This window comes from Octopus sinensis, linkage group LG3 (assembly GCF_006345805.1).
Source record: "Octopus sinensis linkage group LG3, ASM634580v1, whole genome shotgun sequence".
Taxonomy (NCBI): Eukaryota; Metazoa; Mollusca; class Cephalopoda; order Octopoda; family Octopodidae; genus Octopus; species Octopus sinensis.
The window spans coordinates 64,267,375-64,411,553 of NC_042999.1; the positions used below are offsets into that span (position 1 = coordinate 64,267,375).

General features: G+C 38.6%; 2 protein-coding genes across 8 annotated transcripts; both read right to left on the reverse strand.

The window, feature by feature from the left end:
• Window positions 1-3,560: 3,560 nt before the first annotated feature.
• On the reverse strand, window positions 3,561-110,068 carry LOC115209144 (mediator of RNA polymerase II transcription subunit 12-like protein). 7 transcript variants are annotated; one of them, XM_036501047.1, is made up of 43 exons: window positions 108,503-110,068; window positions 108,062-108,321; window positions 97,335-97,397; window positions 95,188-95,241; window positions 92,386-92,493; window positions 91,557-91,640; window positions 88,989-89,148; window positions 85,289-85,482; window positions 84,315-84,425; window positions 81,080-81,219; window positions 79,013-79,268; window positions 76,574-76,673; window positions 73,379-73,515; window positions 70,990-71,121; window positions 67,453-67,579; window positions 64,662-64,876; window positions 62,054-62,162; window positions 61,422-61,663; window positions 59,337-59,663; window positions 56,310-56,824; window positions 53,057-53,198; window positions 50,725-50,854; window positions 49,610-49,825; window positions 47,871-48,027; window positions 44,721-44,892; window positions 41,896-41,997; window positions 39,975-40,049; window positions 37,811-37,950; window positions 36,832-36,993; window positions 35,884-36,022; window positions 34,112-34,180; window positions 32,830-32,939; window positions 31,208-31,331; window positions 30,030-30,191; window positions 28,926-29,065; window positions 27,917-28,016; window positions 26,505-26,615; window positions 25,108-25,231; window positions 23,462-23,785; window positions 18,359-18,596; window positions 9,469-9,903; window positions 9,124-9,135; window positions 3,561-3,577 (listed from the first exon to the last, which is right to left on the reverse strand). In XM_036501047.1, the coding sequence occupies exons 2-41, from the start codon at window positions 108,257-108,259 to the stop codon at window positions 9,483-9,485; spliced, it is 6,630 nt and encodes a 2,209-aa protein (XP_036356940.1). In that variant the 5' UTR covers window positions 108,260-108,321; window positions 108,503-110,068; the 3' UTR covers window positions 3,561-3,577; window positions 9,124-9,135; window positions 9,469-9,482. The 7 variants fall into 7 exon arrangements, with proteins under 7 accessions (XP_036356940.1, XP_036356938.1, XP_036356939.1 ...); XM_036501045.1 differs by lacking the exon at window positions 3,561-3,577 and having other exon boundaries at window positions 8,934-9,135; XM_036501046.1 differs by lacking the exons at window positions 3,561-3,577; window positions 9,124-9,135 and adding an exon at window positions 9,139-9,159.
• Window positions 110,069-138,353: 28,285 nt separating this feature from the next.
• Window positions 138,354-144,044, reverse strand: LOC115209662 (paired mesoderm homeobox protein 2). The gene is made up of 3 exons (XM_029778130.2): window positions 143,922-144,044; window positions 143,557-143,629; window positions 138,354-140,202 (listed from the first exon to the last, which is right to left on the reverse strand). The coding sequence occupies exons 1-3, from the start codon at window positions 144,012-144,014 to the stop codon at window positions 139,856-139,858; spliced, it is 513 nt and encodes a 170-aa protein (XP_029633990.1). The 5' UTR covers window positions 144,015-144,044; the 3' UTR covers window positions 138,354-139,855.
• Window positions 144,045-144,179: the final 135 nt, after the last annotated feature.

The window sequence follows — 144,179 nt, forward strand, 5'->3', positions numbered from 1 at the left end:
TTTTCCCTTCCACATCTTTACCATATGGGGGGGGGGGCTGACAAAATCCGATAATAGGTATAGATGCAAATCTATCTAATTACTTGTCTCCTTCTAAAACCAGACATAACTTGGCGATCGGTCGACTTACACTGTTCTTCGTCTTGAGTTTATTTGGTAGAATGTGTTTGCTAACTTGACAACAAGGTCAAGGTGAGCTCAGATTGGCTGTATGCAAATGAATTCATTACTATGGTCCGGAATTCTCGTGGGAAAAAAATTTCGCCTTCGGGCCAACCAAATCCTAGTGAGTGGATTTGGTCACCGGGAACAGAAAAAGACCCGTCGTATACATGTATCTGTGTGTGTGCGCGCGCATGAGCCTGTGTGTATATGTTTGTTCCCTACTGTCACCGAGTTGGTTTGTTTATGGCCTCGACAAAAGACAGGAAAAATAAATACCAGGCTCTAAAGAGGCATAAGTTCTAAGGTCGATTCATTCGACTAAAACTCTTCAATGCGCGCACGCACACGCGCGTGCGCACTTTAACTGACTTCAAAACCAGAGTCCTGCGGCCATTCTGGGGCACCACGCACCATGCGCGCGCCTGCGTAGTTGTTGCTCTATGCTATCTTGTTTATTAGTTTACTAGGACATAACGTCCAGATGTTTGAATCGGAGGGGGTGGGGCTTTGCGGAGGAAGTACGTGAGACAAAGGGTAGGTCGGGAAAAAACGCAAAACAGAAAGAAAGAAGGAAAGAGAGAAAGAAAGAAAGAAAGAAAGAAAGAAAAAAACGAAAAGTCTTTTACTGTGAGAAACAGTTGTCATTTTGCACCGTTGTGAAAATATAAGATAAAACTTCGTAAAACTCTAAAACAGCTGGCTTGTTGCTTGTGTAGAATTTCAGCGAAAAAAAGAAGCAAAAAAAAAAAAACAAAAAAAAACAAGTGTGTGAATATGTATGTATGTGTAAACATGTGTATAGGTTTATACATGTACTTATACGTGCATATGTGTGTGTATTCTTTTATTCTTTTAGTTGTTTCAATCATTTTGACTGCGGCCATGCTGGAACACCGCCTTTAGTCGAGCAAATCGACCCCAGGACTTATTCTTTGTAAGCCTAGTACTTATTCTATCGGTCTCTCTTGCCGAATCGATAAGTTACGGGGGGCCGTAAACACACCAGCATCGGTTGTCAAGCGATGCTGGGGAGACAAACACAGACACACAAACATATATATATACACACATACATACATATATATATATATATATATATATATATATATATAATATATATATATATATAATATATATAAATACATATATATATATATAAATACATTATATATATATATAAATAAATACGTTATATATATATATATATATAAATACGTTATATATATATATATATCTAGTACTCGCGCTAGGTAGTCGTTTTAGGATCGACTAGTCACGACTAGCTAGCGAGTACATGAGTGCGCGCACCGGGACCACCCTTCTTAAATAGTACCCAAAGTTTATACTGAAATTATATTGTGTTTAACTAAAAAAGCATAACTATGAAGAAATTGAAAAAAAAAAATATGCTTGAACCGAAATTTCTTTCGAGTTTAATTTTTAAATACATAAATTTTAAGAAATTGTTATTCTTACTACGATATTCTACCGTAGAATTAATTATTGCGAATATCGGTGCCCAAAAATAATGAATCATTAGCGAAAAAGAAAACTGAAGCAATCATTGCTGAATTTCCAATCTGATTCATCTAATAATGCTAAGCAGAAGAGAATTGCAAACGAAGTTTCGCAGCTCAAGGGAGGTCTTGCAAAGTCTTTGATACCATCATTGGATGATCTAGGACAGGTCGACTGCCAACCAGTGCAGCCAGTTCTAGGAAACTTTGATCCAAAAATTTATGGAAATTAGAGACGTGACTTCTCGTCAAGCTGGTATACTGGTCGTCCATGGTTAGAGTATTCTCTTTCAAAGAAAGCCTTGTTTTGTTTTGCTTGTCGGCACTTTATTACTTCTGCTCAAGCTGATGCTTGTTTTATTAAAAATGGATATTCTAATTGGCATCATGCAAAAGAAAAAAAACAAAGGTTTAAATAAGCACGCAAACTCTGCATCCCATATCCAAGCTATGATAACATGGAAGGAACGTCAACAGCGTTTATCCACACCAACATCCGTGTCTTCAATCTTTCAAAATGATCAGTTGAGCAAAAACCGTTATTATATCAGTTCCATTGTTGATATTGTTCATTTTCTTTGTGCAAACGAATTGCCTTTTCGAGGAAACGAAAATGAAGCTTTTCAGGATCTTTATTCGGAAGATGATACGTAGACTTGTGGTCTTTTAATGAAATTATTCCAGTACACATCGGAGACAGACTCAAAGTTAATAGAATGTTACAGCATGATTCCAAAAAATGCGACCTACACCTCAGCAGCAATGCAAAACGAAATCATCGAATTGTTGAGAAGACACACTGTCAGCCTCGTGGTCGATATTTATTTGAAATTATATAAAAATAATGTTTAAAGATTTGGCTGTTATCTCTAGCATGTAGAAAGACCTTTTAGGCTTAACTATGTGTTTGTTGAAAATCATTAAAAAAAATATTGGAGTCGATACATTCGACTAAAAATTCTTCGAGGTGATGCCCCAGCATGGCCTCAGTTTAATGATTGTAACAAGTAAAATGAAAATAAAAACGAAATATATCAGAAGTTTTGACCAGGTTAGGCGTCAAGAAATGTGGGGGAAAAAAAAACAAACGAAAAAATAACCGAAAAATATAAGCATGGGGCTTTTGTCCACTTTCACGCTTTAAGTAGGAGCTTTTGTCCGTACCCCTGTTCAGCACCCCCAGTTGCAATTGGCTGGCTACGTGGCTGTATAGGCCACACTTGTACTTTATGAGACGGTCAACTATTTTTAATCTTTTAGTCAGAAGAGACAATGTTGTACTCCTGCTCTGGATTGGAAATTTATTTATTGGACAATGAAAGGAAGAAAAATAATGTTAGTGTTGGCGCGATTTGAACTCAGAGCGTAGATAGTCGAAATAAATAGCGCCTAATGAATATGCCAACTATTTAAAATCTTTTAGTCAGAAGAGACAATGTTGTACTCTTGCTCTGGATTGGAAATTTATTTATTGGACAATGAAAGGAAGAAAAATAATGTTAGTGTTGGCGCGATTTGAACTCAGAGCGTAGATAGTCGAAATAAATAGCGCCTAATGAATATGCCAATTTTTCTAACTTATCACAGGTGAAATATTTTCTGGTGAGAAAATCTAGAGCCTGGTACACACGCACACACATGTATGCTTCCATTTCGGTTCAGATATGTGATGTTCATAAGCCACAAAAATGGGGAAACATCGATGTTCATCGCTCCTGAACGGGATTTGAGGCGAGTTGTCTCGTCTGCCTATAACTTTCGTGTATTCTAACACCTGACTTTTTGAGAGAGAGTCATCCACACCGCACCATATCCCTGCCTACCCACGAAACTAGCAAAGCACATACATTGAGTATGTGTTCAATAATGTTTATAACGTGTGTGTGTGTGTGTGTGTACGTTGGCTAGTCAAATATCAAATCTTCCATCGGAGAAAAACGTTACTTGTAATAAACCATCGTCCAATCTAAGGATAGACATTTATTTCTCATTTTCCTATGATTTAAAATCAGATATAAGCACCAATCATATTTGGTTTTGTGGTTTTAAAACAAATTAGCTAAACACACGTTACAGAACATATTGTTCTCCAGAGAGTGTCAAAGAATATTTTGTGAGTTATTTATACGTCTTTATTCTGTATCGTATGTTGTACACGGTTAGAGGTTTACAGTGGGTTAATCACGAGTTTCTACATCGTACGATAGCGAGAGCGACAAAGGAAAGCCTGTGCTACTTGGGCGGAAGAAATACTACATAAGGTACTTTATATTCGAAAGCACCGGTTTTTCGGTAATCTCGCTAAACTCATATACAACGGATTTCCACAAAATTCCTACCATTGAAATTTCACTTCGCTTCCAGAACATTGGCTGGCACGGATCTTTTCCTTTTGAACGGCACATGTCAGCACAATTTCTAGTTAACTAAACACTTTTAAACTTCGTATACTGGTAGAATGTGTTTATAAAACATCATTTTTTCTTGGCTTTATTGAGAAAATTCTATATGTTGTAACATATTCCCACTTTAATTTCAAGCATTTCAGCAATTTTAACCAATCGCTGACCTCCATTTGGGGTGAAAATATACCGTGCTGTACGAATATGTCCCTCGTTTAAGAAACAGATTGGGTTTATTTACATTTGCGAATAAAAAAAGATACCCTTCCCCCACCCCTAACCCTAAATCTAAAATAGATTTGATTTTGATTTTTCCAGTTTCAGCTTATGAGCTGTGGCCATGCTGGGGCACCGCCATTGAAATGCAATAGATCAATACTAGGGTTATAATTATGGGTGACAATTTCATACGACACCGCTACGGAAAATGGGATTTTTTCTAGTGGTGTCAAATGAAAATGTCAACCATAATTATAACCCTAGTATCGATCTATTGCATTTCAATCTATTTTAGATTTAGGGTTAGAGTTAGGGTTAGGGGTGGGGGAAGGGTATCTTTTTTTATTCGCAAATGTAAATAAACCCAATCTGTTTCTTAAACGAGGGACATATTCATACAGCACGGAATGTTTTCACCCCAAATGGAAGTCAGCGATTGGTTAAAATTGCCGAAATGCTCGAAATTTCAGACGAAATATCTTACAAACTATAGAATTTTCTTAATAAAGCCAAGAAAAATGATGTTTTATAAACACATTCTACCAGTATACGAAGTTTAAAAGTGTTTAGTTAACTAGAAATTGTGTTGACATGTGCCGTTCAAAAGGAAAAGATCCGTTGGCACTACTACCGCACACGCGCAGTTGCGCATCCGCGCTAGCTAGTCGTAAGTAGTCGATGCTACAACGACTACCTAGCAAAGTAAATAAAACACAAAATAAATAAGTTTTTTACACAAAGTAAATAATTTTTTAAACTAAGTAAATAACACACAAAAGCACAAAGTAAGGATCAACTAGCCATGACTAGCTAGCGCGGATGCGCGACTACGCGAGCGCGCGCACTGGGACCACTGTTTGCTAGTAGTACCCATTAGTTAATTTAAAACTATTATAAATGAGATTTGAGATACCGGGGTACTACTAGCGAACAGTGGTCCAGGTGCGCGCACACGCGCAGTCGCGCTAGCTAGTCGTAAGTAGTCGCGCATGCGCGATTAAAACACAAAGTAAATAATTTTATAAACTAAATAAGTAAATTATTTTTTATAAACAAACTGTTTTTTTTTTTAAATGTATATAATTTTTTTTACACAAATTAAATAATATTTTTCGAACAAAGTATGCAAATAGCAAATAAAGAATTGAATATCTCACAGTTCTTGCAATTCGTTCGAAAATGCCACCAAACAATAAAAGAAAATGTTGAAGTTCATTTGATTTACCTGAATGTGAACCATTCTGAAAGGTGCTTCAGAATGTTTTCAAAACATTACTTCCCACTTTTCCGTATTCTTCTCTCCAAAGAAATTCATCCAGGTACGATTCCACCATGTTCGTGTGTACCCCCATCATAGTCTTGAAACGTCTTTTTGCATTCTTCCAATAACATTCCACAGAATTTGTGTGTACATTTGTTTTGGGATCTACGAAATTTTCCGAATGGTTCACTTTGAAATGGGTGTATTTTGGTGTCACATCCATTTCATTAATACCATTATACGCACCCCAACAATCGGAATATATAGTCGTACCTGGTTTTATGAATTTTTTGATAAGGGGCAAAAGGTTTTCCAGAGGAACGGTCAGGTACGAAGACTAGAAACCCTTTCTTGTCTTCTCTATCCCATCCTCCAAAAACCCACCTCTCCTGTGGCATTCTACCTCTGTTGTATTTTCGTTTGCACATCATAGATTCATCTATTTCTACGATGTGCCCAAGTCCACCAATTTGGTATGGGTTATGTACAAGATAATTGCTTGTAATGTCCCTTTCTGGCAATGTAAACATCGGGGAATAACACTGTTCGAAACTTTCTTCTCCTTCAGAAACGAATACGCCGCATGTGCGATACAAACATGTATCGTGCATGGGCGAATCTATTCATTTGCATACGCGCAAGTCGTTGTAGGATGCGCGACTGCGCGTACCGAGACCGCTGTTTGCTAGTAGTACCAGATACCGGTACGGGGCGAGATCGAACCCGGAACCATATGGCTGCGAAGCGAACTTTCTAACCATATAGTCATGCTTGCGCAGAGTGTGAATTAGATCAGTCTGGGGCTTAATGGTTGGTAAGTTACATAGTGTCGAATAGTTTGCAGATGTTCAATGCCGTAATACTGCTTTCGGTGAGGCGTTGTATTATTAACAGCGGTTTGTGGAATGGTATTTAGATGAACAAGTCTATAGCTGAAGAATTAACAACATCATGATGATACAGCTGTTAAATGTCAGTCAACTTTGGCTGTGACACTGGAGTTGTTTGTAAGGGGAAAAAAACCTTGTGAAAATATATAAACTAACAGAACAACAGGAGGTATTGGGAGTTTACGATGATAATTTGAAGATATTTCAGTTTTAAAAAATTCCCAATGTTTATGTTTATCTGACATAAAGAACTTAAGGACAACTTGAACGTAGGTTTAATTCTGGGTATTTCTACGTAATTATATATCTTTTACTTGTTACAGTCATTAGACTGCGGCCATGCTGGAACACGGCCTTCAAGAATTTTAGTCGAACGAATCGCCCCTAGTGCTTATTAGTTTTTTTTTTAAGCCTCGTACTTATTCTATCGGTTTCTGTTGCTCAACCGCTAAGATACGGGGACGTAAGCACACGAACAACGATTATGAAGTGGTAGTGGGTAGGAAATAAGCACACGCGCGTGCGTGACGGGCTTCTTTCAGTTTTCGTTGATCAAATCCATTCACAAAGCTATGGTCGACCAGAAGTTATAGTAGAGGACACGTGCCAAAAGCGGCGAGCTGGCAGAAACTAGCATGCTGGGCGAAATGCTAAATCCATCTTTACATTGAGTTCAAATTCTGCCATGGTTGACTTGACCGTTCATCCTTTCAGGATCAATAAAATAATTAACAATTAAGCACTGGGGATTGATGTAACTGACATACACCCTGCTCTGAAATTGCTGGCCTTGCACCAAAATTTGAAACCAATATTAAAATAACAAAATAGTTACCTGATTAAATTACCTTAATATTTGTTGCTTTCGTTAATTACTACATGAATCAATTACCTCTCCGTTCGTTAATTATCATAACTCTCGTTACATACCAAAGACGTTACTTGTTTCAGTCATTTTGACTGCGGCCATGCTGGAGCACTGCCTTTAGTCGAGCAAATCGACCCCAGGACTTATTCTATCGGTCTCTTTTGCCGAACCGCTAAGTTATGGGGACGTAAACACACCAGCATCAGTTGTCAAGCGATGTTGGTGGGGACAAACACAGATACACAAACACATAGATATATGCAAATACATATATACAACGGGCTTCTTTCAGTTTCCGTCCACCAAATCCACTCACAAGGCTTTGGTCGGCCCGAGGCTGTAGTAGAAGACACTTGCCCAAGGTGCCACGCAGTGGGACTGAACCCAAAACCATGTGGTTGGTAAGCAAGCTACTTACCACACAGCCACTCCTGGTTAACTTGCATACATTAATTACGAGAGGGTGTTAAAAAGTCCCTGGCTTTAAGTGTATCGCAAACAGTCTGGTTGGAAACCCAGCTTCTGACTTCTTTTACAGGGCTTAGAAAAACTGAAGGACTGTTGCAATAAGTAAATGTGAGAGGGGAATATATTGAATAAAATCATAATTAACTGATCTTCCTATATTTTCTTTTCCCCCAAAGTTAGGAACTTTCAGCACCCTCTCGTAGATGACACTGATTACCTAACATGGATTAACCTTTTGTTACCATATTTCTGTTGAAATGCACAGCCCTTGTTTCAATTAATTTAAAAAATAATGAAGATTTTAGGAAATAATTTTCTCAGCATGTAAAAAGCGCCAACCGATCGCGGCCACTGCCAGCCTCCCCTGGCACCTGTGCCGGTGACACGTAAAAAGCACCCACTACACTCACGGAGTGGTTGGCGTTAGGTAGGCCATCTAGCTGTAGAAACACTGTCAGATCAGAATGGAGCCCAGTGCAGCCTCCTGGCTTCCCAGACCCCGGTCGAACCGTCCAACCCCTGCTAGCATGGAAATCGGACGTTAAACGATGATGATGATGATTACTTAAAGAAGTGCTGAGCTGTAATTGTGAAGGATACCTATGGAAGTGGTAGACCCAGGAAGATGTGGGACAAAGTGGTGAGAAGGGATTTTCACTGGGCCTCATCGAGATAATGACACAGGAGCAGGAGGTGTGACAATTTACTGTGCTTGATAAAACACATCAAGCTAAGTAAAATCGCCATATTCCACATATACAGGTTTGTCCTTTCATGTGCTGGTGCCACATAGAAAGCACCAATGCCACTGCTAAGTGGTTGGCATTAGGAAGCGCATCCAGTTGTAGAAACCATGCCTCAACAGCTCCCTGCTAGCCAGTTACATGTCAAACCGTCCAACCCATGCCAGAATGGAAAAAAGATGTTAAACGATGATGATGATGATGATGATGATGATTACTAAGCTGGTGTTAAGAGAAAAAGTTAAACTTTTGATGGAAGATTTCATTTCGATCTCTTTGTATAAAAAAAAAAAAAAAAAAAAAAAGCAACCTCAAGCAGGTCAGCATCAAAAGGATTAACTAACCACACGACCATGGTTAACTGATGCAAAACAATAATAAATAATTGGGACACATTTGCTTAATTAAAACTTCAGTAATTAAATTGATTTATTTCGTAAGTAAACTACCAGGCTCAGTTCAACAAACACCAGTAATCAGGCAACTCAGTCAGTTTTTATGTACGTATGAATATATATATATAAAATGTATGTGGTGTGTATGCATATATATATATATATATATATATATATATATATATATATATATATATATATATATATGTATGTATGTATGTATGTATGTATGTATGCATGCATGCATGATGTTCATGTTTTGTAAGAAACTTCAGCTTCTTGAATTGTGCACTTTCTAAGTATTATGTTTCTTTCCAATGATTCAAAAGTATGAACAACTGAAAATGTAAGCTTTATAGTTACAATTCACGAAATATCAGTTTCTAATACAATATATATATATACTCTATGTATTGAGTACATTTTCCCTCTTTGTAAACACAAACACATATATACAGGCATGTGTGTGTCTGCGTATAAGTGCGTGTTTGTGCATGCATGTTGTTTTATGTAGATATGAAGACACTTGTATGTGTGTATGAATGCACCTATTTTCAATACTGTGATGGTTGATAGTTGTTGTATTGTGGGCCAGGGGGCCCCAACTGTCTATGTAACTGGGCCACAAGCTGTTGCTGTGTGGTGGGCTGTATCTGAGAGTTTGGCATGACCAGCATGCGTTGTGGTGGTTGTGGGGCTGGTTGTTGCTGCTGCTGTTGCTGTTGTTGCTGCTGCTGCTGTTGTTGTTGCTGTTGGTGTTGCTGCTGCTGTTGTTGTTGTTGCTGTTGTAGTAACTGTTGCTGTTGTTGCTGCTGCTGCTGTTGTTGCTGCTGCTGAGCTGGTGGTGGCATACCTTGCATGTAAGCATGACTCTGCTGTGGTGGTCCCGTTGGACCAAGCTGACTATAGTTTGATATGGAACCCATTGAGTTGGTGTGTCTCTGCAGACTACTTGGCGTCATTTGAGGAGGGAGTCTGAAAAGCAAAATAGATTCATATAATCAGTAATTTTAATAATTTCTTACATTGATACAAGCTCACAAATTTGGCATATATTTCTATCTTTATATATATATCTTTATACTTCCGACATATGTTTCAAAGAAAACATTGATATTATTCCGGAGGGAATAAAATAATGTAAAACAATGCAGTCATCTCATCAGGGAAATAAAGAAAAACAAAACACATCAATAAACCATTTTAACCAAATGTGATTACTGCATATATGATGAAGGGGAACGCTTGCAAGTAATTTTTTTAAAAATCATTAATAGAATCGACTAAAAAAAGATTCAAGGTGGTGCCCCAGCATGGCCACAGTCTAATGACTGAAACAAGTAAAAGATATGTATTTATGTATGTGTGTGTATATATATATATATATATGTGTCTGTCATGCATTTTAAATTCCTCCTTTAATTTCAGTGTCATCCCGTTGTTATTCCATCCCCAGAATTCACTACAATATTCTCCCTCTCTCCTATTTATATTATGTTTTAATCGAACCCCGAAGTTTCTAGATGTTCAGTAATCTCTGTCGCAGAAAATTCCCTACGTATTAACTTAAAACCTGTTGTTCAAAGATACCCTAAATTCCCTACGAAATATTTTCTCTCTCTCTTATTTATATTACATTCTTCTCGAACCCCGAAGTTTCTAGATGTTCAGTAATTTCTGTCGCAGAAAATTCCCTACGTATTAACTTAAAACCTGTTGTTCAAAGATACCCTAAATTCCCTATGAAATATTTTCACTCTCTCTTATTTATATTACATTCTTCTCGAACCCCGAAGTTTCTAGATGTTCAGTAATTTCTGTTGCAGAAAATTCCTTACGAATTAAACATGTTGTCCCTTAGCTCTCTCTCTCTCTCTTCCTTCCCCCCTCTCTCTTCCTCATGCTTCCACCTGATAATCCCCCCCCATCCCTAACTCTTTATAAAGCAGTGTTCGATTTATCTCGTCCCTCTTCTCGATTCTACATCTTGCTGACAAAACTGACTCGAAAAATGACCAGCTAAGCGAATTTAACTTACAACCTGTCATTCATATTCATTTTTTAAGCGTTGATTCGTAACCCTAAATCCCGTTTCTCTATTATTTGTTTCGCCATCTTGTATGCATGGCTTCCTGTCTGTCATGCATTTTAAATTCCTCCTTTAATTTCAGTGTCATCCGTTGTTATTCCATCCCCAGAATTCACTACAATATTCTCCTCTCTCCTATTTATATTATGTTTTAATCGAACCCCGAAGTTTCTAGATGTTCAGTAATCTCTGTCGCAGAAAATTCCCTACGTATTAACTTAAAACCTGTTGTTCAAGATACCCTAAATTCCCTACGAAAATTTTCTCTCTCTCTTATTTATATTACATTCTTCTCGAACCCCGAAGTTTCTAGATGTTCAGTAATTTCTGTCGCAGAAAATTCCCTACGTATTAACTTAAAACCTGTTGTTCAAAGATACCCTAAATTCCCTACGAAATATTTTCTCTCTCTCTTATTTATATTACATTCTTCTCGAACCCCGAAGTTTCTAGATGTTCAGTAATTTCTGTTGCAGAAAATTCCTTACGAATTAAACATGTTGTCCCTTAGCTCTCTCTCTCTCTCTTCCTTCCCCCCTCTCTCTTTCCTCATAATCCCCCCCCAATCCCTAACTCTTTATAAAGCAGTGTTCGATTTATCTCGTCCCTCTTCTCGATTCTACATCTTGCTGACAAAACACTGACTCGAAAAATGACCAGCTAAGCGAATTTAACTTACAACCTGTCATTCATATTCATTTTTTAAGCGTTGATTCGTAACCCTAAATCCCGTTTCTCTATTATTTGTTTCGCCATCTTGTATGCATGGCTTCCTGTCTGTCATGCATTTTAAATTCCTCCTTTAATTTCAGTGTCATCCCGTTGTTATTCCATCCCCAGAATTCACTACAATATTCTCCCTCTCTCCTATTTATATTATGTTTTAATCGAACCCCGAAGTTTCTAGATGTTCAGTAATCTCTGTCGCAGAAAATTCCCTACGTATTAACTTAAAACCTGTTGTTCAAAGATACCCTAAATTCCCTACGAAATATTTTCTCTCTCTCTTATTTATATTACATTCTTCTCGAACCCCGAAGTTCTAGATGTTCAGTAATTTCTGTCGCAGAAAATTCCCTACGTATTAACTTAAAACTGTGTTCAAAGATACCCTAAATTCCCTACGAAATATTTTCTCTCTCTCTTATTTATATTACATTCTTCTCGAACCCCGAAGTTTCTAGATGTTCAGTAATTTCTGTTGCAGAAAATTCCTTACGAATTAAACATGTTGTCCCTTAGCTCTCTCTCTCTCTCTTCCTTCCCCCCTCTCTCTTTCCTCATGCTTCCACCTGATAATCCCCCCCCAATCCCTAACTCTTTATAAAGCAGTGTTCGATTTATCTCGTCCCTCTTCTCGATTCTACATCTTGCTGACAAAACACTGACTCGAAAAATGACCAGCTAAGCGAATTTAACTTACAACCTGTCATTCATATTCATTTTTTAAGCGTTGATTCGTAACCCTCAATCCCGTTTCTCTATTATTTGTTTCGCCATCTTGTATGCATGGCTTCCTGTCTGTCATGCATTTTAAATTCCTCCTTTAATTTCAGTGTCATCCCGTTGTTATTCCATCCCCAGAATTCACTACAATATTCTCCCTCTCTCCTATTTATATTATGTTTTAATCGAACCCCGAAGTTTCTAGATGTTCAGTAATCTCTGTCGCAGAAAATTCCCTACGTATTAACTTAAAACCTGTTGTTCCTTGGAGGTGACCCCGCCCTCCCACCCCTCTACCAGAACCGGAAGTTTCTGTTTTCTATCTTTCTTGACCCCCCCCCGCACCCCTATGTAGGGTTTATTGTGATCATATAGCGCAAAAACTTTGAAATTTATGCAGGTTGTAGTCTAGAGTCTCAGTATGATATCTGGCAAATGCAAGCTTTCTTTTCAGGTACAGAACACTGCGGCCCCTCATCCCAGGGTCTCAGAGGCCCACACCTCCCACACCCTCAGGGTAGGCACCCTCAACGTTGGCACATTGAAAGGTAGGTCTGGCGAGATAGTCGAGATGCTTGAACGGAGACGTGTTGATGTATGTTGTATGCAAGAAATAAGGTGGAGAGGAGGATCTGCTAGGGTCCTCACAGGCAAGGGACACAGGTACAAGATTTTCTGGGCAGGGAACACTGACGGGGTTGGTGGCGTGGGTATAATTATCGCTGAGAAATGGATAGATAGAGTAATTGAGGTAATCAGAGTAAGTGACAGAATACTTAAGATTAGAATAGTGCTTCATAATAGATTAGCAACCATTATATCGGCCTATGCCCTTCAGCCAGGGCTACCCGATGGACAGAAAGACAGTTTCTATGACACCCTACTGCAGACCACCTCATCGACGAACGACAGGGACCTTCTCTTTGTGGCTGGTGATTTCAATGGGCATGTTGGACGACATGCTGGGGGCTTCCATGGCGTACATGGAGGCTACGGTTATGGTTCCCGCAACGAGGAGGGAACCAGGCTGCTGGAGTTCTGCGATGCGAATAGTCTTATGGTCTGCAACACTAACTTCAGGAAACCAACAAGCCACCTGGTCACCTACCGATCGGGCCGGCATACTAGCCAAATCGACTACATCCTTGCCAGAAAAAGGGAAAGATGGCTGCTTAAAAATGCCAAAACCTTCCCAGGCGAAGAATGCACCCCACAACATAGACTGGTAGTTAGTGACTTTAGGATCAGGACTAAGAGGGCGACTAGAAGACGACCAACATGGAGAAGAAGGGTCTGGAAGCTTAAAGCCCCTGCGAATGGACAGAGATTTAGAGATATGTTACTTGAAGCCTTTGACGAAGTGGAAGGGGGTATAGCTACACATGGGGTAGAAGACAACTGGACGTTTCTGAGGGACAACCTGCTGAAAGCCGCTGACCAGATCTGTGGCTGGAACAATATTGTTGACAGGGCTATTAGACAAAAGAAACAGGCTTGGAAGGCCTGGAAGAACGGTGGTAGCAGGGAAGGGTATCAGACTGCCAGAAGGGAAGCTAGGAGACAGGTCTATCTAGCCAGAGGGGAAGCAGATAAGAGAAAATTTGCCAATGTCCTGCGCCGTGAGGATGAAAGACTTGAGGTATTTCGTGTTGCAAGACAGTGTGTGAGAGAGAATCGTGATGTGGTAGGAGAGAAATGTGTTCGCATGGAGGATGGTTCACTTGCGCTAAATGAGGATGCAAAGAGAGAAGCTTGGAGACGCCACTATGAAAGGTTACTGAATGAGGAAAATGAATGGGATAAAGAGAGTCTGCCGAATGTTGACCCTACAGAGGGACCAGCTATCCGAGTTGATAGTTCCGTGGTAGCTAAGGCAATTAGAAGCATGAAGACAGGGAAAGCCCCAGGCCCATCAGGAATTACTGCAGAGATGCTCAAAATATCTGGCAGTGTCGGCTATAACCTAGTCACCCGTATAGTCAACCAGGTGATACACGAAGGAGTCATACCCAATGACTGGTGCAGCAGCATACTAGTCAACTGCTACAAAGGTAAAGGTGATGCCCTAGATACAAATAATTACAGAGGTATCAAGCTGTTGGATCAAGTAATGAAGGTTACGGAGAGGGTCATAGCCCAACTAATTAGAGAGAGAGTTAGTTTAGATGAGATGCAGTTTGGGTTCGTGCCAGGAAAAAGTACCACTGATGCTATATTCCTGGTAAGGCAGCTGCAGGAGAAATACCTAGCCAAAGATAAGCCCCTGTACCTGGCTTTCGTTGACATGGAGAAAGCTTTTGATAGGGTCCCCCGATCCCTTATCTGGTGGTCAATGAGGAAACTAGGGATAGATGAATGGCTGGTGAGGACTGTGCAAGCCATGTACAGAGATGCCGTAAGTAAGGTTAGGGTTGGCAACATGTACACAGAAGAATTCAAAGTAGAGGTTGGGGTCCACCAGGGTTCAGTACTCAGCCCCCTCCTATTTATCATAGTACTCCAGGCAATTACGGAGGAATTCAAGACAGGCTGTCCCTGGGAGCTCCTCTACGCTGACGACCTTGCTCTTATTGCTGAGTCACTATCAGAACTGGAGGAGAAGTTCCAGGTGTGGAAGGAGGGTTTAGAATCAAGGGGCCTTAGAGTCAACCTAGCTAAAACCAAAGTACTAATAAGTAGAAAGGTAGACAATCCACAAATATCTTCAGGAAGATGGCCCTGCTCGATCTGTAGAAAAGGTGTAGGTAGAAACTCTATAAGATGTACCCAGTGTAAGCTATGGACACATAAGAGGTGCAGCAATGTCAAAGGTAGGCTAACTGGGAAGATAGTTTTTGTATGTGGCAGATGCTCGGGAGCATTAACCTCCGAAAATCTGCAGAAAACAACTTCCGTCACTTTCCAGGGGGAAAAACTAGAAGTAGTTGATAGCTTCCGTTATCTAGGTGACCAAGTCAGTAGTGGGGGTGGGTGCGCTGAAAGTGTAACTGCTAGAATAAGAATAGCCTGGGCAAAGTTTAGGGAGCTCTTACCTCTGCTGGTGACTAAAGGCCTCTCGCTCAGAGTAAAAGGCAGACTGTATGATGCGTGTGTACGAACAGCCATGCTACATGGCAGCGAAACATGGGCTGTGACTGCTGAGGACATGCGTAAGCTCGTGAGGAATGAAGCCAGTATGCTCCGATGGATGTGTAATGTCAGTGTACATACTCGACAGAGCGTTAGCACCTTGAGAGAAATGTTGTACCTAAGAAGCATCAGTTGTGGTGTGCAAGAGAGACGATTGCGCTGGTATGGTCATGTGGCGAGAATGGATGAAGATAGGTGTGTGAGAAAGTGCCAATCCCTAGCAGTTGAGGGAACCCGTGGAAGAGGTAGACCCAGGAAAACCTGGGACGAGGTGGTGAAGCACGACCTTCGAACTTTAGGCCTCACTGAGGAAATGACCAGAGACCGAGACCTTTGGAAATATTCTGTACGTGAGAAGACCAGGCAGGACAAGTGAGCCCAGCCCACTTATGAATGCCTTTCCTCCCTTGGACACAAAGACCGGTTGAGGCAAGCGAAGTCGATATAGAACCTCATCCGACGACAGACACCCATCCCAACCCCCCATGCTTGCGAAGACATGTTGGGGCAAGCGAAATCGAAATCGAAACCGAATTGAACCAGCCAGGATCCCTGGCCTGGTGGTACGTAAAAAGCACTATCCGACTCGGGGCCGTGGCACGTAAAATACTCCAATGCGACCGTACGACAGGCACCCATGCCAACCCCCTTTGCTTGTGAAGACATGTTGGGGCAAGCGAAATCGAAATCGAAATCGAATTGAACCAGCCAGGATCCCTGGTCTGGTGGTACGTAAAAAGCACTATCCGACTCGTGGCCGTGGCACGTAAAATACTCCAATGCGACCGTACGACAGGCACCCTTGCCAACCCCCTTTGCTTGTGAAGACATGTTGGGGCAAGCGAAATCGTAATCGAATTGAACCAGCCAGGATCCCTGGTCTGGTGGTACGTAAAAAGCACTATCCGACTCGTGGCCGATGCCAGCACCGCCTCGACTGGCTTCCGTGCCGGTGGCACATAAAATACACCAATCTGACCGTGGCCGTTGCCAGCCCCGCCTGGCACCTGTGCAGGTGGCACGTAAAAAGCACCCACTACACTCACGGAGTGGTTGGCGTTAGGAAGGGCATCCAGCTGTAGAAACATTGCCAAATTAGACTGGAGCCTGGTGCAGCCTTCTGGCTTCCCAGAACCCCGGTCGAACCGTCCAACCCATGCTAGCATGGAGAACGGACGTTAAACGACGATGATGATGATGATATACAAAGTTGGCCAAAAGTCACCTGAGAGTAAATCAAAATTCCATAAATACTTAATATTCAATTTTATTTATTCATTTGGAAAAATATATTGCTCAAGAAGGACTTCAGTTTGAACAATTTTTATGATGTTTCATATTTAAATGCTTTTGATTTACTGTCAGGTGACTTTTGCCCAAACCTAAGCATTGGTCAGCTTGAGCTATAGTAGGAGACACTTGCCCAAGATACCATGCAGTAGGACTAGAACCCAAAACTACAAGGTTACAAAGCAAATACGTACATTCTTTCCACCACCGTCCCACCACACCAATAAATTTATCTTTGTCATACTTCTACTCTCACTTTGTGAGCTATGAGCCCCACTTTCCTAATCTAGTGGTGGTGCCACAAAAAGACATCCAGGACACTGTAAAGTGGTTGGTGTTAGAAAGGAACCATGACAAAACTGTGACACTGGAGCAAGATGTGGTCCTCTGACACATTGGACTCTGTTGAACACTCCAGCCCTCACTGCTATTATATCTCCTTTTTATCATTGCCCAGTCATTTCACACATTAAGCAGCAATGTTCTAATTTAAACCACTTTAGTCACTAAATATAAAATGAATACAAAATCAAAAACAACAATACATTATAAAACATAAAGGGAACAGTGTTTCCAATTGCTGTCAATCTGAAAGGGAGGAGAATACACACACACTCATATAGAGTGAGGAAACTGAATGTGGAGTTTGTGATACAATTGTCAACTGTAACATGTTAGTATTTACACTGACCATATCTGGCCCAAATATTCTCACAATTACACTAAAACAACATCGCAAAAATAAACATCATCACATCATCATCATGGTATAATGTCCATTTTCCATGCTAGCAAGGGTTGGACAGTTCGACCAGGGTCTGGGAAGCCAGGAGGCAGCACCAGGTTTAGGGTTAGAATGAAATACAACACCAATAATGAAGATTGATTATCAACAATATGATTTAATCTAAGAGATGATTCCACAACACTATGGGGTATGTTGTTTGTTTTGTTTTAAACATTCTTTTAGTATATTTAATATTTAACAAAAAATGAATATCTAAATTACTAAATTTATTCCTAAGAACTTACTTGAAGTAGCTAAAGCTATAAATAATAGCATGTAGAATATTCAATTAAAAATATGCTTAGATAGAATAGAAAAAGTCAAAGTCTCTCAGGCAGCCTTTGACTTTATCCTATCCAAGGATAATTTATAGCTTTATCAACTTCAAGCTGCACCTTTAAAAGTGACTTATTAATTCATAAATATATTTTCTTGTTAAGCTGTCTTACATCTAGTTCTTCCATCAAAGCAAAATAAATAGGATGGTTCATTGCTGGAGTAATTATTTTTACAGCTGAAATGTCCTTCCTCACCTTGACTAGTCTGATCTGGCAGTGTTTCTACAGCTGGATGCCCTTCCTAACGTCAACCATGAAGCAGTGAGAATATGGATGATGAATTCAAAGCAATGTGAATAAAATAAGCATTACATTTGACAGAGTAATCTGAATGTTAAAGGGTAGACCAACCTTGAACCACGATTGAATGCTGCTTGTGGAGTTTGCTGTGGCTGTTGTGCCATAAAGCCGGGACCTTGCCGTTGGGATTGGTTAGCTGGAGGCTGTATACCTTGCATCATTGCTGGATTCTGAGCATTTGGGTAACTCTGACCAAAGTTCTGTGATAGCATGCCACTTGACACAGGATCCATGACAGCTGGCTGCTGGATTGGCATGCCATTGTAGGAGTGGTAACTTGGATTCATGCCTAGGAAATAAGGTAACAACAGCAATTGTATAGCAAGACAAGTGACAGTGACAAAACAAGAGATTCATCAAAACAGTACCAAAATGAAGGGTGTTGGTGCCTGGTCCCAGGTAAGGCCCAAGCTACACATGATCAAAGACATTCCAGACATAATCATCACAACTTTAATTCATGTAGTCCTAGATATATTAAACATCACCTGAGCCACAAAATAAAGATTCACTTTCAATACTTACTGTGTGTGTGTGTGTGTGTAAAAATATTCCACACTATCCCTAACTATTTCCTAATAAATCACAGAATTACATTATCCCAAGAATTATGTATTAATAATGGTTGCTTGTGTCATTTAATTTCTGTATTAGTCTGGGGTTTTACAAATTCAGGCTGCTTCCATAATTTCTGTATTCTTGAAGCTATTTTGCAGTATGTATTGTTTATTCCTGGTCTCTCAAATTGATGATGGTATTTCACAATGTGAGCGGCATAGCTTTAAACCAATTAGGCTTAAACACTAAGTACCCTCAGCTAAAGTATGAACATCACAGATTCCACACCATTTTCACCTAAGCATATTCAAAACAACCAAAGCAATTCTAGCCAAATAATTCCAACTGAGAATCAAAACCTTTCCACTTTATTCAAACATCCATGACAATCATGGACAAACTGCATCCCATGGCACTTTCTGAATGGCACATTTAATGAAAAATTACTTGAAATTCTTTTTAGTAGTGCAGTCCTACCTGATGATTAACCATATCACATGCAGCCTTCTTTTCAAAAAAGGTTGCCCATGCTTGGTCTATGCCATCATGGTTTTATCATCATCATCATCATTTACTGCCCAATTTTCCATGATTGCATGGGTTGGATGGAGTTTACTGAGGCAAATTTTCTACAGCCAGATGCCCTTCTAATCATCAACCCTCACCTGTTTTTCCAAGTAAGGTAATATTTCCTATAGCCAGTCATTCTTGCAGAATATTGGAAACTAGCAGACATACCCGGCGTTGCTCGGGATTTAAATGGCATAGTTTGTATATATGATACAGTTAAGTTGAAGTATGTGATACAGGGAAGTGCAGCATTGACAAAATATTTGTGGAGTAAATGAAAGGCTAATTTGACTCAATGACATGTCATGCATCTGTTTGGAAGATTCCAGCCCCTAACCTTGTCATGGAAAAGTGAGTGGGGTTATGTGATTTTTGAACGCATCAAAAAGCTCTCAGTGGTTATGCTCTCCTTTGCAGCTATCGGCACTATTGCTATCACACTGAACAATCAGCAGACATAGGAACTACATCTGAGTGATAAATTAAGCCTATGGGTACGTTCAACAGCACCATGACAGAAATCTTCGTGAAAGAAACAACGTGGTAAGATCGGGTGGGGATTGGCTGAAGCTGTTAATGCAGCATTCCTGGCCAGACAAATACTACGCTGCTCATCACTTTCCATTGCCCTTGCAGTAGCTGTACATACAGCATTTTGTGATTGTCTAATTGAAATCTCACGTGATGATTCATTTGCTCCCCTTCTTTTCAATTTCTCTGCTAATGCCATTTTTTGGATCTCTTCTTTGGAGACATTATGTCAAAAAATATGACATAATAAACTAAGATGACAATTGTATGTTAATAATAATCTAATGTCAATAAAAAAAGGTAAATAATATCAATATTTCAGCAAATTTTAAGAAAAAGTTACTTCCCAAAGAGTTACCTCCCTTCTCTACAGAAGTTGTACTTTCCCCAGGAAAGGGGGCTTTCTGGTCCCAGAGGACCCATTACTCATTATGAGAAAAATTTTAAGAGTCTAAAGCCATCTCAGGAACATAAGCAATGTATGTTCCCAGTTTGAAGAAGAAAATCAGTTGCAAACTTCTGAAGTTATGCAGGTTTACACACGCACAAATACTGAGCTTTATATATATATATATATATATATATATATATATATATAGATGAATGACATTACTTGTGACACACACACACATACTGAGCTTCTTTCCATTTCTGTTTACTGAATTCATTCACAAAGCTTTGTTCATCCTGGTGCTGCAATAGAAGTTGCTTGCCCAAAGTGTCACATAGTGGGTCTGGATCCTAAACCATGCAGTTGGGAAACAAACTTCTTGACCACAGAGCCATGCCAGTACCTTGTAGCCACAGATATTGGCTTCAAATTTTGGCACAAGGTCAGTGATTTCAGGGCAGGTTGAATACAATGACCCCAGTGCTCAAATGGTACTTAATTTATCGATCTTGAGAAGATGAAAGGTAAAGGCGATCTCAGTGGAATTTGAACCTTGGATGTAAATATGGACAACATGTTGCAAAACATTTTGCCTGCCATGCTCACAGTTCCCAGCTTATTACAGAATGAAATACAACACCAATAACAAAGATTGATTATCAACAATATGGTTTAATCTAAGAGATGATTCCACAACACTATGGGGTACGTTGTTTGTTTTGTTTTAAACATTCTTTTAGTATATTTAATATGAACATCTTAAAGGATAAAATTTATTCATAAGTACTTGAAGTAGCTAAAGCTATAAATAATAGCATGTAGAATATTGAATTAAAAATATGCTTAGATAGATAGAAAAAGTCAAAGTCTCTCAGGCAGCCTTTGACTTTATCCTATCCAAGGATAATTTATAGCTTTATCAACTTCAAGCTGCACCTTTAAAAGTGACTTATTAATTCATAAATATATTTTCTTGTTAAACAGTCTTACATCTAGTTCTTCCATCAAAGCAAAATAAATAAGATAGTACATTGCTGGAGTAATTACTTTTACAATTGAAATGTCCTTCCTTGCCTTGACCATTCAGCCATAAAGACTAAGTGAAGCCTTTTACTTTCTTTTTTTTCAGTTCAGTCAAGCAAATTGGGGCAAGAACATTAAATAATAATAATAATAATGATAATAATAATAAAACCCTTAAAATAAGATAAATTTGTTTGTCATGAAAAGAATTGATTTCTGATATTTTTCATCAAAAAAGAGCCTTGCCCCAGAATGTTTCCCTTCTCTTTCACAAATCAAGAATTTTGAGAATTTATATTTTTCCCAGGAATAAGTATCTAGATGTCTTTGCTTTGATGTATGAAAGTAGTAACATTTTAACCATGAAGTCTGAAGCCTAATACATTAACCTCATGTCATCATCCTCATCATAGGTGATGATCTCTAATTGTAGCAAGAGCATGTGGAGCAGGTAGACCGAGGAAGATGTGGGATCAAGTGGTAAAAAAGGACCAACAGACGTTGGGACTCACAAAGGGGATGATAGGGGAAAGAGACTCCTGGCGGTTTGCTGTGCTTGGAAAAACACATCAAGCTAAGTAAAAGTGTGATTACCCTTGCATACGGGCTCATCCCCTGCAACCCTTTCCAGCTGAGCATCCCTAATCTTACAGGCTCATAGGTGCTGGTGCCACGTAAAAAGCACCTGCATGAAAGTACCCAGTACACTCTTTAAAATGTGGTTGGTGTTAGGAAGGGCATCCAGCTGTAGAAACTATGCCGAAACAGACATGGAGCCTGAACAGCCCTTCAGCTCCTGTCAACCCATGCCAGCATAGAAAACTGAAAATTTAAATGATGATGAAGACAATTCTATGCTAATAAGGGTTGGTCGTTTTGACAGGAAGCAATGGGTCCAAGGGCTGCATCATGCTCCTATGTCTGTCCTGGCATGGTTTCTATGATCAGAGGCCCTTCCTAATGCCAATCACTTAACAGCATATACTGGGTGCTTTTGTCAGGCCACCAATACTAGTGAGATAGCCATGTAGCTCGTAAGACTATGAACCGAGAGAGTGGCATCTTTATGCTAGATGTGAGGTTTAAAGCATGAGAGAAAAAAAGGCAGACTAGAGCAGGTTTCTTGCTGTAGAGGGGTTACATAGCTATTCACATTTTTGGAAGAGAAGATGGAAGGTGATCAGAGTGAAGCAGAGAAGAGAAAAGAGATAAAAACAGCAATGATAAGGTGTCAGTGTGGACCAAGACAAAATGAGTAGAACAGAATGGGGGGGGGGGGTTAAAGCTTGCAGGAGTGTATAGGTGAGTTGGAGATGGGGAATGGAAGGAACAGTGAATATAATCTTTTCTACTCTAGGCATAAGGCCTGAAATTTTGGGGGGGGGGAGGGGCCAGTCGATTAGATTGATCCCAGTACAGAACTGGTACTTAATTTATTGACCCCGAAAAGATGAAAGGCAAAGTTGACCTCGGCGGAATTTGAACTCAGAACATAAAGACAGTGAATATAATGAAGAACAAATGTTGAGTGAATGACAAGTAGAGGGGACAGGGAAGAGTAGGTGATGACTGTAGAGATTAGACAGGGTTGAGGAATGGAAGTAGTGGATGTTGGATAAGGAGTGAGGATGACCAATGATGCACGGGGGACGGGGAGAAGAGTAACAGAAACCTAGTGAAAGGAAGGAGGAGAAAAAGAGAGACAGGTAGAGTGCATGGGCAGAGTGAGAGACATATGGATATGGTGATGGAGAAGATGAGATGACCAAGTAGCTTGTAGTGATGTTAATGTAAAATGTTGGTGAAGGACAGTATTAAGGATGAGGGACGGGTATAACATGAAGTGCCTCTGAATGGTGAAAAACATTAGTGTCTCAAAGAAAAGCTGCAAGCCATTCACAGCAATTGTATTCCACAATAATTAGTTTTATATATTTAATAATTCTCCATTTGTTACCATATTAGCATAGGTTATGCAAACATTAGTAAATTTATAAGTGGTGAAATGATAGTAATTATTAAATTAAAAATAACTGAAGTGATACAATTAGAGAATCCTTTAAGATTGAGTAAGTCCTCACCTTGAGTTTGTGTCATGTGATGCAAAGTTGCTTGAGGGTTTCCGGCTAGCTGGGGATTGTAGTGTGGTTGAGTATCAGGTGGTGCTCCTACTGGGTGTCCTCGCTGGAGATTTTGCTGGTGCTGAGCTTGGGCTCGCAATGACTGACGTATGATTTGGCTGCGCTGTTTGGACTGCATCATCTGTATACTGGGGAAAGCTTGCTGCTGTGTGTTGTGTTGGATGTATCCCTGAGTGGCCGGCTGGCGCGCCCGCAGCATGGTACGTAGCTCTTGCTTGGGACTGTTATACTGCGGAGACGCGAACCTTGCTGCTGCCGGACCTCCTAGTGCAAGTGAGATGTAGTTAAGCAGGGACTAAATAAGGTATGACATTCCAAAACCACAACCCTGGGGCCCTTTTAGTACTTCATAGAGGCACAGGGGAAAAACATCAAAACATCAATACAAATTGAATACTAATCATGTCATGGCATCTCTACTGTCTAAATCCATCAGGACTGGTGTCCACAGCTCAGGCACATGGCCTAGTGGTTAGAGCAGCGGACTCACGATCAAGGGATTGCGGGTTCGAATCTCAGACCAGGCGATGTGTGTGTTTATGAGCGAAACACCTAAGCTCCACATGGCTCCGGCAGAAGGTAATGGTGAACTTCTGCTGACTCTTTCGCCACAGCTTTCTCTCACTCTTTCCTCCTGCATGTTGCAGCTCACCTGCGACGGACTGGCGTCCCGTCCTGGTGAGGAACCTATATGCCAAGTAAACTGGGAAACCGGCCCTTATGAGCCAGGCATGGCACAAGAAGGCACAAACAAACAGCTCAGGCATACATAGAGCCATCTCTACTGCCTACAGATAGATTTGGAGGAGTGTCTACAGAGCAGATACAGACAGAAGTGGATCTACTATGCAGATACCCATACAGAAGTGTGTTTACAGAGCAGAGACATGGTCAGAGGTGTGTCAACTGAACATACACACATATAGAGGTGTGTCTATAGAGCAGAAACATATAGAGGCGTATCCACTGGGCAGATCATAGACAGAGGTGTGTCTACAAAACAGATATATATATATATATATATATATGAATGTGTATCCACAAAACTGATAGACAAGTAGTGTCTTGAAAATGTCTTAGACAGGGTTATATCCAATAGCAATAGATATCTTGTCCAAGGGCAAGTAAAGTTATGTCAGCTGCCTACAAACAGAAAGCAAAGTGTTCACCATCTAGACACATGTAGAATTATGACCAGAGACATGTAGATTCACTGTTCAAAGACATGCTGCATTGAGAGTCAGAAATATATATCATAACAGTGATAGAATGGTAGTAGAACTGCAACAATGAATTATATACCTCATCCTTATAAAGGAGTCTGAGGAAATTAAATGCATAATTTAAATTAAATCATTTGGCATATAAGAAACTAGTTGGAACAACACAAAATAAAACATATCAGAAATATTAAAACTAAAAGGCTTTATACAATACAAACACTCTTCTATATTGGTAATAAAAAAATCATTTCATAATTGTTAATAAAAGAAAAAAAAAACTCAAAAACTTGTGTGAAAGAGTTAATGTAAACATTAAAACAATGTAAGGAAATTATGAGGGTAAACAATAACAGTATCACTTACCAGGAGGCAAATGCTGTGTGGAATAATAAGGAGACTGTTGCTGTGGTGGACCGTACCAATTTGGAGGGGGTCCAGGTTGGTAGATATCTTGACCATAATTAACTCGATGAGGAATTGGTTGGTGCTGAATCAGAAAGGATTATGGGGAGAAAATGAAAAACCCTTCAAGTTTGTACCTACAATACACATATAATGTGTCCATGCGTGTGTATGCATGCGTGTGTACACATACACACACATGCATCCATCATCATCATTTAATATCTGTCTTCCATGCAGGCATGGACTGGATGGTTTGACAGGAGTTGCTAAGCTAGAGCTGTGCCAAATGCCACTCTCTTCCTTGGCATGGTTTCTATGGTTGGATGTCCTCCCTAATGCCAACCCCTTTACAGAGTGGACTGGGTGCTTTTTTATGCAACACCAACACTTGGCAAAGTCTGCTATGGCATGGCTTTTACAGTTGGATGCCCTTCCTAATATATTTCACATACAAACACACATCACCATAATAATCTGCTTGCTTTTATGTGTCAAAATAGCAGAGTGGTAAAAATACAGCACTGAACTACCAGTTCAGGGGTTTGAATACACTGCCACATTTTTTAACAGAATGTTTTACTTAGGACATTTAGCAACAGACAGGAATTTCCAACACCAAAGTCCACAGGTCATCATGCCAAGGTGTAGAGTAGCTTAGTAGATATGCATAGAGTATCTACAGCACATTAAATTCATCCTGGCCAGGACATCCACCAATTGGTAGATTGCTTTCTTGTCCACAAGGCATTTCCATTGTTTTATCATTTATCTGTTTCAGTCATTGGACTGCGGCCATGCTGGAGCACTGCTTTGAAGGGCTTAGTTGAACAAGCTAACCTTAGTACTTACTTGTTTTTTTCAAGTCTGGTACTTATTCCATCAGTGTCTTTTGCCAAATTGTTAAGTAACAGGACCACATAAAAACAAACCAATCTGGCTGACAAGCAATGAGTGAGGAGACAAACATGGTCACAAAGACACCCCCCACACCACACACCATGTCCACAGTTTCTGTCTAACTAATTCACTTACAATGCTAGGGCTATAGTAAAAAAACACTTGCCCAAGGTGCCTTGCAGTGAAATTGAACTCCAAACCATGTGGTTGCTAAGGAAACTCCTAAATCACACTGCCATGAAGATTATGACAGACCCTGTAGAAAGCAAAACAAATACATACAGCAAGAGAAACCCAGTCCTCAGATAAATCCCAGCCAGAGAAATCTTGTCATTATATAAACACAACGAGGGGAATCTAGTCATCATGTAAGCACAACTACAGGATAATTTGTCATACAAACGCAAATGCCACCTACTGAGAGAATATATAATGAAATTAGAAGTGAATGACCCTACCTGCATATAGGAATTGGTAGTCCTGGGGTTACGTCGCCGCCTCTGGTGCTTCTTCTTACTGAGATCATCTTTACTGTTTTCAGCAGGTTCTTTTGGCTTCTCCTCCTGTAACTAATAAATAACATGACATTATGTATTAGAATATGTGAGTGTGAGTGTAAGACTAAAGAGTTCCCTCAACTGAGTGGGAGTATGGTAGAAAGGAAGGGCAGCCTTATGCTAGCATTGCTCAGGCTGAAAAGTAGATAGAAATGGCCCTGAACTGTTCCTAGTGAAAGCAAGCTCTATAACGCTGTTGCATTTCTCTTGAAAAGTTACCTTTTATGCAAGAAATACACGTACAACAATCTGGGATCTAATCCACTATGCTACTGATAGGTGCTCAATAGCAGTTCTATGTTTAGTAATTTAAATTTGTCAATGATAAATATCTACTTCAAGAATATTACATAGAGTTAATTCAAGCATATTAAACAAAATTAATTAAATGTGAATGGAATTTTATTTAATCGGAAGTTATTATAAAACATAATATATTAACTTTTATTCTTGAAATTCTATATGAAAAAGTATACTTTACAAGAAAGTATTAAGAAAATATTCAACAAAAAGTATTGGGAGTTCAATAAAAATCATGTTTGTTTGGTAATATATATATATATATATATATATATATATATATACTACCAAACAAACATGATTTTTATTGAACTCCTAATACTTTTTGTTGAAAACTGTCTTTAACATTTTCTTATTATTATCAAAGAATGTATATATGTATTTTAATACTTTTGTGACAACCAGTACTTAACACAACAAACCTTATACAAAGCTTTACATTTTACTTTTGACAATATTTTTCTAAAAAAGTGAAACCAGTCAAGTGAATAAATATCTTTAAAATTGCATATTCAAACCTTTTTTCATATATATATATATATATATATATATATATATATATTTATGCTTATCATCGGCCATTCTAAATTTCCATTGACCGATGATAAGCATCATCTTGTGTTTTGAAACTTTAAGTACCATCGAATTTGTATCAAACTGTGTTGATCCATACATGTAGCTCCCAATAAATGTGTTGAGTGCCCTTCTTTCATTTGTCTACTCACTCACACATATATATATATATATATATCTATCATCATCATCATCATCATCATCGTTTAACGTCCGTTCTCCATGCTAGCATGGGTTGGACGGTTCGACCGGGGATCTGGGAAGCCAGAAGGCTGCACCAGGCTCCGGTCTTATCTGGCAATGTTTCTACAGCTGGATGCCCTTCCTAACGCCAACCACTCCATGAGTGTAGTGGGTGCTATATATATATATATATATGAAATATATGTATGTGTGTGTTTCGATATATATGTTTATATATTCTGTGACAGATAGCTCACCTTTTCAGCAGGTGGTTCCAGTTCTTCTGCAGGCAGTGGTGGTGGTTCAAGGTAGCAACTGGTTGGTTGTCTCATCACATGAGTGTGATAGCATAATAACCTGAGGGAGATAAAATTGAAATAATATCAATACACATATAAGCAAAACAATCATTTTTTTTTTACTCACCTCCAGCCTAAACAATAACAATACTTTAATATCCTCTTTGATGAAAGCCAAAGCACAAAACATTAGATTATATTTTTTTTCCAGCATCTGAATTTTTTCAACTCTTATTGACAGAAGCCATCACCAGTTCTCTCTCATATATATATATATATATATATATATATAATGCTGAAAGAGCATCCAGTTGTAAAAATCATGGCAAAACTAATCTCACCAGAGCTAGTGGCAGATAAAAAGCAATGAGTCCACTTTGCAGAGAAGTTGGTGTTAAGAAGGGCATCCAGCCATAAAAACCCTGCCAAAATGGACACGATAACCTAGCTAGTTCTTGTCAACCATTCTACTTATGCATGTATGGAAGACAGGCGTTAAATGATGATGATGAATGTATGTATGTATGTGTATAGCATAAAAGACACTACATTTGTTTATAATCCTAATTTAACTTCTTGCATAAATTAATTAAAATAAGCGCCTAAGATAGACAGGCAAAGGAGTTAAGGGATGGATGAATGGTTAGAGAGACAGACAGACAGACAGAGAGAGAGAATCTAAAACTGCAAGGTTTCCTGAGGAACAAGAATGGTAGAATAGTGAGACAGGACTTCAGCACCCTTTACAAAAGCCCTGCCAGGTGGTCTTTGTGTGGTTTTAGTAGAACACAACCTTGAGATGAAGATTTCCCAACAACCCAAGAAGCAGGATTTCTTCAGACCTTTTGCTCTCATAAGTCCCTAGGATCTGCAAAGACACCATACCTTCCTCTACTGCTTAAACCAAAGAAACAAACGGTAATTTTTTTTCTAATAATCTTGGTGATTATAAAAATAATTTTCATACCTATATTGGTCATCATATTTGAGCATCTTCTTCTCCATCTTGACAGCACCAAAATATGTCCAAGACAATGGAGCTGGATTTTTGGTTCCCTCAATTATCTCCCAAGGAGTTATCTTCACTTTTGAGGCAACTTGTAAACCCTGTCAACAAATTCAGGTATTAATACATTTTAATACATCTTTAAAATGATTCTGCCTTATTTTTTCAGTTAAATGCTCTATCTCAATGAATTTCATTTGGCACAAGCAAACTGGATGTTGTGATGAGACACACACACACACAAACACACAGAAGAAAAAACACTTTGAAACAAAAATGGCTTAACTAAAACATAGTTTCTCCGGCATTCATATACAGTTTGGTTAAAATTGAAATTTTGTATATGCACTCTACTCTTTAGAGTAGAGTAGCAAAAGTATATGCATATGTGTACATAAATGTATGTATGTATGTGTGCGTGTGTGTGTAATCTCTCTGGTGGTTTTAGATCACACAATGTTGAGCATATTTCAGTCTTTTTTTAAGGCATGAGAGTCTTTCACCTTTGCATTCATTATCTCAAAATTAATGGAAGCAGTTATAAACAACTATTTCTTATATCATCTTCAATCCTCTCCCTTCTCAATAATCATCAATACATTTTCCTGAGTCCTATCTTTTATAAATCTGCCTTAATTACTTCATTTGCCCATAAGATCTTCAACAAAAATCCATATTAATGCTAGTGACATCAACAAAGCTTTTGACTGTGTCTGGCACAACAACCTCCTAAGTTGCCTACCTATGTGTGCCATATGCCTGTAATTTAGTTCCAACTTTTTTAACATAACAGCGTATATAGTCAAGGCTCTTAGTCAACTCTAACTCAGAATTCAGTTATGACTCCTACACTCTTCCTACTCTTAGCTAATGACGACTTACTTCTAACATCACTGATTCCTTAACTTTCTGCAAACAAGTGTCAACCATATATAACCTAGACACTGTATAACTTATCAGACATGCACTACTTCCTTAAAAGCCTACCAGAAAAATATCCTCCAAATGGAACCTATGATAACAATGATCATGATACCATATAATATAAAACAATAAAAGAATTACCTGTTTCCTGCCAATAGAATCAAAACCTGCAATTTTATAACCTTTTGTGTCTACCAGTGTACCATGGGGCTCACACGTGATCACTTCATACAGTTTCTTAGGTAATGGCAGGAGCTGTCGGACTTTGTCAATACAAGTGTTATTTTTATCTCCTAGTTCTCGCTAAAGGAACAAATAAAAAAAGAAAGATGGAAATATAAATTTGAAAAAGGTATTTAAGGTTAAGGTCTCCAGTTAACAAAAATAATTAAAAATCGAAACAAAAATAAAAGAAACATGTAAGTATAGGTGCAGGTGTAGCTATGTGGTAAGCAGCTTGCTTACCAATCACTTGGTTCCGGGCACTTTGGGCAAGTGTCTTCTATTATAGCTTCGGGCTGACCAAAGCCTTGTGAGTGGATTTGGTAGACAGAAACTGAAAGAAGCCGGTCGTGTATGTATATATATATATATATATATATATATATATATATATATATATATATATATATATATATATATATATATATATATGTGTGTGTGTGTGTGTGTGTGTGTGTGAATGTTTGTCCCCACCAACATCGCTTGACAACCGATGCTGATGTGTTCACATCCCCATCACTTAGCGGTTCGGCAAAAGAGACCGACAGAATATGTACTAGGCTTACAAAGAATAAGTCCTGGGGTCGATTTGCTCGACTGAAACAAATAAAAGAATAAGTAATATTTGAAGCATTGTTCTTTCAAAGGTAATTGTATCTTCATTCATTTAACATTTGTTTTGCTAAGCTAGATCAGTGCCCTGCAACTGAACCCGGAACCATGTGGTTTGTAGGCAAGCTACTTACCACACAGCCACTCCTGCGCCTATAACGTTACTCACTATTTCAATGTTGACAGAATAATTACCTAAACATAACAGAATACAGAAAAAGTAGGCACATACGAGGTAGTGCTGAAAAGTTCCTGGTTTTGGGTAACAAAAAAATACAGGAGGATCAGTCAATACTGCTTCTATTGAACATATTCCCCTCTCAGATGCATACACATATTGCAGTGGCCTTTCAGTTTTTGTAAACTCAGTAAAAGAACTCAGACGATTGAGCCTCCAGCCAGGCCTTTCTCAATACCCTTAGAGCCAGGAACTTTTCAGCACCCCTTCATATATATTTAATTAGCTGAATTAATTCTTTCCTTACCTTTAATTTTTTAATAAGATTCTGGTATGTTCTCTTATTGTCGTCTCCTTTCTCATTAGAATCTCCCAATAATGTACCATGGATCAACACATTCAACATGTCTATCACTGTTGTGAACAGTTCACTGAAGGAATTTTAGAAAATACTCAGGTAAATGGTGGCATATATATAAAGGTATGTGGGGGTAGAGGTAGCAGGTTGTGTAGTAAAGGTGACAGTAGTAATGACAGCAAGTTGTGTAGTGATAGTGGAAAGTTGTAGGTAGTGTAATGGTGTTGTTAATAGTAGCAGTAAGTTGTATAGTGGTGGTGGTGGTTGTGGAGGTGGTGATACTGGTGGTAATGGTGGAGGTAGCAGGTTGTGTAGTGAAGGGAGCAGACCTGAGGGTATAGATGATAGTCTGAGTGAAGGAGGCGAGCTGGCAGACACAATAGCACGCCGGGCGAAATGCTTAGTGGTATTTCGTCTGTTGTTGTGTTCTGAGTTCAAATTCCGTTGAGGTCGACTTTGCCTTTCATCCTTTCGGGGTCGATAAATTAAGTACCAGTTACGCACTGGGGTCGATGTAATCGACTTAATCCGTTTGTCTGTCCTTGTTTGTCCCCTCTATGTTTAGCCCGTTGTGGGTAATAAAGAAACAGATAGTCTGAGTGATGATATAGTGGAAAAGCCAAACTGAAATATGGATGACACCTGATCTGTGGCAGCACCTTGTTCTGGCCTGGATATTCCTGCATACAACTCTGCAGCCATTGGAAGCAGTCGTGTAGTTGGAAAGCAGTTATGTGGTTGGAGGCTATTGTGTGGTTGAAGGCTACTGAGTGGTTAGAAAGCAGTTGTGTGGTTCTAGGCTATTGTGTGGTTAGAAAGCAGTTGTGTGGTTGGAGGCAATCATGGGGACAGAAGCAGTTATGTAGACAGAAGAAGTTATATTATTGGAGAAAAATGTGTGGCTCGAGGCATTTGTGTGCTTGAAAGCAGTTGTGTGGTTAGAAGGTAGTTGTGTTACAAGAGGCAGGTGTGTGGCTGTTGTATGGTTCGAAGGCTGTTGTGTCATTAGAAAGCTGTTATATGATTTGAAAGCAATTGTGATTGTTACCAGCGTCGCCTTACTGGCACCTGTGCTGGTGGCATGTGTAAAAAGATTCGAGCGAGGTCATTGCCAGTACCGCCTGACTGGCCCCCGTGCCGGTGGCATGTAAAAAGCACCCACTACACTCTCGGAGTGGTTGGCGTTAGGAAGGGCATCCAGCTGTAGAAACTCTGCCAGATCAAGATTGGAGCCTGGTGCAGCCATCTGGTTCGCCAGCCCTCAGTCAAAATCGTCCAACCCATGCTAGCATGGAAAGCGGATGTTAAACGATGATGATAATGATGATGTGTGGTTAGAAAGCATAGTGGTAGAGACAGTTGTGTGATTGGAAGCAGTTGTGTAGCTGAAGGCTGTTGTGAACTGGAATTAGTGTATGTGGTGAGAAGACTGTTGTGTAGTGAAAGCGGTTTGTGATTACATATAGCAAAGTGGAATAAGGACACATGACAAAGGGTAACAATATATAACAGAGATCAAAGCAATGAGACATCAGAAACATTAGCACAAGGGGCTAATGTTAATAACTTACTAGTTAGTCTGCATATCAACCACACCATGACTGATTAACTGTACAAGTAAAACTGCCCAGTCACTGGTTGTGGCATTGTTTCTCTGGATTGTATCAAACATACCACCAACCTAAAAACAAAAAAAAAATCAGTTTAACAAAGTAATTAAAAAGAGGTTATTATGAAAACAGTAAACATCTACATTTTATGAGGGGATTTGGTAGATAGAAACTGTAAAAAAAAAGCATTCTATGTAAATGTGTGTGTGTCCGTTATTGTCTTCTTATGTTGACTTACAGACAGCAATTCTACATGGTAGTGAGGCATGGGCCCTGAATACAGAGGATATGCGAAGGCTTGAGAGGAATGAGGCTGGTATGCTCTGCTGGATGTGTAATGTAAGTATGCATGTTCGACAGAGTACTAGTATATTGAGAGAGAAGTTGGGCATAAGAAGTATTAGATGCAGTGTGCAAGAGAGAAGACTGCACTGGTTTGGTCATGTGATGTAGATAGATGCCAATAGTTCCATAAAGAAGTGCTGATCTCTGAAAGTAGATGGAACACGTGGAAGTGGGAGACCCAGGAAGACATGGGATGGAGTCATAAAGGATGACCTCAGGATGTCAAACCTTTCAGATGAGATGACGAAGGGCTGAGATGCCTGGTGCCTAGCGGTACTCAAAAAGACTCATATTTCACATCTGGTGAAATAGAGTGCTATACTCAGGCACAAACAGCAATGGTGTGAAATTACAGTCTCTGATTGTAAAATACTCAGCCACTGACAGTATAGTACAATGTATAGCAAGTACTGCTGGTCAAGCAACTAAAATAGTCAGCCAACTACAGCATAATTCAATGAGTGAACAGGTCTGTTGATCAAACCACATCTTATAGTATGGGTTAATGTATAAGCTATCATATGCATACATAACAGCACAAATGTGAAAAATAATCTCCTACTGCCTTGTAGGGTAATTTATTGAGCATTTTAAAAAACACTGAGGGAGGGATCTTAAAGCAGATATATATGGCTATTCTTAACCAATATCTATCATCCCTTGCAGCTCCATGGATGCTGTTAATGTATTGACTTGTTTTTGCTTGGCAACAGGAGTGGAGAGGAGATAAGTGTACTTGGAGCGAGGTACAAGCTTTTGGAAACAGCCAAGGTAGCAGAGGTGGTTAAGCCACTGTCTCTGCAATACTATCAACCAACAAAGAAAAAGGCCAACAAAGGTGTGGAACAACTGAAGTAGAAATATACACCATAAGAAGAAAATAATAGAAATAACTTACTAGACTGAGACGTAATTGTAATGCTTCGTTGAGATTCTGTCGAATTTTAGTTTCATCAGGGCTTCGATCCTGGAAGAAAATTTTGAATATTGAAATAAATTACATAAAAAGAAAACTATTTCATCTTACATTGAAACTGGTGTCTGCAAAAGTAGAACCCATCATCATTTGAATACCCACTTTTCCATGCTCATATGAGTTGGACAGAATTTGTTGCAGTGGATTTTCTACGACTGGATGCCTTACCTGTCACCAACCCTTTACCAGTTTCCAAGCAAAGTAACATTTCCCCATGCCCAAATATATTTTCACAGAAGATTGAAAAGGAAGGATACCATTTGCATAATAGTGACAATTATTTTACAACTATCACAAGATTTTTTTCCCCAGTTTCTGTCTACCAATTCCATTCACAAGGTTTTGGTTGTTCTGAGGCCATAGCAAAAGACACTTGCTCAGGGTACGTACCATGCAGTGGGTTGAATCCAGAGCAATGTGGTTGGAAGCAAGCTTCTTATCATACAGTCAAGCCCACACCTAATTACAAATATGAATGATGATGGTTCATCAACAGATTTTTTTTTTTACAAGAGGTAAGAATTGGAAAACTACCAGTAGTACAATACATATGACACAATTTTTAAACTGCTAAGAAATGGTATATAATTGATTTACAGATGGAGTTCTAATTTACAGCAGAAATGTTAAAAGATTAAAAAATATATACTGACCTAAATAATAATGCAAAAGAGGTGTTCATTATAAAACAACTAAACTATAGTTGGTTTTATACATGTAATGGAAACACATATATGCAAAGCTGTTGCTGATACTTTTTAAACCTAAAATAGCCCTGATTAAACTGACTTATGATCAAAGACATTCCAGATCACAAAAGAGTTCCAGCTCAGACAAACACCTAATCAAATGAATTCCAACACTGACCATCGGGTCTTAAGACCCTCATGGTTATATATATAAAATGTCTATACTGATATTACTTTTTCAGTCATTTATTACCTTCAGGTGTCTTATTCCTGGATATATACATAAGCACAGATTGCATTCAAACCAAGAATATTTGTCTTTAAACTAAGAGTAGTAATGATTTTATCAATTAAATCACACATGGAAGCACAGTTTAGAAAAACTGCTTCCTGGTTCAAATCCAATCTGATACCAAGTAATATGTAGAATTAAGAAAGCTGATAAGAATCAATGGAAACACATGGCTTAGTGGTTAGCATTTTGGACTCCTAATTGTAAGACTGTGGTTTTGATTTTTGGAATGGGTGGTGCAATGTGTTCTTAACCAAAACACTTCATTTCATGTTGCTCCAGTCCAGTCACCTGGCAAAAATGAGTATTCCAGTGAAGGACTGGTGTCCCATCCAGGAGAAAATATATATATGCCGGTGGCACGTAAAAAGCATCCACTACACTCTCAGAGCGGTTGGCATTAGGAAGGGCATCAAGCTGTAGAAACTCTGCCAGATCAAGATTGGAGCCTGGTGCAGCCATCTGGTTCGCCAGCCCTCAGTCAAAATCGTCCAACCCATGCTAGCATGGAAAGCGGATGTTAAACGATGATGATGAGAAACTGGAAAACCAGCCCTATGAATCTCTATAACTTGGGAGGAAGGAGAAATAAGGATTGGGAATTAAACTTAACAAAATGTAAAGCAGATACAGACACTGCAAATCAACAAATTATAACCATAATAATGTATCAATCTTAGAAAAAGTGAGATTATAAAACAGAAAATACATACCAATACTTCTTTCACATTGCTGATAAATTTTTCCAGTTGAAAATGGAGTGAGGATAAGAGACATTCACGTTGCTCATCCTGGCCTTTCAGACATGTAAGGATCAGGGAGAGAAATGGTTGATGACCAAGCAAGGATTTACTGTTGAAAAGGGGAAAATAGAAAATTGATTCAGCATATATATATATATATATATAAGGTTAATTGGTAGGCAACCCTATTAACCGAACAGCAATACTCGTTAATGAAGCCAACATAAAGTCATTTATTTTTTAAGTGTGTGTGTGTATGGTGAATTCTTAAATATACACCAGATGTGATGCAGATTGTATGGTAAAAATATTTTAAAGTTTAATATTGTGTGTATGTGCATCTATCTATCTATCTATCTATATAAGGAGAGTTTACGAAAAAATCAAAAGACAAAGACAGGTGGTGTACAAAACAAACAGATGTATTAGTACAATGCTCAGGAATAGAAAAGTCTTTTATGTTTCGAGCCTACGCTCTTCTACAGAAAGGGACACAGAAAAAACAAGGAGAGAAAAAAATGTGTGTAGTGGCTAACGATCTATCATATATATATATATATATATATATATATACACAGCATTTAATGGCATAAAAGACACTGACACATTAGACAAACCAAGTACATATTCAGGAAAAAGTTTTTAGTGCATTAAAGCATGTAATGTTTAGCTGGAGGCCCAACTTCACATATAGAAGCTGGTGTGAATTTTATGAGACACATTTTTGAGAAAAACGTGCATCTCATATGCCACCAAATATGGTGTGTGTGTGTGTGTATATATATATATACATACACACATGCACACACACACAGACAGACAAACAGAAGACAGATTTTATGGTGAAAATGTTATAAAAAGGATATAAATAAATTTCTAAGCACAAAGCAGAACATAAAGACTTTAAAATAAACTTACTTTCTTTGGTTTTTCTCTTTGTCATATTTTGTCTTCGATAGAAAGTTACTACTGCTTTCAAGAACTTGGCCAGCCAGCTTAAGTAAGCGCCCTTGGACAGTCGATGGCAATTTCGATATAAGTGGTGCAACAAGCCAGACACTATCTTTCTCAGACTCAGGCCTATAAAGTAAAAATAACATGTTACAATATTTGTTGCCTATTTTTTTTGTTTTGTAGTATGTGTTGAGAGTGCAAGTAGCTGACTGGGTTGGATACGAGACAACAGGCTGGAAAGTTTAATAATTTATATCATATCACATCTATATCAAGACAAAATTTTACCTTTAGTGTAACACGAACAACACAAACTAACATGATATTTATATACAAAATCTTCAGGAGTTCCAAAATTAGTAAGAGAAGGGACAGAGCTTATGGCTAGGGCAGGCTCCACAAATTAGTGCAGTGAGATCCATATGATTCATGGTCAATTTGAACTTCTGTAAGTTAATGCATGTAGAAAAAATATGGGTAGGGTAGATTTTCCAGAGTGATGTAGGAGGGAGAGAGAGAGTGAGTGAGTGACAGAGAAGGAGTAATTTGTAGTATAATGCTAGAGAGTAGGCACAGGAGTGGCTTACCAACCACATGGTTCTGGGTTCAGTCCCACTGCGTGGCACCTTGGGCAAGTATCTTCTACTATAGCTTCGGGCTGACGAAAGCCTTGTGAGTGGATTTGGTAGACGAAAATTGAAACACAGACACACAAATATATACACACACACCAGTTTCCGTCTACAAAATCCACTCACAAGGTGCCACACAGTGGGACTGAACCCGGAACCATGTGGTTGGTAAGCAAGCTAGTTACCACACAGCCACTCCTACGCCTATGTTAAAGTTATAAAGTTTATTTATAAATTAATCAATTGTCATAAACCGGGGCGGCGGGGGGGGGGACACAGGAAAGGCAGATTCATAGGTAAAGGGAACTTACTTGGCATTTTGTAGCTGCTGCTGCTGTTGTTGTGTCGGTAGTTGTTGCCGTGGAGAATTTGGATTGGAGAGAAACTCAGTTTGTTGATGAAACAAATCTAATGTGCCCTTAGCAATACAATCCAGGATAGCATTAGTTTCCTAGCAATGGAAAGTAAATAATAATGAAAAAAAAAAAAAAAAGGCATTGGAGGTACGATGCATATCCTGCTCGCACACAGGGATAAAATAGATTTTAAATTAATAAATATATTCTCAGATGAATTCACATTTCAATAAAATTACATCAAGAGTTATTTCCCCTGCTTATCGTTTAGTCGTATGTAACAATGTAACAAAGAAAAAACATTTTCATTCACACGTCCGCCAGGTCTGCAGATAGTCAAACCAAAATTTAACGAGTTCGAGCCACCCACCCATTGAGTATTTCTCCCTAATTTGGTGAAAATCCGTCCAGCCGTTTTCCAGTAATTTTGCAAATGCAGACAAACAGACAAAGGCGAGCGACTGCAATAACCCTGCTTCACTTATGCGCACAGGGTTAATGAATAATACATACAGAAACTAGCACAAGGAAACAATCATATTAACTAGGGTATTTCATCATCCTCATCATCGTTTAACGTCCGCTTTCCATGCTAGCATTAGTTGGACGATTTGACTGAGGACTGGCGAACCAGATGGCTGCACTAGGCTCCAATCAGTGAATTAAGCTTTGTCTTTTCCACACCAAGTATTTCATCATCATCATCGTTTAACGTCCGTTTTCCATACTAGCGTGGGTTGGACGGTTCAACCGGGGTCTGGGAAGCCAGGACGCTGCACCAGGCTTCAGTCTGATCTGACAGTGTTTCTACAGCTGGATGCTCTTCCTAACGCCTTTTTATGTGCCAGGGAAAGCTGGCAACGGCCACGATCGGTTGGTGGTTTTTATGTGCCACTGGCACGGAAGCCTGTCAAGGTGGCGTTGGCATTGACCACGTACGGATGGTGCTTTTTACGTGCCACGGGCACAGGTGACAGGGGAGACTGGTAACGGCCATGATCGGTTGGTGGTTTTTACATGCCACCTTTTGGAGGTGTCTTCAGCTCTGGTGCTGAGTGGTTTTTTTTTTCATGGCCTTTTGTTCTTCGGTTTCTTCGATGCAGTGTTTATGAATGTTATTGGGTGAGTGACCACCCTGCCAATTTGTTCCAATCCATTACATACTGAATTCAATCCCCAACAGGGTTAACATTATCCTTGTCCCTCAGGGGTAGATAAAATAAAGCACCACACAAATACTGAGGTCACTGCAACTGACTGACCTTCTCTCCTCCAAACAACTTGTAACTTGTAATGACAATACCATCTTTTATTCAGACACAGTCTATCAAGGGCTATATTATTCAATGTATTCTTCCTTTTTGAAATGGTAGGGTGTGATTTGTGGGAGATGCAGTTGCTATTTCTAGTAGCTCAATTACGAATGAGGAGGTATGCAAACTGTGTTGCCACTGAGCCAGATAGATATAACTCTTCTCGCTCTAATTTTCCTGACTGAATGACCTCCACTTCCTTTATTTAACTGTAAATCATCTCTCTATATATAAGCGTCAAAATGTCTGTCTGTGTGTGCGTCCTTTATACAAATAATTTTTCAGTTAGAGGGCTCGCACTTTCTATGGTCATTCAAAGCCGTCCAAGGGTGGTCATGCACATCTTTACATTTCCCCAGTCATCCTGCAAAGCCATTAAAAAAATTAATAGAAGTGACATTTTTGTGAATTTTCTATCTAAAACCCAATCAAAATGCCCGAAACTTGATACGCTAATTGAATGCCAGCTAGCTGTATGTGATTGGTCGGAGATTTGGACAGTACTTGCGTGTATGTGCGCACGCACGCAGCTGAATATATGCATGCACTAGCACTATGACCCGGTGTTGCCAGGTCATAGTGCTAGTCATACTTATTTTGCATACATTTTTCCATGTGTATGCATGGATTGAAGGGGAAGGGGAGAGTCTTCTTCAGTAGAGCATCTCACTGCTTATTGTGGTCCTTTGTCATCTTCGAAAGGTATCCTTGATATCAGCTTTCAACACTTTTAAAAAAAATCAAAAATATAAAATATAAAAGGGAGTTTAAAAAATGTAAACAGAAGAGAGGAAGCAGATACTTACAGCATGGGAACCTGATTGCTTGAACATGAGTTGTAATTCAAGCCAGGAGACACGTAATGACCACTGGTCAAGAGTCTGAAACAAAAGCAGAATTTATAACCACAAAAAGAAAAAAATAAAGAAAAAAAAAACACATTCCAGTAAAACTACAACAATTTCAATGATGAGGTTTAATGAGGCAGAAATATGTTCAGAGTTGTCACTGCACTTCTAAAAACCAGACTCCTTTCTTTCTGCATTTTATTATAATTAAATTAAATTTCTGTTATCTTGCCCTCACCCTGTTACCTTTTTTTAAAAATTACAGTTCTGAACAGGTTTCTGCAAAAGTTAGTCATTTAGATAATTGTTGTCAGCATTAAGATTGGTTGTTGATTCATTCATTTAATGTTTCTTTTTTTTTTATGCTGACATGGGTTGGATGAAAACTTATTCAGACAATATTTTACAGTTGGATTCCCTTTCTGTTGCCAACATCCACTAGTACCAGTGAATAAGTAGAGGCAACATAGGACAGGGAGAATTCTGTAGTCTTGCTAGGTAGGGGAAAAAAATCCCTCTAATGACTGAATCATGATAAAATGCGCCTAGAACACTCAGTAAAGCTGGTGATAGGAAGGGCACCCAGCCATAGAATGGCGAAAACACAACATGGTCCTCAACTGGTTTAAGAAGCAGTAACTTCAAATATGATTTGACCTGGATCATAATGACCCAGCCAATCCATGCCAGCATGAAACAGGGAATATAAAATGATGATCAATGTCTATCAGTAGACGATATACATATCAGTGACAAAAATGACTAACTACAGAATGGTGTTCAGTTTTCTCATATTTCTTTGTCAGTCTTGCAACTAAAACTTCAGTGAAACATCAATTGGCCCTTACAAAGCTTTAATCAATAACATAAGCCATATGATAGCATCATCATTTAGCATCCGTATTGCATACTTGCATGGGTTGGATGGTTTGACAGGATCCAACAGGTCAGGTGGACTATGTTCAGCTCCAATGTCTGTCTTGAAATGGTTTCTATGGCTGGCTGCCCTTCGTAACATCAACCACTTTAAGAGTGTAGTGAGTGCTTTTTTATGTCATAAATAAATTAGTGTATTGTATGGATCAAGATGGTAGAACACGATTTGCTAGTTCAGAGGTGTTGAGGTTGTTGTGGTAATAGAAAAAAAAAAACAGAAGTTACCGCACCTCTGAAGGTCAGTGGTTCAAACGTGTTGCAACGTATGAGTCAAATACCTTTCTTTTCAATAAAGTCTAGGATATTTGTGTCAGTTGCAGAAACAACACTATCTCAGATGTAGGAGTAATACTCCAAATTAAGTCTTACTTGACTTGGTAAAGGGTCAGCATGCGATCTGAGTTCAAGTATTTTCTAGCTCCAAAAGAAGAAACCGAGTGTTCGGGAGTTTCGTGAAGATAACATGCATCATCATCATCATCATTGTTTAACGTCTGTTTTCCATGCCAGCATGGGTTCGACGGTTCGACCGGGGTCTGGGAAGCCAGGAGGCTGCACCAGGCTCCAGTCTGATCTGGCAGAGTTTCTACAGCTGGATGCCCTTCCTAACGCCAACCACTCCGTAAGTGTAGTGGATGCTTTTTACGCGCCACTGGCACAGGTGCCAGGGTAGGCTGGCAACAGCCACGATCGGTTGGTGCTTTTTACATGTCACCGGCAGAATTTAATTTCATTGGAGTAATTAGTTTTGTTGTTGTTGTTGTAGCTACTTTAGTCTGTGTCTTTTGTGTTATTGACACCAAATGGGAAAGACAGAAATTATATAATTGTGTTATGGCTGTATCAAATAATTGTATCAAATAGGCTGCTGCAGTGTGTAGGTGTCAATAGTTGTTAAGGGAGGCTATTGGAGTGGAATATATAACTTTAACGACATACTGACCTGTAAAATTCGATTGATGACCTGCTTATTATCTGGTTCAGTTCCTTCAGCTTGGTTTGGTATACCATTTGGGTAACAAATCATTTGAAGCAATTGGAGGGCCTACAGTAAAGAATTAAACAAATACCACATAAACTCCAGTAATTAAGGCATCACTAACAGAGAGACTGTCACAGCTAAACAGATACAATGCCACAGCTATATTGACACAATGTTACAGCTGTATTGATACACATATTGTCAAAGCTATACTGACATACATGTCACGGATGTACTGAAACACAAATGTCACAGTTGTATGTATGCACTTGCTGTTGTACTTGTGCTGACACATATTTTACAGCTGTAACACAGGAGACTGCATGAAGCAGGAAGGAGACACCGTCAATCCCCTGAGGCTGTTGTTTGGGGTCTCTTTCAGCGCCCTCAGTATCACAGGATGTCTATCTCGTACCGATCTTGTCAGCCACATCTCATCAGAAGAAATGTGCTAGAGGCAGAGGAGAATGAATGTCTTAGATTGATAGTCATTATTTTTGCTGTGCCATCATAAGCACTGGTATGCAACATCACAGCTGTATTGACATGCATAAAGCCACAACTGTATAAACACAGAGAATGTCATACCTGCATAGGGCCTACTGTACTCACATAGAATCTCTCAGTTGCACAGGAGAGGAAGGGTCACCACTGTACCAATTTCTTTACTACCCACAAGGGGCTAAACACAGAGAGGACAAATAAGGACAGACAAACGGATTAAGTCGATTATATCGACCCCAGTGTGTAACTGGTACTTATTTAATCAACCTCGAAAGGATGAAAGGCAAAGTTGACCTCGGCGATATTTCAATTCAGAACGTAGCAGCAGACGAAATACCGCTCAGTATTTCGCCTGGCTTGCTAACGTCTCTGTACCGACACATAAAATACCACAGCTATACAAGGTGGGATGCATTATCACTGTTCTGATACACACTACATCACAGCTGTACTGGTGGAATGGGTCACGTCTCTAAGCAGGGCTATGTATCTTATATCTTTATCTTTGTCCCTGTATTGTGCTCTGCCATTGACTCAGCTAACAACTTTTCAGCTTATTTAGGTTTAACCCTTTAGTGTTTAAACCGGCCATATCAGACCAAAATTGTCTTCCTGTTTTATTCTCAAACCAGCCAGCCAGCCAGCTCTGACCTCTCACACCTACCCTACAAAGTCATTCTAAAAATAAACAGGGACATCATCAACATCCCAGAGTTACAAGATGCTGTACAATTAATTTAAAATAATGTAATTAAACAGGCTTTACATTTGACAGTAATCTGAATGCTAAAGGGTTAAGTTAGGGACCTGAGTGAAATGGTTCATCAATGTAATCAGCAGGACAACTGTAAAACCAGTATTTCATTAGATGAGAGTGCTGAGTTTGTGTCCCCTAATAGCCTTGAGTCATGATAGAAGTACTGACAAAATGGTCCTCTCTAATTTCAAGTTTCCAAAGAGCCATAGATGAAACAAAACATATTTTGCTCTTCATTCATTTCGGCTTACATCCATTGTACCATGCTTGCCTGGGTTAGACACTGTTTTACAACTGGATGCCCTTTTTGTTGCTAACCTTCAAGTAAGGGAACTTTTAGTTCACACATCTACAAAGGGATTGATGTGAGCAGAAAATTCTTAACAAAAAACATGAGAACAACACTTCTTGTAGCAACTGTCATAGAGAGCAAATACAGAAAACACACAAACAAACATACATACATGGACACACACACACATGAGGCTTCTTTCAGTTTTCAGTCATAAGACTTTGGTTAACTGTAGTAAAAAAAAAACATTTCCCCAAAATGCTGCCAGATGGCACTGACCTCAAAACCATGTGGTTGAGAAGCAAACATCTTAACTACCATGTGTGTGCGCGTGCATGTGTGTGTGTATGTGCATGCACACACACAAGTGTATGCATGTGTCAATGTGTGCAAAAACTATGTTTATGCATCCTGTTGCAAAGAAGCATCCTTTCAACCAAAAATATAGGAGACTGATCAAGAAAAATAAGTGGCAATCTATAAGTATGGTGAATTGATATTATTGACTGAATCCCTTGAAGATGATACCCCAACAAGGCAATGGTCCGAAGATGAAAACCAATAGATCTTTATCATCATCATTATTGTTTAATGTCCGCTTTCCATGCTAGCATGGGTTGGACAATTTGAGTGAGGACTGGCGAGCCAGATGGCCACACCAGGCTCCAATCTTGATTCGGCAGAGTTTCTACAGCTGGATGCCCTTCCTAACGCCAACCACTTCAAGAGTGTAGTGGGTGCTTTTATGTGCCACCGGCACGAGGGCCAGTCAGGCCACGCTGAAGTGGTGTTTTTTACGTGCCACCTGCACAGGAGCCAGGTCCAGCAGCACTGGCAATGACCTCACTTGAATGTTTTTCACATGCCACCAACACAAGTGCCAGTAAGGCGACACTGGTAACGATCACGTTTGAATGATGCTTTTTACGTGCTACGGGCACAGAAGCCAGTCAGCTGCTCTGGCAGCAATCACACTCAGATGGTGCTCTTAGTGCTCCACTGGCACGGGTGCCAGTCATAGAATTTGTGAATTTGATTTCGATTTCACTTGCCTCAACAGGTCTTCGCATGCAGAGTTTAGCGTCCAATGTAGGAAAGGTATGCATAAGGGGGCTGGTTACACCCCTGGCATAGGCCACGGGTTATGGTCCCACTTGGCTTGCCAGGTCTTCTCACGCACTTAATAGTAAAACTGGATTTATTGGAAGAAACAACTCAAAAACAGAGACTTACTTGTTTATTTGAAAGTTCTGGATCCATCAGCCGATCTTCACTGAACAAAGCCTGTGGATCTTTAAGGATTTTCTCTCGGACCCATTTCTGACAGCACATTTCTTTCAGTGAATGTTTCGCAAAGTCACTGAGTCCGGCACTTTCAATTCTCTTATTTGATTCTGATGACCCTCTGTATCAATGAGAAACAAACAGTACTTATATGTATGCTTGCAGGAATATTCATCTGTAACAACTAATGACTGCTTTAAATAAGGAATAAATTATGTGTGTGTGTGTGTGTGTGTGTATATATATATATATATATATAAATATTTATACACCAGTGCTGGTGGTACGTAAAAGAACCATCCGAATGTGGCCGTATGTATATATATATATCTCATCATCATCATTTAACATCCGCTTTCCATGCTAGCATGGGTTGGACGATTTGATTGAAGACTGGTGAACCAGATGGCTGTGCCAGGCTCCAATCTGATCTGGCAGAGTTTCTACAGCTGGATACCCTTCCTAACACCAACCACTCCGAGAGTATAGTGGGTGCTTTTATGTGCCACCAACATGAGGTCCAGTGAGGCGGTACTGGCAATGGCCAGTCAAATGGTGTTTTTTTACATGCCACCTGCATAGGAGCCAGTCCAGCGGCAACAACCTTGCTCAAATATTTTTTCACATGCCACTGGCAAAAGTGCCAGTAAGGCAACGCTGGTAACAATCATGCTTGAATCGTGCTTTTTACACGCCACTGGCACAGAAGCCAGTCAGCTGCTCTGGCAACAGTCACGCTTGGATGGTGCTCTTAGCACTCCACTAGCACTGATGACAACACACACACACACACACATATATATATATATAGTACAAAGTAAGATAGGGGTTATGATTATTAATATTTTTAAAGTTAATTATAACCTCTGACAAGGCCTATGGTTCTTTTAACATATAAGTATTATATTTTTTAAATGCCTACAACCTTAGTATGTTGACATCTATAGGCAATGAAAATTAGATTCACTTTTGACCATAGTTTGAAACAGCTGTAAGAAGTAATTTTTAGTATTTCATTAATTTATAATGACTTTTAAAATCTATATTTGTATTATTCTCTTATCTATTGATTTATATAATATTTCTGTATGCTTTTGATGTTCTCATTTGTAAATTGAATGAATAATCCAACATTTTAATATCCGTAAGTTGATGAACAAACCAAATTTGTTTCTCCATTTTCTTATTTGTATTATATATATATATATATATATATACATACATATTAAATATATACATGTGTGATTGTGCATATGTATATATGTATGTGTGTGCATAGGTGCATGTAAAATGAAGACCTGCATATGCTGTCATTGTTGAAAAGTATTACTTAAAAATATTATTTTAGAACATTGCTTGAACAGCAATACACTTTCATGACTGTGATTGTATGGAGTTTATGAGATTTACAATATCATGAAAACTAGAGATGTAATCAAAAGTATTAGCTTGAAGCAGCCATTTTTGCACAAAGGTTTTTAAATGAAAAGACATAAGGGTAAGCATTTCCTTCAATCTTTTATTCCATATTTCAAAAACTATTTAGACAGTGAGTATTCAAAAGAAAACCAGGTCTGCTTTATCAGCTGATGATCAGAAACAAGCAACTTTTGGTACTGGAAGTTGAGCATTTCAGTTATAATGTATTAAAGGATACTCCGCATTTGTATTGAGTCCTGTAATTTATTATTTCTAGTTACTCAACAGAGATTTATATATATTTATATATATATATAAATTAGAAAAAGAACACCTTTTATCAATTCAAAATGAACAATTAAATTACACCATCTAGAAAATTATTATATGTAATTTTCTAGATGGTGTAATTTAACTGTTCATTTTGAATTGATAAAAAGTGTTTTTTTTCTAATATTTATATATATATATATATATATATATATATATATATATATATTATATTTTGTGAAATTTGATTTAGTATTTCTAAATTGAATTTTTCCCTGTAAGTTAGGAATAATATTCACTCAAATAATTATTATATATATATATATGCTAGCATGGAAAGCAGACGCTAAACGATGATGATGATGATGATATATCCATCTGCGTATCAAACTTAATGCAAGTACATTGTGAAAAGACAAATTAACTGCAGTATTTATTTAGGATCCATAGATGGCTGTTTTAAACTAAAGCTAATTCTGTTGCACATCAGAGATTTTTATTCAACCAAATGGCTAATTGTAACACTAGCCCTTTTAGTCACCTCTCAGACCATGAAGGGATCAGTGTACCTATTCTAAAGTCAGAATATAATCTTTGATGGCATAAAAGACACTTTTTCTCTCAAAACAAATATCACAGAAAAATCACTCTAGGTCCTATTTGAGCAACTGGATTTGTATTACATGCTTTAATGCACTAAAACCATTTCTCATGAACATGGCTAATCTACAATACTCCGTAAGGAGCATTGGGACATTTTCTTGATTTTCCTGGTGTATATATTCATTCCTGGACTGGACACTGGTCTGTTGCAGCAATACTCATTTTTACCAGTTGAATGAACAACAAAGAAAATGAAGTGTTTCGCTCAAGAACACATGTCGCTTGGTGCAGGAATCAAAACCGCAATCTTATAATCATGTGTCCAAAACCCTAACCCGCCAACCCTCCACTTTTCTTGAATGTGCACTGTGAAAATTGGGGTACATCTAATATGCCTGTGTCTTTTATAATAATAATAATAATAATAATAATAATAATAATGAAATTATTGTATACAGTGCTCAGGTGCACCACAACTTGTCAAAAGTTCGTATAAAGCATATGCAGTAACTTACAAATGTCTGGGAAGTGAACAGTGTATGAGTCAGATACATGCTTGCATGTGTATGGAGGGGAGAAAATCAGGTGTAGTGTTGGTGAATCTCAGGAAGCATGGCCCCCAAAATACAGTACATATAGTAAATCTTTGACCTTCTTAAATTACAGAATTTGACTGAGTGATGACAGAAACTAGTTAAATCTTCAGCAATTGCATATGATAATAGATATTAGATATATGCATTAATTTGAAACCTAAAAAATCCTTGGCAGTTTACACAAGAGAATTTCATATATTCTTAAACTCACCCAAGAACCAAATCTAATTCCATGTCATCATCGTTTAAGTTACCCAGTATATTTTCAATGATATCACCAGTCTTCTGTCCAGCAGAATTGCTGGGAATTGAACCACTGTTATTACATACTCCTGCTTTAGCTTTGGATTCATCATTACATGAGTCCCCTGCAAGGAAATACATTAATCATTAATCATCAATCAACAATCTTCCAGAATATTTGAAATAAAAACAATACAAAAACTGTTGTATCTGCCACACTATAATCAATCCAATTCTGCCGATCCATCCTCTTTGAGAAATATGTTAAAATAAAAGGCAAAAACACAACACAATTCTGAAATAAACATGTTAGTTTTGACGTAGCAGACTTTGGATCAAAGTTTCAACAAACATGACTATCCCCTATTGTATTCAGATACAATACCACCTAGAACTACAAAATCCAATGTTTCTTTCCTATCTTTGAAGACAGTAGGATGTCTTAGGAAGGGCATTTGGCTGCTATTTCTAGCAAGTTGAGTGACCCTGTCAGGCTCTCTCGTTGGATCATTTTGATAATGTTTTCTTATATGACTGAACAGATATGTAAGACAACCTGTTTGTATACCATGAAGGAGATTTGGCTGTTAGTCCAAGCAGGTTGAGTAACCAAAGAGAGGCTCTCTCATTGGAACACCTAGCTACTGTGTCTCGTATGACTGAAGAGATTTGACAACTTATCTCAATGGTATGAGGAAGATCTGACTGCTATTTCTGACAGATTGAGCAACCACATAAATTCTCCTTTGTTGTTTCAGCTAAAAAAAAAAAAAAATGAACAAAGAAAATAAAAATATAAATGAACAAAACACAGGTGTGGCTGTGTGGTAAGAAGCTTGCTTCCCAACAACATAGTTCCAGGTTCAGTCCCACTGCATGGCACCTTAAGCAAGTGTCTTCTATAGCTTCAGGCTGACCAAAGCCTTGTGAGTGGATTTCATAGATGAACAGTGAATGAACACTGAAAGAAGCCCGTCATATATATGTGTGTATGTATATATCGATGCTTTTTATCAAGGAATCTAATGCTCTTAGCTTAGTTTTTCCTTGGGGCTGGCCAGATTGGAGCAATCTCAAGATTAATCAGCCGAAATTGAGAGGATGATCTGGTTCTTGACTGAGGATAAAAGGGTTCGAATGACCTGTCCTTGTTTTTTTGTATCGTCTATCTGGATGTTTTGGTGTCCCTTTTTGTATTACCTAGATGTCCGGATGTTTTGCATTCTTGTCCAATTTGTATTATATATATATATATATAATATATATATATATATATATATATGTATATATATATATATGTGTGTGTGTGTGTGTGTGTGCCCCATTTTGTATTATATATATATATGTGTGTGTGTGTGTATGTCCATTTTGTATTTTATATATATATATATATATATATATATATAAATAGATATAAAAATGTGTGTCTTTGTGTCTGTGTGTTGTACCCCCACCCACCACCACTTGACAACTGGTGCTGGTCTATGACACCATAACTTAGCAGTTTGGCAAAAGAGACCAATAGAATATCAGACTTTAAAAAAGACTAAATACTGGGGTTGATTCATTCGACTTTTTTAGTTGAATATATCGAGCTCTCTATTTATTTCTTCAGGGCGGTGCCCCAGCATAGCCACAGTCAAATAACTAAAACAAGTAAAAACATAAAAAAAAAAGAAAGGAAACAAGAATGAAATGTATAATTACTGAGGTAGAGCATTCCCTTGAGTACACCAAGGACAGGTTCTACAGTCAGACTGTCGTGAGTAGCTGCTAGCAAATGTCTATCACAGGAGGCTTTTACCCCACAGCCAGTACGGCAGTTGAGGTTATGGAAGCCAGGGTGGTTTGTTGTCTTGAACAATCTCAGCAGTAAATGGCATGTCAGGCGAGCACCAGATTCTGCATCCTGTGCACCTAACACTGAAAGAATTAAAAAGAGAAAATATAAATAACAAATTAATAACAAAGTCATTACATTCACACACGTCAGACACTCAAAGATAATTTTATAAGAAATAATACTCCTTCTATGACTTTCTAATAGTCTGCTGTACTTTTCATTTGGACATTGTGTGCTGATCGATTGAGGAAGCTTAATCTGCAACCGATAAATCTTGCATGTGTAATAGTATTAATATAGCAAATAACTATAGGTATGGGCATAGCTGTGTGGTTAAGAAGTTTGCTTTCCAACCCACATGGTTCTGGGTTCATTCCCAATGTGTGACATGTTGGATAATTGTCTTCTACTACAGCCATGGGCCAACCAAAGCCTTGTGAGTGGATTTGGTAAATGGAAACTGAATGAAGCCTGTCATATAATATATATAAATAATACATACATATACAGAACAACATCCAGATATACATACATAAAATACATATATACATACAACATCCATATATACATACATAAAATACATATATACATACAACATCCATATATACATATATATATATATATATATATATATATATATATATCGAGTGAGTGTATGTTTGTGACCCCCTTGTCTTGACATCACATGAGAGTTGTAAATGAATGTTCACTACCATGGAGTAATATTACCTAACATGGAAACTGTTGATGGTTGGCAAGAGAAAGAGCATCCAACTGTAGACAATTCACCACAACAAATTCCGTCCAACTCAAGATGTTAAAACTATGATGCTGAGGAAATGTGGATGCCCTTGCTAACATCAACCACCCAGCAGAGTGCCTTTTACAGATGATGATCATAGATACAGCCAGAACTGTTCAATTGTGCTGAAGTAGGCATGCAGGAAATAAGAGAAGGCCCAGTGAATCGGTAACTTACTTGATGGACAAGCTGCCATCAAGGAAGGCAATGCGACACGAGCTATAAAGTTCTGCAGAGTAAAACAATGACGAGCCAGAAGAATTGCTGTAAACACTGCCAGGGAATCATGGATAGACAAATCTCCAACCTAGAGAGGAACAAAACCAAAAGAAGTAGATTCACTATTAAGCATTAAATGTTTATAAAGTAAAGTAAACACAAGCAAAACAAAGTTAGGAGAAATATAATAAAACTGTTTATAGATATAGACACAGATTTTGGTGGTGGTGCTGCTGTTGATGTTATTTAACCCTAGGTCAGTCCTGACTGAGTAGATTTATCAAAAGTATTGGATCTTTACCTTTTGACCGACAGATTTAAAAAATAATTTTTTGTAACTAAACACTTTCAAACTTTGTATACTGGTAGAATGTGTCACATAAAACATCTTTTACTCTTGGCGTTGTTGAGAAAATTCTATATTTTGGAAGTTATTTCTTGTTAAATTTGTCGTATTTCAGTAATTTCAACCAATCAATGATGTGTATTCAGCTGAATAAAATTACTGCTATTGTTTGTCAACGACAACTTCTGGCGGTGTATATTTCGTTTGTCACTGTCATTTAAGACATATTTCTTCTCAGTTACGTTTGTATGAATAAACGATTGTATCTGAAGCATGTTTACTTCATGGCACCACCATAATCGTTCGTGCTTCATTTTTCACTTTTTTCCATAACTCTAACCCTAAAACCCCAACCCTAACCCTAAAACCAGTACAAATGCATGAAGGATGTCATAAATAACAGTGACAAACGAAAAATACACCGCCAGAAGTTCTTGTTGACAAACAACGGCAGTAATTTTATTCAGCTGAATACACGTCATTGATCGGTTGAAATTACTGAAATACGAGAACTTTAACAAGAAATAACTTCCAAAATACAGAATTTTCTCAACAACGCCAAGAGTAAAAGATGTTTTATGTGACACATTCTGCAAGTATATGAAGTTTGAAAGTGTTTAGTTACAAAAAATTATTTTTTAAGTCTGTCGGTCAAAAGGTAAAGATCCAAAGTATTTATATTTGCACCTATGCTAGTGACACATAAAGGCACCCATACTGATGACATGTTAAGGGCACCCACTACACTCATGTAGTGGTTGGCATTAGGAAGGGCATCCAACTGTAAAAACCAAACCAAAATCAGATGGCATCTAGCACAGCTCTCCGGCTAACCAATTCCAGTCAAACTTCCTAACCTATGGAAAGCGGATACTAAATGATGATGGTGTATCATCATTGTTGTTCAAGACCTAAATCAGTTCTAATTAGGTAAACCTATGATTAGATGACTTCTAATGAAGCATTACACAGCACAATGAGTCTATCATTTTTTTTTTGTAAGGTTGTAAGGGACAGTTTGAGCACTCTGTTTGGGAAGTCCCATAATAAAGTAGTACTGACTGTCAGCGAGCACTGGTAAAAAAGTTTTCTTCGTGAATGCCCATTTCCTTATGTGCTAGCATTTAAACCAGGCATGTCTGGCCCAAATACTCTGTTTCATATTCAAACCAAACAGGTTTGATCTCCCACACCTATCCTATGATGTCATTCGAAAATAAACATAGGCGTAGGAGTGGCTGTGTGGTAAGTCGTTTACCAACCACATGGTTCTGGGTTCAGCCCCACTGTGTGGCACCTTGGGCAAATGTCTTCTACTATAGCCTCGGGTCGACCAAAGCCTTGTGAGAGGATATGGTAGATGGAAACTGAAAGAAGCACATCGTATATATGTATACATATATATATATATATCTATATGTGTGTATATGTTTATGTCTGTGTTTGTCCCCCCAACATCACTTGACAACTGATGCTGGTGTGTTTACATCCCTGTAACTTAGCAGTTTGGCAAAAGAAACCCTCAGTCTCTCTCTCTCACTGGCTCCATCTACATTGAGTGCTTGGCACTTCTTTGTACACTTATCACCCTCCCCCTCTCTCTCTCTCTGTGCTTGTGTGTGATTGGTCTAATTCATCATATGACATAAAATATGAAACTGCTTCTATGTAGTCTTGACCTACCAGAAATAGCCACCAAATTCTTTCTAAAACCACATTTTACAATTTTCAAAAAATGGTATGACATACTGAATAATAATAATAATAACATAGAGCAAGATATACAATCCAAAAACTAGATGGGATGGTCATTGTTGGAATATCTTGATCACAGTGGGTCTGCCTGATTAAAACTGATATGGGAATAATAAGCAACAACAACAGCCAGCAAACAAAAAAATGTTAATAGTCTAAAAAAGAGGTAAAAATGTAAATAAGGCTTACATCAATTTGCGTCAGGATATCGATGAATCCACAGGAATGGTTCGAAGAACAACATAAAGCTTTCAGGGCACCGAGCCACTCAGACCGTAAAGCATTACACTTAGCTGTAAACTCGGCACATAGGATAGAGATTTCATTCAGCCTGTGAAGAGACAGCGGGTCAAGAAAACAAAAATATAAAGCTTAAATGTTTAAGACGATTTATTCTTAATGAGATGAGAAATGTTTTCAAACTACTAATCGTTATATTATCTCTCTATATATAAACAGCAAAATGTCTGTGTGTGTGTGTGTGTGTGTATCCTTAATACAAATCCACAATTTTTCAGTTAGAGGGCTCGCACTTTCTATGGTCATTCAAAACCGTCCAAGGGTGGGCGTGCACATCTTTACATTTCCCCTGTCACCCTGCAAAGCCATTAAAAAAAATCAATAGAAGTGACTTTTTTGTGAATTTTCTATCCAAATCCCAATCAAAATGCTCGAAATTTGATACGCCAATTGAATGCCAGCTAGCTGTATGTGATTGGTCGGAGATTTGGACAGTACTCACGTGTATGTGCGCACGCACGCAGCTGTATATGCATGCACTAGCACTATGACCCAGTGTTGCCAGGTCATAGTGCTAGTATACATTATATATCATTATTATTATTTACAACAAATGATCAAATTGTGCATTTGAATTAGCAACAGGAAGGGTATCCAGCAGTAAAATTATGTCTCAGTAATATGCATTCATCTAACTCATGCTAGCATAGGAAAAACAGATGTAAAACTAACAAACAGGTAAACACTGCTTCAGTCAGTTTGGTCTCCTCCATCTGTAGTGTTGTTTTTAGATTGTATTTAGTACAATGCTATATTCAAACCAAGTCTAATAATGGCCTTATCCAGGTCAGCAGCTTATTGAATGAGGTTAGGAGTCAATGCAGTAACAACATTAGGATATAATGGAATCTGTATAAAAGTTATGATGATGATGATGATGAATATTATGGTTGTGATCATGTTCAAAGTAGTAAATATTAGGTTGTTCCAAAAATAATGGCCGATTTCAGAAACATAATTTTATTCTGGAAAAATTAACAATAGAAATATTTTGATTAGTCAAAGTATGAGCTGTGAACATGTATGAATCTCTGCCATCTATCAACGAGATTATTTATGCCTTGCTGATAAGAACTTATTGACTTTGATGCTAAGAAATCTTTGAAAGCTGATTCCACCTCTGGTTTTGACCTGAAAGTTTTATCACTTAAAAACGTGTTTAAATGCTTAAAAAATCCGAAGTCTGTGGGTTTCTACAACGTCATTCTTGTAACATGTGGCTTTGCATCGTTGTGGAGCAGAACTGGGCAATGCCGATTCACCAATGCAGGTCTCATTTTTTTGCAAGTGAGCGTGCATTTCAGCAAGTTGATTGCAGTAAACCTCTGCTGTAATGCTCTGATTGGTTTCCAGAAAGCTGTAATGGACAACACCAATCGCAAGCCACCAGACAGTCACCATAATATTTTGCTGATGCAACTTTGGCTTTGGGAAATGTTTGGGGGACTCATCACGATCAAGCTATTTGCCTGAATGTTTACGGCTATCATAAAGGATCCACTTTTCATCACAAGTGACTATTCGGTCAAAAAAAGGATCATTGGTGTTTCGCAGAAAGAGCATTGAGCACACTTCAAAACGCCAGACATTATGATTTTCATTGAGCTTATGCGGTACCCATTTATCAAGCCTTTTCGCCATACCATTCTTTTGCAGACTGCGTGAGACCATTGCAATACCAACACCAAGTGCCTGAGACATTTCTCTGACACTTTGACATGGAATTTTTCCTTCTAAGTTTGGAATTATATATTCCCTACTATTAATAATAATAATAATAATACTACACTCATGGAGTGGTTAGTGTTAGGAAGGGCATCCAGCTGTAGAAACACTGCCAGATCAGACTGGAGCCTGGTGTAGCCTTCTGGCTTCCCAGACCCCGGTTGAACCGTTCAACCCATGCTAGCATGGAAAATGGACGTTAAACGATGAATAATAATAATAATAATAAAAATAAAAAATAATATATATATATATACACATACATATAGACATACATATATGTGTATATAATTGTGTGTATGTGTGTCTCTCTCTCTCTCCCTGAATGTGTGTTTCCTTGTCTTGACATCACATGATAGTTGTAAATCGGTAGCAGCCATACAAGCAGTGCTGTTTATTTCTGATATTCTGCAAAAACATGTGGCAATGAGGAAATAGAGACGCTTTGCAGCATGATTAAACCTGGAACCAGCAGTACTTATTTTACTAACCCATTTGGTCTCAGCAAAGTCAGACTCATAAGGAGCGATATTATTGTGATGTTCAAGCTTTCTGAGAGCACTAGTAACAGAAGAGATATAATAACAACTAAGAGTTGGTATACAGTGAGTACGATTCAGTGCTGACTGCCACAAACATAAAAGTTACTGATGAGCCAACATCAAAGCTCAGCTACTATAAATAAAACCTAAATCTCCTTCAAAATACATCCTGAAATCTTGAAGAAAAGAAAAAATATATTGGACAGTACGGTCCTGACTGCACTATGTCAGAGCTAGAATGCCCAAGATTATAGTTTTATTCAATCAAGGACAACCTGGGGTCAAACAACAATACCGTAAATGTTGATATTTAGCTGCAGACTAGCTGTACAAAACCAGAACTATGAATAACAACATTCCGGTTCTTCACATGTTGGCCTTTTCCCCAGACGAAATGCTCCAACACCAAGGACTACATTGTCGCCTTACTGGCACTCGAGCCCTGTGCTAGTAGGGTATTAAGAGCACTATCCGAGCGTGATTGTTGCCAGAGTGGTTATCTTGCTTCCGTGTGTGTTCGTTACCAGCATCGCCTTACTGGCACCTGTGCCGGTGGCATGTGTAGAAGATTCAAGTGAGGTCGTTGCCAGTACCCCCCTGACTGGCCTCGTGCCGGTGGCATGTAAAAGCACTCACTACACTGTCAGAGTGGTTGGCGTTAGGAAGGGCATCCAGCTGTAGAAACTCTGCCAAATCAAGATTGAAGCCTGGTTCGCCAGCCCTCAATCATTTGTCCAACCCATGCTAGCATGGAAAGCGGACGTTAAACGATGATGATGATGTCCTTTTTAAGACAATATGGTGTATTTAACAAGAAATTTCAGCCGTTATTTCTAAGAGAAATACAAAATGAGACAAAAATTGCTGGAACCTACCGATCTGTTACTTGGGAATTGCATATATTAAGTACTGCGTTGCATACAAAGTTATAGCGGTATCCTGAATTTTCATTCAATTGTTTGACCAGCATGGCATCAGGTATGGATTTGACATCATTAAAATAGTCCATCATAAAGTTAGGATCCCAGAGTAAATCCAACACTGATGGAGTTATGTTGGTATCGTGAGTCTGTTTCATTTTACTAAAAGTAGCACTGAAGCTGTCCAAATATTTGGCCTTCAGGTAACTGGCAGAAGTGTAAAGATCAAACAGGTATGCCTGGACACATCTTTCAGCAGAGGTACAATCCGAAGGATTATTTATATGCTTGATGATAGCATTCAATCCTTCAAAGGCAGCACAGGCCAAGTCCTGGCAGACAAGCATGTAAGAGCAGTATTTACTGAATATGCCAATGATACATAGGCATAATGAAGAAACGTAGTTCGTAGCAAGAGACGATGCTTTCAACATCAGCTGGACTTCCACCTGACTAAGCTCTTTCAGCAGCTAGAGAGAAAAAAAGAAAAAGAAAGTAAAACTGATAAATAAGAAATAAATCATTTATACATTTAAAAATACACAACTGTAAACCCTTTCGCATTTAAACCAATCCTATCCAGTACAAATATTCTATGTTTAAACTTGCCAGATCTCGCCTCTTGCGTCTATTCTACAATGTCACTCTAACAATTAATAGTTTCACCATCAAAATGTCAAAGTTACAAGTTAATGCATGATTAGTTCAAAACAATAGAGTTAACAGAGAAATTTGAAGGTTAAAGGGTTAAAAAAAAAGCTACTTTGATCAAGATAAATGGTGAAAATAGCTGAATCAATAAGATGTCAATATAACAACACTAGCCCCTCTTGGGCCTAACTACAGCCCACAGTGTCTTCAATTTATATGGCATCTTCTGCTCCTCTTGTGTCCAGCCAAGACCACAAATCAAAGTTTCTGTTTTCTGTCTCTTCTGATTCTTATTTCTTTATTGCCCACAAGGGACTAAACACAGAGAGGACAAACAAGGACAGACAAAGGGATTAAGTCGATTACATCAACCCCAGGACGTAACTGGTACTTAATTTATTGACCCCAAAAGGATGAAAGGCAAAGTCGACCTCGGCAGAATTTGAACCCAGAACGTAACGGCAGACGAAATACTGCTAAGCATTTCGCTTGGCGTGCTAACGATTCTGCCAGCTTACCGCCTTCTGATTTTATTACAATAGTATCTGCCTTTCTGAACAAATGTGCCACATACCTTTCTCCATCAAAGCTCCCTTTATAAATCTCCTCTTTTTGTGGTATCTACTTCAATCATCTACCAGCCCAGACAAAACATTTTTTCTGATTGTTTTTTTCCCAGAGCCATAACTCTCTAAAAATCCTTCCTTGTCTATATTTTTCTCTGCAAATGTTAAGTTAGAGATTCAAACTAAATATCAATTGTGACAGCCTCACCTGCCTTGGAAGGTCTCTACAAGAGATGCTGAGAAAACTGTGTAAAGTCTAACAAATAAATCAACCCTTTAGCATTCAGATTACTCTGTCAAATATGTTTATTTATTCCCATCATTTTGTATTAATCATGCATTATTTCATAGCTTCAATATGTCAATATGACGTGATTGCTTATTTTTAGAATGACATTGTAAGGAGGGTGAGAGAGGCTGGATCTGGGCCAGTTTGAACATAAAACGTAGAATATTTGGGTTAGATCTGACTGGTTTAAATGTAAAAGGGTTAAATCATTTTACTTCTACTATTTTATATATAAACAAAAGCAAGTGGGTGATGCTGATACACTTTCACACCATAAAGGTTGCTGTGTTATGTATAAACACTATGACAATGTAAGGCATACATAATCTTCTGAATTGGTAAAAACAATGGTTATAATAAAAAATAATAATAATAATAATTATTATTATTATTATTAATCACTAAATTAAAGTCATTTGACAAGTGCTTTTTCTAATAAAGACAATTTCTTTTCACATTTCATTTACAACTTATGGAAAATATCAAAAGACAAAATGATTTATGAAAAAAAACCCTTCAGCTATTGCATTTTCAGAACCCTTTACTCTTTTACTTGTTTCAGTCATGTGACTGTGGCCATGCTGGAGCACCACCTTTAGTCGAGCAAATCGACCCCAGAACTTATTCTTTGTAAGCCTAGTACTTATTCTATCGGTCTCTTTTGCCGAACTGCTAAGTTACGGGGATGTAAACTCACCAGCATCAGTTGTCAAGCGATGTTAAGGGACAAACAGACACACACACACACATATATATATATATATATACATATATATGATGGGCTTCTTTCAGTTTCTGTTTACCAAATCCACTCACAAGGCTTTGATCGGCCCAAGGCTATAATAGAAGACACTTGCCAAAGGTGCCACACAGTGGGACTGAACCTGGAACCATGTAGTTGATAAGCAAGCTACTTACCACACAGCCACTCTTACGCCTTGGTTAGATTTTTGTATGAAAACCTTAAAGATTATTCTCTATACAATTTATTAACACTGTATTTTATTATTCTGTACAGCTATGTCAAATACATAAAACACAGTAGATCCCATCACCAACTCGTGGTGTGAAAGTGATTGCCAATAAAGTACCATATTTGATGGTATATAAGGCACACTTTTTTCCAGAAAAGTGTATCAAAATGTCACCCCAGATCTTATATGTGAAGTTAGGTATCATAAGCTTTTATGCACAAAAACCTCTTTTCCTGAATATGCATAGCTGAAACTGGCATGTGTCAAGTATGTTTGTGCTTTTTTTTTTTTAAGCTATCAAATACAGTAGCTGTAGAAGAGGAATACAGAGAAAGATGTGGAGAGATCTGATCTCAGGGTGGGGATTAGTGTCAATGCTATTACACTATACTGATGGAAATAACAATACACTACAGCAAAACCATCCAAAAAGGAAAAAATAGCTGTTAAAACAATAAAGATGATGGTTTCAACACAAAGCAAGAACATAGACCCTACTTACTTGTAATGCAAAGTCCAAAAGGCCACTTATATTTAGTGAATAATCCATTAAATCAAAGAGGTAGGAAATATTGTCAACGACGGGTAAATAACAGGAGTTACCAGCAGCAAAACTTGACAACTGTTCCAGTACGCTGCTCACACAAGATGATGTCACAGCATGCATGTCATAATAGGAAAGTCTCTGAAACTTGTTGAATGTGCTCTCTAGGTTACTTGATGAATCGCTGTCTTTATCCTTCTCTTTCTCTTTTTTCTTTTTAACTTTTGTCGGGTCACCGCTGCTTATGTCTATGCAATTCTTTTTGTTAAAAAGTCTCAAGATTTCCTGAAATCAAAGACAGAAGCGAATATGTTGAAAACGTTTTTAAAAATTCAGAATCAATTTTACATAGAAAGTCTTTATTTTTTTAATTTTTTGTTTTTTCTTAGCTTATCACTATTTAATTTTCTAGTTTCTACTTCTTAGTATAATGAAATACAAACTAAATATGAGCTGTGCCCATCTCAACAGTCTTGAAATGCCATCTATAAGGGTCACAGATACTGGTCCACCTTCTTTATTTAATAAAAAGAAAATCAAAAGCTTGAAATTTAAAATCTAACACTACATTTCCTATTTTCCTTTATTGGCAAGTTATACAATTATAGAGGGAAAAGATTAAAAATTACCAATAAATGAATACAGACATACATATCAGCAAATTTGAGGTGCTATACATGATGAAATGTTAACCCAAACAGAAATTCAAAGCTTATTACATGCAGTGTAGTGCTTTCAAGATTAGCCACATACATCCTCAGTCTTCCCCTTTGTACTTTAGCCTCTCAATACCTGGAATAAGGCCAGCTCTCCCTCTACTACAACCCCACTCAGTTAACAAGCTTTTCTTTGTGTTGCAAGTTGTTTGACAACCTCACTAGCACCAGTGTCATGAAAAAAAAACACAGTATACTCTGTAAATCATCATCATCATCATCATCATCATCGTTTAACGTCCGTTTTCCATGCTAGCATGGGTTGGATGGTTCAACCCGGATCTGGGAAGCCAGGAGGCTGCACCAGGCTCCAGTCTGATCTGGCAGTGTTTCTACAGCTGGATGCCCTTCCTAACGCCAACCACTCCGTGAGTGATTTTTACGTGCCAGGGGAGGCTGGCAATGGCCACGATCCGTTGGTGCTTTTTACGTGCCACTGACACGGAAGCCAGTTAAGGTGGTGCTGGCATGTGGAAATAAATATTTCACTGATCTCTCAAGAAAGTTTAACCCAGCACAATAGGTGATGGACAGACTGTTGAATGACTGGATAAATAAATATTACATAAACGCCATTAAGATAGTAGTGTGGAGGCTCTAACACTAAGCTAACAATGCAGTTATTTCCATGATGCCCAATGAAAAACTTTAATTCTTATGAGAACAGTCTCCTACAGCTATACTGAAGTTTTGGTGAGTACACTGAAGATACAGCAACAATGAAGTTTTGAAAAAGAGATCAAGTGATTTTTATGGTATTTGAAAAAAACAAATGAACACAATTGGTGCCATTAATAAAAACTACAAGGTCTTAAGACTGATAGTACACAAGTTAAGCTGGTACTTTACTATTATCACCAGCCAATTTTTTATTTATTAAAGAATTAGTAAATAACTATCATACATGTGAGAGGGTGTAATAGTTGATTGGCAAGTTTTCTGAATGGCTATCACAACTTCATGGAGAAGGAAAAGCCAAGGAATTAGGTAATTGCTCAATAGTTTATTTATTAATCCTTTAGTTAATAAAAAAAATTGGTTGTCAATAAGAGGAAAATGCCACTAAGTTACTAAGTTGCGTCTCTAGCAACAAGAACAATAATATGAGCCGAAGGGAGAAACCTCTTTTTTGTAGCTTGACCAGTAAGAAATATCAGCCAAGTCATACACCCTCCCAAGAGAAAAAAAAAACGTCAGACTGAATAATTTAGTTATAGATATATGAGAAAAATGTGATGGTCACAGTTGGAATGCCTTTGATCATGTCTAACCAATTAGAGCTGAGCTGGAGTGAAACAACAGCCATAAAATCAAGATCAAGTCTTACCTTGGTGACTTTTTTAATGATATGCCTTGCGTTGTCACGAGCTTTACCAACTCCATATAGAACAACAAAACGCTGGTTGCATTCATGGGCATAGCTCTCGTTTTGTGGAATAGGAAAGTGAGTGGCAAATAGCATATGGCGTGATGGGCCTTTGGGAGGAGGAGGCTGAGGTGGCGCTGATTGTGACTCTCCCACGCTCATAATTGGTTGATCACGTTCTGATTTCACGGATTTCACTGAAGCTGAAGAAAGATAATGGATAAGTTAATGCAGACCCTATTATACACTCTGAACATTCTACATACATATACATACAAAAGATTCTTCAACATATGCACAGACACACACTGAATACTCTATCATACACAAGCATACAATAAATATTATATTAAAAATCAAAACCATACTTAAAACTCAATCTTTGCTTGTTGCTTTCTCTCCTTCAATCCTCCCTTTGTCTTTCTCTCTCTCACTACTTTCTTTCTCTACCATTTTCTTTCAATCTTTTCCTTTCTTACTTACTCTCTATTTCCTTCTCCATTTTCTTTCTCTCTACCCTCATCTCTGTATCTCCCTTGCTCAACTTCACCACATAAATGAAAAGGTTCACAAACAGGCAATAAGTTATTCACCTGGTGCTTCAGGACTTGTCTTCTGTTCTTCTTTAACTGATCCAAATAGACTCCCAAGATCACTCTCCATGGTATGAATGTCTAAGTCCATCTTGATATCATCTTGATGCTAATAACAATAAAAAAAAAATTAATAAAATCCAAATCATCACAGGATTCAAAGCAGTATGGCAATCATAGAAAATCTGTATTATTTGGCAAAACCAGTCATTACTCTTTTTTTTCTGTTATTAAACACTGCTGTGTGAAGCAATATCTCAAACGATTGGATCTCTAGATTAACATTTGCTCTCCTTCCCTAACAAATAATGGGGATAACAGTTAATCCTCTGACTGAACCAAGGAAGCTGTTTCATATTGTTGATACTGTCTGTCAGTTACACTCCCAATAGAAGTGTCACTGTTTTTCAGTGACAAGGTAGATTTTGAACATAAAATGTACAGATCTGACATGGATACTGCAGAGTATCTCATTTGACATTCTAACAATTCCTGGGCTTACACATTTTTTATCGACCCTGAAAGGAAGAAAGGCAAAGCTAACCATAGCTGGATTTGAACCCAGAATGCACAGAGTTGGAGCAATTACCATGAATCAGAGCATTTTATAAGTAAAAGACTTTGCTTATGAGGGATTTAACGCTTTAGCATTAAAGTTACTCTGTTAGTTGTATGAATTAATCATGCATTATTTCATAGCTTCAAGACTTTGATGATGGGATTGTTTACTTTTAGAATGACATTGTAGGCTAAGTGTGAGAGGCCAAATCGGACTTGTTTGAAAATAGAACAGGCGGAATATTTCAGTTGGACATGTCCAGTTTAAATGCTAAATGGTTAAAATCATTTGTTACTTTTCATTCAGCATCATCATCATCATCATCGTTGTTTAACGTCTGTTTTTCATGCTAGCATGGGTCGGACAGTTCAACTGGGGTCTGGGAAGCCAGGAGGATGCACCAGGCTCCAGTCTGATCTGGCAGTGTTTCTACAGCTGGATGCCCTTCCTAACACTAACCATTCCATGAGTGCTTTTTATGTGCCACCGGCACAAGGGCCAGATGGGGCTGGCAATGGCCACGATTGGTTGGTGCTTTTTACGTGTCACCAGCATGGAAGCCAGCCAAGGTGGTGCTGGCATTGGCCACATTCAATTGGTGCTTTTTATGTGCCACCGGCACGGGTATCACAACTACAATTTCCATTTGATTTTTATTTTAATGTTGATTTGACCATTTTGTTACCATATTATGTTTGTAACATGTTGTTTTTGTTTCAATTAATTTTCAAAATAATTAAGAATTTAATAAAATAACTTTGTCATTATTAAGCTGGTGTTTGGAACATAAATTGCAATTTTGATGGTAAATTTTAATTTACATCATTTTAAAAGAGGGAAGTTTACATCACAGAACCAGGAGGGGTCTCAGGAGAGTTGGTATCAAAAGGGTTTAAAAAGTTCCAGTCAATTTACAGATAATAGTACCTTTACCAAATATTCAAAATAATGATAATGAGGAAAAAGGGACACCTCTCTAACCCTTTAGCAATCAAACTGGCCATATCTAGACCAAAATATTCTACCTGTTTTATGTTCAAACTGGTCAAAGCACCATCCGAGCGTGATTGTTGCCAGAGCAGCAAACTGGCTTCCATGCCGGTGGCACGTAAAAGGCACCATTCGAGCGTGATCGTTACCAGTGTCGCCTTACTGGCATGTGTAAAATCATTCGAGCGAGGTCGTTGCCAGTACTGCCTGACTGGCCCCCGTGCTGGCGGCACGTAAAAGCACCCACTACACTCTCGGAGTGGTTGGCGTTAGAAAGGGCATCCAGCTGTAGAAACTCTGCCAGATCAAGATTGGAGCCTGGTGCAGCCATCTGGTTCGCCAGCCCTCAGTGAAATTGTCCAACCCATGCTAGCATGGAAAGCTGATGTTAAATGATGATGATGATGATGGTCAGATCTGGCCTCTGCCATCTACCCTATAATTTCATTATAAAATTAAACACAATCACATCATCTAAATCTCAAAGCTACAAGATAATGCATGATTAATTGAAAACAAAATGAATAAATAAGCATTACAGGCGTAGGAGTGGTTGTGTGGTAAGTAGCTTGTTTACCAACCACATCGTTCTGGGTTCAGTTCCACTGCATGGCACCTTGGGCAAGTGTCTTCTACTATAGCCTTGGGTCGACCAAAACCTTGTGAGTGGATTTGGTAGACGGAAACTGAAAGAAGCCCGTCGTATATATATATATATGTTTGTGCGTCTGTGTTTGTCACCCCCCAACATCGCTTGACAACCGATGCTGGTGCGTTTACATTCCCGTAACTTAGCGGTTCCGCAAAAGAGACTAGTCTTACAAAGAATAAGTCCTGGGGTCGATTTGCTCAACTAAAGGCGGTGCTCCAGCATGGCCACAGTCATATGATTGAAACAAGTGAAAGAGTATTACATTTGACAGAATAATCTGAATGATAACGAGCTAAACATATAATTACCTTTAATATGCTGAATATCAAACAATGTGTCGAAATATTGGTTTTCCAACCCTTGCAAAATTTAAAATTGATTTGTAAACAACAAAATAGTTTACTTACCTCATGTTTAATGCTTTCTGATAAACTTTTCACACTAGACAAATCAACACTGTCAGCAGATGGCATGGCAACTGAAGGAGAAGCAGCAAGATCTCCACGAGAGATTAGAGTACACATGTAGGCATCATGGGAAAAAACATCAAATCGAATGAGTTCACAGAAAAGCTGGATAAGGTTAGAAAATGCATCTCGGTTTTCTTCTGATCCGCTGTCATCTAAAAAAACAGAGAAATGACAACATTGAGGATTCAGACAAAAGAGAGAGAGAGACCCAGATGTAATCATTATTTCCTTTATCATTGGTTTTATTTCTGCTTTTTCCGTGCACAAATAGGTTGGACAAGACCTACAGAGATGGTATTCCAAGGCCAGTCGGTCACCCTTCCAGTCACCAATTCTTGTTTCGAAACAATGATGCTTTTACTCAACTGGTCAAAACTGATAAAGCTTCCAAGCTATAGGATATACCGTTTATGGGAGATAAATGCTGGTATGGTCATGTGGCGAGAATGGATGAGGACAGCTCTGTGAAAAAGTGCCACACCCTTGTGGTTGGTGGAACCTGTGGAAGAGGTAGACCCAGGAAGACCTGGGTTGAAGTGGTGAAGCATGACATTCGAATTTAAGGCCTCGCCAAGGAAATGACTAGTGACCGAGACTTTTGGAAATATGCCGTGCATGAGAAGACCCAGCAAACCAAATGAAACCATAATCTCATGGCCTATGCCAGGGGCGTAACCAGCCCACTTGTACGTAACCTTTTCCTTCTTTGGTCACTAAAACTCTGCTTGCGAAGACCTGCTGAGGCAAGTGAAATCAAATCAAATCAATCAAAAGCAAAATCAAATTTGATGACTGGCATCTGTGCTGGCAGGTTGCAAAGAGCACCATACGAGCATGATCATTGACAGAGTGGCTAACCGGCTTCCGTGCCAGTGGAATTTGAAGGGCACCATTCGAGCGTGATCGTTACTAGCGTTGCCTTACTGGCACTTGTGCCCGTGCTAGTAGGGTGCCAAGAGCACCATCCCAGTGTGATCGTTGCCAGAGCAGCCAACTGGCTTCTGTGCCAGTGGCACGTAAAAGGGCACCATTCAAGCATGATCGTTGCCAAAATCGCCTTACTGGCACCTGTGCTGGTGGCATGTGTAAAAGGATTTGAGTGAGGTCATTGCCAGTACTGCCGGTGGCACGTAAAAAGCACCCACTACACTCTCGGAGTAGTAGGCGTTAAGAAGGGCATCCAGCTGTAGAAACTCTGCCAAATCAAGATTGGAGACTGGTGCAACCATCTGGTTCGCCAGCCCTCAGTCAAAATCGTCCAACCCATGCTAGCATGGCAAGCAGACGTTAAATGATTATGATGATGATGGTGATAAACAAATGTTACCACTGTTCAAATAGTATCACAATGAAGGCATACAGAAACACTTTCTCTTGCCCTCTCTCTCTCTCAAACACATACACACTGCAAGCTCCTGTGCTGCTTTACTCAACAAAATTTCACACACTAGACACTGGTCAGTACAAAGCTATAATCAAAGATATTTGCCTCAAAGTACCAAACAGTGGGATGACCAGAGGGTTGGACAAATTTAACTTCATAATCACACTCTTTACTCTTTTACTTGTTTCAGTCAATTGACTGCGGCCATGCTGGAGCACCACCTTTAGTCGAGGAAATCGCCCCCAGGCCATATTCTTTTTAAGCCTAGTACTTATTCTATCGGTCTCTTTTGCCGAGCCGCTAAGTTACGGGAACATAAACACACCAGCATTGGTTGTCAAGCAATGTTGGGGAACAAACACACAAACATACATACATATATATATATATATATATATTCATACATATATACGACAGGCTTCTTTCAGTTTCTATCTACCAAATCCACTCACAAGGCTTTGGTTGACCCGAGGCTATAGCAGAAGACACTTGCCCAAGGTGCCACGCAGTGTGACTGAACCCGGAACCATGTGGTTGTTAAGTAAGCTACTTACCACACAGCCACTCCTATGCCTCCCAGATGATGTTTTAACATAATCTAGTGCATTTATTACTTTATCAGTCAACATATCGAAACAAGGATTTTGAAAGGACAAACAAACAGGTAATTCATGGTTTGGACTGTTCCACTGTTATAGAAAAGTATGTGCTGATTTCATGTTTGTGTCTCTGATTAAGCTAAATCCAACTTGGGAGTTGATTAAGACATTTTCAATTGTTCATATGGATACCAAGCTCTTCGATAAATTACTCCTTGGTTCCATCTTCATATCTGGTATCGATGGAACATTTACCAATTCTTCTTTTTACAATTACAGTGTTATTATGAACCTTAATAATGATGACAATGGTGATGAGAAGAAAGTAATAACAGGTTTCATAAGAATGAGGGGATGGGGGGAGTGAAGGAAGGAGAGAAGGAGGAAGAGAGGGAAGAGAGAGAAGGAGGAAGAGAGAGAGAGAGAGAGAGAGAGAGAGAGAGAGAGAGAATGAAAAAGAATGGGTCAATAGTTTGGGGTATAAGATTACCAAAGAAAAAGATAAAAATTGAAGCAGATGTTGGACTGAAGACAACCTATTCAACCTACACATGGAAAAACAAACGTAAATTGACGAGCATGATGATGATGATAATGCTGATGAGACAAAGATATTCGCTTTATTGTTATTTCTATGTAAGCCATGATTATCAGCTATTGTTTCTATGAGGATGTTAAACCAGGATTAAGGATGCTAAACCTAGAAACGAGAAAAAAATAATCTTCTCTAATGACAAGCACTTACCTAGAACCGGAGCATCTTCATCAAGGAACTCCATGAGAAGCTGCTGGTAAGCCGGGTAGCCTGAAGACATCATGACGTCAGACGCTATGGAATCTTTATCATCCATCATTTCACTATCAGCAAACTTCTGTCGGTAAAAATAAAAATAGAGGAATTAAATGTCGTGTATTGAACTTCTAACCAATATATGACAAATGCTCTACATTTGTTTAAATAATTAAAAACCACCAGTCGCATGGCATGCACGAGTTTTATGCGAACTTGTTTTTTTTCTCCTCTATATTGCAATAAAAACAAACGAGCAAGTTCACATAAAACTCATGCATGCCATGTGACTGGTGGTTTTTAATTATTTAAACAAATATAGAGCATTTGTCATATATTAACCCTTTCGTTACCAACCCGCTGAAACTGGCTTTAGCTCTGAGTACAAAATTTCTTGTTTTCATAAGTTTTGAATTAAAATCTTCAAACCAAACCTTAGTCACAATTTATGTTCCTATCACTAGCTTAATGATAAGTTATTTTACTAAATTCTTTGTTATATTTAAAGTAATTGAAAGAAACACAGAGCATCTCAAATTAAATACAGTAATGAAAGGGTTACTAGAGGAATTAAGAAAGAATTAAAGTGGGGGGAAAAAAACAAGTAAAAGAAAAACTAAAAATCAACAACATAGTAGAGAAGTTGAGGCATGTTTTAATTATTATCCCACATCACACCCACAATGAATGTTATTTTTTATCAATGACTCTCTTAACAAAACCAAAGATAGATTGTCCTTGTTTTCATTGGCCCTTTTAACAAGACCAAATACAGGCTACAGTATATGAAAATATGTATATATGTATCAAGTCGGCAGTTGTTCTCTACAAGCTCCAGGCTGACCAAAGCCTAGTGAACAGGGTTGGATGATGGAAACTGAAAGAAAGCCACCATCTATGAATGTGTATCATCATTATCTCCATTTAACGTCTGTTTTCCATGCTGGCATGGGTTAGACAGTTTGACAGGAACTGGTAAGGCTGGGAACCACACCAGGCTCCATTGCCTGTTTTGGCATAGTTTCTACAGCTGGATGCCCTTCCTAGTGCCAATCATCTTTACAGAATGTACTGGGTGTACACTCTATATGTGGCACCAGCCCCTGTGTCTTTTACATGACACCAGCAATATATGTGTGTGTACCTTTGTCTGGTCAAGACATCGCATAATGGTTTACTCTTTTACTTGTTTCAGACATTTGACTGTGGCCATGCTGGAGCACCGCCTTTAGTCGAGCAAATCGACCCCAGGACTTATTCTTCATAAGCCTAATACTTACTCTATTGGTCTCTTTTTGACGAACCGCTAAGTTACGGGGACGTAAACACACCAGCATCGTTTGTCAAGCAATGTTGGGGGACAAACACAGACACACACATATATATATACATATACATATATACGATGGGCTTCTTTCAGTTTTCATCTACCAAATCCACTCACAAGGCTTTGGACGGCCCGAGGCTATAGTAGAAAACACTTGCCCAAGGTGCCACGCAGTGGGACTGAGCCCAGAACCATGTGGTTGGTAAGCAAGCTACTTACCACACAGCCACTCCTGTAAATGAACATTGCTATCATACAAGCAAAGTTGTTGTTTGTTTCCAATCTGACATGAAAAATGTCTGGCTATATTATTTTTCTTAGAGACAAGTGAGGGTTGGCAACGGGAAGAGCATTAGAATGATGATAAGGATGATGATGATGATGATGATGTAAATATGGTGATTATCCAACATTTCAAAATAAAACTAAATAACTGAAATTAAACCAATGAAATAAAACATGGATGAAAAAAACAAAAAACAAATATAAACATTGCATGCAGTTAAATATGCTATGCATGTATCTCTGTCTGAAAGGAGTTATCACCCAACCATTTCAAATTATAACAAAAGGAATGAAAAAAAAAACATACTTGAACACATGTGGCTGTGTGGTTAAATAGTTCACTTCTAAACCACAGGGTTTCAGGTTCAGTCTTTCTGAACCTGACCATGAGTAAATGTTCTCTATTATAACCCCAAGCTACCCAGAGTCTTCTAAGTGGTTTTGGTAAATGGAAACTGAAAGAAGTCTGTTGTGTGTGCATATGTGTGCTTGTTGTCTCTTCATCTTAGCATCACACGATGATTGTCAGTAAGTGTTACTATCACACAAGCAGTGTAATTCATTTCTATGTTTTCCATGAAAGCATGTGAGGATTGGTGACAAGAAGGATACTGGTATCCTTATCGTTTAAATGTCCGTTCTCCATGCTAGCAAGGGTTGGTCGGTTCGACCGGGGATCTGGGAAGCCAGGCTCCGGTCTTATCTGGCAATGTTTCTACAGCTGGATACCCTTCCTAACGCCAATATTAATATATGTTATATCTTATACGTAAAGCATATGTGATACATGTATGTATATTATTGTAATTGTCAGTTTAGTAAATAAATAAGTTAACATAATATGTTTGAAAGTTGATGAACCATCTATTGATCCCCTCCATTTTGTTATTGCTATATATATAGAAATATATATATACACTCATATACACATATACATATATACATAAATAAGAAGGAAAATATACAATTTTACATAAAAGGATAGAGTCATTTTTTTTCACGTTTATTTATTTCATTTAGTTCCTTTTTAAAATACTCCAGTATCTACATATATATATTTCGTTTTGGATTTGGTTTGCAAGATTCTTTATGTGAGTTCGTGTGTTGGAGCACATTCTGTTGTGTCTGGGGAGAGTCATTTTCTTTTTCAATAGTCTTGACTATTGAAAAGGTTGCAAGACGCAATGAAAATAAGTGTAAATTTTACAGGTGAGTGTGTTAAATTATAAGGCCCAAAAAGAAAATGACTCTCCCCAGACACAAGAGAATATATATATTTAGTCGTCTGAAAAAAGCCAATGGAAAAAATATTTGGTGTGTGTATGTGTGTGTGTTTGAGAGAGAGAGAGAGAGAGATGAAGAGTAATAACAAAGTAGCATCTTTCTTACCCACAACAGCACCCTTCCAAAACTCACTCCTTAACCATATAACAAATAGATAAATCTCTCTCTATATATAAAACTGAAGTTGTCTGTGTATGGCAGGTTTTGTAGCCTTTAACTAACACTATCTCCTCCGAGACCCTGCGGCACAGGTTGACCAAAATTGAGAGCATGATAGAAGGCTTGCTCTTCCTTCCGTAGAAGAAAAAAATTCAAATCAGACCATGTTAACACCAAAGATTATTTGCATCAAAAAGGTGCTTTTTTTTTTCTATGAAAATCCCTATTTTTTACGATATTTTGACTGCTGTATTGCCATTTTTCGGTTATTTCAACCAGAAAAATGTTTACTTAAAGCTACATAATGCAAAATCTTTACTTTTCAAAAATTCCAATTCTAAAGGGTTAAAACAAACCCGAGCAACGCCGGGCGATACTGCTAGTAAATAAATAATAAGCAACAACACACATTACATAAAAGGAAAAAGTAAACTAACCTCATTCCGCATATCATTCTGGCGTCGTTCTAACAACTTAGCAACAACGACAGCTCTGTAATTACCAGTCCGTTGTATGGTGACTGCCCAGTCAATGAGGAGTTTAATGATCGGGTCATCACTAACAAGCGGCTGAAGAGAGGTCAAATAAATAAGCAATGATTAACAACACTTACAAACATTTCGGTTTATATAATTCTGATTTAGATTTAACATAATCATTAATATTTTGGATGTTAAACAGGCACAAAATTTACAATAGAAACCAAGTTTACTTTCTTTTCAAATCAATTGAAGGTTTTTTTTTAGAGGTTTTCAAAGTTAATCATCATCATCATCATCATTTAACGTCCGCTTTCCATGCTAGCATGAGTTGGACGATTTGATTGAGGTCTGGCGAACCAGACTCCAATTTAATCTGGCAGAGTTTCTACAGTGGGATGCCCTTCCTAACGCCAACCACTACGAGAGTATAGTGGGTGCTTTTACGTGCCACTGGCATGAGGGCTAGTTTGGTGGTACTGGCAATGGCCACGTCCAAATGGTGCTTTTTACGTGCCACCTGCACAGGAGCCAGTCCAGCAGCACTGGCAACGACCTCGCTCAAATGTTTCACGTGCCACCAGCTAGTAAGGTGATGCGGTAACGATCACGCTTGAATGGTGTGCTTAACGTGCCATCGGCACGAAGGCCAGTTTGTTGCTCTGGCGACAATCTCACTCATATGGTACTCTTAGCGCTCCACTAACAACGGATGCCAGTGGCAACGGGTCAAAGAGAAGAGGTGAAGTCAATTAAATCAACATTAACATTAACCAGTCATTACAGTTACCGACATAACGATGTAGTTAAGAACTTGCTTTGCAACCCATGAGGTTTTGGGCTCAGTCCCACTGAGTGGCACCTTGGGCAAATGTCTTCTACTATAGTCCAGGGGCCAACCAATGCCCTCTGAAGTCCATCATGTGTGTGTGTGAGTGAATGAGAGTGAGTGTTAGTGTCTTTGTTTGTCCCCTGAACCACTAGACAACCAGTGATGGTTCGTTTACATCTCTGTAACTTAGCAGTTCAGCAAAAGAGAATAGATAGAATGAGTACTAGACTTTAAAAATAAGGAGAGGGGGAAATCTGTTTGACTAAACACTTCAAGGCAGTGCTCCAGCATGGCCACAGTCCAAGATAACACATCACTAGTACTTTATTTTATTGCCCTTAGCATATAACTGGTACTTGTTTAATTGCTTTAAAGCCAAAATTATCTCTGCCAGAAGTCGAACTCAAATAATACTGTCTGCAATCATGAGGTCTGGTGTTCGATCCCACTGCGTAGCACCTTGAGCAATGTCTTTAACCACAACCTTGAGTTGACCCAAGTTTTATGAGTGACATTGGATAGATGGAAGCTGGAGGAAAGTAGGAAAGAGGACAAGACTCTAGCATCATCAGGGGAAAGGCTGTACTCATTGAATGCCTATATGGAGACCAGAAGTTAGCAAGGAAATCAGGCAAAGTAGACTGCGATTATCTGGTCACTGGATGTGCCACCCTGAACTAGAGGCATCCAAATAAGTCTTGTGGAACCCACTTGAAGATGATGCAATAACAGGAAAACGGTGCCACACTTACATCAACAACTTGATAGCAGACATTGGCCTGGAATGTATCCAGGACCTTGAGGCAGTGATGATGGACTGAGAAGCGGGTAGACTTTGTTGTTGGAACCCAGCCATAATAATGACAACAAATAATAATAATAAAAATAATAATAATATTGTTCTGTCTTGGTATAAAAGATGGGCTACAGCAAATATTCTGCTCAATACCACAGATTTGTTTGTCAGTTGTTTGACCTTAACCAGTTGACCATGTACTTTAGTGGCTGACAAAATGTGCATCTCTGATCATAAGCAGAAGTAGTTGGGGAGCATCATAGCCTTATGTTGAAAGGAATTCGTAGAGGTTTGGATAATTCACCTTTGGAAACATGGGTGGGTCGTTCAACATCCTTAAACAACCCTTATTCAGGGACCTTTTGAGTGGGATGGGTTACTCGACCAGAAGAAAATTCTAACTGGGCCCCACCTGCAAGTCATGCGCTGTTTATCGTGATATGAGATCACCATGTCGCGCACATATGGTTGTGATGCATATGCCTGGTGTACTCTTATCAGACGGGTAGTCATGATGGGTATACTGGGCTTCGTATATTTTACCCGAGTGTCACTTTGATGGCATGCATTGCTCTCTCACTCAATAATAATAATAATAATAATAATAATAATGCATGAAAAATTTACATGGATGTAAAAGATGATGATGATGATGATGATGTGTCTGTACATGTAGTCTGTAAAAAAATTTCAAAGACATTAAAGGATTCTTGGCTTACCTCATTACCTTCTTTATTTTCGTTGTGACAGAAGATTTTATTGTACAGAGAATTCATTGAGTTATTGGCATCGACTTTGTCAAAATAATGGCAATCGAGGATATCCAATACATTCAAAACTTTACTGATAGTGAAACCTGAGAAGAAAAATTAAATAAAATAATATTAGCTTCAGTAAAAATCAACAAGATAGCTAGTTGTTGCTCAGTATATATTCAATTATCTACTATAATAATACTCTTGTGCTTTTCTCTGTCACAACATATGAATGAGAAAGGAAGGGGTGATAGATGAATAAGGAAGGAAGGGGTGATGGCAAACCGGTATGGGAGCATTTCAACTCTGTGTGAGTATATGTGTGTGTATGTAAAAGAAAGATATGTGAATGTGTGTGTGTGTGTCTGTGCAATGGAAGTGGGATGGTGAACATTCAATGCTGAAAAGAAAAATCAAACAGTGTTTCAACTCTGTGTGAGTATATGTGTGTATGTGTGCATATGTACAAGGGAAGAATGTGAATGCATGTATGTGTTCTTTCAGTAACAAATGATGATTGATGTCACATCTCAAAAGACAACCACTAGATAACATTGACAACTAAATTAATTTGATTTACCATCCATATTTATACATAAAATACTACAATTAGCCGTCATTTTTGACGGCACAGGGCCAGCTAGTATAATATAATAATAAGCTGATATTCCATTCTCATTCTCTCTAACTGAAAAATGAATGGATTTTTGTCAGTTTCAACAGGGATTATTTTCAGTTTAACTGCTTCAGTCATTTTGTCCAATGTATTGGACAATTTTCCAGCACAAATTACAAATGGAATATAAATTAATTGAGTCACAGTTACCAGTTAACTGTGACACCTCTAAAACGCATATATAACCAAGGCCATGTCATTCTGACTCAAGTATTTGCTCACAAGTCATAGAGGATGGCTGCGTCTTCTCGTAAATCTCACACAGGTAAGTAAATTGATATTTTTTACCAAGTGTTAGCAAAATATTTATTTATCCATGCCAAATATTAAGCATATTGAATATTGAATTCTTTAAAAATTTACTCAGTATGTATTATTTACCTGTATTTCAGTATAAATGAAAAATAAAAATTAAAAAATAGTTTTACTTTTTTATTCGTGACTGAAGGGGTTAACCATCAACAGGTGTGGCTGCGTGATTAAGAAGCTTGCCTTCTAATCATGAGGTCTTGGATTCAATCTCACGGTAAATGTGTGTGTGTATCCTTGTCTTGACATTACTTAATGGTTGTAAATGAGCATCACTGTCATACAAGCGATGTCTTCTTCTATAGTCCAGGGACCAACCAGTGCCCTCTGAAGTCCATCATGTGTGTGTGTGTGTGTGTGTGTGTGAGAATGAGAGTGAGTCTTCTGTGAAAAACATGTCGGGTCATGGCAAATTATTACCTTGCCTGCAAACAGGTGAAGTTTGTTGATAGGAAGGGTAAAGGGTATCTTGCTGTAGAAACATATTCTGTCTGACACAAGCAAGCAAGAAAAAGTGCACATTAAATGATGATGATGATCATCATCAAAACTACCTTCCTTGACTTATAATGTAAGTGGCTAAATATTCCATGGATACTTATACTCTTCATTTATTCCCCAGCCAGAACCAACATGAAATATTATGGTCCTTTTAATTAGAAATATAATCCATTTGTATTATAGTAGCACATGTGACACAAAGTATATTCCTGAGATACATTACACTAAGTCCATCCAATAGGTTTCTACACAGATTCCATACCCTCAGTTTTACTCATAATGCTCAAATCAACCAAAGCTATAGTAAACAACACATGCCCACAGTCCAAAGCAATAAACTGAGTCTAGCACCTCAGAATTGTGAAGAAAAAAGAAAAAGCTTTTAATCATTCATTATCATTTTCGTGTCCACTTTTCCATGTTTGCAAGGGTCAGAAAGAATTTGTTGAAGCAACTTTCCTATGGCCAGATGACCATCTTGTAGCCAACCCTCATGTGTTTCCAAATAAGGTAATATTTCTCCGTGACCAGACATGTTTTGATGGAAGAATGTAAATGAAAGATACGGCTTGCAAGTGGTGAATTACAACTATCATACTAAGTCAAGACAAGGAGACAGTAACATATACACATACTCACACACACACAAATGGACTCTTTTCAGTTTCTCTCTCCCAAATCCACTTTGGTTGATCAGGGGCTGTAGTAGAAGCAAACCTATTACCACAGCCACAGTGTGTGTGTGTGTATCAAGGGACTGCTGTAAAGACAATAGCCTAAAATGTCATGCAGTGAGATTGAACCTACTACCTCTTGACTTTGATGTGAACTCAAACAGCATGCAGTATGTGTGCATGTCTTATGTTTAAGACATATTAAGAAGATTGTTCCACAGTAAAGGAGCCCCACATTTGATCCCAATGAGTAGTAGCTTAGGCAAGTATCTTTTACCATAGCCTCAGAGCAATCAAATCTTGTGAATGACATTGAGTTGATGAAATTTGTGGGAGCTTGTGGGTTGGACTATATCTGTAATTCAAAAGGCCAGTCTTGTTACATTACGCTAGGTCATACCAATTCATCCTACGAATTACATTATCTGTACAAGTACCAGTGGAAAATTCATCCATTTACATGCTAATACAATGAGGAGGTAATTCAGTTGCTTGAACACATGAAATATCTACTGCTGACACCAAAGAAAATCCATTTACTTTTATCTCTCTCTCTCTCCACATATCTCTCTATATATAAACGGCAAAATGTCTGTGTGTGTGTCCTTTATACAAATCCACAATTTTTCAGTTAGAGGGCTCGCACTTTCTATGGTCATTCAAAACCGTCCAAGTGTGGTCGTGCACATCTTTACATTTCCCTAGTCACCCTACAAAGCCATTAAAAAAATCAATAGAAGTGACTTTTTTGTGAATTTTCTATCCAAAATCCAATCAAAATGCCCGAAACTTGATATGCCAATTGAATGCCAGCTAGCTGTATGTGATTGGTCAGAGATTTGGACAGTACTCGTGTGTATGTGCGCATGCACGCAGCTGTATATGCATGCACTAGCACTATGACCCAGTGTTGCCGGGTCATAGTGCTAGTATGCATATAAATACATAAATTTTGATGTTGAAATTAAATTAGATGAAAGAAAGCACACACAATATTACCTTTAGTTGACTGTTGGCATTTATCAGATGACCACCTGACTTCAGCAGCATGACCACGAAGTCTAATTTGCTGTTCAACAGCACGGATTTTGGCTCGTATCTTGAAAGAACATAGGAAAAGCATATATAATATTTATCTCCATAAATTATGTTAGTGGACTGCAGTAATACTGGGGCAATCATAGAAATAACATTTGTGTTATTTATATGCCTTTCTACTACAGAAACAAAGCCAAAAAGGTGAATAGTTGATTATGTTGACCCCAGTGCATAACTGCTACTTATTTCATTGAAAAAATACCATTGCAAATGAGATTGTGTATTTCATATAAACTTCAAAACATAATTTTCAAAATAACCATGGAATTTCTACAGGTAAGCTAGATGATAATTAGCCCCTTTAGTATTTAAACTAGCCATATCAGGCTCAGATATCCTACCTGCTTTATGCTCAAAACAGCCAGATTCGGCTTCTCACATTTACCTAACAATATCATTCTAAAAATAAAACAATCCCAGCATCAGAATCTTGAAGCTACGAGACAATGCATGATTTATTGAAAACAATGTGAATAAAAAAAGCATTACTTTTGACAAAGGAATGTTAATGAATTAATGGATAACAAGAAATAACACAAAAACTGGCTTGTAAAGCAACCAAGACACATAAACACCCTATCCTAAAACAATTATAAATTATTTATTAATTGTAAAGTATATTAGCCATCTCAATATGGCTAACCACTAAGGGTGGGTGTTACTGTAGCTTTAGCGATATTGAGATGGCTAGTATACTTTACGTTGTCGAGCAGTTACTGTTTACATCTCATTCAGAGATTTATTATTGCTTATTAATTGTAATTTTTACAAAAAAATTGGTATGAGAGGAAAGTTTTTATTATGAGGTTTTATTTAAAATTCAATATGTTGCCACCAGCTTCTTGAGTTACCCTGGAATTGCATCAACTGATTTCACCAGGAACTCTTGTGGGGTGGAAGAATTAACTTCTTGTATTCGCCCTCCAAGTTCTTCCAAAGTCTTTCGTTTGGTAATGTGTCGGAAGTAAAAGTATTTGAATTACACCTGCATTTAACTCCATTTATTTATTTATTTATTTATATATATATATATATATATATATATATATATATATATATAATGCCAATGGATGTTAAATGATGATATATATATATATATAGTTAATCCAAACATGAAAGCACAAAGAGAAAACACAACAATGCAAGGATGTGGAACAAATATAATATTACTGGACGCTCAGGAAGGAAGGGAAGAAGGAGGGTTTTACGTTTCGAGCAGAGCTCTTCGTCAGAAACATAGGAAAAGGAAAGATCTAGAGAAGGGAAGACGGAAGAAAAAAAATATTTATTTATATATATTGAGAAGACAGGCCAAGCTAGGTAAACTGTGGTCATTACCAGTGCCATGCTGGAGACATGTAAAAAACACCCAGTACACTCTGTAAAGTGGTTGGCATTAGCAAGGTATTCTGTCATTAGAACAAAGCAATTTTTCAAATTTTTCCATTCAATTTAGAAGCTTTGTTCCCCTGTTTTTTCAGAAAAAGTTACATATATCATCATTTAACATCCATTGGCATTAGGAAGGGCATCCAGTCATAGAAACCATGCCAAATCAGACTGGAGTCTGGTGCAGCACCCCCAGTTCCCGTCATACCATCCTACCCATGCCAGCAAATGATGATGATGATCTTACCAGTGAGAATTATGTCATAAGAATTCTGAAACCTCGTGAGATATGGATAAATTTTTTATCTTTCTTTTTGAGTGGGACTCAATGTAGATAAAGTAAGCGGGTTTTGTTTTTGTTTTTTTTTTATCCAATATTTATATGTTATTTATAGCTTTATCTATTTTGAGATCAACAGTTACAAACAACCAAAACAAAAAAAAAAAACCTATTTATTTCATGACGCTTGAAGTTTCTAAATTTCTTATGATGTAAACAATTCTGTGGATTATCTACTCCTTCCTACTTTTCTTCTCAGGACCTTCTCTATCTGATGAAGAGCCATGCCCACCCACTTCCAACCCATGCTAGCATGGAAAACAGACGTTAAATGATGATGATGATGATGACTCCTACTTTCCCAACGAAAACTTTCACTGAGTGTCAGTTTAATAAATTCACTACGTACATCCAATTGACTTGTGTTGTTTCTTCCCTGTTTTTTTTTTTGTTCTTAGATTTCCCTGTATACAACGTCAGTTGGCATTAGGGAGGGCATCCAGCTGTAGAAACCATGCCAAAACAGGCTATGGAACCTGATGCAGCTTCTAGCCCAGTCAGCTCCTGTCAAGTCATCCAACCCATGCCAGCATGGAAAACAGATGTTAAATGATCATAAAGTATGTTTGTGTGTGTGTATATAAAAAAACCATAAATTTCTATAGACTTACCAGTTGATTGTCTGGGTTAGGAGGCATAGGAAGTGAAGAAGTACCACATCCAAGTAGATCCAAGGGTGATCCACATAAAAAGTTACAAGTTTTGCCATCACCAAGGTTGTTCCAGACAAGAGCAGCAGGACAGCGGATGGTAATGATTTGTAGTGTGGCACATAACATGAGAATGAGGCTACGATGTTCAAGGCACGATACATATTCAGTGAAGAGCACAGAGAGAGGGTTTGACAGTGGGTTATTGTTTCCTGTCCTGTGGGAATTAAACAACAGAGACATTTCAATATACAGGGAACGTATTCAAACACAATTAAGATTCCATACATCCACAGAAAAAAAAAACACCACTATTATAAAATGGTGAAATGAATGAGAGTTTACAGTACTAGTTTTTCATAAGGAGTTCAAATCAAGTTATGCTTCTCTTAATATTACCAGCTGGTCCTTGACTGCCTTTAACTTAGTTCACTTTGTTTTTTTACTTTTACTTGTTTCAGTTATTTGACTGTGGCCATGCTGGAGCACCGGCTTTAGTCGAACAAATCGACCCCAGGACTTATTCTTTGTAAGCTTAGTAACTGCTAAGTTACAGGGACGTAAACACACCAGCATCAGTTGTCAAGTGATGTTGGGGGGACAAACACAGACACACAAACATACATATATACATATATATACGACGAGCTTCTTTCAGTTTCCGTCTTCTAAATCCACTCACAAAGCTTTGGTCGGCCCGAGGCTATAGTAGAAGACACTTGCCCAAGGTGCCATGCAGTGGGACTGAACCCGGAACCATGTGGTTCATAAGCAAGATTCTTACCAGACAGCCACTCCTACGCCTATGAATTCTTATGATGTAAACAATTCTGTGGATTATCTACTCCTTCCTACTTTTCTTCTTCTCAGCACCTTCTCTATCTGATGAAGAGCCATGCCCAAAATGGGCTTGTTGTAACCATTCTGACCAGAACCCATTTCCCCTCTTGTCCATCCACCTTTTTCTAAGATTATTCACCCTGTAGCCACATCAATCTGGGGGGGGGGGGAGGCAACAAGCATCATGAGTACAGCCCCTCAGTCAAGCTGACTAACTTAACATTTTTGCTATCATAATTATGTAGAAATAATCTGCTCTTGTTTCAATTAATTTTTAAAAATAAAGAATCTAATAAAATAACTTTGTCATTATAAAATAGGTATTTAAAACAAACTACCATGAATTTTTGATGGATGTTTTTAATTTAAATTACTTTAAACAGGCAGTTGGAATCACAGAACCAGAGGGAGTCTCCAGCAGGGTGATATCAAAAGAATTCAAACATTTAAAATAATCCTTCTTATAGCCACATCACAAAACCCATCACCTAATGGTTAATAATCTAATAACTCATGGTGGTGAATTCATGGAAACTACCGTTGGGTATATAGTTTCATTCCTCTACATTTTTGTTCAATTCCTGCCAGAGTTAATAAGGTACATGAGACTCTATGGTCCAAGCAGATAGTCTCTCTGGTGCCAGTGATATGATCATATAAACTCCATTTATAGTTTAAAGTGGTTGGCAATGCAAAGAATGCCTCGTCATTAAAACCATGCTATATACAATGAAGATTGAAGATTTTCTCTTCTGAGTGTCAGATGATAAAATACTGAGAGAGATTTCACGTCATGCCAGTATAGAAAACAACAACAAAAAACAAAACAAAATATTTTTATGTACATAAGCAATTTTAAATTACCATTTATGAAACTAAGACAAAAAGACATGTTCTTGGCTGTGAGCGGTACAAAGAGAAAAATATTAAGTAGTGTACTAAATCTGTTGTCTGGTTTAAGACTGGCCCTTGAGTGCACTTTAATAAGGTCCATTCTTATGGAAGTATTTATACCAGGTTTTTGATCTCAGGATAACTCATTCTCTTCCTCCCACCAGTCTTAGATGCCCAACCAAAAAGTCAAGGATATAACTTTCCACTCACTTTACCATTTTCACTGAAGTCTTCTGAAACACCAGAAACTATGAAAACCATCAGTAAATTCAAGGAAATCCAAACTTTACTCACCCATTTCCATTTGTCATCATAGGAGAATCGGTTCGAGGAGAGCAAATTCCATATTCTGATGTAAACTGAGCGATTCTTTTGGCACAAAAGTGAGACAGTTTTCGTGATAAGTAAACTGACATAGACACTTCATCTAGATACTGAACAAAAATGTCTTCCATTAGAAGGAAATCTTGATTTTTATTTTTTTTTAAACATAGGGTATAAATATTGTGGGAAGGAAGGGATAACAACTTTATCAATCACAGTACTTAACTGGTCCTATATTTTATAGAGTCAACAAGGCTGAAATACAAAAGTAAAAGCAACAGATATTGACATTGGGCACAAGCATAGCTGTATGGCTAAACAGCTTGCTTCCCAACCATGTGATTCGAGGTTCAGTCCCACTTGAAGGCACCTTGGACAAGTGTCTTCTGCTACAGCCCCAGGATGAGCAATACTGTGTGTGTGTGTGTGTGTGCACACGCATGTGCATGCCCTTGTCTTGATGTCATGTGGTGGTTGTAAATGAGCACCATCTTCACACAAATAATATTGTTTGTTTCAAGTCTTTCACAAAAAACATGTCTTGCCATGGGAAATATTACCTTGCTTGGAAACAGATGAGGGTTGCCAACTAAAAGGGCATCCAGCCACAGAAAATCTGTCTGAATAAATTCCAGCTAACTCGTGCAATCATGGAAAATGAGACAGTAAATGATAATGAATGAATAAGACCAAAACTAAATGCAGCAGTAAATATTGCCTTTCCATCACGCAGAATAGAGGCTTAAATGATTCAATATAGCCTACCATAAAACTGAGATCTTACTGACATTTCCTTATGTTGCAATGGTTCTTATTTCTTTACTACCCACAAGGGGCTAAACACAGAGGGGGACAAACAAGGACAGACAAACGGATTAAGTCGATTATATCAACCCCAGTGCGTAACTGGTACTTATTTCATCGACCTCGAAAGGACGAAAGGCAAAGTCGACCTCAGCAGAATTTGAACTCAGAACGTAGCGGCAGATGAAATACCGCTAAGCATTTCGCCTGGCATGCTAACGTTTCTGCCAGCTCACCACCCTCAGAACAATGGTTCTTTACTGGCAGAACAATGGTTCTGCCAGTTAAGTGGAGGAGTCTTTACAATATAAGACGATATGCTAAAACATGATTATTTATTGGCAGTGTATTCAAGGAGTAGGTTGCATGAACAAGACCTTAAATGTTGAAGATGTTTCAATTTTAAGGTACTTTTTTGTTACCAACCTGCCTGAAACCGCCTCTGGCTCTGTAGTACAAATGCCTTGCTTTCAAAAGTTCTCAATTAAAATCTTCCACCAAACCTTAGTTACAATTTATGTTCCTAAGACTAGCTGAATGATAACCGAGTTATTTTACTAAATTCTTTGTTATATCTTAAATTAATTGGAAGAAATACAGAGCATCTCAGAGCTGGTATGAACATAAAAAAGGTAGAATATTCAGGTCTGATGCAGCCAGTCAAGATGCTAAAGGGTTTGACTGAAAACCTGACCCAAACTCTTGCAGCAGAATAAATTCCGCTTGTTAAACTAAGTGATGGATTAAATCTTATTGCACAAAAATTCAGAATTCAAAGACCTAGAACAAATACCACAAACTGTCTTGTCTGGCACTCTAACAATTCTGCCAGCTCACTGCCATGGATTGGTATTCTATTTTATTGAATCTGAAATGATGAAAGGCTAAGCTTACCATATCAGGATTTACAAAGAGCCTGAGCAAATATTGCAAAGAGGGAATGATGAACCCAGGTTGAAAGGTGGTGCCAGAAATTTTTCTTAAGTAGTGCTAGTCCTTAGTCAATCCTGAAATTTTCAGCTCCTAACTATTTATAATTCTGATTTTATGGGCATTCAAAGTTGAGGCCTGATCTGAATTTGAGGACTTTGCAAAATTTGGAGCCATATTTAACCTTTAACATCTTTAGAATGACCCTACAATGTCATTCTAGAAATAAACAATCACATCACTCAAATGTTGAAGCTATTAAGTAATGCAGGATTAATTCAAAACAATGTAAATGAATAAGTATTACATTTGATAGAATAATCCGAATGCTAAAAGGTTAAAGATAATTTCCTCCCTTCTTCCCACCAGTCTCAGAGGCCATGAAAAGAGATAAAGGGTTATGGGCATGGCCCTTTCCTCCTAGACTAACCCTTTTGTTACTGTATTTATTTTGAGATGCTCTGTGTTTCTTTCAATTACTTTAAAATTAACAAAGAATTTAGTAAAAATAACTTAGTTATCATTCAGCTAGTGTTTGGAACATAAATTGTGACTAAGGTTTGGTGGAAGATTTTAATTCAAGACTTATGAAAACAAGACATTTGTAGTACAAAACCAGAGGCGGTTTCAGCCAGGTTGGTAACAAAAGGGTTAAATGGTTAAAAAAAATTGAAGAAAAAAAACAATTTGAAATCCCATAGGCACATCAATTATAATGATGAGAAATTTGGAAAGAAGAAAGGGTCTAGTTAGTTAAATCAACTCCAGTACTTCACTGGTACTTATCAAAATAAGTACTAGTGGGTAATACTTATTTGCCTTACATCCGGAAGGATGAAAACAAACTCAACCTTGATGAAATTTGAACAGGGACTTTATTTTACTGACCCAGGAAGGATGAAAGGCAAAGTTGCCTTCAGCAGGATTTGAACAAATACCGCAAGGTAATTTTTTTTTTTTCCAACACTCTGGTGCCATGTGAAAAGCATCCAGTCTAACAGTAAAAGCAATGCCAAATCTGATCTCACCTATGCTGGTACCACATAAAAAGCACTCAGTCTACTTTGTGGGGTGGTTGGTATTAGGAAGGGCATCCAGCTGTAAAAACCATGCCAAAACAGACACAGAAGTCTGGTGTATTCTTCTGCCTGGCCAGCTCCTGTCAAAACGTCCAACCCATGCCAGCATGGAATGCTGGCATTAAACAATGATGATGATGACTCTAAAAATCCATTGCTTTAATGGCACAAGCCAGAAATTTTGAGGGGAGGGGGACAGTCAGTTACATCAACACAGGTGCTCAATTAGTACTTACTTTATTAACCCCAAAAGGTAAAAATGTCAGAGTTGACCTTGGTGGCATTTGAACTCTGAAACGTAAAGCTGGAAAAAATACCACATAAAATTTTGTCGAGCATGCTAGCAATTGTGCTAGCTTGCTGCACTACAGATAATAATATTAATAACTTACATAAACAATTTGTCCAAGTAATAATTTCAACACAGAATCGTCATTTGGTCGTATCTTTTCCATGTGTTCAAGTAACCAAGTGAGAAACTCGTGCCGGTCTAGCAAACCCTCCTGTAGTTATAATAAAAGAAAGAAAAAGAAAGAAATCAATTTAGAATTTATGAACTATTGTCACTAAAAGAAACATATATTCAACGTTGTCAGCGTCGCCTTACTGGCACTTGTGCCAGTGACATGTGAACAAAACATTCGAGCGAGGTCCTTGCCAGTGCTGCTGGACTGACTCCTGTGCAGGTGGCACGTAAAAAACACCATTTTCGAGCGTGGCCATTGCCAGTACCGCCTGACTGGCCCTTGTGCCGGTGACACTTTAAAAGCACCCACTACACTCTCGGAGTGGTTGGCGTTAGGAAGGGCATCCAGCTGTAGAAACTCTGCCAGATCAGATTGGAGCCTGGCGCAGCCATCTGGTTCACCAGTCCTCAGTCAAATCGTCCAACCCATGCTAGCATGGAAAGCAGACGTTAAACAATGATGATGATTGTATATTATGATTCATAAGGCATACACGCTTCCAAGATGCACTCCGATTTTGGAAGGCCTGTTCTTGAATCATTAATTGTCAATTATCTAAATACTAACTTTGTGCTTTATAAAGACACAGATTGATTTTCTGGAACATTTTTTGATACAAAATAGGCTACCTTATAAAAAAATCAAATAATATAAATATATTTTTTATTATTTAAAATTCTATAAAAGGCTGACAGAAAGCGGTGCTGCTTCCTAGGGCTAAATAGCAGTAGCATTATTCTCTTGATGGGACTGTTACATTAAGTTGACAGCATAGAACTACTTTATCATATCACTACTGCTTAAATCTCTCTGGGAAATTTAGAAATGTATTATTTCTATTTATATCAATATTATATGCAGAAAAATACAATTATTAATTAGAGGTGTAACTCGCCTACCTCATATAGATGTCTGGCAAGACGACAGCAGAAGTGCCAATATTTAACAGCTATTTCAAAATCAGCAACTGAATGGGCCGGGTTTGAGGGCCCTAAAAAGTTGGACTGTATACCTTGGTTGTTTAGACTATGATAATATTCCTGAATTTTCTGAAGTTGTTCTTTCATGTATTTTGTTAGGGCTTGACACCAGTCTGAAAATATTGAAATCAAATATACTAATAGTTAAAAGATATATATTTTTTTTTTACATTAGCACAAGGCCACAAATCTTTTCTGTTTTTTAGCAGGGGTGCAATTTTGAACTAATGCACATTGCCATTATAATCATTTTACATCCACACCATCTCACTACCCATCATATATCTTATTCATCCAACACACACAAGAGATATGACCAACTGACTTTGTTGTTGTATATATTTCAATCCAATTGTTTTGCAAGCTTTTTTTTTTACCTTTTTGCATGGGGATATATAAACTTTATAATGTGGAATGGGTACATTTTGTGGCACTAGAAAGATATCACCTGCAACACAGTTAAAAAGTCCCATCTGTTCTTAACAGCTTGGAGTTACTATCCTCTTCCATAAGTTGCTAGTGCTACAGCTCATCGTGTCCATATGTCTTTATATTCTCTTTATTTGTTTCAGTCATTTGACTGTGGCCATGCTGGAGCACCGCCTTTAGTCGAGCAAATCGACCCCAAGACTTATTCTTTGTAAGCCTAGTACTTATTCTATCGGTCTCTTTTGCCGAACCGCTAAGTTACGGGGTTGTCGAGCGATGTTGGGGGGCACAAATACACATATATATATACACATAATACATATATACAATGGGCTTCTTTCAGTTTCTGTCTACCAAATCCACTCATAAGGCTTTGGTCAGCCCGAGGCTATAGTAGAAGACACTTGCCCAAGGTGCCACGCAGTGGGACTGAACCTGGAACCATGTGATTGGTAAGCAAGCTACTTACCACACAGCCACACCTGCACCTATAATATATATATATATATATATGCTAGCTTAAAAGCTGCACTCCATGTAGACTTTAACACTAGCTCTTGTGGAGGGCTAATTAAGCCTGCAGCCCAGCCCTAAACTAAAGAGAGTTAAATAGCATGACCGTATGACCCAGTAGTGTTTGATCAGAGGTTAAGGATAGAGGAGATTTTATTCTGTAATGCCATTATTCTATTGCTCCCGTTCCAATTTAAATTCCAACGGTTGGCCAATTTGTCCCAAAGTTCTTATCTCGATGTAAAATTAATGAAGCGAATGTCACTTATCTCCTCCTCAATCTCTGATGCCATCTAACAAACACCAACCAAGATGGCATGGATCAGCCAAGCTTTACCAGCTAGAAATAGCAACCCAATTGCTTTTAAATCAGATCCCAATGCTGGATGTTCAAGAACGAAATGAAGGGCTGATTTTCAATCCTCGGATCATCCTGATTCCAAAAAGGTGCAATAAGTCTATGTAGAGCAAATTTAGACTGAGATAGACAGAATTTCACTTTTATTTACATATATATATATATATATAAGTTCAGCAAAATTTAGATTCAGATGAATATGGTACTTAAGTTAAAGGCACCAGAATTTTGTATGGTATTATCCATATAAATCAAATGGGGTTGCTTATTTTGAGTATATATATATATATATATATATCATCACCTTTTAACGTCCATTTTCCATGCTAGCATGGGTTGGACAGTTCGACCGGAATCTGGGAAGCCAGGAGGCTATGCCAGGCACCAGTCTGATCTGGCAGTATTTCTATATCTGGATGCCCTTCCTAATGCCAACCACTCCGTGAGTGTAGTGGGTGCTTTTTATGTGCCATTAGCACAGGTATCACAACTACAATTTCCATTTGATTTTTATTTTGATGTGTTGATGTACTTGACTCAATCGGTATCCTCAAGCACAGCAGGTCACCTTACAATCTAAGGTTAGCACAGCAGGCTGTCCTGCAAGCCATGAACTCACTTCACAGAGGTTTCGGTCTTTCATCATTGCTCCTGTGAGGCCAACATATATATATATATATATATATATATATATATCATCATCATCATCGTTTAACGTCCATTTTCCATGCTAGCATGGGTTGGACGGTTCAACTGGGGTCTGGGTAGCCAGAAGGCTGCACCAGGCCCAGTCTGATCTGGCAGTGTTTCTACAGCTGGATGCCCTTCCTAATGCCAACCACTCCATGAGTGTAGTGGGTGCTTTTTACGTGCCACCTGCACAGGTGCCAGATGAGGCTGGCAAATGGCCACAATCGGATGGTGCCTTTTACGTGCCACCGGCACGGGGGCCAGATGAGGCTGGCAACGGCCACAATCGGATGTCTGATGGCCCAGAGGCTTCCCTTGTCTTCATATCCTTAATTGCTTTATTTGTTGTGCTATATATATATATATATATATTATATATATATATATATATCTGTATATGTACACACATATATATATATATATATATATATATGTAGGCATAGGAGTGACTGTGTGGTAAGTAGCTTGCATACGAACCACACGGTTCCAGGTTCAGTCCCACTGCGTGGCACCTTGGGCAAGTGTCTTCTTCTATAGCCTCGGGTTATATATATATATATATATATATATATATATGTATTATCTTTTATTTGTTTTTGTCATTGAACTGCAGTTATGCATTGCCAAAAAGTCTTTTTAGTGGAACAAACTAACCCCAGTACTTACTCTTTTAAGTGTGGCCTCTTTTGTTATACTGCTAAACTACAGGAATGTAAACAAACCAAAATCAGTTGTCAGGTGGTGTAGTGGGGACAAACACAAACAAATACATACATTTTTTTTCTTGATAATCAGCAGAAGTTAGAGTGACTCAAAAGCTGAGAGTTTTGAGTGTTGTCATTGTATGAAACACTCAGCTTTTGAGTTACTCATAGCTTCCCAACCATATGGTTCTGAGTTCAGTCCCACCGCATGGCACCTTGAGTAAGTGTTTTCTACTATAGTCTTGGGCCGATCAAAGCCTGGTAAGTGGATCTGGTACACGGAAACTGAAAGAAGCCTCTCATATGTATGTGTGTGTGTCTTAGTGTCTGTGTTAATTTCCAATCTCCACTTGATAACTGGTATTGGTATATTTACATCCCCATAACTTAACAGCCTGGCTAAAGAGAGACTGATAAAATAAGTACCATGTTTAACAAAAAGAATGACCGCTGAGATCAATTCATTCAGGTTGCAGACTGAAACAAGTAAAAAATAGAAGATATATATACTTATGTTTTAAGTACTATTTTCCTCAGTGCATGACCAAACAAACACACACACACACATGCACAACTAATTCAGAAGAGCGTGGAGGCGCAATGGCTCAGTGGTTAGGGCAGCGGACTCGTGGTCAGAGGATTGCAGTTTCGATTCCCAGACTGGGCGTTGTGTGTGTTTATTGAGTGAAAACACCTAAAAGCTCCACGAGGCTCCGGCAGGGGGGGGGGGGCGACCCCTGTTGTACTCTTTCGCCCCAACTTTCTTCCTGTTTCTTGGGTAACGCTGCAATGGGCTGGCGTCCCGTCCAGCTGGGGGAACACATATGCCACAGAAACCGGGAAACCGGGCCCATGAGCCTGGCTAGGCTTGAAAAAGGTGCATGAATAAAAAATAAAATTCAGAAGAGCAACAAGAATATCTCACCAAGGCACTGATCCACAGTTTGTCTCTTCTTTGTCTTGTTCTCTTGTAATGCAACATTATGAGCTGCTGTCATCTTTACAAACCAAGCTGCCTTTATCATAGGGATGCTAAAATCACAGAGTGTTGAAAAAATTTCTTCTTTCTTATTAAAAATAGGTACCTGTAAAAAACAATATAAGAAAGAACCGAGAATTAGTGGATACCAAGACTTACTGGGTACACAAAGTTCTCATATTGCAATAACATTTTCATCTGAATGAGATATCTACAGCAAAAAAAAAAATCCATAAGCTGTCTACACATCAATAGTAAACTCACAAACATCATCATCATCATCGTTTAACGTCTGCTTTCCATGCTAGCATGGGTTGGACGATTTTGACTGAGGGCTGGCGAACCAGATGGCTGCACCAGACTCCAATCTTGATCTGGCAGAGTTTCTACAGCTGGATGCCCTTCCTAACACCAACCACTCTGAGAGTGTAGTGGGTGCTTTTTACGTTCCACCGGCATGGGGGCCAGTCAGGCGGTACTGGCAATGACTTCACTCGAATCTTTTTACACGTGCCAGTGAAGCGACGTTGGGCACGATCACGCTCAAATGGTGCCCTTTTACGTGCCACGGGTACGGAAGCCAGTTGGCTGCTCTGGCAACGATCACGCTCGGATGGTGCTCTTGGCACCCTACTAGCATGGGCTCAAGTGCCAGTATGGCGACGCTGGTAAAGAAGCACATGCTTTGTGGTATGGTTAAGAAGTTCACTTCAAGACTATGTAGGTGTAGGTTTGTGTACATCCCGCCACATAATGAAGGCATGTGGCTTAGTGGTTTATGTATTTCGCTCATGATTGTAAGATTTGAGTTCGATTCCCGGTGGCATGTTGTGCTCTGGAGCATGACACTTACATTTCACAAACAGTTACTCAGAGTTTCACATCGCTGATCAGACAGTTGTGGTGATAGGTTACATGAAACTCAGTAACAGTCCGTGAAGTCTTCTGAGCTCCATTAAATAAGAGTGAGTGTGTGTGTATGCACTTATGTATGTAAATGTATGTTTATGTATGTGTGTGTGTGTGTGTCATCATCATTTAATGTCTGTTGTCCATGCTGGCATGGGTTGGAGGATTTGACCAGGGCTCGTAAACTGAGGAGCTGCATCAGACTCCAGCCTGATTCGGCATGCTTTCTACAGCTGTATATACATACATACATATATATATATATATATATATAATATATATATATATATATATATATATGTATATATATATACACACACACACACACACATATATATATACATACACATGCGTATGTAAGCACACAAATGCGAAACAAGATGGGAAAAAATAGTACTCAAATACCAGAGGTAGGGTAACATGTTTTTTTCTATTATAAAAGCTGCAAAAACATAACAGAAAACTGCTACTCAGAGTTTCACATTCCCATGTGTTGAGCAATATATAATAATTTATATTAAGATTTTTATAATTGTATTCTTATCTTACATGTATTGAATTATAATGTATATATGTATGTTATTATGGTTCTCGTTTTTGTTAAATAAATAAATAAGTCAACATTCTAATATCCGAAAGCTGATGAACCAACTAAATTGTTTCTCCATTTTCTTATTTGTATTATTTGTATTATTGACTGGCTTCTGTGCCAGTGGCAGATAAAAAGCACCAACAGATCGTGGCCGCTGCCAGCCTCCCCTGGCACGTAAAAAGCACCCAATACACTCACGGAGTGGTTGGCGTTAGGAAGGGTATCCAGCTGTAGAAACACTGCCAGATCAGACTGGAGCCTGGTGCAGCCTCCTGGATTCCCAGTCCCCGGTCGAACTTTTCCAACCCGTTCTAACACGGAAAACGGACATTAAATGATGATGATGATGATATATATATATATATATATGCATTAATCTTTCACCAGTGGTAAGAAAAATCAACAATCGCCTCCTTGTCATTTTCATGCCATCATAAAATCAATGAACTAGCACCAGCATCATCCCACTGGAAACATGCAACCAACAACTTTATTATTCACAAAGCACAACAAAAAAACATTTCACCGAATGTCCTCAAATATCCGGTCACATTATGAAGCCCATTGCTTTTTAATCTCCCAAGTTCACAGAGTACAATCACTGGACCATAGTTCAATCATTCTTTTACAGTTGCTGCAATACTCTGCTGACCATTTTTAGCTGCAATACTCCACATCACACAGACATACAAATGTACAAAGGGATTACAAAGCAGACTTCAAGTAGAGAGGACATGTCATTAATAAGTTCAGAAATGGTGATGAAAGGACTCTGACAAGCCTAGCCGATAGATTGACTGATTGAGTGATTCAGCAACTGGTCAAGCAATTGACCAGTTAAGTTGTTAAATGGTCAACTAGTTGGCTAATAATAATAATAAAAGAAACAGAATCAGTACAAGTGTTTATTATTTACATAATGACCCTCTCAAGATATCAGACCTGCTTCAACACATGAGTTTACAACAAGGATCTTGCAAACCATATACAAAATAAAAGAAAAAGATTTTCACCTTTTTCACAAGTAACGAGAGTGGTTTACTTCCTGCTAAATCTTTAAACCAAGCCTCCATCGCGTTTCTAGTTCGTGCGGTCACCTGGAAGAGGACAATTCAAATGGTATATTCTGGAAATTTTACAGTAGATTGATCACTGGCAGTGAAACTGTCTTTATTCAGAATTTGATTTCTTATGTAGGAACAAGGCCAAAAAAATAAACGAGAAGGAAAAACATCTATTACAGCAACTCAGTACTTGACCAGTAGTCTATTTTATCATCCTAGGAAGGATGAAAAAATAAAACTGATCTTAGTGTGATTTGAACTCTGAACATAAAGAGCTGGAATATCTACAACAAAACGTTTTCTCGTATGCTCTGATTGTTCTATCAATTCATTGCATTTGTATAAGAGTTTCTAATATGGGTACATGGGCATAATTACTTGTTTTACTGGCCCCAGAAGGATCAATGGTAAAATTAACCCCAACACAAGATTTTAAAAAATTGCTGGGGAAGATATAGTTGATTAAATCAGCTCCATTACTGTCCTTAAAAAGAAAGAAAGAAAAAAAGAAATAATAATAATAATGGTTTCAAATTTTTGCACAAGGCCAGCATTTAAGGGAATAGCTTAGTCAGTTACATCAACCAAAGTTTCTAGATGGTACTTATATTATGAATCCCTAAAGGATGAAAGACAAAGTCGAAAATGTAAAGTGCCATAAGAAATGTCACTAACCATTCTGCCTGGTGCACTAATGATTCTGCCAGCTCATCGACTTCAACAAGAACAACAATAATAATAATAATAATAATAATAACAATAGAAAAGAAGAACTTACAGGTCTGAAATTATCTTTGATATTAAGCTGTTGTTTCTTCTTTCCTGTGTCTTGGAATGTGTTCAGCTCAGTTTTCTTTGTCATCATGGAACTAAAGCATGTCCCCACCTGAAGGGATGAGAAACACAGGCCCAAACATATAAATGAACAAGCAATGGTTCCACAGCTACACAGTATGGTTACTGTGGAAGATTATAGACATAGGTCAAGGAATAGAGTTTAAAAAAGCAATTTTATGAACACATGGAGATAAAATCATTAACTCCTGATTAAATGATTAAAGAAACTAAAACAAATTTGGAATATGTATAACCACAGATGGTATGGTCTGCTACAATAAATAGCAATAGCAGAGAAAAATTTGAAGCAGTAATTACCACAAGAGTGGAATGGTTTACAACAGTAAACAGCAGTAACTGCATCCATCATTCACAACTGAGTATGACTTGGTAGAATGTAGCAGGATTTCATAAATTATTTTATGTGTCGCTTAAAGTGGATGAACACATGGAAGCAAGAGACCCAGAAGACATGGGATGAGGTACTGAAGAACAACCTCAGGACGCTGAACCTTTCATGTGAGATGACACAGGAATGAGATACCTATTTCTTTACTACCCACATGGGGCTAAACACAGAGAAAACAAACAAGGACAGACAAACGGATTAAGTTGATTATATGGACCCCAGTGCATAACTGGTACTTAATTTATCGACCCCGAAAAGATGAAAGGCAAAGTCAACCTCGGCGGAATTTGAACTCAGAACGTAACGGCAGACGAAATACAGCTACGCATTTTGCCCGGTGTGCTAATGTTTCTACCAGCTCGCCGCCTTAGGAATGGAATACCTGGCACCTTGCTAAGAAGACCTGTCCTCTACAGCAGAAGTGCTAAGACCAATCCTTCAGATGGTATAACACACTCGCGATGGAGCCACATAAAAGTGCTCGTGCAGTGCAGCATAAAGTACCTGTGTGGCGTCACAAAAAAGCACCCGTGCGGTGCCATGTAAAAGTGCCCATGCAGCTTCACGTAAAAGCACCCAGCACACTGTAAAGTGGCTGGCATTAGGAAGGGCATCCAGCCATAGGAAACCATGCCAAATCAGACCTGGAGTCTGGTGCAGCTCCCCAGCTTGTCACCTCTGGTCAAACCCTCCAACCCATGCCAGCATAGACACTGGACGTTAACTCTTTCGATACTAACCCAGCTGAAACCGACTCTGGCTCTGCAGTACCAATGTCTTGTTTTCATAAGTATCGAATTAAAATCTTCCACCAAACCTCAGTCACAATTTATGTTCCTAACACTAGTTTAATGATGACTAAATTATATTACTAAATTCTTTGTTATATTTAAAATTAAATGAAAGAAACAGAGCATCTCAAAATAAATACGGTAACGAAAGGGTTAAATGACAATGATGATGATGATGACGATAATAATGTCCCTGTAGCTGCAAGGAGGCAGTACACCTTCTTAGCCTATCCACAGATGACCAAGCTGTGACAACTAAAGGGAGAGAAATCTGTACCAACACTCAGTTGATATTCATTTCAGCTGGGTTGGCTGAAGCCATATGAAATGAAGTGTTAGCTCCAAGTCACAATGTTGTTGACCAGTCCAGGAAAAGAGTTCATGATCGCATGGTCTTGAGCTCAATATTCTAAACACTAGGTCACATGTCCTCACAACAACAACAATTAAAATATAAAAATAGAAGTAGATAATACCCCAAAAATGGTATGGTTTTACAACGGTAGACAATAGCGCTTTTATAAAATTGACATATAGCACTGAGTTTTGACACCCTTATCATCATCATCATCATCATCATCGTTTAACGTCAGCTTTCCATGCTAGCATGGGTTGGACGAATGACTAAGGACTGGCGAACCAGATGGCTGCACCAGGTTCCAATCTGATCTGGCAGAGTTTCTACAGTTGGATGCCCTTCCTAATGCCAACCACTCTGAGAGTGTAGTGGGTGCTTTTACGTGCCACCAGCATGGGGCCAATCAGGCAGTACTGGCAACGACCTTGCTCGAATCTTTTTACACATGCCACTGGCACAGGTGCCAGTAAGGCGACGTTGGTAACGATCAAGCTTGAATGGTGTCTTTTACGTGCCACCGGCATGGAGGCCAGATAGCCGCTCTGGCAACGATCACACTCGGATGGTAATCTTAATACCCTACTAGCACGCGGCTCGAGTGCCAGTAAGGTAATGCTGGCAACGATCATGCTCGAATGGTGCCTTTTAAATGCCACTGGCACTGAAGCCGGTTAGCCGCTCTGTCAATGATCACACTCGTATGGTGCTCTTTGCACCCTGCTAGCAATTGATACTATGATAATATAGTGTAAAAGACAACTATTTTTAATCCATAAAAATTTAATAAATACTTTACTCAACAGAGACTGAAAAGAGTAAGTTTACTCAAATAAATTCATGGCTGTACTTCATTCCATCCATGAATTAAAACTTTATTGCTACAGTTATTTTGTTACTGTGCTATAATATGTCAGCTGACTGGGAACATCAGTGTTGTACTGTAAAGCATACAGCACTGATGCTTTCAGTCAACTTGGCTGACAACAGGTTCTATACATACTTTATAGTTGAGAAGTTGGTGAAAAAGAGCAACATCTAACTGTAAAAACAACTTAAATATATATTTTTTAACTACCCACAAGGGGCTAAATTTAACAGGCATGGTAACAATATCAACACTGAACCCTAAACACCTCACACTCTTCTACAAGTGATCTTTCACAATAAAAAAAAAATTCTCCTTACCTTAGAGAACAAAGCAACTTTATCTTGGTTGATGGAACGACAGGCAGATCCATACTGGAAAAAAAAAAAAGAAGATATTTATTAGGTATTAACAAATCCATCACACAACTAAAACCGTTATAAAAATTTTTACAAATGTGAGTTCTCACAATCAACTATCTCTCATAATCTCTGTGGGTAACCACATATCTAAAACATAGCCAAAACTAGGTTTCTCTTCAGGGCCAGAAATTACTTTGGAGTTCAATACTGCTTGCCTATCTCAGACCTCATCCAAAAACTGCCACCTGATTGACTGGAAAGCCGTCAACTACAAACACTACAACTACTATTTCCATAGATGTCTTGTGGTCTCTCCTCCTCCTGATGAAAGTTAATGCAGATGAAAATCGATATGAATGATGGAGACTGGAAGAAATGACTATGATTTATGTAGGTGATAAAGATTGATACTGTTGATGATTGGTACCAATGATTACGATTAATACAGATGATGGAGGTTAAAACAAATTACTACCACTACTACTACTGCTACTACTACTACTACTACTGCTGTTGGTGCTGCTGCAAGTACTGCCACACACACTGCAGCTGTTTTTGTTACTATTGTTGTTGTTGTTGATGGTGGTGGTGATGATGATGATGATGAGGAGGAGGACAATGATACTTCAACCATTACCATGACAACCACCACCGCAACAGTACAGCAATAACTACCACTACTTCTGCAACTAATGTAGCTACTACTACTACTACTACTACTGTTGTTGTTGTTGTTCCAGTTCTTGTGAACTTTAAAAACTGTATCCCCAACTATACTACGTCAGACCAAATTTCACCCAGTCCTTTCCTATTATAATCAAGTTGTCTGGAACTACATTCCTGCCCAACATGACTGCAACATTTATTAACCTGCAGAAAGTCAAGATTTTTTTTTGTAGAGAAGGCCTACACTAAAATACTGGAGCCCCTCACCTCATGTGTCTGTGTAGTTTTATTATCAATAATTAGCAGAAGATACAGTGACTCAAGGGCCAAGAGTTCTGTGCATGGATAAGCGTTAATCCATGAAACTCTTAGCCCTTGAGACACTCTGTAACTTCTACTGATCATTAATAATTAATACACACACACACACACACAGAAGAAAAAGGAAACAATTTTTTACAAATTACATTGAAAGCTATACACGAGTATTATTATAGTAGATAGATATCAAAATTTTCATCACACTGGAGCAATGTCAGTGACCAAGTCTCAGAGTGCAATGAAAATTATGACACCAAGTAATATCTGATTAAGTTGAAGCTAACAGTTTGTGTGCTTTTGAATAACTACAAGGAGTCTTCCATTGTAATTGCTTAAATTTCAACACACAGTTTCAGATCCAATCAACTGCCAGGCAAACCAAAAACTAAGCAATGTATTACATAAAGAATATCTTTTACTCTTTTACTTGTTTCAGTCATTTGACTGTGGCCATGCTAGAGCACCGCCTTTAGTTGAGCAAATCGACCCCAGGACTTATTCTTTGTAAGCCTAGTACTTATTCTATCGGTATCTTTTGCTGAACCGCTAAGTTATGGGGACGTAAACACACCAGCATCGGTTGTCAAGCACAGACACACAAACATATACACATACACATGCATACATACATACATATACATATATACGACGGGCTTCTTGCAGTTTCCGTCTACCAAATCCACTCACAAGGCTTTGGCTGGCCCGAGACTATAGTAGAAGACACTTGTCCAAGGTGCCACCCAGTGGGACTGAACCTGGAATCATGTGGTTAGTAAGCAAGCTACTTACCACACAGCCACTCCTATGCCTATATGGTGAAGACTGGATTAAATTGAGAATTACAGATCATTTAAAGCAGTGGTGCTCAACTAGGGTCCATATCAGATTTTGTTGTTAAAATTTATATGCAATACATTGGTTATAATTCTACAATACACAAATCATTTCAACAATATTTTTTTTATACAATTTCTAATAATATATAATTATAAAAATATAATTGGATTTTTTCAAACATTGAATGGCTAGGAGGGTCCATCTGAATAAAATGGGAATGAAAGGGGTCCATAGATAAAAAAATGGTTGGGAAACACTGATTGAAAGCAAACAAATGTTACCTCATCTGTGATCGTACAGTTATTGTTGAAACCATGTTTGACATTGAGTGTTGACAATTCATCCTGAAAAATAAAGAAATTATTATAATTAACAATAAATCAGAATAAAATTATTTACATTATTTACAGACATTTGTCCTCATCTTGTTTGTTGTTAACACATTTCGGCCGATATACCCTCCAGCCTTCGTCAGGTGTCTTGGGGAAATTTCGAACCTGGGTTCTCATTCCTAAGGTATTTTTTTCAATGTTGTTGTTGTTGTTATTATTATCATTCAGGTCACTGTCTGGAATTGAACTTGGAATCTTGGGGTTAGTATACCACAGTAGAATTATCATTGATCTGTAATAACTTCGCTTTTTAGAAAATAAAAGTAGTGTTAGATAAATTTGGGGGTACTGATTCCAAATATAACATCAACTTCTGTCTGACATGTTAATTTTAATTGCTAAGCACCAAATGCCAGAAAAGTGAAATCACTCATTTCTAGCATTTTAGAAAAATCACCAATAACAGTAATTCTTTCTTTCAAACCATTCTACTATTTTAAAATTGAAATAGTATCTACAACTCATTTTTAAGATGACAGACAAGTTAATTTCTTATGAAGATTAGAGGCCAAACTGGTCTAATAATTAAGACAGGTACCTAAACCAGTGTAAGAAAATATTTTCTAGATTAACTCCATGGCCAGATGTGTTTCTTATGGAAGGTTGGTAATGAACAGCCTCACTTGTATGACAATGGTGCTCATTTACAACCATCACATGATGACAAGACAGAGTATCTTGTATAACTGACAATTACTATTAGCTGAGAAAGGCTGTAAAGCAAATGCACTTCTTATGAAGACTTGGAAATGAGATGGTCCAGTTGGTACATTTAAAAGAAAGTTATGAAGCCACTGTATGGAAAAAAGCACAGATACTACTAATACAATTAAATGTGGAGATTTGAAAGTGAATGGCATTCTGCTTGGCCAACAAAATAGTTACATGAAATTTATCTTTTTGTGTTTTAAGGGACAATTAAGCTAAAAGAAATCATTGAAAAACAAATGAGTATGGAGATGAGATTTTGGTGATGCAAAGCAAAATATTAAGAACATCTCCCTATCCCACAACTAAAACCAAGTAATGTCTTGTTCCAAGAGTCTCATATATCAAACTAGATCTAATGAAGCAACTGATTGAAAGTATTAGATAAAGTAGATGACTCTTTTGAATATTTGTGTGGAAAACATCTGGCACTAAGTCAAGAGAAATATTGAAGTTTATCTTTGATAGGTTAAAGCTCAAAAACATTAAAAAAAGATGAGCTATTTATGAGTTTATTTAAACCTGTTGGGAAAATGTCTTGGTAGCTTCACTGATACTGTGAAAAACTTTTTGCTCTGACCAACAATAAATCTGAAAACTACAGAGTTCAGGAATGTAATATGAAGATTAAAATAGTCTTTTTCCTTTCCCAACAGCCATTTAGATTTCTTCTTTACCAATTTAGGGGTTGTTAACCCTTTTGATACCAACCTCCATCAGACCACCTCTGGCTCTGTAGTACAAGCATCTTGTTTTCAAAAGTCCTAAATTAAAATCTTCCATGTTAATTATATCATCCAAACACCAATTAATAATGACAAAAGTTATTTTACTAAATTCTTCATTATTTTCACAATAAATTGAATTCAAGAGAGAGCATTTCAACAAAAATATGGTAACAAAATGGTTAATAAAGAGCAAACAAAGTGTTCCACCAAGACACAAAAATTATGGTGAAAAAAAAATTTTAAATGGTGGAATACAAATATAATGGCAAAGTATTGTAATCATGTGAGATAATTCAAGAAGAACGAGTTACTTCCAATACTTGCCAAATCTTGTTTTCATGTTTATTCTATATCTTCAGAAATTGAATTAACAGAAAATTAATGGAATTTGTATATGGGTGATACATTTCTTCCTTCAATCTAGTTCCTTTTAGTATTATGTATGTCATCTTAGTGATATTTGATGTGGCTGGTTAATGCTAAAGTAACTACATGTGCTATTTTTTAATGCATTTTTACAACATTTGTCCAATTCTCATAAATATAAGCCTAATGTAGCACCTAAGTAAAAGTGAAAAAGATTAGCTCTTGACTACAATCTAGCTCACCTACTACATAACTGCTACTTCTGTTTTACTAATATTTGCATATAGGGGCTATTGTGAAGAGCAGAGAATGTTTTACCAAGACACAAAAAGTGCAGAAAAAGATAAAGGGCCACTCAAATGGTTAGCATAAAGTCAATCATAGACATGCTCTCACATCTGGTCTACAGGCATGCAGTTTCCTCTCTCTGAATATCAAATGTTAGCAGAAGTAAAAATAACAAAGTTCTCACTACTGACAATAGAGGCTGGAAAGATGCTCATCATTATTATTTTGATATTCACTTTTCTAAGCTTATATGAATCAGACAGAATTTGTTCAGAGATTTTCTCATGGCTGGATACCCTTCTTGTTGCTGATCTTCACTTGTTTCCATCCAAGATATTTCTCCAAGACCTTTTGCAGAATATTGGCAATGAATGATACTGCTTGTATTGCAGTGACATTCATTTACAACCATCATGCAATGCCAAGACAAGGATTTTCAGAGAGAGAGAGAGAGAGAGAGGCTTCTTTCAACCAAATTCACTCACAAGGAAGGAATTGGTCAGCCTAGAGCTTATAGAAGAAGACACTTGCCCAAGGTTTCACACAATGGGACAGAAACCAAAACTGTGGAGTTGGGATGAAAACTTCTTAAACTACACAGCTATGCCTACACCTAAAAATGATAAAGATGACAAACCAATGCCCAACAAAACCCAACCCTATATTATACGAGAATCCCTTGATACTGTTACTTTCTGCATTGACTTGTGAACAGAAACAGATGTTAAGCAATATTATCTATATCTTAGAGCCTAAAGGGAGGTTATTATCAAGAACCATCGTCATCATTGTTAGACAATGGAATTTACTGTGTTACGCCAGGCTTCGTGGTCCATCATAGCATTACGGAGGTCCTGTTGCTGGATGCTTGTATCCCTGGAGATTACATCAGGGTAGGAGTGTGTGCGCCCTTTGGTATCGCAAGCAGATGGTTTCCAGAGAAGAGTAGAAATTACCTCGTTTTCAGCTCTACAACAATGTCCAGCAAACTGGACTCTTCTACCTTTCACAAGAGATGATACAGGTGGTAATTCCCCATATATTTGTACTTTGGTTGGATGACGCTTCCACAAGAGATTTTGATCAAGAATGAGCATTAGCAAGTAACTGAAAGTCAACTTCTTCTTCAGGCCAATTCATTTCAATCTTGCAGTAGCAGTTAAACTAGTAGATGGTGTCAATGACCCATCAGCTATTGACTCAGTTACTGCTCATCCACCTCAAATTTCTACAAGAGGGACTTTACCCTTTGCTATTCAGACTACCCTATCAAATGTAATATTTATTTATTCATATTTTATAAAATTAATTCTGTATAATCTTGCAGCTTTGATATTTCAAAGATATGTTTATTTTCAGAATGACATTGCCGGGTAGGTGTGAGAGGCCTCACCTGGTCAGTTTTACCATAAAACAGGTAGAATATTTGGGTCAGACATGGCTAGTTTAAATGCTAAAAGGTTAAGAACCAGTGAAGTATCATAGCTCTTCTTACTCATAATGATATATATATATATCCATGATGATAATATTAAAACTAATGTCTAACATAAATACGAGACTGCAAATTTAGGTTCAGATTAGTTAATTAACTCACTCTATCCCATACACCTACTTGATGAGTACCCGAGTACCTTATTTTATCAAACCCGGAAGGATGAAAAGCAAAGCTGGCCCTAACAGAATCTCAGCTCAGAAAGGAAAGAGCCAAAACAAATATCACAAAGCATTTTGTTTGTTATTCTAAACGTTCTACCAAACCATCATTCCAATAATAATTCATTCTTATTTTGGCACAAGGCTAGCAATTTTGAGGGAAGTCAATGAAATCGAACCCAGTGTTCAACTGGTACGTATTTTATTAACTCCTAAAAGGATGAAAGACAAAACCAACCTCAGCAGGGTTTGAACTCAGACATCAAGAACAGGAAAAATACAGCTAAGCATTTTATTTAATGATCTAACAATTCTACTTTAATAATCATTTCTACTGGAAGCACAAGGCTTCAAATTTGGTGGGGCGGGGACTAGTCGATTACATCGACCCCAGTGTTTCAGTGTTATTTAATTTATCGACCCCAAAACGATGAAATGCAAAGTCGAGCTTTCATTTGAAGCCCATCACTTTAATAATAATAATAATAATAAAGTGTGTTTATTAATTGACATGAGTATTCCTTGCGATCACCATATAGCGGAGAAAGAATTTGACAAGATCAGTAAATATAAAGACTTGCTAATAGAAATTGAAAAAATGTGGCATCTCAAGGTGACTACAGTACCAGTGATTGTAGGATCTCTAGGAATGATAGAAAAAGGTACTGAAACCTATTTGAAAATGATACCAGGCTTACCATCCCTACAGGAAGTGCAAAAAATTGTGTTAACTGGAACGAATCATGTACTGAGAAGAGCATTATCACTGTGAAAACAACATCCATTCATGAATTTATTTATTTATTGATTTTTTTTAAATACATATATTTTACCTGTGAATTTGCATGTGTAATCTGGGAATGCATTCAATGAGATTCTCTGCCCTGGGTGTATGGAAAACACTCGGCGAGAAATGGAAGAAAATTTGAAGAAAGAAGGAAAATAAAATAATACAAATTTTGGTATAAAGCCAGTAACTTTAGGAGAGAAGGCTAAGTTGATTACATCAACCCAAGTGTTTAACTGATACTTGTTTCATTGGCCCTGAAAGGATGAAAGGCTAAGTTGGCCCTGGTGGTGTTTAAACTCAGCATATAAAGATGGGTAAAGTGCCATAAGCATTCTGCCAGGCATGATGGATTCTCTTCTCAAAGACAACATATGAGCGTTCAGCGAAAGCTGAATGACCTGCACAAATGATTTGTTCAGAGTGATCAAGGGTTTGTGCCATACATTAGCCCACTCTCATCAAATAGATGTTGCCTGAACAGGTGCACTGAGTGCCACACGTTAGGTGCTGACGTGATTACAGAGTGACGCAAGACGAAGCGTTTTGCTCAAGAACATAATGCACCACTCAGTCTAGGAATTGAAACCACGATCTCTTGATCATGAGTACAACACCCTAACTACTTGGCCATGTACCTTCGCATAATAATAATAATTTCAAATTTTGACATATGGCCAACAACTTTTAGGGAGAGTGGGTTAGTTGATCACAACCCCAGTAGTTGACTGGTACTTTATTTTATTGATTCTGAAAGTTAATCTCAGTGGGATTTGAGTTCAGACCGTAAAGCACCAGAGAAAATGCCACTAATAATTTGTTCAATATGCTAATGATTATATCAGGTCATTGCCTTAATAATAATGATAATAAAGGTGTCAAATTTTGGCACAAGGCCAGCAATTTTGGGAGGAGGGAGACAGTTGATTATCCCAACCCCAATGCTCAACATAAAGAGCTGGAAGAAATTCCACAAAGCAATTTGCCCAATGCACTAAGGATTCCACCAGCTTGCCACCTTAATAATAACAAGAATATTGGGTTGGTGCATAATTATTGCAGCATTTTTTTCAATAAATTTTATACAACAACAACAATGACATGTAACAAAAACATCTTTAAATGATTATTCCGGAGCATATTCACCATCTACTTCAATTACTGCTTCCCATTTGCTTGGCAGACGGTCGTTTAACCCTTTTGTTACTGTGTTTATTTTGAGATGCTCTGTGTTTCTTTAAATTAATTTTAAATATAACAAAGAATTTAGTAAAATAACTTAGTTATCATTAAGCTAGTGTTAGGAACATAAATTGTGAGTAAGGTTTTAATGCAAAACTTATGAAAACAAGACATTTGTACTCAGAACCAGAGCCGGTTTCAGCCAGGTTGGTAATGAAAGGGTTAAAGATGTTTTTGTTAAATATTGTTATTGTTTTTGTTGGATAAAATTTGTTGAAAAAAAGAGCCACAATAATTATGCACCAACCCTATACTATGAAGCTGCACTTGTTAGCTTTACAAACTCCATAGGAACTTGATGACTTTTTTAGCCTAAGTTATTTCTATTTTTTATACCTCTTCATCACTCGCCAGTCTTATGCTAGACATGTTTTATATAAGTGCAGCTTTGTTTTTCAATAGATATAGACACATAGATATATACAGACACGCACACACACACATATACCTAGCATACAAATACAAGATGTTGAATGAGGAAGCAATGACTATATTTGATGGTATATAAGATGTATTTTTTCCCCCACAAAAATGTCTGAAACAATTTACCCTGGGTCCTATATTTAAAGTTGGTCAATATTATGTGTTTTACAGCATTAAAAACATTTTTTCCTAAATATGCACTGCTGAAACAGGGGTGCATCTAATGTACCCTTACATCTTTCATGCCATTAATACAGCAAATAAAAAGAATCAACACATTTTGGAAAGATTACCAAAATAAAACGCTATGCTTCTTTTATAATTCCACTGACATTTAGAATGTTTTATAGATATATATTGAGTGTTAGTGCACAACTTTTATCAGCTACTTAATTTTAACTCCTAAGTCGCCCAGTGGTTTTGTGAAGAATTAAATTCAGTTCTAAGTTGAGGGTTCATAAACTATAGACAGTGTGTTCTAGTGACATGATACAATTAGTTGAATGTTTGCCAAAACTGTGATCGCACCTTATACTAATTATTGGTTTGATCTGGAGAAAGGGACAGAGCTTATGGCCTTCATAAACTTGTCACCATCATTTCAATGTGCACTTTTCCATGCTTGCATGGGTTGGATGGAGCTTATATGGTTAGATACCCTTCCTCTCACTCACCCTTACCAGTTTCCAAGGTAATATTTCCTCATAACCAGAAATTTTTTTGTAGAATATTGAAGATGTATTGCCTTCATTTACAACACTCACACAATGTCAAGACAAGGAGAAATAAACATACATACATAAATACACAAAGGGCTTCTTTCAGTTTCTCTCTACCAAAGGCTTTGGTCAACACAGAGTTATAGAAGAAGACATTTGCCTGAGATACCAAGGAGTGGGACTGAACCCAAAACCCTACTGTTGCAAAGCGAACTTCTTAACCACTCAACTGTGCCTGCATCTATGAGACTGGTGATAGCAATAATTGCCAAAAAATGAATATAAAGTTTAGATAGTTACAAGGTGCCAAACTGGTTGAATTGTTAAAGTATTGGTATTGTTAAGGTACGTGGTTGATGCCAGCACCACCTTGACTGGCTTCTGTGCTGGTGGCATGTAAAAAGCACCAACCAATCGTGGCCGTTGCCTGCCCCCACTGGCACCTGTGCCGGTGGCATGAAAAGAGCACCCACTACACTCACGGAGTGGTTGGCGTTAGGAAGGGCATCCAGCTGTAGAAACACTACCATATCAAACTGGAGACTGATGCAGCCTCCTGGCTTCCCAGACCCCGGTCGAACTGTCCAACCCATGCTAGCATGGAAAACAGATGTTAAACGATGATGATGATGATTGGATACACATGTCACAGTATTTGTTCTAACTCTCTGCACCCTGAGTTCAAATCCCACTGAGGCCAAAGTAACCTTTTCCCCCTTTCAGAGCTGCTAAAAATAGTACAAACCCAGAGTGATAAATTTGGCAAAGCTATTAGAGGTCCATGCAAGATGTTTTGTAGTATCTGTTTCTGGCTCTTTGCATTCTGAATTCTGACAACAATGCCTGCAATGATTACCAAGCTGTATTGGCTTCAGACAACAGCCTGGAGAGGGAAAATCTGCATGCTTGGGCAATTCCAAGTAAACCTCAAAAAAAGCTTGCATAGGCTCGTGCATACATGTGCTGATGTATGGTCAACATTGATTGATAGAGGCCCCATTGAGGGATATTTCTAATTGGGTTATATCAATCAATCGGCAGACTTCATCATCGTTTTAACATCCACTCTTATATACATTCATGGATCAGACAAAGTTTACTGTAGCAAATTTTCCATAACCAGATGCCCTTCCTGTTGCCAACCCTGAACTGTTTCAAAGCATGGCCAGACATGTCTAGGCAGAATACACTCAAGGAGAGGTTGGCATTAAGAAGGGCATTCAGCTGTAGAAACTCTGCCAGATCAGATTGGAGCCTGGTGCGGCCATCTGGTTTGCCAGTCCTCAGTCAAATTGTCCAACCCATGCTTGCATGGAAAGTGAACGTTAAACGATGAAGATGATTGAAAATGAATAACATTGTGATGTCACAAGGACACGGACACACCTATATATATGGGTTTCTTTCAGTTTCCAGCAACCAAATCTATTCACAAGGCTTTACTAGAAAACACTTGCCTAAGGTGCCGTACAGTGGTTGAGAAGCAAATTTCTTAACTATAGTCATGCCTGCACCATACCTTTTATTTATATTGAAAACCTGACGGCAAAAACGTCAACAAAGAACTGCTGTTAACTATTTACCGAGGAAACTTCTACAGGGTCACTTGACCTGCTAGAAATAGCTGCAAAATTTCTCTTAAGTCACACATCACCATTTTACAAAGGAAAAGAAATATTGTACATGTACATTGTATTGTACATTGATCATAAGTCTGACCTAGACTGGACTAAGCAACAGTTGTTTTGTTTAGTTTCAGTGTCAACCCTAAATGCATTGACATGGTCTAAGATAGTCCAAGATAGATATATAAAAATTCGTTGATTGGCATCTGTGCTAGTGGAGTGCTAAGAGCACCATTCGAGCGTGATCGCTACCAGCGTCGCCTTACTGGCACTTGTGCCGGTGGCAAGTGTAAAAACATTCGAGCGAGGTCGTTGCAGTGCCGCTGGACTGGCTCCTGTGCAGGTGGCACGTAAAAAACACCATTTGAGCGTGGCCGTTGCCAATACCGCCTGACTGGCCCTCGTGCCGGTGGCACGTAAAAGCACCCACTACACTCTCGGAGTGGTTGGCGTTAGGAAGAGCATCCAGCTGTAGAAACTCTGCCAGATCAGATTGGAGCCTGGTGCAGCCATCTGGTTCACCAGCCCTCAGTCAAATCGTCCAGCCCATGCTGACATATATATATATTTCTTTATTGCCCACAAGGGGCTAAACATAGAGGGGACAAACAAGGACAGACAAAGGGATGAAGTCGATTACATTGACCCCAATGTGAAACTGGTACTTTATTTATCGACCCCGAAAGGATGAAAGGCAAAGTCGACCTTGGCGGAATTTGAACTCAGAACGTAACGACAGGCGAAATACCGCTAAGCATTTCGCCCGGCGCGCTAACGTTTCTGCCAGCTCGCCGAGGCGTCAGGAATGGCATCTATCCTCAGAAACCATGCTAAAGTTGACACTGGGGCGCGCCGCAACTCGGTTGATCGCTGGATCCTATCAAGCAGTCCAACTCCTGCCAACATGGAAAACTGATGATGGTGGTGTTGGTGGTGGGTGTGTGTGTGCGCGCGCGGCAATATGTTTGTTTACATTTGAACTGTGAAAAGCACTGAGCTATAAGCGGTGACGTATTTATTCCTCCTGTCAATAGGGACTCCACTGGTTTTGCGCCTTCGAAGGCATGTGGTATAGAAGATCCCTTATTTGAAAAACAGGAAAGAATTAGCAACATGAAGGGCATTCGGATGCAAAACAATGTTTCAATAATATAATCCTTGAACCCACGCTAGCATGGAAAAACAAACATAAAAACGAATGATTCGAGTGAAATTTGGCTGCAATTTCTAGCAGGTCAGACAACCAGATCAAAGGATAACTGTTTTAGTGATAGATATGAAAAATGTTTTGGGGGCGTGGGGTACCTGAATTTCATTAACATCGTTGTTTGGATACCTCTTACTACTGCTACTACCACTTTCACTTGGAAATCACTAGAATTGTCAACACAAAACCAGGCATGTCTTCCCCTAACAATAACAATGTTTTGTGTCCTCTGCTGGAGTCTCTAAACGTTGTTATTGTTTACAATCCCCGCCTACTCTGTTTAGTTTGGATCAATCGATCAGTCTTATGGTCAAACGTCTTCCAGTTGCGACCATCCCGTTGATACTTTTCAGACAGTATACAATATAACCAATGTGTTCTGAAGTTTGTGTGCTATTTGTAGCAATTCCAGAGACCATATAAAGGTTGGCTCTGACTGAGCAGACCTAAGATCAAAAGCCGGTCCAGCCACAACCATCCCGTTTATTTTCAAACAGAGTTTGAAACAACGAGGTTTTAAATATTATCTTGTTTACGATAACAAGGTGTGATTTAAGTGAAGTTTGTTATGCATGTAGATTGTCAAACGAAGGAGTTGTTGATAGAACGGCTAAAACGATGACGGTATTTTGTTACTTCCCTTTATAATTTGTGTTCAAATCTTGCAGAGGTCAATTATAGCCATTCGCCTTTCCCGGTGGTCAATTAATATTCCTACAAAATCATTTCAGGTGTGAATGGAACTAACTATAAATACAGCACCTAAGACTGAGATCCAAATAGAGATGGAGATGTTATAAAAGACCAGATAGAAGTGGGAACGTTTTCGTGAAAGAAGCAAAGTCAGAAACAATCAAAGTACCCTACCTCTTTCTGTTTCGGATCCTGAGGGTAAACATCAGGTGGACCAAGACGGGGTTTCTTCAGTGGTCGCTGCTCCTGCGACGGATAAGAAGCCATTTTTTGTTGTTCTCGTTTGTAATCTCGTTTGGATGGGATCTCCGTTGAGTTGAGCAACGAGCGAGAGAACACTCTCACTCGTTCGCTACTCAGTCGATCACTCATCGTTGGTTGTTGTATTATACTTCCGGTATAGTCCTAACGTCCGGTCCGGTTACGTCCACCAGCTGAAGAGTAAAGCATAAAAGCAATGAATCATTATGTTATTTAATAAGAAAATTAAAAATAAAATGGTTCCATACATACATTACATTGTATAGTTTACTTATTACTAAATTTGTAAAAAAAAAAATTCTTTTAAATTATTGAAGATGTGTTCTTCGGATGTAATGACTTGGTGATATTTACCTAATAGATTTCGTTTTGTTCACAATATTTCCTTTGATATATTCATATATATTTCTTAATCTTCAAGGTAATGGAGAATAAATAATTAAATTCCAAGTTGTTCCCTGATAATTCACTTCCATCATATAAAATTATGTGTGGTGCCTAAGAGAGAGAGAATATATATAATAACCTTTTCGCTTTATGGTTTCTTCTTTGGTAGAATCACAATGTCTTTACGAAAGCATTTTAACCATATCTCCCGGTATATCGAAATAATGAAAGCTGTACTGCAGTACCACATCCATACGTCTTCAATTATATCTCATAAATGTCCCTGCCACCACTTGTCGATTAAGAAGGGGCTAAATAAATTAGGTCAGGATCGGTATAAAGCCGATCGTGACTTCTGTCGGAAATTCTGCTGTCTCAATACAAGCCATGGAGACTCGTTTGAAAAAAATATCTCACTGCTGCTTATTCACAACTCATTGTGTGACTGCTGTGATGTTGCTGCTGCTGTTTATACAATAATTTAAACTAAACTATTACTTATAGATATGCAAGTATATGTATATATACACAAAAATAGATAAATATATATATATATACATGTAGGAAGTATAAAGACCTCCGTTTATAAACTATCCTACACATGTACACAGGCAGCGCTCACACACAAACACACCTCTGCAGATGCTTTCTTCTCAATTTTTGAAATAATTGTAAATGCTGTACTTATTATCGTTTAAGTATTTACATTCTTTTTCCTCTCTTATTTAAATTTTCGCGATTCTAAATTTTTTTTTTTCAGTATCAACCTTTTTAAAATTTTATTTCATGCCGTAATTTTTCAGTCATAAATCAGCAGTAAATTCTAATAGGCATTTCTTTCTTGTCCTCTCTTCCACCTTTATTCTCTCGCTACCTTCTCTTCCTATCTCTTTCAGCCCCTCTTTCTTTCGTCTTTTATGTTCTTTGTCTTGTGACTGTCCTTCTTTCTTGTTTTCGTTCTTTTTTTCTTCCTCTTTGTCTGTCTTTAGATCTCACTTTCTCGGTATTTTTGTCTGCTCCTTCGTTTCTCTTTGTCTTTCGCTCTTTTATTTCCTTACTTTCTCTATATCGTATTATTCGAGCCAAATAGGCAGCTATTGAAACCTTTATGTTGTCGCTCGGCCTGCCAGAAATAACAGTCAAGTCACTCCCAAATAAGGCTTACCATCTTGAAAAAGAACGACACAATGGATACTATATCCTTGAGGGCATTGTGTGTGAGTAAAAGACAATATGGTTACGATCGGAATATCCTTGACCGTAGATTTACTCGATGAAGCTTGACCGGCAATTAAGCAACCATTATGTCATTGTTCCTTTATCACTTTCTTTGTCATTAAATTTATTTCCGACCCTTTCTTTTTCGCTCCCTTTCATTCTATTCCTTTGTCTTTTACCATTTCTTTATATTTCCTCATCAAGCCAAAATGGTAGCCGCTGCACTCGACCTGTTAGCAATATTAATAAAATCACCTCAGAATTACACTGTCACCTCCAATATCTCTTGTATGATCTTCTTTCTTCTCTCTTATTCGCTTTATTTTTCCCTCCCATTATACGTCTGCCGCTTTTTCACATTCTCCCTCACTCTTTCCTTCACTCATCGCGCTTTATTTCTCTTTCTTAAATCTCTCTCTCTCTCTCTTTTATTTCCCTGCCTGTCTCTCTTCTCGCTCTCCCTTCCCTCCTCTCTCCATTACTTTCTTTCTCTATCCTATTTCCCTTCTCTCTATCTCTCACACGTTCTCTTTCTCACACACGACTTACATTCTCCTTCTTTCTCTTTTTGATTGCTCTTCCACACATTCCCATTGTTTTCTTTCTAAATCGTTTGTCCTTCCTATCCGCCTCTGTCTCTCTATCTCTTTCTCTTTTCCTCACTTTTCCTTCCATATAGCTCTTTGTCTCTTTCTCTCTTCCTCTAACGTCTAGCCTTTCATCTCTCATCTCTCTTTCAACTTTTCTTCACTACTGCTATTTATTGAACCCGCTCAGTTATTTCCATATATTTCATTTATTTTCCCCATCTTCCAAATCATTTTGACAACTTAATACTCATAACACGTTTATATGTTTGTTTACCTCCATCGCTACAGCACTCGGGAAGAAGTGTGTTCAAGGGCGAGGAATTATAAGCCGAATCTATATCGACATCTAAAAACATTAAAATTAGACGTGCCTCGACATGGTCGCCAGATCGGTTAAAAACAACAGCCAAATTTCTCTTTAAAGCACCGATCCCACCCTAATTAGCTTAAAAAGAGAATGCGTAGAATATAATATAGATTTAGACTAGATTCCAGGAGTCGAAGACTTAAGATCTCATGGTCATGGTTTACTTGTTTAAAGTTGACTTGCATTATTTAGCACAAGTACCACGGTCGTGCCAACGAAGGACACTGAGCATTCAAATTGCTAGAAAGGACAGTAAAATCTCAATCAAATTATATGCTATTATCTTCAAAAACAGGGCGTAGATAATGCAGTCCTATAGAAGACTGGATAGTCACCGATAGAATTCCCTTCTATCATCTGTTCGTTCTTGGAGTCATGTGAACTGAGTGACAGAATACGGTGTCAATGTCCTCGATGAGTTCAAGCGAACAGTGGAGGTGGCAGTGGTGGTGGTGGTAGTAGTAGTAATTGCTGGAAGAAAATAAGACGGACCAAGGTCAATAATCTTTTCTACTGTAGGCACAAGGCCTGCAATTTTGGGGGGAGGGGCCAGTCGATTAGATCGATTCAGTGTACGCAACTGGTACTTAATTTATCGAACCCGAAAGTATGAAAGGCAAAGTCAACCTTGGCGGAATTTGAACTCAGAACGTAAAAATAGACGAAATACCTATTTCTTTACTACCCACAAGGGGCTAAACACAGAGAGGACAGACAAACGGATTAAGTCGATTATATCGACCCCAGTGCGTAAATGGTACTTAATCGACCCCGAAAGGATGAAAGGCAAAGTCGACCTCGGCGGAATTTGAACTCAGAACGTAGAAGCAGACGAAATATCGCTTAGCATTTCGCCCGGCGTGCTATCGTTTCTTATTTCTTTATTGCCCACAAGGGGCTAAACATAGAGGAGACAAACAAGGACAAAGGGATTAAGTCGATTACATCGACCTCAGTGCATAACTGGTACTTAATTTATCGACCCTGAAAGAATGAAAGGCAAAGTTGACCTCAGAACGTAAAGGCAGACGAAATACCGCTAAGCATCTCGCCCGGCGCGCTAACGTTTCTGCCAGCTCGCCGCCTTGGACCAAGGTCAATAATAAACAAAGATTGTTTTTGTTGTCCTTCATGGAGCAGACTTGCTATCAAAGGCATTCTTCTTTATGGAAGTATACAGGACTATGTTATCTTGCGCCATTACGTTCTGAGTTCAAATTCCACCTGGAGTCGATTCTACCTTTTATCCTTTCGGGGTCGATAAGATAAGTACCAGTTGAACACTGGAGTAGATGCAGTCACCTTACTCCCTGCCTCGAAATTGCTGGTCTTCTGTCAAAATTTGAAGCCATTATTTAAGATAATATATAAGGCGGCGAGCTGGCAGAATCGTTAGCACGCCGGGGAAAATGCTTAGCGGCATTTCGTCTGTCTTTACGTTCTGATTTCAAATTCTGCCGAGGTCGACTTTGCCTTTCATCCTTTCGGGGCTGATGAAATATGTACCACTGGGGTCATTATAATCATCATACTCCATCCCCGAAATTTCTGGCTTTGTGCCAAAATTTGAAACCATTAAGGTTGTGATTTGATAGAGGTTTTTTAACTGTTGTTTCTAGCAATGAATCGAAAAAGTTGCCCACGGTTGGTCTAAAGGCTCTTGTGTGAAGTTTTGTCTATGTGGTCGACATTTTGTCCGCAAGGAAAACGGGCACGTTCTAAAGACGAGGGTTCTTAAACGAAGGTACGGGCAGCGCCGCCTTGAGGTATGGGCACATGGATAGTTATTTGGAGGGAGGAAGGTTCATGAGTGTAGGGAGATCCATGCTAATCTATGTATTCTTTGGTTATGTATATACCTCTTTGCCAGGGGTTGTATAATGCTGTTATGGAAATCAAAGGCTGGAAGTATGTGACTCGATCCCGAGTATCGTAACACTTTTATTAACGACGTTCGATAACACTGTGTAACAAAGTTTTTATTTTTATTTTACTTTATTTTTTTTTTGTCTTTAGTCAGTAAGTTATATTTCCTGTTTGCTTCTATCTAGAAATCAAAGGAAATTACTACTGTTCTCTTGAAACTTTGCTTTTGTCCCCTGGACATCAATGTTTTGAAACTGACCTATTTTCCATTACATTTCGCACAGATTCAGCGCGGAGTTGCTGAAGCAGAAATATAATTTTAGCAAATATTCTGTTCAGTATCACAGACTTGCTTGTCAGTTACTTGACCTTAACCACTTGAACATGACCCTTAGTGGCTGACAGTATGTACACCTCTGATCATGGACAGGAATAGTAGGGGAGCCTAATAGCTACGAGTTGAGAAAGATTCTTTTGGATTTGAATAAATGTAACAAAAGCAAAGTTTGAAGAAACATTAGCTATTTTCCCATCCTTTCTCGAGATAAGCAAACGGGAAATAACAGTTGCTACCCAAGGAAAAATTCAAGTTATACAGAGAAATTACAACTTGAAAGACTGACAACAGTTTCCTAGAAGTTTACCAACAGCAAAGTGCGTTGGCGTGATCGGAGACAGAGAGTTCGATGCCTTTCCAATAGCTCCATTTCTTTTATACATCGAATCAATGTTTCATCATTGCATAAGAGAGATGTGACTGATACCGCGTCTTCAGAAAAAAATGTTTGTTGGATATTTTTATCAGGTCATTAAGAATGAAATGTCCGATTTTCTTATGCACCAAGTTTGACATTAATTAACTATGTTTTATCCTGATAGTTCTTTGCTTTACAACATTGAAGAATTACATCATAACTTTTCGAAATGCAATTCATGGTGTCTGATTATATTGTGAGCTTTCTCTTGTAAATAATTTTTTGTGAACCTATGGATAGATCAAAAATTCGTGTTGTCTATGAATATGATTTCCGTCGTGGAACAAATGCATCCCAAACAATTCGAAACATCAATGAGGTGTTTGGTGAAGATGTGGCGAATGAGCGCAATGTACGTTGATTTGAGAAGTTCCGGTCTGGTGACTTTACTCCTGAAAATCAGGCCCGCGGTAGTCCTTAGACGAAGGTGGATAATAATGAGGTGGAAACTTTAGAGGAAGCGGATACATCGGATCTTTTCGGTTTGAACGGCAGTTTTTTCTAGCGGTGTCATATGAAAATGTCACCCATAATTATGACCCTAGTATCGATCTATTGCATTTCAATCTGTTTTAGAGTTAGGGTTAGGGGTGGGGGGAAGAGTATCTTTTTTTCTTCACAAATGTAAATAAACCCAATCTGTTTCTTAAACGAGGGACATATTCAAACGGCACAGAATGCTGTTTTACCTCAATAGAGGTCATTGATTGGTTGAAATTGCATAAACTGAAAAAATAAAAACAACAAATATTTTACAAACTATAGAATTTTCTCAATAAAGCCAAGAGAAAAAGAGGCGATCTGGCGATAAGATGTTTTATAAACACATTCTACCAGTATACGAAGTTAAAAATTTTTTAGTTACCTAGAAATTATGTTAAAAACTGCCGTTCAAACCGAAAAGATCCGATACATCTTAATTCATTTGTTCCAGAATTAAAAAAAAAAAAAAAGGTCAGAAGTTTAAAGTTTGGTCATTTTTACCCAGTCAGAAAAACAGCATTTGGAAGCTGTCATTTTGTGCGTGACTTCAATCATAAGACGACAAAACAATTATGTCAACATTGCGACGATAGCACGTGTTTTAAGCATTTAATAAATAATTATTATTGTAAATAATAATCATTTAATCAATCAATCAATATATGTATGTATGTCACCGTGATCACCGTGGCTCTCAGATGTTGCCACACACCGCTGGTCACAATGCACTTCACATTGTTTTAGCCTTCAAATGACGCCACCCCACTGGCTAAGCGAGTAGGCCAACAGAACGAGTGAGAGAAAGTTGTGGCGAAAGAGTACTGCAGGGATCGCCACCACCTCCTGCCGGAACCTCTTGGAGCTTTAGGTGTTTTCGCTCAATAAACACTCTGGGAATTGAAACCGCTATCTTACGACCACGAGTCCGCTGCCCTAACCACTGGGCAATTGCGCCTCCACATGTATATGTATGTGTATATGTGTGTGTGTATATATATATATGAATATGTTTTATCTTTTTAATTCATCTTTTATTTCCTTAAACCATAAGGCGCAGCATGTTTTTTTAAATTTTTATTGAAGCACATCATATCTGTCTGTCAAACATTAAAAGCAATACCCACTAAGTTCATTTCAATTATTTTTAACAGTAAAGTTTTGATTAAATGACTGGATATCAAAAGAATTTTTTGAAATTCCGTTTGTTGACTTACATCGTGGAATTTTCACGGGTCCCGTTAGTCAAGATATGAAAACGAGAAAAAAACCCCAAAAAACTTGAAACATTTGAATAGCAGTCTAAGGGACATAACTCAGTATGAACCATTTTATTTAACCTGATACTAACGGTCGCTTCTGAGCGTAATATTGTAATATTGGTTTCAAATTTTAGCACAAGGCCAGCAATTTCGGTGCGGGGTTGGGGTGGGGAAATTGATTATTCTACTGGTACTTTTATCGACTCCAAAAGGATGAAAAACGAAGTCGATCTCGTCGTAAAGACGGATGAAATGTTGCTACGCATTTCGTCCGGCGTGCCAACGATTCTGCCAGCTTGCTGGTTTAATGAATCAGAAAAAACATATTTGCTTGCTATTTCTAGCACAGCTTGCTATCAGGTGAGCGTGTGCTTTGCTTGTGATGAGAGAGAGAGAGAGAGAGAGAGAGAGAGAGAGAGAGTATTTCTTTACTCACCATAAGGTTGAGAAAAAGAGGGGACGATACGAGGACAGACAAAACAAACATTGGGGTCAGGGTATCGAATGAGACGAAACGTATGAATAAAAAAACAGTTAAAATATATACAATTAAATGAGAATGAGTGATTAACAAAAATGAAGCGGAGGACGCGGTTGACCCCACAAACCACATACTCACACTGAAGACTTTGCTTTCTCCTTTTATATATTCTCGTTTAAACAGGTTCTTTCACCCGCAACATAGTTGCTATAGACTTCCACCTTTTACGAAACACACTTTGCGACAGGCATTTCTTCTCCAACTTTATTTTCCGTTTCATGTGGGAAACGAAAAAGTCGATTAGCTCGAGACTGGAGATGAACATGCCTGTTGCAATTCCTTTCACTCCCGTCTTCCATACTACCTCTTTCGCCACAGCAACTACCGAGAGAAAACAGGCTCGCTCCTCCCTATTCAGGGAGGTCAGTGACTGACAGATGTGTACTGTATGCAATACTACATATAGGGAGGCGCAATGGCCCAGTGGTTAGGGCAGCGGACTCGCGGTTTCAATTCCCAGACCGGGCGTTGTGAGTGTTTATTGAGCGAAAACACCTAAAGCTCCACGAGGCTCCGGCAGGGGATGATGGTGATCCTTGCTGTACTCTTTCACCACAACTTTCTCTCACTCTTACTTCCTGTTTCTCTTGTACCTGTATTTCAAAGGGCCGGCCTTGTCACTCTCTGTGTCACGCTGAATATCCCCGAGAACTACGTTAAGGGTACACGTGTCTGTGGGGCGCTCAGCCACTTACACGTTAATTTCACGAGCAGGCTGTTCCGTTGATTCGGATCAACCGGAACGCTCGTCGTCGTAACCGACGGAGTGCTTCCAATCCAAAACTACATATAGACGCAAATATGCACAGTTGTAAACCAAGGCTGTATTTCAATTGGTGTTTGTAACTATTGCAATTTCTGAAGTGTATCATACAACTAATGGAAGAAAAGCCGGAGAAAATAATTTCCAACATTTTAATAGACACAAAAGTATGTTTTATTTAAACATCCACCGTATTTATAGTCATATTCATTCGTTATACGTATGAACAACCGTTAAGGCGCAAAATGCTTCATTGCATTTCTTCCGACTCTTTACGTTCTGAGTTCAAATTCCGCCGAGGTTGACTTCGCCTTTCATCCTTTCGAGGTCAATGAAATAATTACCGGTTGAATGCTGGTGTCGTTGTAATCGACTTCTCTTCCTTTCAATATTGCTGGCCCTTTTAAAGAGTTAGGATGATTTCGTGTTCATCACATTTTATTGTTATTTAACGTCACATTCTCTTTCCAGTCACAAAGTTTACAATAAAGTATTCTGTGTGAATGCATCGAGAGAGAAGTATATGCTTCTGGTCGGAACCCTCCAGGTTCGTTGTACGGTAATTGCACGGTTAGAAGTTCATAACGTTACAGTAACACTATCGTACATCTTGTAACTACGTTATGCTACCAACCAACATGTCACAGTACCGTAAATCCTCGAGTATAGTCCGCCCTTGAGTATAATACGCAGGGAATTTTTAGGAGGCTGTACCTCTGAAAAACCTAAACTTTGTGTATAATACGCACCCCTTCTCTAACTTGAGTCAAGGAGGTCTATATAGCGTCCCTGGTTTGTAAACATGTATACGGTAACGTCCTTTATTATTATTGTATATATAACATAATGCAAACGTGTTGCTTTTTTGTGCATTTTATTTGCAGAAAATAAAGAAATAACAGTAATAACGTTTGATAAATGTTGCTTATTGCAAGTTATGGATGATTCTTTTATGACTTCATTGTTTTCAGGGTTAGCTTAAGGTATTTTCGCACCCGACATCACAAAATGCGTTTGAATAAACATTGCCGGACAGCAAATAGAGTCTCGGACATTGCTTAGAAAATAATTTTCATTTTTAACCTCGTATATAGTACGCACTAGGGACTTTGACCTTTAAATTTTGGGGGAAAAGTGCGGATTATACTCGAGGATTTATGGTATTTAAGAACTCAAAGGTGCATAAAACAACCCCACAATCACAAATAACAAGGTGAAGATGGCTCTCATTTCACACTAGTCTTCTGATGTTTAGGTGAGCGGCCCTTGGTATACACATTCCACGACTTGTAATCGCTGCGGGAAATGTTTGAAAAACCAAGGCTCCAAAGAAACGTTATTGGTATTCATCTCATTCGATTTCTCGACCCCTTGTCTGTCCTCTCCTTGTTTCTACCTTTATGGTAAATAAAAAAATCAGTTATTGGTACTGTGACGTCATAATCAAAAGAAAGAAACACTCATGTTTCTTTGGACAAGATAAATAATTATTAATTTTTTTGTAAGCGCGCATACACACACACACACACGCACGAATATATACATTTACGCTTTTACTCTTTTACCTGTTTCAGTCATTTGACTGAGACCATGCTGGAGCATCGCCTTTAGTCGAGCAAATCGACCCCAGGACTTATTTTTTGTAAGCCTAGTACTTATTCTATCGGTCTCTTATGCCGAACCGCTGAGTTATGGGGACGTAAACATACCAGCATCGGTTGTCAAGCGATGTTGGGGGGACAAACACAGACACACAAACATACACACACACACACACACATACACACACACACACATATATATATATGTATATATGCATATATACGACGGGCTTCTTTCAGTTTCCGTCTACCAAATCCACTCACAAGGCTTTGGTTGGCCCGAGGCTATAGTAGAAGACACTTGCCCAAAGTGCCATGCAGTGGGACTGAACCCGGAAACATGTGGTTGGTAAGCAAGCTACTTTATTTCATAAAAATTTGCTATAAAGGCATTAGAAAGGAAGGCAGATGGCGCCCGCCGACCCTCTGCTTCTCTAAAACATTATTTAAAAAAAATACATACACCGAGGTAATGACCCTTATAAGAAATAGGATCACATGCGGTCGTATCGTATAGGGAATACAATCGCACGCGACCCCATTCTTAATGAAATATTACAGACCATATAATACATACAGCGGCAATAGAACACAAGTGGAATGACAACAAGATTTCTTTTTGAGATATATACATTATTTATTTTACATATTTTACAATCATGTTGGTTGGAAGTTTGTAAGTGTTAGCATGTTTTTGTGTCTGTGTGTTCGTGAGGCATAAAAGGTACTGACCAGAGGAATAACAATGGAATTTGGTTCACAGTTCATATTGTTGGTATCAGCCTAGCAACGGTTAGTAACAGATGGCTTAAGGTAGTTCTTAGAAGAACAAGAACTCAAGACAGATAATTGATTTACCGTTTATGAGGTACACGGAGTGTAAGAGTTCCATATCAAGATGTTGCGTCTCGTAGTTGAGATTAATTGAATCACTTATGTTTTATCTTTCTCCTGATATGAATATACTTCCAGATATATTAACTGTAGCCGTTTTTCCCGTGGTGATATTTTCACCTAACCGCTATAGTTGAATCTGTAGTTGTCTTGTGTACAAATTAAACCTTAGTAGATAGAGACGATGTTTGGCGATGAGTTGTGTCTGTCGCTTGGTTTTTGCTGCGTCTTCATTATATATTCTGCTTGGTTATTTTTCTCTAGTTATAGATATCCTGTAACCGTTCTTTTCGTGGTGATATTTTCACATTAACAGTATGAGAGGTATCTGTAACATCTTGTATTAATGGTGGTCGCCTGCCTTTCGAACTGGAACATGGTCGAGTATGCTCTGTGTGGTCAGAGGTTAGCCCTGAGAAGGACTGTAACCTAAGACGAGCTCTGTGGTCAGAGGTTAGTCCTGAGAAGGACTAGAACCAAAGACGGATATTTGTCTGAGAACACTTCTTTATATAAGGTTTATGTGGCTCAAAACGAACTTCAGAAATGGAAAGCTGTGATTGGCTGCTTGGAACAATGGCGCGAAAATAAGCGGAGGCAAATCGCGTCACGTGACAACCAGCAGTGCGAACGTAGTAGAGACCACGTGTCAGCCAATCGAATTAGTGTTTACCACAATGTTAAACTAGCCGAAGATGTTTGTAATCTCGAACGAGATTATTCTTAATACTCTTCTCAAACAGTGAAGATAGCAATGAGTGTAACGATATTGCTACACCCTCTTACAATTCAAAAACACAATTTCTTTGGACCAAGAAGTCCATACAACCAAAATTACAGTTTATACACAAATTAGAGGCAATAAACCTCTACAATTCCTCCCCCAGCAAATCTCGTGCAACTTGCAACCACAATCTGGGGCTCCAACAGAAAATTCTGAAATTCTCGCCCTTACACGAATCAATTATACTGTTACACAGCCTTCTCTCCAGCACCAGAGCAGCCACCTGTGATGGCCATACAGCCACTCCTATCCCTAGGTATTTTTATGTATATTAGTTTCGAATTTTGGCATTCCATCTCAGTCACAGATTTTTTAAATCGATTATATCGACTCCAGTACACAACTGTTACTCATTTTATCGACCCCAAACGGATGAAAGTCAAAATTGACCTCGGCGGTATTTGAACTCAGAACATAAAGATGTGCCAGGCATGCTAACAATTCTGCTAGCTCGCCGCCTTATTTATATGTATATTAATCTGTGTATGATATACAAATATTCATATATACGCGTTTGTTTGTCTCGCCCTATCGCGGTTCACTTATCGCGGTTTATAATTTAAACACCAACCCCCGTGGTGTTGTTTTGCATTTATAATAAAATAAATATATACAAGTTATAAAAATAATAAAAAAATATACTGTATAGTAGTTTCTACTTCGCAGATTTTCATCTGTCGCGGAGGTTTTTGGAACGTAACGCCTGCGAGAGTCGAGGGATTATTGTATATATTAAATGTATGTGAGAGAAAGATATGGAGAAAGAGAGTGTATGTATATGTAAAAATAAAAGATGGAGATTGCATGCAAAAGTGAGTGTGTGTATGTGCTGCACGTAAGAGAGAAGAATCTGGAAGAAGAAAAGACAAAAATATTAAGTGAGATTGTGTGATGGAGAAACAATGTGTGTGTGTGTGTGTGTGTGTGTGTGCTTGTTCACGCGTGATGTGTTGAACATTTTTTGAAATGATGTTTGATCTCGAGGTCAACTGCGTTCGGGTCGATTTAATTATGAAGGACGTTTCAACAGTGTCCATCCTATCGTTTCATATATTTCCGACATATCATAACGAGGATACATCATCTGTGAATGCCGTATTATTATTTTTTTAAAATATCAGGTTGGTGCAAAAGTAAAATCCGATTTAAAGATCTAAGGTAAAAATGAATAAACCAATACCTATGGAAATATTTATTCATTAACATACTCTCCATTGCTTTCAATGACCTCATTCCATCTTTCAACAACCTTATAAATGCCTCGCTTGTAAAATTCTGTAGGTTTAAAACCAAAATATGAATCCAACTCATTTTCAATCTCTTCTCTTGTTAACCTAAGTCCATTGAAATGGTTCTGTAGTCCTTGGAACAAATGGTAATCAGAAGGAGTAAGGTCAGGAGAATATGGAGGATGAGGCAGTATTTCCCAAGTTCTTCCAAGAGAGAGAAAGAGGGGAGTGATTAGTACAACTATTTTGAAAAAAAACAAACAAACAAGAGTTGAAGTATCACCACTGCAATTTAGATACGACGAACTGCCGCCTGTTGCAATTTTTGATGATATTCTAAAGTGTTCGTTCAGTTAAAAAAAGATTTAAAAAAACTGTAAAGGAAAACTGTATTTTAAAAACAGTAAAATGGAACTGTTTGCTTTTGTGGGCGAGTAAGCCATTTCATCCTGATTTTAAATTATTCATAATTCACCCGACAGATATTTATATGTGCCCCAATGTATTGTTTTGTCTGCCCTTGAGGTGTCCCCTCTCTATAAAGGCCATGTGCCTAAATAAAAGAAATCGAGCTGTGTGAGGACGAGCATTATCGTGATGGAAGATGACACCCTTTCTGTTAACCGAGGATGCTGGCTTTTGGCTCAGAACTGTTTTCAAACGACGAAGTTGCTCACTGTAAAGATCAGCATTAATTGTTTGGTTGTTGTCCAGCAGTTCATAATGGATTACTCCTTTAATATCCCACCATACACTCAACATGATCTTCTTTGGATGAAGTCCTGCTCTCGATTATTGAACTCGCCGTCCTCCTCGACTGATCCAAGAACGGTGTCGTTTAACATTATGGTAAAGAATCCACTTCTCATCACCTGTAACAAACCTGTCTAAAAATATTGCTTGAAAGTGTCGCGAAAGCAATGATTGACAACAAGCAACACGCTGTTGTCGATTCTCTTGAGACAACTCGTGAGGGACCCATTTTCCGCCATTGAAACCTTTCCAATGTGATTTAGCTGGCGTACCACGGTTGTATGGGCCACGTTTAACTGTTCTGCAAGTTCCCTAGTGGTAACGGTAGGCTTCTCTGAAACAAGAACTTCCAACATTTCGGAATCAGGTTTTTTTGGACGACCCTCTTTTGGCTCATCTTTCAAAGTGAAATCATCACTTCGGAAACGGGAAAACCACCTCCTGCAACTTCTTTCATTCACTACAGCATCCCCTTAAGTGCTCTGATTTCTTTTATTTAGGCGCATGGCCTTTATAAAGAGGGGACACCACAAGGACAAACAAAACAAGGCAATGGGGTACATATAAATATACTCGGATGATACATGAATATGATGAAAATGAGGATGGAATGGCTCACTTGTCCCCTCCCCACAAAGCAAGTAGTTTCATTTTACTGCTTTTTAAATTACAGTTTTGCTTTACAGTCTTGTATCTTTTCCTTAACACAAAATTACAACAAATGCTGCATTATATCGTCAAAAATTACAACAGCCGGCAGTTCGTCGTATCTATAGTGAAATGGTGTGTGGAGGCGCAATGGCCCAGTGGTTAGGGCAGCGGACTCGCGGTCGTAGGATCGCGGTTTCGATTCCCAGACCGGGCGTTGTGAGTGTTTATTGAGCGAAAACACCTACAGCTCCATGAGGCTCCGGCAGGGATGGTGGTGATCCCTGCTGTACTCTTTCACCACAACTTTCTCTCACTCGTACTTCCTGTTGTACCTGTATTTCAAAGGGCCGGCCTTGTCACTCTCTGTGTCACGCTGAATATCCCCGAGAACTACGTTAAGGGTACACATGTCTGTGGAATGCTCAGCCACTTACACGTTAATTTCACGAGCAGGCTGTTCCGTTGATCGGATCAACCGGAACCCTCGTCGTCGTTACCGACGGAGTGCTTCCAGTGAAATGGAACTCTTTTTCCCCCAAATATTTCTACTAACCACTCCCCTCTTTCTCTATCCAACAGCACGCCCTTCTTACCTTCATGGTTTGCCATTTTCACTCTGATAACATTTTTCATTTTTGTTACTCTCTTCAATCTTGACGCTTTTTTCATATACTATGAGGCTTCTTAAGTTGCTCCTTGTATTCGTTTCCTTCCTTCCTTCTTTCGTATTCCTTCTTCCTTGCTGGTTGAAGGCGACGGTTCGTGCGTTCGCGCTTCACCTGATTTTTCATTTGGTTTTCTATTTTTCTCTTTTCTTTCTTGTTCTCCTCTTCGTTTGTCTTTCTTTCTTTTTTCTCTTTGGGGCTTTTTGGTGGTGATTCTACGTTGTTTTTTCTTTTCACCACCGTAAATTGCTCCTCTATTTTCTCTTCTTCTGCAGCTGAACTCTCTTCTTGAATTTCTTTTTCTGCTATTTCCTCATCGTGTTTCTGGGGACACTTGGCCTTCATGTGTCCCCTTACTCCACACAAAATCATATTGGAGGTCTGCCCTCCACAACAATCCTCTATCTCGTCTTATCCGGAAAAACCAGCTCTTCCACAATCTTATGGAGGTCTGGCAGGGTTATATGGACTGTCACCTCTAGCCCATATCCCCATTAGTTCATCTCCGTAGTTTTGGACATTTTCAAAATTTCTGCATCTTCCTCTGTATGGTAGAGGATGGCTGCCACCAGCCATTCCTCGTCAATTTCAGGTGGCACTTTATCTATCCTTACTCTGGCCGAACGTTTGCTCCAGCAAGTGGGCAGTAGTGCCCACTCAGCTGATAATCTGAAAGAAAATAGTACAAAATAGACACAGAGATATCTTAAAACTACAAGAAGAGGTTTAAAAATTGATAAATTCGCTCTGAAACATTTTTTCTAGAAATCGGATATTACTTTTGCAACAACCTGATAGTACAATTGCAGCGTGGAAGGTGTTTATAAGCCATTTAAGAAACACACAAAAACCGTTAGATTCACTTCAACATTTAAATTTAATTTGTCAAAATATTTTCGTCGCTTTGAGACCGCGACCTGTTCACTGACAAAATTCCGTGCTGCATCTCTATAAGTAGGATGTGATTTAATAGAAAGTTCAGTTAATTTTGTAAATAATCTAGACTTCAGAGAGATTTAGTGAGATAATTCACGTTGTTATTTTTAAGATAGCGTTTGCGACAGAAAGATGAAATGGAATCTTTATTATGATCAAAAATGATCTTACATAGAAAGGGGCATTACAAGACAAACAAAAAACAAAAATGTTACACGAGTTCGTATGATATCATTTTAAAAATTTACTAAAAAATATTTTATATAACGATTAATTTCCTTTAAACTAGAACTTTGTTTTCAAAAAATAAGAAAACATAGGAAGAAAACGAATAAAAGTTTAAAAGATGAAATGATTACTTTTAACTCTTGCTTTGGCGCTACACACACACATCAAGATATGAAACGCAGGAAATACGTTTGAATAAACAGTCTAAGGGAAATAACTCTGTAAAAAATTTAAAAAACTGACACTAACGTTAGTCTCCTAGTAGCGTTATGGTAATGCGTATTTAAGATATTAATTACACTCTAGTCCAACTAAACTATCCAGCATTTAATGCATTAATTAATGTGTTAAATGAAAATTTAAATGTATAATGTATGTGTATTTAGGTTGCCTTTTTCACCTACACTGATTCATTTTTTTTCTATAGTTCGGAAAACTTAGAATTTGGTTTACATTCACGGCGAGGATAATCAATGTTTTAAGCTGGATGCGAACCAATGTAATCATTAAATCTTTCACGCCCCACCCCCGCCACCACTCACCAAACACGACGAATCTCACAGTCTTGGAGGTTGCTCAGTTGATCTTTCACTGGACTTCAGTTGGTTGACTACAGTCTTGGAAAGGAATGCACGGTCACACGTTTCGCACATTTTATGTTCTCATTTAAGTTCTGAAGACCGTCACCCCGAACCCAACGCTTTAGGCTTTCGTAATCAAGGCGACCCTCGGATCTTTTCGGTTTGAACGGCAGTTTTTAACATAATTTCTAGGTAACTAAAAAATTTAAAACTTCGTGTGCTGGTAGAATGTGTTTATAAAACATCTTTTTCTCTTGGCTTTATTGAGAAAATTCTATAGTTTGTAAGATATTTGTTGTTTTTTTCTTCAGTTTCTGCAATTTCAACCAATCACTGACGTCCATTGAGGTAAACAACATTCTGTGTCGTATGAATATGTACCCTCATTTAAGAAACAGATTGGGTTTATTTACATTTGTGAAGAAAAAAAGATACTCTTCCCCCCACCCTAACCCTAACTAACCCTAACCCTAAAATAGATTGAAATGCAATAGATCGATACTAGGGTCATAATTATGGGTGACAATTTCATATGACACCGCTAGAAAAAACTGCCGTTCAAACCGAAAAGATCCCGACCCTCTTCAAAAGTTTTACCACCGTTTCCCTCTATGCGCTTCCTCCAGTCAGCTCTTTCCAAAGCTGGTTCTTCTTGGTGATTCACATTCGTCTACAGTTACTTGAGGTTACCTTTTATGAAGACTATATACATAGATAAGAATATACACAACCTAAGTAACTCATTCATAGGCGTAGGAGTGGCTCCGTGGTATCGCCTCATCAATGTCTTGTCTAACTCGCAAAGCTACTCATCTTTTTACTGCCTTTATGGCAAATGAAATGAATAAAAGTAGCTTGCTTACGAACCACATGGTTCCGGGTTCAGTCCCACTGCGTGACACCTTGGGAAAGTGTCTTCTACTATAACCTCGGGCCCACCAAAGCCTTGTGAGTGGATTTGGTAGACGGAAACTGAAAGAAGCCCGTCGTATATGTGTATATACATATATGTATATATGTATGTATGTGTGTATGTATATGTTTGTGTGTCTGGGTTTGTCCCCCCCCCACATCGTTTGACAACCGATGCTGGTGTGTTTACGTCCCCGTAACTTAGCGGTTCGGCAAAGAGACCGATAGAATAAGTACTAGGCTTACAAAGAATAAGTCCTTGGGTCGATTTGCTCGAATAAATGCGGTGCTCCAGCATGGCCACAGTCAAATGACTGAAACAAGTAAAAGAGATACATACGTGCGCGCGCGCACCCCCCCCCACACACATACGTGCACAATAAATAATACTAGCTTAATATTAGTTTCAAATTTTGACACGAGGCCAGCAATTTCAGGCGAAAGGGTGAGTCACATCGACTCCGCCCCCATAGATCAATTAATACTTATCTTATCGACCCCATAAGGATGAAAGGAAAAGTCTGTCCTGGTATTATTTGAACTGAGAAGTAAAGTCAGAAGAAATGCCTCTAAGTCTTTTCTCAGGCACGGTAACAATTCTGCTAGCTCGCCACCCAATACAGTAGTAATACTGACATCTATAAAGGTCAAACGAAACCCTCAAAGCATACACGAACGTACTGGAACCCTTCCAGAAAAGCGACCACCCAACTAGATTGATTGACCGTGTGTCACCCACAGACTCTCTCTCATAGACGAGCTGTCCCTTCACGCTGATATTTATACTGTAATATAATAGACTGTGGAGGCACGTGGCTTAGTGGGTAGGGTGTCAGCATCATGATCTTAAGATTGTGGTTTCGATTCCTGGACCGGGCGACGCGTTGTGTTCTTGAGCAAAACACTTCATTTGATATAAGTCTACCAAAGTAGTGAAACATTTAGTGAATTAATTGTTGTCTGCTTACTGAGAGCTTATAAAATATGTCCAACAACTGATGTCAAACTAGGAAGAGAAAGGTAAGGTGTTTTCATAGTTTTTTTTCTTCCAAATAACCGCATTGAGATTTGTTATAAGTCTACTGAAGTAGTGAAACAATAATATAGATAATGTGTTTGACTTTGTTCTTAACATAAAATGAAAAGTAACAGATAAATCACAAAGTAGAAGATATGAGAATATAGAATATTTCAGAGATGTTATATCTTGAGATTGCACATTTAATATTACTTATATAGAATTTTATATCATTTCACGGTTCTTATGGTTCAGAAAAATATACATTTCCTTCTTACAATTTTCAAAATAGTCGTCGAGTTTTCACAGGGTACTAGTGGAGTTTCTACTGCATTTTTGACTTTGAAACAAAATATATTTTTTACAAATGTTCACTACCTTACAAAAAGTATATATCAGCTAATTGAATGACATTTGCTATATGCATTAGGAGCATTATAACAGAATCTGACTATTATTTCAGAAATTTCATTCCCAATTTCTTTGGGCCCGTAAAAGACAAATTTGTTTGTAGTAGAATGAAGAAGATACGATAATGTAAATTTGCCGCAGATATTTTATTAGAAACCTCAATTACAATCGGGTGAAAACTGAGGAAAAATTTCTTGAAGAAAGTACATGTCAGCTGACTACATATGGGACTCTCTCAACTTTAATAACAAAACGTATGCTGACCAATTTTTATTTCTAAAGATGACCCTTCAATACAAAATGATGAAGTAATACTTGCTGTGTAATGGGTTTAAACATGTAGAGAGAAAATATTGAGAAATCAGAAGTTACTAATTTTACCCTGGTTACTAATTTCCCTTTCCTCATTTTTACGAATGTGTTTAAAATATCAGTTAATGTTATTATGTTGAGCAGTATTGTCATTGGTAATTTATTGCAGCTATGCAAATGATGAATTTCTTTAACTTAATTTTAATTCAGTATTCTTATTTTAAAACTTTGTAGCTGTCAGTTATTTTCAAATTAAGCGTTATAAAATTTTAATAAGGCTATATTAAAATTAGTGTACATCCTTGGAGCGTAGGCGATAAAGATATGCCATAATATACATCTGGAAGATCCTAGAAGGACTTGTCCCAAACTTTGGCATCGAGAGTTACACAAATACTAAAACTGGGCGCCACTGCATAGTGCCAATGACTCCAAATTTGCCATCAAGATGTAGGACAAGATACTGCGATAGCCTGGGCTTCAGAGGTCCACAGCTCTTCAACATCCTCCCGAAGGACCTGAGAGACCTGCATGGGGTGGATGCGGATGTCTTTAAAATAAAGCTGGACCTCTTCCTGTCAGGTGTCCCAGATGAACCAACTTCACGGCAGGAGGTGCAGATGAGGGCAGCTGCATCAAACTCTCTCATGCACCAAATGTTAATTGCTAAAAAAGCATTCGTGAAGTAAAATCATGTAGCAACACCGAATGGCGGTGTCCTAGCATGGCCACAGCTCGTGAGCTGAAATTAGATGAAAATAGAAAAAAAAAATGAAGATGAACAGATCTAACATCGCTTGATAAAAACTTACACTCTAGCATAAGTATACTTTCCTCATTATTCGTTAAACAACTCCAATCGAGATACACACAACAAGCAAGGTCTTTATTCATAAACAAACTACTGATCATACGCAAGATATGCCACTTTTTAAATTGTAAAATATTTAATAATAGAACGAAACAAACACGGCGAAGTTTCAGATCTGCACGCGACTTAATTTAGATTTTCTCCGACTTGATGGAGATTTTTCGAATTCTTTTTTCGCCACGACTTTCGAAAAGAGAGAGTGGGAGGTGCATCTGTTTATGAAAAATAATTTCTGCAAATTGAAGATCTTTTTCACCTCCACCCCCATCGCTCACTCCTTCAGGCAGATTTTGGCCAATTCTTTTGGCACAAAAATCCATTTGAAAGGCTTTGATCTTCCTTTCTTTTTCTCTGTTGCTCTTAAGATTTGTCTGTTTAATAGAAGGGAGATAACTCGGAAATTTCTTATTAGCTCCACGTCCTTGGTTACTATTTTCTTGCAATAAAACGCAAAGTTACTCATTGGTCAAACAAGAGAGAGGGAGAGAGAGAGAGAGAGAGAGAGAGAGAGAGAGAGAGAGAGAGAGAGAGAGAGAGTATTTCTTTATTCACCATAAGGTTGAGAAAAAGAGGGGACAAAACAAACGTTGGGGTCAGGGTATCGAATGAGACGAAACATGAATAAACAAACAATTAAAATATATACAATTAAATGAGAATGAGTGATTAACAAAAAATGAAGCGGAGGACGCGGTCGACCCCACAAACCACATACTCACACTGAAGACTTGCTTTATCCTTTTTTACATTCTCGATTAAACAGGTTCTTTCACTCGCAACATACTTGCTATAGACTTCCATCTTTTACGAAACACACTTTGCGACAGGCATTTCTTCTCCAGCCTTATTTTCCGTTTCATGTGGAAAACGAAAAAGTCGATTAGCTCGAGACTGGAGATAAACATGCCTGTTGCAATTCCTTTTACTCTCGTCTTCCACACTACTTCTTTCGCCATAGCAACTACCGAAAGAAAACAGGCTCGCTCCTCCCTATTCAGGAAGGTCGTCGGAATTATATTAATTACAGATTCGCTCGACAGTTGTACTCTTCTCGAATGCGACAGCAGGTGTTCGACATAAGTCCAGAGTTCAGTCACCTTGGGGCATTGCACAATCGCGTGCAGGACAGTTTCACTGTCCCTCTTACATCTTGCACAAACCGGCGAAGGTGCACACCCATGTCTAAAGAGCTTATCTCGAACCGGTAAAGCTCCTCTGTAACATTGCCAGGCCAGGGACTTTTGGTAATTATCCATAGGCCCCGGACCGAATGTTCTTTGGAACAGGCTGGCCAGTTGATTTTCGTCGAAGCCCAGAGTTTCTCCTAGTACGTCGTCACACTTAAACTCTACTAACCCTCTATAGAAGAAAGCGGTAGTAGCCCCGCCACCGGCGTTGCCCGACTGGGAGAGAAGCACGAGTGCCTGATAGCACTCTGCATGCCACATGCCCAACCTCGGTCTACACTTGATCCATGGGTTCAGTTCGTTAAACGATGTGAACTGTGGAAATAACAGCTTGACAAACGGAGACCACACCTGCTCACCGTCCAGGTAAATCCAGAGGTGCCTAAGCCTGAGCGCATGTCTGCGCATTTTTAGCCACGGCATCCCTAACCCACCGTTCAGCGGCTTTTGGCAGCAAATAGAGCGCCTTACAAGAGGTCTGCTGCCCCTCCACAAAAAGCGAAAGAGCATGCGTTCCAGTTTGTTCAGCCACGAATCGGGGCAAGGCACTACGGTTAGGCGGTAAGTGATTACAGAGGCGATAAACAGTTCTGCAACCTCCGCCCTCACTTTCAAGGACAGTTTCCGCTCAGACCATGTCTGAGTTAGGAGAGCCACCTTTCTCGCCACCTCGCTCCAGTTCTTCTCTATCTGGAGATCTGGACCTAACCAGATCCCAAGCATTTTCACCGGTCCTTCCGTCCAACGTCCTACGACGCTGTCGGAAGACATCGACTTGCCCCTCCAGGTGCCGAGTTGCAAGCCGACCGATTTATCTCGGTTGACTTTCGCTCCTGCCACCGCTTCGTAGTCCCTTAAGGCCTCACCCACCCACTGTAGGTGCTCGACTCGGGAAACGATGACGGTGATGTCGTCCGCATACGCCGAAGCTGACTTTCCGCACCCTAGATCTTGCGGGGTGCCTCTCATAGTTTCCAACCTCCTCAGCAACGGCTCGAGGGCCAAAACGTAGAGAAGCGGGGAGAGAGGACACCCTTGACGTACCGAACGTTCAATGCTGAACGGCTCCGAAAGGAAACCATTTACCCGAACTACCGATTCGATGTTGCTGTATAAAGCGATGATCCATCCGCGGAAGGTCGGGCCGAAGCCAGCCGCCGCGAGGACCGCCCGCCAGATACTGATGGTCCACCCTATCAAACGCTTTCGATTGGTCCAAGTGGACCATAGCCCCACCCTTGCCAGGAATCCTATTTACCCTTTCTAAGGCATAGCGTAGAAAGTGGAGATTGTCGTGGATGGTCCTTCCAGGGATGGCGCAAGTTTGCGCCTCGCCAACAAGTTCACCCACGACCCTCGCCAACCTTTTTGCTAAGACCTTGGCCAAGATCTTCAACTCTGCGTTAAGCAGAGTGATAGGCCGGAAATTATCAATTAAATCCCCCTTGTTTGGGTCCTTTCTTAACAGCGCTACCACCCCTCGGCTCACAGACTTAGGAATTCTCCCGTTCTGCTGCCAGTTGGTGTACACGCATGCAAGTAGGTGCCCAAACAAGTCTGGCATGCTACTATAGAGTTCGTAAGGCAACCATCGAGTCCCGGCGATTTGTCCCCGCCGCAGTCTGCCAACATATCCTCGACTTCTTTGGCTGTGATCGGCGCCTCACAAGATTCCGCGTCCGGCCTCGATAGACGCGGCGAACCGGCTAGGAAGTCTGCGAGCTTCTCCCCGCGCTCCAGCCCCCGCCGTCCTCCCGAATAGCTGGGCGAAATGATCATGAAACACCTTGCACATCTCCTCGGGTTCGTTTACTAATCGACCATTTGGGCCCGTCAAGGATCGAATGGTTGAGTTGTTGCCACGTTGGCCCTCTACCACCCGGGCCCATCCGGCTGCGTTGATCCCTTCCTGTCTCATTGCACGGATCTTAGCCCTGACAATGCACTCTTCATGTTTAGCTTTGAGATGTTGGTCTAGTGCTAACCTCGCCGCTAACACTTTCGATGCACTGCCTGACCTCATTGCCTCCTCTATTGCCTTAACTAGTTCCTTTTCTACTTTGTTTCTAGCACTAGCTAGTTCTTTGCTAAACCTAATTGACTCAAATTTGATGGCTCTTTTCAGGGCGTACCACCATTTATTGTTGATAATGGATCCGGTTAACGCCCTCATTACTAATTGTTTAATCCGATTCCTGTAGGCTTCACAGTCCAATAGTGACTTGTTTAGCTTCCAGTAGCCGGTACCTAGTCTACACATGCTATCTATGTCGAGCGTACAGGTCACTAATTTGTGATCGCTGTAGCTGACGATATGGTGTTGTGGACAGCTAAGTATTTTCTTATCTTTCCTTCTAGTTATGATTCTATCGATATAAGATCTGGACGACCCGTCGTTTCTTGCCCAGGTCTACGCTGGAGTGTCTGGATGGTCCAGTCTGAATCTATCTGCCAATTCGAAACGACTTAGCATATCGTTGAGGTGAGGTAATCCCCTCGTATTCTTTCTTGAGCCAACATAATCTACGCTTGCATCGCAAATTATGTTGAAGTCACCTAGCAATACTAACGTGTTCGACGTGCCAAGAAAATTCTCTAGGCTTTTGAAATACTCTTTCTGCCCGGCTTTTCCTTCGCAGGGAGCATAGACAGCGACCAGCCTGAACACTTTACCACTGCTGTGCGTCACATCCAAAACGACCAACCTGCCTTCCGGATCTATAAAGACAGTTCTAATCTCTAAATCCAGGTTTTTCCTGACCAGCACTGCCACTCCTCCTCCCCCTCCAGGTCGACAGGGAGAAATGTATTTCTCGTAGCCGTTTAGAAGGGGCGAAAAAGCCTGCAGTCCACTCAGTCTGGATTCGGTAATTACCACTACATCCAAACGATGCGACCTAAGGTCGTTAAGGAGGTAGCCTTGCTTCCAATACGACCCCAGGCCGCGAGTATTTATACAACCGAGTTTAAACGAGAAAGTGAAAATTTAGTCGAATGTTTAAAACTTACTGTTTTAACAGAAGAGAGGGTGTAGTTTCACCCTCCTCTTTTCTGTCTGTGAGTGTTGCGAGGTCAGTTTTTTTGCGAATTGCTTGTACAGATGGCTTGAAAAGTTCATCTGTAACGCGCCTACGTCCTCCGCAAAAGATTTTTTAATTTCAAAATAATCCGCGTTATCTATCGTATAAAATTCTACATTTTCGGATATAATACTATTTATATCTGTTGCGATATATTTTTTCGCCGATTTCAGTAAATTAATTTTTTCCCTTAATAGGTTATTGTTTTTATTTATCGCCGTGAATGTGTTTCTTTTTTGTTTTGTTAGGTGATTGTGGAGGGGGCTGTGTGTGTGTGTTTGTGGGTGTGTGTGTGCTTGTAGAAGCGTGGGTGTTTGTAGGTGTGTGCGTACTTGTGGTAGGTGTGTGAGTGATTGTGTGTGCTTTTTCCAGTGTGTGTGATTTTTTGGCTACGTGTGTGTTTGCGACTGTATTTGTGGGTGTGGGTGTGCTTGTCTGTGTCAGAGTATAGTCCTGTGTATCCGAAGAGGGTGGATTTTTCCGTTTCCGTCTTCTTTTTGAAGCTTCCACGTTGACCCACTCCTGGATGTTGTTGTTGTTGTCATCGTTGTTGTCGTTGTTTTCTCCCGTTGTCGGCTGAATTTCGGCAATTGGGGTGCGCGACGTGGCTGCTATTTCTAGCGGTGAAGTTGTTTTCGGCGTCGTGCTTGCCTCTGTAGTATTTTCTTTCGCTGTCTTCTTGCAGCTCGACCTTATGTGGCCTTTCTCGCCACATTTATAGCACCTCGGTTTTCTTCCCTCGACTATTACCATCAAGGTGGTATTATCTCCAATGGTGAGGGAGCTTGGCAATTTTTCCAAGTTCGAGGGGTTCGCTTGGATCACAAGCTCTAAGTCCTATCCATACCAGGTTGTGGGGCGATATCTTTTAGACTGAAGAATGGCAATTTCTTCCTCTTTGCCTAAGAGAATCGCTGCTGTTATGACATCCACATATATTTCGGGCGGAATGTCCGTAACCGTTATTCTGCTAGTTCTCATTCCTAAATAAAATGGTAAAAGAACTACCTCTTCTGACTTCAACGTTCTTGTTGAATGTTCCCTAGCTATTTCTTCGCTAGGGAAACGCACCTCTACCGTGCCGAAGCGACTACCCCTTGTTATAAATGTAGTTTGTTGCCATATCGGCCTCAAACATTTTTCAATGGCTTCTCTCTGTACGAAGTCAATTTTCTTATTTTTGACATTATACGTCTTGTATATGACAGTTTTTCTCTCCGTCGGGTAAATCAATTCCCTGGGAGGGAACAACTTCACATTATCACCTTCTTTTTTTAGTAGTCCTTGGTATTTCTTTAATTCTTCCTTGTTGATGACTATATTTTCACAGGGGCGAGTTGCTGCACTCGCAAAATTTATTTTTGCCTTTTCTTGTCGTTTACTAACTTCGCCAGACATATTGTCGTCTGCTTTTGTAACGCTCGCGTGAGACGACTCTTTACTTCTACCTTCCTCCTCCCGCATTTTCGCCTTCATGCCTTCAAACAAATTTTCAACGTTTTCCTCCGACTCGGAGGAGACTGGTTGCAAATTCATGTCTTTTCGTCTCTTCCCCCTTGAAACAAGGGGGAAAGAACAGCAAAACTCTGCTGCAACAGCAGAAAAGAAGTGGCCTCGACGACCAAAACAGCAAATCTTCAAACTTTTCAGCACAAAAACAACCCTTCACTGCGGAGCAAAGAATAACACGACCGATAAGAGAGAGAGAGAGAGGAGAGAGAGAGAGAGAGAGAGAGAGAGAGAGAGAGAGAGAGAGAGAGAGAGAAAAGGATTAGAGGACAAACGGAATAGGAGTGGGTGGAAGTCAGACACGCTGAAGGCAGGCTAACAGCATTCAAAGGTTTTCTTCTGAAGATATGGATATTTTAATCAAAATAAAACTGCAAATTTGTATCGTAAATTATATACAGTCAATCAAATTCACGTACACACACAGACACGCGCGCGCATACACAAATAGACACCTCATATACATACATACCCACACAAATATATATATATATATCATCACAATCAAGGAACGGCCATAATAGGCCATTCACCCACTAGAAATAACAGCCAAAGCTTCAACCGCAAATAAACATCAATTCCGTAAACCAGGAGAAAATTAAAAAACATTTACCCTGTAATTTCTTATACGATGCACCGTTTCATCTACTGTTTAATGGTAAACTAACCTGATTAAATTAAATCAAGCCAATCTTCCATAGGCCCTTAGAATCATCAGTAAGAAATAGCCAAGTCGGAACAGATATTTTCACGAGGCATTTCCGACCCTGCCTCGGCAATATCTGACCTAAAATTTTCAAATCATCGCACTCGCGCCAAATTTATCGGCAGCAAATAAATATAAGCCGCCGATTCCATTACGGAATTAACCAGAAAATTCATTGATTAATATTGATTAATATATATATATATATATATATATATATATATATATGAAATAGAATTATTAAACATGTTTGTTTTCAGTATAATATCGTTCTCATATATATAGATGTTATGTTATTTGACCGAGAATATATTTATGTGTATATATATATATATATATATATATAATATATATATATATATATATATATATATATATATATATATATATATAATATATATATATATATTATATATATATATATATATATATATATATATACACACGCACACATACACACACACACGCACACACACACACACACATACATATATATATATATATATATATATATATACGCGCGAGGACCTAGAAATACCTGGTATGGTGCCCAGGCGCGCAGAAAGCCTACTAGGGTGGATCAGACCCTTTAGTGTTGACTGTCATAACTGATCTAGGAGACGGAACACTCTTACAAGAAAATCCTGCGATCGTTTTATCATCTGACGTGTGGCACACCGTGCACCTGTACAGACCATGTTAATTCAATGGAGAGAGTGTGCTTTGTTCAGCACAAGCAATGACCACTTTAAACAAGGCAAAGTGCCGGTTGTTCAGTCAACCATTTTCACTCAATAACACCTGAGGTTTGGCGCATAGATGTGTAATTTTTTGTTTGTTTGCAAGTGTACTATTTGCGAGAAAGTGTGCAAGACATCTGCTGGATTGAAGGTACACATGCGGTGTCACAAAGCTTAGGAATTGTTGAAGGTTATTTACTGAACTCCCATTCATCGTCTTCGATGAGAGACGAACTCTATAACTGGTTGAAGTCCTTTATTTTCAGCCGAAAAGAGGTTGTCACAGTTCTAGGACAGTACTCTTCGCCCTATGATATGACATCTGGTGTACCACAGGGATCTGTTCTTGGCCCCCTTTTATTTGTTGCATATGTTAATGACATAGATGCCAACTTAAAGAATGCCACAGTGCTGAAATATGCAGATGACATCAAGCTGTACCTCGAAATAAAGAGGTCAAATCCTGTACACTATAGATCTCTATTGTAAGCAGACCTGGACACAATGCAGCAGTGGATCATGGACTGGCAACTCAAGCTGGCTGTGGACAAATGTACCATGCATTTTGGGAGGAGAAACCCTGCGTCCACCTACTCCCTCCACAACACTAGTCTCAAAAAGTCTTCATGTGAACGTGACCTGGGTGTTATCGTCGACAGTGATTTGCGTTGGACAAAACACATCGCTAAAATTGTCAAGAAGGCTGAGGGTGTCTTGGCATCACTCACCAAATCCTTTGTGAGCCGCTCTCCGGCTATCTATCTGCGGCTTTATATAGCTATGGTAAGACCTCACCTGGAATTTGCATCACCGGTCTGGAACCCCTATCTTGCCCAGGATATCAATCGTCTGGAAGCTGTTCAGCGACGTGCAACCAAAAGAATACCCTCCATCAGGCATTTGCCATATCCTGAACGCCTTACTTCCCTGGGCATGGACACATTGAAACTCCGACGTCTGGCAGCTGACTTGGCAGACACCCATAAAATTATCAACCATCGTAGAAACAATAACTCTGAGCACCTTTTCAAACTCCACCCATCTAACACCCGTGGACATATTTACAAAGTAAGAAAACAGCACAGCTCCCATGACTTCAGGAAACATTTTTTCACGCTGAGAGTTGCTGAAGCATGGAACAAACTGCCGGCATCAGTTGTTAGTTGTCGGAGCACTGCATCCTTCAAAACTTCCATGCTTCCTGAGATTCGCCAACACTACACTTGATTTTCTCCCCTCCATACACACACAAGCATGTACCTGACTCATACATTGTTCGCTTTCCAGACATTTCTACATTACTGCATGTACTTTATATGCACTTTCTGACAAGTTGTGGTGCATCTGAGCACTGTATACAATAATTTCATTATATCATTATAATCCACCATATATATATATATATATATATATATATATATGGTGGATTCTCTCATCGAAGACGATGAATGAGGGTTCAGTAAATAATCTTCCTCCTCCTCTCCCCTCCTTCCTTTCCCCCTCTCACCCTCCCCTTCCCTCTCCTCTCCTTCTTTCTTACCCCCCTTACCCCCTCATCTCATCTCCTCTCTCCCCTCTCCCCCTCATCTCCTCTCTCCCCTTCCCCTCATCTCTCTTCCCTCCTCCACTCCTCCCTCTCTCTTCTCTCCCCCTTTCACTCTCCCCACAACCCCCACTCTACCCCAACCCCAGCCGAACCCACACCCCACTTGGCTTTCCCCACCTCCCACCACACTACACTATACGACACTACACTACACCATACGACATTACACATCACATCATACATACATACACACGTCCAGACCTTTCATACGCACATACATACTCTCTCATACACACACGCACCCTTTTGTTGGGGCGAGGTCATTTGACCTTGTTTATTTCCCCTACTATCCCTCTTGCGTCTAACGTCTGATCTCTGACTTCTGGCCGAAATCAGACCGCCATGTTAAGTCGTTAGCTCCTGTACGCATTTTTTCTCTCTCCTTGTTTCTCTCCGTGTTTCTTTTCTGTGTATCTTTCTGTTGAAGAGCGTAGGCTCGAAACGTAAAAGACTTGTTTTATTTCTATTCCTGAGCGCCATACTAATACAATTGTTTGTTTGTACTCCACCTGCCTTCGTCTTTTGTTTATTTTCGTAAGCTTCCCGTTATATATATATATATATATATATATATATATATATATATATATATATTATATATATATATTATATATATGTATATATGAGGGAGAATTCACAAAAAGGAACAAAAGACGAAATACAAGTGAAATTAGAGAAGGCCAGATTTAAAAGGAAAAATAAAAAAAAGGGAAGGAAATTGAAAAGGGCAGGTTCAGAATAGAAATGAATGACTGCTTGGGAATGATTGTAATAAGAAAGAACATTATATATAAATGAGCATACATAGGTGCAATGAGCAACCACTTCAAAAAATGATCCAGGAACCAAGGTGCATCATTTACCAGTAACTGCAAGAGTCAGTATATATATATAAAATGTTAGTCTTGTCAAGTGAGCAATATATTTTGCCGCTGAGTTTGTATAAAAACAAAGCTATTAAACCTTTACTTTCACCAGTTAACTTTTAAAATCTGATCCACACGAGTCTTCATTACCTATATCGAGATAGGCAATCTTTTTCGACAAGTGGGCCGCATTACTAAAAAATAAATAAAATAAAATTCAAGAACTGATCTATATGGGTAAAAAATTTCTATTAACTGATCTGATCAAAGTTATTTCCCCTTGCTTGTTGCTTAAACAAAAAAAAAAAAAAGACTTTAAAATATCACCGAAGAATGTGTTGACTACCTATTGTATAGATCATCTCAGTTGCCCAAGATTTTCATCGAAAGCTGTTACTTTTATTTGTTTGATAAGAAATAAGAACAAAGACATGTGTGACAAACACTAATAATTAATTAAATTACAACAATATTACAACAAATATGGAACAAAGAATAATTAAGAGAATTATAAATGACTGGATATTATTCTCAGATATTGTTGTTTTATACTATATTCCATTGTTATTTTTAATATCAATGTTTCTTAATGATTTTTAACAGTTTATTCGATTTGTTGTTTCATTGGTACGATCGGTAGAGCGTCGGAGCGAACTGTTTGGTAGTATTCAGATACTTTCCTTTTAAGTTTTAGGTTCAATTCTCGCTGACGCCGACTTTGCAGTTCGTCTGTTTGGTTTTGAGCCCCTTCATTGAGTAAACCTATGATTAAAGCATGCAATCTTTTTTCTCAGCGAGTGGGGGGACAAGAGATATCTAGGATTAGGGTATGCAGTGTATTCTTTATTGTTTAGAGCAGTAGGGTTTGATCTGAGGAAGAATTTGAATGCTATCTTTAAAAGGCTGAGTAATCACATGGATGCTCCCTTATTGTACAGAGGACAGAATAATGGATTGAGTTCAAACTGTTTTTTCTTAAAAAATTATTATTAACTAATATGAATACCCATCCCGCCGAGGTGGATTCTGCTTTTTACCCTTCTTGAAGTTCATTAACAAAAAGTATTAGTAATAAATATACCCCGTTCGATTCAGTCGACTGTTTTCTTCTTCTCTTAAAACTTGTGTAGCCTTGTACATGTTCGAAGCCATTATTATAGTATTTTGTGCATTACCTATAAATATTTAGTTAACGATAAACTTTTCACGGTCCTTTGTCTTTTATGAAACATTTCCACTTATAAAATAATTGCCACCAAAAACATGACAGCTGCCAAAAATAAATTTTGTCTCTTTGGTGGGGTCTGTTAGATACATAGTTCTGGAAGTTCAAATTTATAACGGAAAGAACTGGAAGGAATTTTTGATATTTGTGGCTTTTGGTGGTGTTGAGGGAGACGTGGATAACGTACTTAAAATCAAATGAAGTAAGTGATGGAGCGTTTTCAGCCGGAGAATGAAAACGATATTCATTCTTAGATTTGGCAAACCATTTTCTTACTGTTTATCTTTGTTCTCGCATTGCCACCGTCATTATATTTGAAGTAAAGATGGTGATTGTCAGAATCGGAAAAAATGCATTTAGGTGTTTAGTTACAATCCTTTACGTTCTGTGTTCAAATCCAGTCAAGGTTGAATTTGCTTTTCATTCATTCGGGGCCGATAAAATAAGTAGTCGTAAAATATTGGAGTATATTATTATATCTGGTGCAGCATCTTGCATCCCTTAAATGTGTGGCATTTTGTCAATGTCTGACGAAATCATTAATATTAAAAAGGAGCCCCGTGGAGGATGAAGGAAGTTACGAGAAGGCACTATTCTCGCCTTGGGTCCATTTAGGACTGTAATACTTTGAAGATAGGTATAAATGCCACCGAATCTCATTTCTCCATTTTTATAAAGCTGCAAGTGTAGTGTTGAAGGAGAATACTAGATATTTATAAGGAACCACCGGCGTACAGCTTTAACCAAGACGGCATTATCTGTAGATGGTTCCGTTTTGACATATAATCTGTTGATAGAGATTTCACATAGTCACTGTAAGGGTAATCTGTTGATACCCAGGGTGTGGAGTAGTTGGCTGGGGGTAGATAAGTGGGTCGCTCTATGTAGCTTGTGAAGTGTGATCCAGTTCTGTGTGATTGTAAAGAGTCGTTGCACGGGACGTGTTTCATTGAAGACAGATGTGAAGGTTCGTTCCATACTGGTGGACTACCGTTGGAGATGGAACTGACTGGAGATTGACACCGTTGCTCATTTGGCATTTGCAAATCAGTTTTCTTCTCTGAAATACACATGAATAGATAATAAATAAATAAATAAATAAATATATATATATACACACACACACACACACACATATATATATATATATATACACACACACACACATATATTATATATATATGTATACATACACACACATATACATATATATGTACACACACACACGCACACATATAAAATAAAATTTTAAGGAAAGTTTATATCGTTACAAATTGTTTCAGTCATAAATTGATTCGATAGATAGATAGAAAGATAGATAGATTGTGGAATGTTTGTACTTGTGTGTGTGTGTGTATTTGTGCGTGTATGTGTATTCATGCATACATACATACATACATACTACATACATACATACATACATACATACATACATACATACATACATACATGTTCACATATACGTACACAATGAGTAGTAATATTGCTTTCAGATTTTGGCATACTGATATATTGATGTTTGATGTTCTGCCTCAGGTGACGTGATGGAACAGACATAAGGTCAAAAGCCGTACTCATTCCAGCTTTTTCAAGACAGTGTATCAATGAGGCAGGTTGTGCTATCGAGTGGAGCTCCTGTTTTACAATTCCTATATATGTATGAATGAAAATGACAAGAGAAGGATACATTATGTACGGTGTACTTTCATTTTCACTTTTATTTATTTATTTTTTTTACCGGCAAGTTAGTTCGAGATAAATTTGACTATTCGTTCTGGAATGAAAAAGCTAAAGTTACCTCCCCTAACATTTCCAGAAAAACAAAAATCCTGAGTTATATCCCCTGATACCAGGATTCTTCCCTTAAGACTTCAGTTAACTGTACGTGCGCAAACGCAGACCAGCCCGCGGACACGTAAACGCAGACATACACACACCACACACACACACACACACACACACACACACACACACACACACATATTGTGTGTATGTGTATAAGGCGGCGAGCTGGCAGAAACGTTAGCACGCCGGGCGAAATGCTTAGCAGTATTTCGTCTGCCGCTACGTTCTGAGTTCAAATTCCGCTGAGGTCGACTTTGCCTTTCATCCTTTCGGGGTCGATAAAGTAAGTACCACTTACGCACTGGGGTCGATGTAATCGACTTAATTCGTTTGTCTGTCCTTGTTTGTCCCCTCTATGTTTAGCCCCTTGTGGGTAATAAAGAAACACATATTGTGTGTATGTGTGTGTGTATGTAAAGAAAGCAATGATTATATAACTAGCACTATCTGCATGCTAGTGTATGCATATACAGCTGCGTGCGTGCGCACATACACGCGATTACTGTCTAAATCTCCGACCAAGCACATACAGCTAGCTGGCATTCAACTGGAGTATCAAATTTCGAGCATTTTGATTGGGTTTTGGATAGAATATTCACAAAAAAGTCACTTCTATTGATTTTTTAATGGCTTTGCGTGGTGACTGGGGAAATGTAAAGATGTGCACGAACACCCTTGGACGGTTTTGAATGACCATAGAAATTGCAAGCCCTCTAACTGAAAAATTGTGGACTTGTATAAAGGACACGTACACACACACACACACACACACACATATTTTGCCGTTTATATATATAGAGATAGTACATTACTTTTCAATATCTGATTAATAAGAATACCATAAAATAGCTGTGGTTGATGTTACTATTTAACCGCACAGAAATTAAGAATGAGAATGCAGGAAAAGCAATTTCTTTCCGTCATGTGACTGCGGCCATGCGGGAGCACCACCTTTAGTCGAAGAAATTGACCTCAGGACTTATTCTCTGCGAGCCTAGTACTTATCCTATCGGTCTCTTTTGCCGAACCGCTAAGTTACAGGGACGTAAACACACCAACATCGGTTGTCAAGCGATGAGGGAAACAAACACAGACATATATACAAATACACACACACACACGACGGGCTTCTTTCAGTTTCCGTCTACCAAATCCACTCACAAGGCTTTAGTCGGCTTGAGGCTATAGTAGAAGACACTTGCCCAGGGTGCCACGCAGTGGGACTGAACCCGAAACCATGTGGTTGGTAAGCAAGCTTCTTACCAAACAGCCACGCTGCGCCTAATTGACCCCAGGACTTATTCTCTGCGAGCCTAGTACTTATCCTATCGGACTCTTTTGCCGAACCGCTAAGTTACAGGGACGTAAACACACCAACATTGGTTGTCAAGCGATGAGGGGAACAAACACAGACATATATACAAATACACACACACACGACGGGCTTCTTTCAGTTTCCGTCTACCAAATCCACTCACAAGGCTTTAGTCGGCTTGAGGCTATAGTAGAAGACACTTGCCCAGGGTGCCACGCAGTGGGACTGAACCCGAAACCATGAGGTTGGTAAGCAAGCTTCTTACCAAACAGCCACGCTGCGCCTGTATGTATCTTTTTCTCTTTTTAATATAGAATTCATTTTGATCGGCAAATGGAGAAAAGCATTTTGTTTTGTTCATCATTCAGTGATTCTCAACCGGGTTCCATATGGCCCCTGGTTTTTTGGGGTCCACATAACGAAATAGTAAATTGGAGATCCACAATAGTATTTTAAGGACCCCTGAAAATTTTTTGTTTTAGATGTATGTATTGGTATGTATTGCAAGAAACAGCTACGTTTCTTTCTCTAACATTTTACATAGTTCAGCTTAACAGAAGTTAATGTGGGAATAACAAAATAGGAATTTCGAAAGAAGTTTCTATAAAACTAGTTTTTAAACATCGAATGGCTATGAGGATCCACTACAATAAAATAGTAATCAAAAGGCCGATAGGTAAACAATAGTTCAGAACCCCTGTTTTAAATCTTAAAATTTTGCAAATTTTTATTGTCTTATCTATCGTTATCATCTGTAGCGTACGAATGAAGGAGTTGTATTCTCTTCACAAGAAGCCTAGTTCAGTCGACTGTGTGTGTGTGTGTGTAAGAGAAAATAATTTTTCGAGCAAAGAATTCTAACTGAAGGCTTCATAAAGCTTTAAAAAAATTCATATTTATATTGATAAGATAATAAAATATACTATACCAACGTCGCCTTACAGATACCTGTGCCGGTGGCATGTGTAAAAAGATTCGAGCGAGGTCATTGCCAGTACCGCCTGACTGGCCCCCGTCCCGCTGGCATGTAAAAAGTACCCACTACACTCTCGGAGTGGTTGGCGTTAGGAAGGGCATCCAGCTGTAGAAACTGCCAGATCAAGATTGGAGCCTGGTGCGGCCGTCTGGTTCGCCAGCCCTCAGTCAAAATCGTCCAACCCATGCTAGCATGGAAGGCGGACGTTAAACGATGATGATGATGATTAACATCTATACTATAAATACTATTAAATCAAAGTGTCGTTTCATGCTTACCATCTTGGCCTGTTATATAATGATTTGGATTGATTCCTTTTCGCCATTTCGCACGTCTGTTCTGGAACCAAACCTAAAGAAAAGAAAAGTGACGATTGATCTCAAAATAATGGTTTCAAGTTTTGACACAGGGACACTAGTTTTTGCGGTAGGGTTACCTAATCGATTACATCGACCACAGTACTTGACTGGTACTCTCAAGGCTTTGGTCGGCCCGAGGCTATAGTAGAAGACACTTGCTCCAGGTGCCGTGGGACTGAACCCAGTACCGTGTAGTTGGGAAGCAATCTTCTTACCACTCAATATACAAGAGTGTTTTGTACGAATATTGAAGTAAGGGGAATTATTTAAATATCTTTTCTTACCTGGACTCTTGCTTCATCCAAGGAAAGTTTACGAGCAAGATCTTCTCTTGTGATAACATCTGGATATGGCGCTTTTCGGAATGTCCTCTCCATTTGCTCTAGTTGATGTGATGTGAAAGTTGTTCTGTGAGAAGATGAACACAAAATAAAAAATAATTTCTTGATTTGCTACGAATTCTTTGATAGAATGTTACATAGATTTTTTTTTCTATCTTTTACTTGTTTCAGTTATTGGGTTGCAGCCATATTGGGTCACTT

Coding starts and splice junctions, on each gene's coding strand:
- LOC115209662 (XM_029778130.2), bottom strand. CDS start 144,014: ATGGAGAGGACATTCCGAAAAGCGCCATATCCAGATGTTATCACAAGA. Junction 143,630..143,921: donor TGGATGAAGCAAGAGTCCAG/GTAAGAAAAGAT, acceptor TCTTTTCTTTAG/GTTTGGTTCCAGAACAGACG. Junction 140,203..143,556: donor TTATATAACAGGCCAAGATG/GTAAGCATGAAA, acceptor TGTGTATTTCAG/AGAAGAAAACTGATTTGCAA.
- LOC115209144 (XM_036501047.1), bottom strand. CDS start 108,259: ATGAGTGATCGACTGAGTAGCGAACGAGTGAGAGTGTTCTCTCGCTCG. Junction 56,825..59,336: donor TTTTGGACTTTGCATTACAA/GTAAGTAGGGTC, acceptor TTTTCTCTCTAG/CTGCTGAAAGAGCTTAGTCA. Junction 30,192..31,207: donor ATCTTATTAAAAAATTAAAG/GTAAGGAAAGAA, acceptor TTGTTCCTTTAG/CGAGAACTAGGAGATAAAAA.